We start from the raw sequence: 144179 nt of genomic DNA, 5'->3' as shown, positions 1-144179 counted from the left end.
CTCTGCACAATGACAATAAAGTTGAATCTAATCTAATCTAAAATCCGCTGACCCTGCTCTGTGACTTTATGTGGCTTACCACTTCGTGGCTGTTGTTCCCAATTGTTATAATTTGTTATAATTTCCACTTTGTCATAATGCCAATAACAGTTGACCGTGGAATATTTAGTAGTGAGGAAATTTTATGAATGGACTTATTGGACAGGTGGCAACCTACCACGGTGCCACACTTGAGTTCACTGAGCTCCTGAGAGCGACCCGTTCTTTCACACGTGTTTGTAGAAGCGTCTGCATGCCTAGTGCTTGATTTTATACAACTGTGGCCATGGACGTGATTGGAACACCAGAATAAAATTATTTGGAGAGGTGTCTCAATACTTTTGGCAATATAGTGTATAATACTTTCACATAATTCACTTATATTGAAATATTGTTGATTTAATTACCTCGACAAAAACTAAAGATCATTAACAAGACTCAAAAGTGCTGCGTTGATATCTAGAGGTTCAGAGGACAATAAGATCAAACGTGATGCGGCCTTGGCCCTGTTGTGCCCTAGAACGGCAGGTCTGTGTGTGTTCTCATTCACCTATAAAGATGAGCAAGATCCCCACTAACACTTGCAGACAGAGCGACAGGCTGATGAGCGTGACGAGGGACGTGTACAGGGTGTATTCGGGCCCCTGCTCCAGCACGGCCTTCAGCTGCGACGCGTTGGCCATCAGCAGGGCCACGTCCAGCATGCTCTCTGCTGCACTCTTCTTATTCGCATAATGGTTCATGTTTAGAGGGGCCAGTGACTGACCCAGACTGTGAGAAGCCTGACGAGAGAAAGATGGAGAGAGAATAATATCAGTACACCTTAAAAGATTATTTCACTTCAGAATAAAACTTTCTTGACAATTTACTCTCCCTCACATCATCCAAAGCTATTCATGTCTTTCTTTCTTCAGTTGAAAAGAAATGAAGGTTTTTGAGGAAAACATTCCAGGATTTTCTCCATATAGTGACTTTAATGGAGTCCAACGGTTTGAAGGTCCAAATTGCAGTTGGAGTTGCATTACGTGATCAGGTTGAAAGGTCACGCATGACGTAGGCGGAAGTACCGACCTAGTGTTTACAAAGCGAACGTGCAAAGACTAAGTCAAATGCCATTTACAAAATAAATAAAGAAATAAAAGGTAAAACTACAATGTCAGACGATTTTGAAGTTGAGATGGAGTTTTTCGCTCTAGTCTACCTTTCTGAACCGGAACACGCGTGACCTTTCAACCTGATCACGTAATGTGTGTCGCATCACAGCTAGTGCAAGACGAGCATTTGTGGTAAAAAAGTATATAAATATTTATTTTTGTTATAACAAACCGCTGGTTTGTCTAGATCAGACTCTTATTCCTCGGCTGGATCGTGTCGAGACTTTGAAGCTGCACTGAAACTCACATTTGGACCTTCGACCCGTTGGACTCCATTGAAGTCACTATATGGAGAAAATCCTGGAGTGTTTTCCTCAAAAACCTTCATTTCTTTCCCACTGAAGAAAGACAGACATGAACATCTTGGATGACGTGCGGGAGAGTAAATTATCAGGAGATTTTAATTCTGAAGTGAACTACTCCTTTAATGCTAGCGACTACTGAAGGGCAATGTCACAATATTCCTCATTATAATAATTCATACGCAGAATAAAGGGGTGAGGCCTGGTGGAGTTAGTTAGTAGTGTGTTAATCTGGTGGTTATGGTAAGCGACATTTCCCAAACACACTTGAATCGCTCAACCAATCACAACACACTTATCCAGCCGACCAATAAGAGCACAGTGTGCTTTTCAGAAGGAGGGGCTTCATAGAGACAGGAAGTAAACAGAGCATTACTGAAAGACTGGGAAGAGAGGAGCACACACACACACACACACCACTCACTCCCTCACTCTCACACACACACAAAGGAGAATATGAGGAAAAATAATCAACATTCAAGCAGGAAAACCTGTTCTAGTAGAGCCTGAAAACAACATCAAGACTTTGAAAAAAGGAACATTAAGTCAACTTTTATGATGCAAAGACTTATAACCAAGCAGGTCTGAAATTTCCATTTATCTGGAAGTGTGTGATTTGAAATCAGTCAAATCTGAATACATCGTTTTTGGTGAGCAATTTTAAAAGATTTCAGTCATTTGAGATTTGGGATGAAGCAAAATTCAAAATCTTTTTATGCGTTTTTTCGTATTTGTCATTCGGTGGCTCTGAATTGTCAAAACTCTTCTCAAAATACTTGCTACAGATGCGAAAAACGCAGAAAATTGAACCGTAACCGAATTTTTTTATGATGGATGTAAGTTTTGAAAGCATTGTGCAAACGTCATTGACAAAAAGTGAGGTCGTATTTATTTTTTAACGTGCAAAAATTTCGGACGAGAACAGACCATAACAGTGCACACGTGGGAAGCAAAGGACAAGCCAATACCTTGTTTTTTTATTAAATGTAAAGCCCGTATTGAGCACAAACTTACTGAACGAATGGTTTCTTGCCACGAATGCATGATTTCTATAGAACTATTGACCGTCATCATCTGACTGAAGAATTTCTGGTGTCAAAGTTGCATGAAGAATAATATTAAGAGGGAGAGAGAGCTGACTCTAGCACTTCTGCTCTAAATGACTGAGGACTCAATTACTGCACTAAAGCCCTGAGCTCCACTGGAGGACTTTCATTAAAACTCACGTGTGTATGTATTTCTACACAAGGTTCATCATAGCTTCTGTTAATGTGGTTCTCTATTTGCTTCGACTTTCCTGAGAAAAGTCATCACTATTTATCACTAAGCAGAAAATATAACAGAAAACTGAATATGCATGTATCTATATACTGAATCATGTTTATGCTATTATTTTATGAATAATAGTCAATCTCCACATGTAATAATAATAATTTTATGGTGACTTTCTAAAGCCCAAGGTCACTTTACATAGTTAGTTTAGAAGAATACAGACAAATAACAAACATCCAAAACAGAGTACAGTTCACAAACCTTTTTTTTAATTTAAACAAAACATGAATTTAACAAAATATTTGGCTTCTAAAATTACCATAAAATCAAAGCTATATGTCTGACCAAATTTGAAGCTGATATCACAAAAATGTAGGTTCCTGTGAGATTTTGTTTAGGCGCTCTATTGGGCGATGTGTGCTCCTGTCACAAAACCAGTATGGAACCTCTCAGACCGTTCCAACGATACGGTTTCTCAAGATTAGATTATAAAATAGTGCAGTAAATTTAGTAAAATTTTAAACATGACACCGCTCACTAGAGGAGGAGCCTGCTAGAAGGATTTAAATAGATCTCTTCATTCCATCCTTCTTCCCTTTCATTCATCCTATCAGTATTCTCTGTGCAATCGCGATGACAAGATGCTTCGCTCTCTCTAATTCTCTAATGCTGTTGATCTTTCATGGCTGTGGTCCAGCGGCTGATCGACCCACCAGAGGGAAATTACATTTCCCTGATTCTCTACAGAGCTTTTAGTTACACTGCTTAAACACACACACACACACACACATACACACACACACACACACACACACACACACACACACACACACACACACACACACACACACACACACACACACACATACACACACACACACACACACACACACACACACACACACACACACACACACACACACACACACACACACACACATTACATAAGAGATAGTTACAGCTCAAACACATTTGACTTTAAATGCCATTTGATATAGGCAAGGCAAGGCAAGGCAAGTTTATTTATATAGCACATTTCATACACAATGGTAATTCAAAGTGCTTTACATAGAAGAAATTAAAATAATCAAAAGAAATCAGAATAATTAAAACAGTTTAGAATAAAAGATAAAATACAGAAATAATCAAATGAAATCAGAGTAATTAAAACATAAAATAAAATACAGTGCAATCAGTCGGACACAGTGGTACAGTGCTCATTCAGTAAATGCACAGCTAAACAGATGTGTTTTGAGTCTGGATGTGAATGTGATTGTGACTGTAGGAGCACATCTGATCTCTTCTGGAAGCTGGTTCAGCTGCGGCTGGCATAATAGCTAAAAGCAGACTCGCCATGCTTAGAGTGAACCCTTGGTATTTCTAGCCGATGTGATCCTAATGATCTGAGTGATCTGTTGGGTTTATATTCAGTGAGCATATCTGCAATGTATTGAGGTCCTAGGCCACTGAATGATTTATATACCAGTAATAATACTGTGATTGGTTCATATTTTCTGGTTCTGCTCAGAATCCTAGCAGCAGCGTTCTGTATGAGCTGCAACTGTCTTATGGTCTTTTTGGGAAGGCCAGTGAGAAGTCCATTACAATAATCCACCCTACTGGTGATGAAAGCATGCACAAGTTTCTCTTGACTGGAAACAAATCATCTAATTCTTGCAATATTTTTCAGGTGATAGTATGCTGATTTAGTTATTGCTTTGACATGACTACTGAAACTAAGGTCTGACTCTAGACACACACCAAGATTCCTGACTTGATTTTTAGTTGTTTGACCCCTAGACTGAAGGTATGCGTTCACCTTGAGAACTTCCTCTTTGTTTCCAAACGCAAAGACTTCAGTTTTGTCTTTGTTTAACTGAAGAAAGTTTTGGCACATCCAATTGTTTATTTCATCAATGCATTGGCAAAGGGAGTCAATGGGGCTGTAATCGTTAGGCGATAGGGCTAAGTAGAGCTGTTTGTCGTCTGCATAGCTATGGTAAGCGATTTGGTTCTTTCTCATTATTTGGCTCATTGGGAGCATGTACAGGTTGAATAGGAGTGGCGCAAGAATTGAGCCTTGAGGGACTCCGCATGTCATGGATGTCCACTCAGACTTATGATCTCCTATACTCACATAATAACCTCTGCCTCCTAAGTATGACCTGAACCATTTTAGGACTATCCCAGAAAGCCCGACCCAGTTTTCCAGCCTGTCAAGAAGTATGTTGTGATCGACAGTGTCAAATGCAGCACTGAGGTCGAGTAGTACCAGCACTGATAATTTGCTTGTATCAGTATTTAAGTGAATATCATTTATTATCTTTATGAGTGCTGTCTCTGTACTGTGGTGCGGTCGGAAACCAGATTGAAAATTTTCAAAGTATCCATTCGAGCTTAAGAATATGTTCAGCTGATTGAAGACAACTTTTTCAATGATCTTGCCTATGAAAGGAAGATTTGAGATCGGTCTATAGTTGTTTAATATGGTCTTATCCAGATTGCTCTTTTTCAGGAGGGGCTTGACAACAGCAGTTTTCAGGGAGGGCGGAAAACTCCCAGAGAGAAGTGAGGCATTTACCACTTCTAGGAGATCTGCTTCTAAGCTGTGTAACACACTTTTGAAAAAAGATGTGGGAAGTGCGTCGAGGGCGCAGGTTGATGTTTTTAGGTGCTGTGCGGTTTCTTCCAAAATTTTGCCATCAATTTCTTCGAAATCAAACATATTGGCTACTTTCTCAGGCTGTTGTCTGATCTGCCTGACACCAGCGCAACTCAAGGATGAGCTGATCACCTTGATTTTCTCAGAGATTTTCTCAGAGAAGAAAGAAGCAAACACACTGCACTTTCTAACTGAGAGCATTTCACTGGGAATCTGGCTTGGGGGGTTTGTCAGTCTCTCTACAGTAGCAAAAAGAGTGCGCGTGTTGTTTATATTGCTGTCTATAATATTCGAGAAGAAAGTCTGTCTAGCTTTGCCTAGTTCCTTATTGAAAGCATGGATGCTGTCTTTGTAGATGTTATAATGGACTACAAATTTTGTCTTCCGCCACATGCTCTCTGCTTTTCTGCATTGTCTTTTCATATTTTGCACTGCTGTTGAGTTTCTCCAAGGTGCTTTTTGTCTGCCACTCTTCTTCCTGACTTTCACAGGAGCAATATCATCAATTACTCTCTTAACTTTTGAGTTAAAAGAATCAAGGAGAAGATCAACAGAGTCAGCAGATAAGCTTGGTGTTAAAGATATAGCCTTCATAAATAGTACACTAGTGTTTTCATTTAAGCATCTCTTCTTGACAGACACAGATCTAGCTTCAATGGCAGGAGAGATCAATATATCAAAGAAAATACAAAAATGATCAGACAGTGCTACATCCTTAATAACAATTGATGAAATGTTTAGACCCTTACTGATAATTAAATCTAGAGTGTGTCCACGATTATGTGTGGGTCCATGTACATGCTGAGTCAGATCAAAAGTTTTTAAAACAGTTTTGATTTCTTTTGCCATATTGTTTTCTGCATTATCTATGTGAATGTTAAAATCTCCAGCAATGGCAAAGCAGTCAAACTCTGAGGAAGTTGTCGATAACAGCTCTGTTAAGTTCTCAGCAAAAGCTGGAGAGTATTTTGGAGGCCTGTAAACAATGATAAGTAAAATGCGTGGAGCACCTTTTAACACAATACCCAGATATTCGAAAGATGGGTAATTCCCAAATGATATTTGCTTAAATTGATAGACATCTTTATAAAGAGCAGCTAAACCTCCGCCTCTTCTGACAGCTCTGCAGACACTCATGAAAGTAAAGTTAGGAGGGGCTGTTTCATTGAGGACTGTTGCACTGCAACTTTCTTCTAGCCAAGTTTCATTTAGCAACATAAAATCCAGGTTGTATGTGGTTATTAAGTCGTTGACTAAAAGTGATTTATTTTTAAGTGAGCGGATGTTTAAAAGTGCTAACTTTACAGTCTTACTTTTTGTCCCCACAGCAATCTTAGTATGTTGTGTAATAGGCACCAGATTAGATGGGTTTGCTGTACGGCTTTTGAAGGCCTTAGACTTTCTATCATGTAATCGAACAGCAATAGAAAAAGATACAGGCACACTGGGTTCCCGCTTGTTCTGTAAACATTTGAGAAAGTTATTGTTATCATAGCGGGGACCCGACACATATCACTGAGAGCTGGTATCAGTTGTTTTTGGTTCACCTCGAGCCGCTGGAGGAGGGTGTGGGCCCTGGCGCTGTGGCAGAGGCCGAAGAGCTCTCACAGGGGGGAGGGGGAGGGCGAGCTGGGCCCGCAGGCTTTGGTGGTTGTGGGGCCTGGCGTTTTTTGGTTGGTATCTGGGGGCTCGCAGCAAAAGAGTTGTATAGTCTAGTTCCAGCATGCACCAGTTGTTCCATTTTCTCTGAGAAGCACAGAAGTGGAGATGCTGGAGAGAGTGATAATGTTTCCGGTGAGAGGGGTTGTTGCTCTGGTGTTATTGGAGGCTGTAATATGCTGTCCTGGTTTCCCTGGCTGTTTTCCAGAAAGTCATCCTTGGGTGCTGTATCTTGGAGCAGTGCTGGTATGTCACAGTCTGTCTGTGGTGAGCTCTGTGGGCAGGGCTCAGCTGAGATTGTGTCCGTGAGCAGAGGTTGTTGTGGCTGAGTGGTGTTATCACTGTCTTTGTGTGATGTGTCAACCGCATGTCCATTCAGGTGCTGAAGTGAAGTCCTGTGGTCATTCATACTGTATCCAGGTGTGTGTGTGCCATTCAGGTTGAGTGGATTGGCACACATTGCAGAAGGATAACGGAGGGAGAAGTAGATATTGTCCTTTAGCACTCTTGAACCAAGTTTGTTTGGGTGGTGGCCATCCTGTTGAAACAGTTGCCTCTGACTCCAGAAAAGATTGAAGTTGTCAATAAAGTTCACTCCTTTTATATTGCAGGTTTTTTGCAGCCATGTATTAAGCCCAAGCAACCGTGAAAACCTGTTTGTTCCTCTTGCTGGGAGTGGTCCACTGATGAATCTCTGAACTTTCAGTCTTTTAAGTGTTTCAAAAAGTTCATTGAAATCCTTTTTAAGAAGTTCCGACTGCTCTTTATGAATATCATTCTTCCCCACATGAATGATGAGTCGATTTGCAGTCTTATGTTTCATCAGAATGTTCTGAAGTTCCCTGTTTACATCAGATGTTGTTGCTTGTGGAAGGCAGCACGTTGTTGTATCCCTGCTATTAATGTTTCTGATTATAGAGTCGCCCACTATCAGAGTCCTGGGCTCGGCTGCACTGTGAGCTGAGTGCCGCTGTCTGCTCGACCTTGAGCCCCAGTTAGCATCAGTGTTAGCTACTGGCTGATTACGTCTGTGTGCGATCACATTCATCAAATTTGGGGATTCCTCATTCATTAATACTTCAAATCTGTTCTCAAGATGTATAGGCGGTGGTAGGAGACCAGTGTTTGCAGTCCTTGTCAGAGCCGTATCTGGGGTAGAGATTGCTACTGCAGTAATATGTGATGCTCGTGACAATCTGATGTCCCGAGTGCCTTTGGGTCTCGCTCCCTGTTTGTGCCATCGATTAGTAAAACGATCGGCTTGTTTCTCTACACTCAGTATGGCCTGTCGAGAAGCACTAGATTCATGGGACTCACCGACTGTATGCTGAGGGCGTCCATGACGAAGCTCTGTTGTGTGTTCCGTCTGGTTTGTTGGTCACACAATTCACTTTGTTTCAAGAATTGCAATCCTTTGTACAAGTCTGTGGCGGTTGGAGCAGCAAGTAGATTCCAGAGGAGGCATTTTCTTATCCTTATGAATGTAGGCAGTTGTGTTTTCTCTTCCCCGGAATGTAAGCTTTTAGTGGGAGGCTGGTCGAATAAAATAATTCTGCTTTTTTTGTAGTAATCCAAGCGTTTGAGCACTGTGCTGATTTAAAATTAGGTGATAAAAGGAGATAAAATATAGAAATATAAAAGCGATAGAGCAAAGCGCGGAGCAGTAAGCAAGAGCGTCCGAACAGTAGCTGAGCAGGAAGTGGAAGTCTGAGCAAGAATATAGGAACTTCACTTCCTCCTTGTGTTTACTCACTGAAGCTATTTATGTCACGTTTGATCAATTTACTTTCTCTCTCTCGTCTTGTGTGCTGTGTGTGTGTGTGTTTAGTGTGGGCGTGGTCACTGATCACTTCTGATCAGCAGCGCCAGCTGGTTTCACTTTGTATGTGGCTTTATATGTTCAGTAACTGGTGTCTCATGTTGTCAGATCATTGTTCGTCTCCGGTGTGTTCCTGTTCTTCGTGTCGTCTTCGCTGAGTGGATTACCTGTTCGCCGTGCTGTCGTTCCCGGTGTGGATTGTGTATCGTTACGTGTCTCTGGATTGCCTTCACGGGACTTCCACACGCTGTCACGGATACTCACCACGGGATCACCGAGTACCTACACAGAGGATTATCACCAGCACTAGCACCACCAGCTCACCTGGGTCCCTGCGCCACTGTTCAATCTGTGGTGTGCCGTCTCGACCCCAGTGTGTCTGATCTGACCTGTCTGTCTATTTCATCAGAAATAAAGCGTTATTTGCAATTGCATCCGGTGTCGTTCTGATATGTCACAATTTAGCGTAGTAACCTTTTCAAGAGGTCCTGTTCTGCTTTTCTCCATGTTCATCTGTCTTTAGTGTCTAATGTTGATGTTTGATCATGAAAAATCTCTGCAAAGTTACCAAGCTTGATGTAGTTCTTCTCTATTTCAGTGTCAGTGTTTCTGAACTCCTGAAACGCCTCCATTGTAGTCTTGAGTTTCTTCCAGGAACCAACACGTCAATATTCCTCATTATAATAATTAATGCGCAGAATAAAGGGGTGGGGCCTGGTTGAGTTAGTTAGTAGTGTTGAAACTGGTGGTTATGGGAAGGGGCGGGACATTTCCCAAACACACTCAAAGCGCTCGACCAATCACAACACACTGGTGCAGTAAATATTTATGCAGAAGATGCAGTGTCAGTCACACAAACAAAACACACAACACTAAATAAACGGTACATTTATTCAGCAATAAACAGTCATTTAACAACAAAAGATGGAAAATTAAAACCTAATGTACATAACTAATCAGAAAGAAACATACTAATTTTAATGAAAAAACATCAAATGTCAGCTGTGAATTCTGCACTCTTAGAAAACAAAGATTAATGGGGTTCTGTATAGAACTCAAGGGTTCTTGATTCAGTTTAAGCTTCTGGAGAATTGTCTTCAATGATTGCATACTTTGATGCTTAACAGGTTATTTAAATTATTTCTAGTGATAAAGTATGTTTACGGGAAGTTGAATTAATTCAATTTAATTAAAAAGAAAAATTACTGAATGAATTAAAACTATATCCAAAAAAATTATCCCATGATGGAACCCCTGAAAGGTTCTATATATGAAGCGCCTCACGGAACTCTTTAAGATTCTATCTAGTCTGTGTTTCCTATTAGTTTCCATTGTTCCTAATTAATTACGCACGTTTCTGTTTATTTCATTACCACAGCTCAGTTTCCTCAGTTCTGCATTCCGTGTTGTCAGTGTAGTTAATGTTTTATGTGGTTTAATCTCCTGATTTACCTTGCGTGTTTTCCTTTGTATCATTTAAGACTGTTTGTGTTATACCTCAGGTTTGTGCGCTCATTGCAAGCACACTTAACATGACGATTAGAAAGGGTACTGCCGAGTGACAGATACTGTACCTTTTTTATGAGAGTGTATAGTAAGGGAACTTCGCATTAACCATGTAACAGGTTTTTACACTAATGTTTTTACAGTTAAAATTCTGATTATTTCATTGTACAGTGTATGCAAGAGTTTCGATGGCTTAGATACTGCTAGCAGGTTGACGTACCTCCAGTCCAGCGGCTCTGTTTAATTCAATAGTGTTCGCCGCCATCAGCGGTTCAGTGTCCGAGTCTCCAGTTACATTGGATTTCCAAGACGGGACAACAGCAGTATTCCTCAGAATTGTTCATCGGGTTGGTACAGTATATGAATGATCTAGATGATGTCTTGTTTACACTCATCCAGTATTTACGTCGTCGCTCAGTCACTGTCTGAACTATCTGAAATCTACATGGCATTCATTCATTCAGGCAAAATTGCTTGGCTACAAAAAAAAACTCCATTTATATAAGAGGACTACATGTGAGCCTTGTTTATTGCTAAACCTCACATGTGTAGACGTAGAGGAAGAGAAAGTGCCATGACTCAAATTTCACCATGATTATCTTTTATTCTGCAACTGGGGCTTGTGTTACACACGAAGGAAATTCAATAACACACACCTTCACGACAGGTCTTAGTCTGTAAAACATGATGCATTTGGTTATACTCTAATCCTGTATTTGTTTCTTTCCTCGTGTTATCTGTTTACAATGAAAACACTTTTGGAATGCTCTCATAGAAATGTTATTTTGAACATTCTGAAGATTCCTCTTCCTTCCCACATTAAAGGGACAGTTCCCCCAAAAATCTTGTTCTACACCCTCAGGTCGTCCTAAACACGTCAGACTTTCGTTCATCTTCGTATAACAAATTAAGATCTTTTTATGAAATCTGAGAGATTTCTTTCCCTCTATTGACAGTTAAGCAACTACCATTTTGACGCATTAAAAGGTTTATAAAGAAATTGTAAAACTAATTCATATGAAATGAAAAGTTTAATTCAAATTTTCTGAAGAGACTCGATCGCTTTGTATGATGAACAGATTTAATTTAGACTTTTATTCATATATAAACATTGATCAAATCAGTTGTGATAAACAGAAGCTTAAGCATGTTTGCTTGACATGTGAGATTCATTCCTGTGCTACGCATCACGTTTGAGCTTCAGAAAGGACCAATGAGGTTTGTTCTCGTATTACACATCACTTTTGAGCTTCAGCAAGAACCAATGAGGTCCATTCTCGTGTTACGCATCACGTTTGAGCTTCTGCAAGAGCCAATGAGGTCCATTGTCGTGTTACGCATCACGTTTGAGCTTCTGCAAGAACCAATGAGGTTTGTTCTCGTGTTACGCATCACGTTTGAGCTTCTGCAAGAACCAATGAGGTTCATTCTCGTGTTACGCATCACGTTTGAGCTTCTGCAAGAACCAATGAGGTTTATTCTCGTGTTACGCATCACATTTGAGCTTCTGCAAGAACCAATGAGGTTTGTTCTCGTATTACGCATCACGTTTGAGCTTCTGCAAGAACCAATGAGGTTCATTCTCGTGTTACGCATCACGTTTGAGCTTCTGCAAGAACCAATGAGGTTTATTCTCGTGTTACGCATCACATTTGAGCTTCTGCAAGAACCAATGAGGTTTGTTCTCGTATTACGCATCACGTTTGAGCTTCTGCAAGAACCAATGAGGTTCATTCTCGTGTTACGCATCACGTTTGAGCTTTTGCAAGAGCCAATGAGGTCCATTCTCGTGTTACGCATCACGTTTGAGCTTCTGCAAGAGCCAATGAGGTCCATTCTCGTGTTACGCATCACGTTTGAGCTTCTGCAAGAGCCAATGAGGTTTGTTCTCGTGTTACGCATCACGTTTGAGCTTCAGCAAGAACCAATGAGGTCTATTCTCGTGTTACGCATCACATTTGAGCTTCTGCAAGAGCCAATGAGGTTCATTCTCGTGTTACGCATCACATTTGAGCTTCTGCAAGAACCAATGAGGTTTGTTCTCGTGTTACGCATCACGTTTGAGCTTCTGCAAGAACCAATGAGGTTCATTCTCGTGTTACGCATCACGTTTGAGCTTCTGCAAGAGCCAATGAGGTCCATTCTCGTGTTACGCATCACGTTTGAGCTTCTGCAAGAGCAGTAGTATTACGATTCGGCTTATGTCAAAATGATTTATGACCCTATGATTGACAGGTGGGCGGGGCTAACCTTTGACCTTCCGGAGGATGTTCCGGAGGTCCTTTGATGTAGGGATTAACCTTTGACCTTCCGGAGGGGTTGTTCCGGAGGTCGCTTAATTTAGGGATTAACCTTTGACCTATCGATCGATCAAGTTGACAGTACATTCCGGAGGATGTTCCGGAGGTCCTTTAATGTAGGGATTAACCTTTGACCTATCGATCGATCAAGTTGACAGTTGTCTTTGCCCTATTGACTTTTGTATGATATATGAAGTTGCCAGTTGTCTTTGCCAGTTGTCTTTGCCCCATTGATTTTGACCTATTGACCCCGGGGGGAAATAACTTCTTGGTGTGGGAAATCCCCTCCGTGTCGGGGTGAGAAAATAATTTTTCTAATGTCGCATATAGATTAGAATAGATTAGAATTACAAAAGTAAAATCATCTTACCGTTTCACTATGGTGAAGAATTGGATTAAAGTTGACAGTCTCCCCACTGTGTGTGTGTGTGCGTCTGTCTGTGAGTGTGTGCGTGTCATCCGATATCCTGGCATTCCTGAGCACGCTATATAAATGGGGATAGTGAGAAAATATCTCCCAGTAACTAAAGTTGAAACACATTCTGTTCTTTAAAAGTATATAAATGAAATGTACATTTAGTCATTTACAAATACCTTACACTAAAGTAGATTTGAAAAACATTCATTCCTTTAAAATAAATATCTTACTGATCCAAGTATTTAAAAAATAAAATCATCTCACCGTTTCACTATGGTGAAAAAAGCCCCCATGTGCGTTTCTCTCACACCCCTTGCATTTTGACAGTCTTTGAGCTAAATGTGTGTCTGTGTGACACATGATATCCTGGCATTCCTGGGTATGCTATATAAATGGGTATAGTGAGAAAAATATATTTTTTCTAATAATGCCAAATACCTTACACTAAAGTTGAAAAACATGTAGCCTACATTTAGAAATATAATATTTTTCATACTAACTAAAGTTGAAAAATCATACTGTTCTTTAAAAGTATATAAATGAAATGTACATTTAGTCATTCACAAATATCTTACACTAAAGTTGAAACACATTCTATTCTTTAAAAGTATAGAAAATATTTTTTTTTCAAAATAAAAATCATCCTCCATGTTTTAGAGATACATACAGGTTATGAATGGGTTTACAAAAATAAAATCATCTTACTGTTTCAGAGAATTGGGTTAAAGTTGAAAAGTTGAAAAGTTCCCCGAGTGATTCCCTCTCACACCCCTTGCATTTTGACAGTCTTTTGAGTTAAATGTGTGTCTGTGTGACACCGGATATCCTGGCATTCCTGAGCACGCTATATAAATGGGTATAGTGAGAAAAAGTTTTTCTAATAATTTCACATATTTTACACTAGAGTTGAAAAACATTGATCTTTAAAATGGTTATAAATTTTAGTCATTTACAAATATCTTACACTAAAGTTGAACACATTCTGTTCTTTAAAAAGTATATAAATGATTATAAAAAATCTTTTAAAAACAAAAATAAAATCATCTTACATTTTAGAGAGTTGAAGAAGTAAATCCCAACACATCATTGTCCATATAACGTATGAATGTATTTACAAAGATGCAATAAGTTAAAAGTTTTGATACAAAATATCCCCGAGTGTTTTTCTCCCACACCAGCGTTTTGACACACTGTGATTCAGAGTGGAGGAGGAATGTGTGTGTGTGTGTGTGTGTGTGTGTGTGTGTGTGTGTGTGTGTGTGTGTGTGTGTGTGCGTGCGTGCGTGCGTGTGTGTGTGTGCATGCGCGTGTTTGTGTGCGTGTGTGCGTGCGCGCGTGTGTGTGTGTGTGTGTGTGTGTGTGTCAGGCCAGCAGCAGTATGAGACGTTGAGGATGTTTTGTTAGTGTTAATCTTAAAAGTTAATCTTAAAAGTTTAAAAATAAAAGATAATTTAAATTCAATTCAAATAATTATTTAAAGTCTTAATAAAACGTTGTAATACAGTCGTATCTTCTATTTATCTTTTAGAAGATTACTGTTATGATTTTGTTTAATGGTGCTCTAAAGTATAATGTTTATTAATATAGTCATAGCCATAATGATTTTTGTACTGTAACAGCATATTCTATCCCGTACACCTAAACACGACCATCAAAGAAAATTGTATCTTTACATTGTTTTTTACATACTGTTTTACTCACACACACACTAACCCGGCTCCATAAAATTAACCAATCTCTATTTTTAAATTAAATGATTATTAATAAAGTATATAACTCAATGAATATTAACAAGTATGTTACTAAAATGAATTCAAACTATTTAAACATAGTTTTAGCTTAATGAATTTATATATAAATAAATAAAGTATATAAATATAAAAATACCTTACATTCCCACAGTGCTGAAGATGTAGTTCTTTATGCAATGATAAAAACAATCCAAAGTCATAAACAAAACCCTCCTGGTTCCTTCAGTGATAAACTACAGGGTGAAATGAATGCATGACCCCCGAGATACAGGACAGATGAGCCTCTGGGACACAATTTCATAGCATATGTAAAGTTAGTCTGCTTTCCAAAGTTTTATTCATACTAAATTCATTTCAAAATCTTAAAAGCTTAAATTAGATCTTTTAAAATTAAAAGACTGTTTAAATCAAAGCTTTAACGTTTTATTAAAATTGTATCTTCTATTTATTTTCTTAGAAGACTTATGTATGATATAAATGATTTTACATAAATTTAACCTAAGCTATTATTTTTACTAAAGCGTCTGTTCAAAAAATAAAGCAAAAACCGTACTTTGGTATCTTAGACAAAAATATTTCAAACAGTATTTTTTGTCCATGCCGCATGAAACATGTTGTCACAATGTTTTTGTTGTTTTAAAAGAAATCCCAGGACTCTACATTGCTCTTATTTAGATTAAATTGTATCATTTAGAAAATCACCGCACATGTTCAGAGACGCGATGTGCCTCTGTGGTCCATGAGTAATAAGTAAAGTTTGTCTTGAGCGAATATATAATTTTACTCGTCTTAATTCAAAGCATGATCTTACTTTTTCTACGGTAGCTATGATCTATTGTACGTATAAGATAATTTTTACTTTTCTTGTATCTCCCAAACTATCCTTATTCATTGTGGAAACACACAGGGTGAACCCCTTTACTGAGAGTATACTATCGGTTATCTACTCAAAATATATGTAGAATTTTAAAATGTTAGCCTTTGTTGATGCGACAGGCCACATGAACAGACTTTGGAGAGAGCTGATGATACTATAGCGGGAAGCATGCCCCTTTGACCTCCTCCATTTTTGTAGGCTTTTTGTTAAATACCCTATAGCTTAGTCCTTAATGGTACGCTGTGTAGAAATTTCCCCATCTAGCGGTGATATTGTATTTTGCATTCAAACGCATAGTGCTCTCTAGCGCTTCGCTTTTTCAAATGCGTATTGCAACTACGGTAACCGCTATGTGCCAAGAAGCTACGCCCTGTCGTCCAATTGCACTTCATCGAGTTTAACTATACACGTTTTACCGTTATGTTGCCTATGTAATGAATTACACAACCACGGAATGAAAAAGCTTGTAATTTAGACCATAACACTGACTTAACTGTCGAGGAGAAAGCAGGACTTCGGTGTCCCTTTCAAAGTCTTTTCTCCTTCATTAGCTCTATCCACCTGGGAAAAGCCACCCCCATATTTACCCTCGTTTTAAATTTGCCGGTCGCGTTTCCTTTTAGATTAAATTTTTAAGCTTTATCATGGCTACGAGGATTGCATTATGAAGTGCCGTGCAATCTTTCAAGCGCCTCTCACTGACCGCTTCAGTGGTTTCAGTCAGCCGGCTCTGAACGAAAAGGTTGGCTAGTTGAGCTAGGCTAGTGCTTTTTGTCCCTCTCTGCTATTATAGTTTTTCAAGATGGCGGAACGACATGGAGGCCTCCATGGACTTACCCGTACCATGTAAATAAAGATAAGAAATTCTTTGCTTACGAGGATAAGTCAGTTCGTTGGCAAAGGTAATTTTACACCAACGAGAAAATATTTATGAATAAAGACATTGATTTTAGCTAATACAATACTTTATAAAAAAACTACCATAAGTTTAATTTCAGATGTGTAAATTACGAAACTCAATTTTTTAACCGAGTGAATCTACGCATGAGAGATCTTCATAAGTCATAACTTCAAACCAAAAGATTAAAAACCAAAGATTAAGCTAAATGACACTAGGTTCCAGCGTACCTAAAAAGTTAAAAAGTTAAAATCATGCATACGTGTTGTGTTCTGACACAAGGCCATTAGCTGATTCTTTTTGTTTTATAAATTTACTTTACTGATTTCTACAAATATCAGCCTGATAATATGTACTTAATACACGATGAAACAAGATAATCATGCTACCAATTACGTCTGACACAATGTTTTTAAGAAAAGTAGAGTTTTAAAATGCAACTAAACCAGATGATTTTTCTTTTGACAAACCTACAGAAATGCATGTCGATTACTAAGTTTCAGGCATAGTGCAAACATGCAATGTTCGAGAAAGTGTAATCTTTGCGAGGTCTCACCCACAAACGCAAAACTTTGTGTTGGGAAAATATTATGGAAGTAATTTTCAAACCGTAATTATATCACATTTATATTTTATTACTATTATGGTTTCATGTTGATTTAAAGTATTTGTTATTAATTAATACCTTTATTTTTATCTAACAATTCAATATCCAGCTCAAAATTTTGTTCAAAAATTGATCTCTGATCCCAAATAATTAGATAATGTAATGCTCACAAGCCACAGATATTCTCCTGCATAGTATGTGTGTAAATAGTAGTGCTTAAATCTTTGGCTGTATTTTGTCACCCTCATGCTGATCCATGCATAGCTTTTTACTAAAAGAAAATATTATGGAAGTCATTATCAAACTTGAATTAAACCATATTTTATTTATTAATATTAGGCTTTCGTGCTGATTTAAAGTTTTTTATTTGTTATTAACTAATACCTTTTTTTTTTTTTACATCCACCACAATTTTTTTTTCAAAAATTGTTCTCTGACCCCAAATAAACAGATAATGGAATCTTCACAAGCTACAGTTAGATATTATTCTGCTTAGTATGTGTGTAAATAGTTGTGCTTAAATGTTTCGATGTATTTTTACACGCCAACACATTCTGTCACACCGTAGTGATGTAAAGTTCCACACTCTTGTAAAGACTATGGTCTAACTTTAAAACATAATCTTTATACATGAATTCAAAAGACCAAATCACTAAGAAAAGTACCGTTTAAAATAATAAATACACAAAAGTTCACAAATGATGGTTTTATTACTATTACTATTCAGATAGCAGACGACACTGGTTCACATTTTGAATGTGTGTCTGTTTTAGGTGAAGACTTTTCTTTGAGAGCCGTCGACATTCATTGTTTATAGGAATAAATGACCATTGATAATTTAAGTGTTTGTACTCTGAAGTATTTCTGTTTGAGAATGTTTGACTAAATTGCAACTTTCCCTCTATCTACGATGTGGAATCACACAAAGTATTAACGCAAAAAGTATGTGCATGCTGTTTTACACGTTACAACAGAATCACATATGACTATTGCACTGAGAGAGGCGTATTCATTAAGACTGTTAAACAAATCGGTTTAAACCTGCAGATAACATTGCACAAAGTAAATTCTAGTGATCAACTTTCTAAAAAGCAAATACAACATGAGCCATACAGAAAAGCCACTTGTGATCAGTTTTGTATGTTTGTAATTGACATCATGTTTCTTTTTGTACAGTTTGCAAAAACTATAGTCTCCGAGCGTGGTCAAACATATAGGAATTTATGAAAAACATGAACAGATATTTCTACATGAGATATTTATTTTAGAACATCTTTCAGCTATGTCTACGAAACATCGACATGAAAGATGAGTATTGCTGTTTTTCTGTTACCTATAAAACTATTATACTTCAAACTCGTCTAGCTATTGCCCATTTCACAGCACAGTCGGTTATTTTTCTACGTGGCTAAACAACGGTTAAGCTAATGAATTACCGTTGAAAGGCGGGATGATTCATTTTTTATTCCGTCTACACCGATACTTTGACACAAGAGTTTTAGTCAGGGGGTCTTTTAGGCCTGATCCAGAAAACAGACATTGTGTTTTATGTCTTAATAATCGTTCTTCTTTTTATGAAAAGTAAGCAGTTTTTGGCCTCATCATCAAAAATGTTTAAACATATTGTAAATATCAATTGTTATATAAATTATATGTGAAACACGCTCAGTCGCATTAGAGTCGGATTCTTGTTTATATTGAAGTTTGTTATTGAACCGCTAGTGTTCTTAAATTGTTTACCACGGTTTCATTTTTAACAACACAATCGTAACACTTTTCGTATTTTGTACGATGTTTTCTTTACACTCTCACCCCATGGATATCGGTTTCCTACAGTTAGCTGTAATGTTGGTGAACTCTAGGCCTTCTCTTTTTCATATACGACAGTATTTGCATGAATTGGCTTGATTTAATAAAATGATGGTTTAAACCACATTATATTATTATACCATTTTTAAATTGCGCTTAAATGTATATTTTATATTTTAACCCTTTATGCAAATATAGAATAGGCCTACCGCACAAGGATCTCTGAAATATTTTTTTCGTGTAAAACATCTATGTAGATCTATGTTTTTAAAAATACAAAGACATCTTTCTACCAGCGACCCTCAAAATCTGGGCATACAACAAAACACAGTGCATCCGTGTAGCTACGATGATTGATCAGAAAATTACTTTTGTCGCTTTGTTTGAAGAAACACTTTAATCAGCTGGTGCTTGATAACTATTAAACAACCCTCAATTCGGTAATGATGCGATATTGATATCGCGTTTTAATTTCAACTCAATGCGCTAAAGGTCTATAACTGAACTTTAACGTCTTAATATTTGGTAAAAGTTAACTTAAAGCCTTACTTTCTAAACGCTTTTTACGGAACTTGTTGCGAACATTCACTCAGCCATATGTTTAAAAAATATATATATTGGTGTAATTAATAGAATTCTCTCTGGCGGTATATGCATAACTTCTCCATGACTTATGATTCAATGAGGCTTTAATCCTACGTAACAGTTTACAATGTCATGACGATGACACCCCTATACAACTCCTCCTACGGGCGGGTGAGCACTATCAGTTGTCCTGATAAACTCTACACAGAGCCCAGCCTCAGTTATCGCACGCAAGCCGGTTTCTCCTAACTGTTTGTGTGTGTGTGTGTGTGTGTGGTGGTAACGCTGCTAAACCTGGTTTCGACGCTACAGACGGTTGCTTCAAATGGATTCAAAATCGTAAAAACGCTGACTGTTGGGTCTACTGCTACATCTCATTAATCAGAAGTTCAAGGAACATTTGGAAGGAACCGTGGTAAACATTTGGTTGGCCTGCTAAAGCTTGCTTCGACATTCCTGTTTGTTTGAACCTACCGTAAACTAGTCTTCTACGACTCATCATAGCATTTGTCCTAAACAGGTGCGGGTTAAAATCACAGCCTGAGACTATTCAAGGAACACTCGGGGCTATTCTGCGCGAATTAAAAGACGAGCCATTCATCGGTACTAAACTACAAGAAATCAGAGACGAGCTTTTGGACAAATCCAGCAAGGAGATCGTCTCCGACGTCGTCGACCTCTGGCGAGGTTTCTCAAATCGTGAATGGAGAGTGACCAAACCCCCACCAGCATGGCTGCTGCCTTTAGCCGAAAGAGTTACATGGAATTCATGTTTAAAGGACATTACAGAACCCAGCTGATTTCATTAATGGAAAGAGTCATCGAGTATTCAAGTGAATCGGATGATGATGATGATGATGATGACGACGTTAATGTTGAAACCAAGCGTGTAAGAAATCTCAAGAAACATATGAGATTGATAAGAGGTACGCCTGATTCTTGGGGTGAATTATCAAACATATGTGTCAACGGTATTGAGCCGCCGTCTGTACTTGTAAAAGATGCTCTGGTTATGATGCTTGAATGCAGCTGTGAGTTAGAAATCCCCGATGTACTCTGTATGTGTACGTATGTGGCCGATGTATGTAAGCTAATGATACCAAAACTAAAAGACAATGACGAGGATGACACGTCCAGAGTTATCGAAATGTTTGTCAATTACATCATAGATCGTAACATGATGGATTGCAGAAATTTCATCTACTGGTTAGACTATCAATGATGTTATTGTTACCCCTTTTTTCACTAGCCTCTAATGTCATTATATCATTTAGAGTTTTGTACGACCATTATTTATTTTATTAATTCTTTTATTATATTACTTATAACATGTAGTCATTATCTATCCTGTTTTTACTGATTGTAATATTAGATGTGTCATTTTAATAAAAAGGTTGAACCACTATGCATGTGTGTGTGTGTGTGTTATTTCTTTTACAGAGGTCGAAACGAGAACATGTCGGAGCTTTTGAAAAAGCTTATTATAGACCGTCTAACCCTGAGTCTTTAGGCGGTTAAAAACGTTTAAAAGACGCAGTCTTAAAGGATAATGGAGTTCGACTAAGTGATAAGAGGTTTCGGATCGGTTGTCTTCAGGAATTCTATTAATTACACCAATATATATATTTTTTAAACATATGGCTGAGTGAATGTTCGCAACAAGTTCCGTAAAAAGCGTTTAGAAAGTAAGGCTTTAAGTTAACTTTTACCAAATATTAAGACGTTAAAGTTCAGTTATAGACCTTTAGCGCATTGAGTTGAAATTAAAACGCGATATCAATATCGCATCATTACCGAATTGAGGGTTGTTTAATAGTTATCAAGCACCAGCTGATTAAAGTGTTTCTTCAAACAAAGCGACAAAAGTAATTTTCTGATCAATCATCGTAGCTACACGGATGCACTGTGTTTTGTTGTATGCCCAGATTTTGAGGGTCGCTGGTAGAAAGATGTCTTTGTATTTTTAAAAACATAGATCTACATAGATGTTTTACACGAAAAAAATATTTCAGAGATCCTTGTGCGGTAGGCCTATTCTATATTTGCATAAAGGGTTAAAATATAAAATATACATTTAAGCGCAATTTAAAAATGGTATAATAATATAATGTGGTTTAAACCATCATTTTATTAAATCAAGCCAATTCATGCAAATACTGTCGTATATGAAAAAGAGAAGGCCTAGAGTTCACCAACATTACAGCTAACTGTAGGAAACCGATATCCATGGGGTGAGAGTGTAAAGAAAACATCGTACAAAATACGAAAAGTGTTACGATTGTGTTGTTAAAAATGAAACCGTGGTAAACAATTTAAGAACACTAGCGGTTCAATAACAAACTTCAATATAAACAAGAATCCGACTCTAATGCGACTGAGCGTGTTTCACATATAATTTATATAACAATTGATATTTACAATATGTTTAAACATTTTTGATGATGAGGCCAAAAACTGCTTACTTTTCATAAAAAGAAGAACGATTATTAAGACATAAAACACAATGTCTGTTTTCTGGATCAGGCCTAAAAGACCCCCTGACTAAAACTCTTGTGTCAAAGTATCGGTGTAGACGGAATAAAAAATGAATCATCCCGCCTTTCAACGGTAATTCATTAGCTTAACCGTTGTTTAGCCACGTAGAAAAATAACCGACTGTGCTGTGAAATGGGCAATAGCTAGACGAGTTTGAAGTATAATAGTTTTATAGGTAACAGAAAAACAGCAATACTCATCTTTCATGTCGATGTTTCGTAGACATAGCTGAAAGATGTTCTAAAATAAATATCTCATGTAGAAATATCTGTTCATGTTTTTCATAAATTCCTATATGTTTGACCACGCTCGGAGACTATAGTTTTTGCAAACTGTACAAAAAGAAACATGATGTCAATTACAAACATACAAAACTGATCACAAGTGGCTTTTCTGTATGGCTCATGTTGTATTTGCTTTTTAGAAAGTTGATCACTAGAATTTACTTTGTGCAATGTTATCTGCAGGTTTAAACCGATTTGTTTAACAGTCTTAATGAATACGCCTCTCTCAGTGCAATAGTCATATGTGATTCTGTTGTAACGTGTAAAACAGCATGCACATACTTTTTGCGTTAATACTTTGTGTGATTCCACATCGTAGATAGAGGGAAAGTTGCAATTTAGTCAAACATTCTCAAACAGAAATACTTCAGAGTACAAACACTTAAATTATCAATGGTCATTTATTCCTATAAACAATGAATGTCGACGGCTCTCAAAGAAAAGTCTTCACCTAAAACAGACACACATTCAAAATGTGAACCAGTGTCGTCTGCTATCTGAATAGTAATAGTAATAAAACCATCATTTGTGAACTTTTGTGTATTTATTATTTTAAACGGTACTTTTCTTAGTGATTTGGTCTTTTGAATTCATGTATAAAGATTATGTTTTAAAGTTAGACCATAGTCTTTACAAGAGTGTGGAACTTTACATCACTACGGTGTGACAGAATGTGTTGGCGTGTAAAAATACATCGAAACATTTAAGCACAACTATTTACACACATACTAAGCAGAATAATATCTAACTGTAGCTTGTGAAGATTCCATTATCTGTTTATTTGGGGTCAGAGAACAATTTTTGAAAAAAAATTTGTGGTGGATGTAAAAAAAAAAAAAGGTATTAGTTAATAACAAATAAAAAACTTTAAATCAGCACGAAAGCCTAATATTAATAAATAAAATATGGTTTAATTCAAGTTTGATAATGACTTCCATAATATTTTCTTTTAGTAAAAAGCTATGCATGGATCAGCATGAGGGTGACAAAATACAGCCAAAGATTTAAGCACTACTATTTACACACATACTATGCAGGAGAATATCTGTGGCTTGTGAGCATTACATTATCTAATTATTTGGGATCAGAGATCAATTTTTGAACAAACTTTTGAGCTGGATATTGAATTGTTAGATAAAAATAAAGGTATTAATTAATAACAAATACTTTAAATCAACATGAAACCATAATAGTAATAAAATATAAATGTGATATAATTACGGTTTGAAAATTACTTCCATAATATTTTCCCAACACAAAGTTTTGCGTTTGTGGGTGAGACCTCGCAAAGATTACACTTTCTCGAACATTGCATGTTTGCACTATGCCTGAAACTTAGTAATCGACATGCATTTCTGTAGGTTTGTCAAAAGAAAAATCATCTGGTTTAGTTGCATTTTAAAACTCTACTTTTCTTAAAAACATTGTGTCAGACGTAATTGGTAGCATGATTATCTTGTTTCATCGTGTATTAAGTACATATTATCAGGCTGATATTTGTAGAAATCAGTAAAGTAAATTTATAAAACAAAAAGAATCAGCTAATGGCCTTGTGTCAGAACACAACACGTATGCATGATTTTAACTTTTTAACTTTTTAGGTACGCTGGAACCTAGTGTCATTTAGCTTAATCTTTGGTTTTTAATCTTTTGGTTTGAAGTTATGACTTATGAAGATCTCTCATGCGTAGATTCACTCGGTTAAAAAATTGAGTTTCGTAATTTACACATCTGAAATTAAACTTATGGTAGTTTTTTTATAAAGTATTGTATTAGCTAAAATCAATGTCTTTATTCATAAATATTTTCTCGTTGGTGTAAAATTACCTTTGCCAACGAACTGACTTATCCTCGTAAGCAAAGAATTTCTTATCTTTATTTACATGGTACGGGTAAGTCCATGGAGGCCTCCATGTCGTTCCGCCATCTTGAAAAACTATAATAGCAGAGAGGGACAAAAAGCACTAGCCTAGCTCAACTAGCCAACCTTTTCGTTCAGAGCCGGCTGACTGAAACCACTGAAGCGGTCAGTGAGAGGCGCTTGAAAGATTGCACGGCACTTCATAATGCAATCCTCGTAGCCATGATAAAGCTTAAAAATTTAATCTAAAAGGAAACGCGACCGGCAAATTTAAAACGAGGGTAAATATGGGGGTGGCTTTTCCCAGGTGGATAGAGCTAATGAAGGAGAAAAGACTTTGAAAGGGACACCGAAGTCCTGCTTTCTCCTCGACAGTTAAGTCAGTGTTATGGTCTAAATTACAAGCTTTTTCATTCCGTGGTTGTGTAATTCATTACATAGGCAACATAACGGTAAAACGTGTATAGTTAAACTCGATGAAGTGCAATTGGACGACAGGGCGTAGCTTCTTGGCACATAGCGGTTACCGTAGTTGCAATACGCATTTGAAAAAGCGAAGCGCTAGAGAGCACTATGCGTTTGAATGCAAAATACAATATCACCGCTAGATGGGGAAATTTCTACACAGCGTACCATTAAGGACTAAGCTATAGGGTATTTAACAAAAAGCCTACAAAAATGGAGGAGGTCAAAGGGGCATGCTTCCCGCTATAGTATCATCAGCTCTCTCCAAAGTCTGTTCATGTGGCCTGTCGCATCAACAAAGGCTAACATTTTAAAATTCTACATATATTTTGAGTAGATAACCGATAGTATACTCTCAGTAAAGGGGTTCACCCTGTGTGTTTCCACAATGAATAAGGATAGTTTGGGAGATACAAGAAAAGTAAAAATTATCTTATACGTACAATAGATCATAGCTACCGTAGAAAAAGTAAGATCATGCTTTGAATTAAGACGAGTAAAATTATATATTCGCTCAAGACAAACTTTACTTATTACTCATGGACCACAGAGGCACATCGCGTCTCTGAACATGTGCGGTGATTTTCTAAATGATACAATTTAATCTAAATAAGAGCAATGTAGAGTCCTGGGATTTCTTTTAAAACAACAAAAACATTGTGACAACATGTTTCATGCGGCATGGACAAAAAATACTGTTTGAAATATTTTTGTCTAAGATACCAAAGTACGGTTTTTGCTTTATTTTTTGAACAGACGCTTTAGTAAAAATAATAGCTTAGGTTAAATTTATGTAAAATCATTTATATCATACATAAGTCTTCTAAGAAAATAAATAGAAGATACAATTTTAATAAAACGTTAAAGCTTTGATTTAAACAGTCTTTTAATTTTAAAAGATCTAATTTAAGCTTTTAAGATTTTGAAATGAATTTAGTATGAATAAAACTTTGGAAAGCAGACTAACTTTACATATGCTATGAAATTGTGTCCCAGAGGCTCATCTGTCCTGTATCTCGGGGGTCATGCATTCATTTCACCCTGTAGTTTATCACTGAAGGAACCAGGAGGGTTTTGTTTATGACTTTGGATTGTTTTTATCATTGCATAAAGAACTACATCTTCAGCACTGTGGGAATGTAAGGTATTTTTATATTTATATACTTTATTTATTTATATATAAATTCATTAAGCTAAAACTATGTTTAAATAGTTTGAATTCATTTTAGTAACATACTTGTTAATATTCATTGAGTTATATACTTTATTAATAATCATTTAATTTAAAAATAGAGATTGGTTAATTTTATGGAGCCGGGTTAGTGTGTGTGTGAGTAAAACAGTATGTAAAAAACAATGTAAAGATACAATTTTCTTTGATGGTCGTGTTTAGGTGTACGGGATAGAATATGCTGTTACAGTACAAAAATCATTATGGCTATGACTATATTAATAAACATTATACTTTAGAGCACCATTAAACAAAATCATAACAGTAATCTTCTAAAAGATAAATAGAAGATACGACTGTATTACAACGTTTTATTAAGACTTTAAATAATTATTTGAATTGAATTTAAATTATCTTTTATTTTTAAACTTTTAAGATTAACTTTTAAGATTAACACTAACAAAACATCCTCAACGTCTCATACTGCTGCTGGCCTGACACACACACACACACACACACACACACGCGCGCACGCACACACGCACACAAACACGCGCATGCACACACACACACGCACGCACGCACGCACACACACACACACACACACACACACACACACACACACACACACACACACACACACACACACACACACACACACACACACACACATTCCTCCTCCACTCTGAATCACAGTGTGTCAAAACGCTGGTGTGGGAGAAAAACACTCGGGGATATTTTGTATCAAAACTTTTAACTTATTGCATCTTTGTAAATACATTCATACGTTATATGGACAATGATGTGTTGGGATTTACTTCTTCAACTCTCTAAAATGTAAGATGATTTTATTTTTGTTTTTAAAAGATTTTTTATAATCATTTATATACTTTTTAAAGAACAGAATGTGTTCAACTTTAGTGTAAGATATTTGTAAATGACTAAAATTTATAACCATTTTAAAGATCAATGTTTTTCAACTCTAGTGTAAAATATGTGAAATTATTAGAAAAACTTTTTCTCACTATACCCATTTATATAGCGTGCTCAGGAATGCCAGGATATCCGGTGTCACACAGACACACATTTAACTCAAAAGACTGTCAAAATGCAAGGGGTGTGAGAGGGAATCACTCGGGGAACTTTTCAACTTTTCAACTTTAACCCAATTCTCTGAAACAGTAAGATGATTTTATTTTTGTAAACCCATTCATAACCTGTATGTATCTCTAAAACATGGAGGATGATTTTTATTTTGAAAAAAAAATATTTTCTATACTTTTAAAGAATAGAATGTGTTTCAACTTTAGTGTAAGATATTTGTGAATGACTAAATGTACATTTCATTTATATACTTTTAAAGAACAGTATGATTTTTCAACTTTAGTTAGTATGAAAAATATTATATTTCTAAATGTAGGCTACATGTTTTTCAACTTTAGTGTAAGGTATTTGGCATTATTAGAAAAAATATATTTTTCTCACTATACCCATTTATATAGCATACCCAGGAATGCCAGGATATCATGTGTCACACAGACACACATTTAGCTCAAAGACTGTCAAAATGCAAGGGGTGTGAGAGAAACGCACATGGGGGCTTTTTTCACCATAGTGAAACGGTGAGATGATTTTATTTTTTAAATACTTGGATCAGTAAGATATTTATTTTAAAGGAATGAATGTTTTTCAAATCTACTTTAGTGTAAGGTATTTGTAAATGACTAAATGTACATTTCATTTATATACTTTTAAAGAACAGAATGTGTTTCAACTTTAGTTACTGGGAGATATTTTCTCACTATCCCCATTTATATAGCGTGCTCAGGAATGCCAGGATATCGGATGACACGCACACACTCACAGACAGACGCACACACACACACAGTGCGGAGACTGTCAACTTTAATCCAATTCTTCACCATAGTGAAACGGTAAGATGATTTTACTTTTGTAATTCTAATCTATTCTAATCTATATGCGACATTAGAAAAATTATTTTCTCACCCCGACACGGAGGGGATTTCCCACACCAAGAAGTTATTTCCCCCCGGGGTCAATAGGTCAAAATCAATGGGGCAAAGACAACTGGCAAAGACAACTGGCAACTTCATATATCATACAAAAGTCAATAGGGCAAAGACAACTGTCAACTTGATCGATCGATAGGTCAAAGGTTAATCCCTACATTAAAGGACCTCCGGAACATCCTCGGGAATGTACTGTCAACTTGATCGATCGATAGGTCAAAGGTTAATCCCTAAATTAAGCGACCTCCGGAACAACCCCTCCGGAAGGTCAAAGGTTAATCCCTACATCAAAGGACCTCCGGAACATCCTCCGGAAGGTCAAAGGTTAGCCCCGCCCACCTGTCAATCATAGGGTCATAAATCATTTTGACATAAGCCGAATCGTAATACTACTAAGAGCCAATGAGGTCCATTCTCGTGTTACGCATCATGTTTGAGCTTCTGCAAGAACCAATGAGGTTTGTTCTCGTGTTACGCATCACGTTTGAGCTTCAGCAAGAACCAATGAGGTCTATTCTCGTGTTACGCATCACATTTGAGCTTCTGCAAGAGCCAATGAGGTTCATTCTCGTGTTACGCATCACGTTTGAGCTTCTGCAAGAACCAATGAGGTTTGTTCTCGTATTATGCATCACGTTTGAGCTTCTGCAAGAACCAATGAGGTTAATTATCGTGTTATGCATCACGTTTGAGCTTCTGCAAGAACCAATGAGGTTTGTTCTCGTGTTACGCATCACGTTTGAGCTTCTGCAAGAACCAATGAGGTTCATTATCGTGTTACGCATCACGTTTGAGCTTCTGCAAGAAACAATGAGGTTTGTTCTCGTATTACGCATCACGTTTGAGCTTCTGCAAGGACCAATGAGGTCCATTATCGTGTTACGCATCACGTTTGAGCTACTGCAAGGACCAATGAGGTCCATTATCGTGTTACGCATCACTTTGAGCTTCCGCCAAAACCAATGAGGTCCATTCTCGTGATACGCATCACGTTTGAGCTTCTGCAAGAACCAATGAGGTTTGTTCTCGTGTTACGCATCACGTTTGAGCTTCTGCAAGAACCAATGAGGTCCATTCTCGCGTTACGCATCACGTTTGAGCTTCAGCAAGAACCAATGAGGTTTGTTCTCGTATTATGCATCACGTTTGAGCTTCTGCAAGAACCAATGAGGTTTGTTCTCGTATTATGCATCACGTTTGAGCTTCTGCAAGAACCAACGAGGTTTGATCTCGTATTATGCATCACGTTTGAGCTTCTGCAAGAACCAGTGAGGTCCATTATCGTGTTACGCATCACATTTGAGCTTCTGCAAGAACCAATGAGGTCCATTCTCGCGTTACGCATCACGTTTGAGCTTCATCAAGAACCAATGAGGTTTGTTCTCGTATTACGCATCACGTTTGAGCTTCTGCAAGAACCAATGAGGTTTGTTCTCGTATTATGCATCACGTTTGAGCTTCTGCAAGAACCAATGAGGTCCATTATCGTGTTACGCATCACGTTTGAGCTTCATCAAGAACCAATGAGGTTTGTTCTCGTATTACGCATCACGTTTGAGCTTCTGCAAGAACCAATGAGGTTTGTTCTCGTATTACGCATCACGTTTGAGCTTCTGCAAGAACCAATGAGGTCCATTCTCGCGTTACGCATCACGTTCGAGCTTCAGCAAGAACCATTGAGGTTTGTTCTCGTATTATGCATCACGTTTGAGCTTCTGCAAGAACCAATGAGGTCCATTATCGTGTTACGCATCACGTTTGAGCTTCTGCAAGAACCAATGAGGTTCATTATCGTGTTACACATCACGTTTGAGCTTCTGCAAGAACCAATGAGGTTTGTTCTCGTATTACGCATCACATTTGAGCTTCTGCAAGAACCAATGAGGTCCATTCTCGTGTTACGCATCACATTTGAGCTTCTGCAAGAACCAATGAGGTCCATTATCATGTTACGCATCACGTTTGAGCTTCATCAAGAACCAATGAGGTTTGTTCTCGTATTACGCATCACGTTTGAGCTTCTGCAAGAACCAATGAGGTTTGTTCTCGTATTACGCATCACGTTTGAGCTTCTGCAAGAACCAATGAGGTCCATTCTCGCGTTACGCATCACGTTTGAGTTTCAGCAAGAACCAATGAGGTTTGTTCTCGTATTATGCATCACGTTTGAGCTTCTGCAAGAACCAATGAGGTTTGTTCTCGTATTACGCATCACGTTTGAGCTTCAGCAAGAACCAATGAGGTTTGTTCTCGTGTTACGCATCACGTTTGAGCTTCTGCAAGAACCAATGAGGTTTTTTCTCGTATTACGCATCACGTTTGAGCTTCATCAAGAATCAATGAGGTTTGTTCTCGTATTACGCATCACGTTTGAGCTTCTGCAAGAACCAATGAGGTTTGTTCTCGTATTACGCATCACGTTTGAGCTTCTGCAAGAACCAATGAGGTCCATTATCGTGTTACGCATCACGTTTGAGCTTCTGCAAGAACCAATGAGGTTTTTTCTCGTATTACGCATCAAATTTGAGCTTCTGCAAGAACCAATGAGGTTCATTATCGTGTTACGCATCACATTTGAGCTTCAGCAAGAACCAATGAGGTTCATTCTCGTGTTACGCATCACGTTTGAGCTTCATCAAGAACCAATGAGGTTTGTTCTCGTATTACGCATCACGTTTGAGCTTCTGCAAGAACCAATGAGGTCCATTATCGTGTTACGCATCACGTTTGAGCTTCTGCAAGAACCAATGAGGTTTGTTCTCGTATTAAGCATCACGTTTGAGCTTCTGCAAGAACCAATGAGGTTTGTAGGAGCCATTTGTATTTAGGTTAATCTAAATTGTTGTGCTATTGGAGCACTGGTATGTTTTGTTAGATCTAGGATCTTTTATTTTGTAGGGACTTTTATTTTGACAGTTGGTGAGAATGTTTGATTAAAAAGATGGCCGCCTCTCACTTTTTCAAACACAAGAAAAAGAACAAGGAAGCTGTTGGAACGTTTTAAGCATACAGTTCTTTACATCGCTATTGAATCGCTATTGAATCGCTATTGAATCGCTATTGAACTGGACTTTGAACTTGAACTTTGGACATTATTTTTGATATTAAGCTGTGCCTTTTAACCACCATTCTTCAATCACTTACCAATCGTTTGTGGGATTACTGGAGTCCATGCTTTGTCTGCTACAACCAACCTACTTGCCTGCCTTGCTCTGCTTACCAACCTATTTCCCTACCTACTGGAATTCCATCTCATCCATCGCAAAAAAGGTACAATTCAAGTTTCTCTGTGTTGGATAGCTTGTCAAAGAGGTTTAGCAATACGTCCCAGCTAAGAGTGGTCCGCCAAAACAAGGTTTGTTCTCGTATTACGCATCACGTTTGAGCTTCTGCAAGAACCAGTGAGGTCCTTTATCGTGTTACGCATCACGTTTGAGCTTCTGCAAGAAAGTATTACGCATCACGTTTGAGCTTCTGCAAGAAACAATGAGGTTTGTTCTCGTATTACGCATCACGTTTGAGCTTCTGCAAGGACCAATGAGGTCCATTATCGTGTTACGCATCACGTTTGAGCTACTGCAAGGACCAATGAGGTCCATTATCGTGTTACGCATCACTTTGAGCTTCCGCCAAAACCAATGAGGTCCATTCTCGTGATACGCATCACGTTTGAGCTTCTGCAAGAACCAATGAGGTTTGTTCTCGTGTTACGCATCACGTTTGAGCTTCTGCAAGAACCAATGAGGTCCATTCTCGCGTTACGCATCACGTTTGAGCTTCAGCAAGAACCAATGAGGTTTGTTCTCGTATTATGCATCACGTTTGAGCTTCATCAAGAACCAATGAGGTTTGTTCTCGTATTACGCATCACGTTTGAGCTTCTGCAAGAACCAATGAGGTTTGTTCTCGTATTACGCATCACGTTTGAGCTTCTGCAAGAACCAATGAGGTCCATTCTCGCGTTACGCATCACGTTCGAGCTTCAGCAAGAACCATTGAGGTTTGTTCTCGTATTATGCATCACGTTTGAGCTTCTGCAAGAACCAATGAGGTCCATTATCGTGTTACGCATCACGTTTGAGCTTCTGCAAGAACCAATGAGGTTCATTATCGTGTTACACATCACGTTTGAGCTTCTGCAAGAACCAATGAGGTTTGTTCTCGTATTACGCATCACATTTGAGCTTCTGCAAGAACCAATGAGGTCCATTCTCGTGTTACGCATCACGTTTGAGCTTCTGCAAGAACCAATGAGGTCCATTATCGTGTTACGCATCACGTTTGAGCTTCATCAAGAACCAATGAGGTTTGTTCTCGTATTATGCATCACGTTTGAGCATCTGCAAGAACCAATGAGGTTTGTTCTCGTATTACGCATCACGTTTGAGCTTCTGCAAGAACCAATGAGGTCCATTATCGTGTTACGCATCACGTTTGAGCTTCTGCAAGAACCAATGAGGTTTTTTCTCGTATTACGCATCACGTTTGAGCTTCATCAAGAATCAATGAGGTTTGTTCTCGTATTACGCCATTATCGTGTTACGCATCACGTTTGAGCTTCTGCAAGAACCAATGAGGTTTTTTCTCGTATTACGCATCAAATTTGAGCTTCTGCAAGAACCAATGAGGTTCATTATTGTGTTACGCATCACATTTGAGCTTCAGCAAGAACCAATGAGGTTCATTCTCGTGTTACGCATCACGTTTGAGCTTCATCAAGAACCAATGAGGTTTGTTCTCGTATTACGCATCACGTTTGAGCTTCTGCAAGAACCAATGAGGTTTGTTCTCGTATTACGCATCACGTTTGAGCTTCTGCAAGAACCAATGAGGTTTGTTCTCGTATTAAGCATCACGTTTGAGCTTCTGCAAGAACCAATGAGGTTTGTAGGAGCCATTTGTGTTTAGGTTAATCTAAATTGTTGTGCTATTGGAGCACTGGTATGTTTTGTTAGATCTAGGATCTTTTATTTTGTAGGGACTTTTATTTTGACAGTTGGTGAGAATGTTTGAATAAAAAGATGGCCGCCTCTCACTTTTTCAAACACAAGAAAAAGAACAAGGAAGCTGTTGGAATGTTTTAAGCATACAGTTCTTTACATCGCTATTGAATCGCTATTGAATCGCTATTGAACTATTTGGACATCATTTTTGATATTAAGCTGTGCCTTTTAACCACCATTCTTCAATCACTTACCAATCGTTTGTTGGATTACTGGAGTCCATGCTTTGTCTGCTACAACCAACCTACTTGCCTGCCTTGCTCTGCTTACCAACCTATTTCCCTACCTACTGGAATTCCATCTCATCCACCGCAAAAAAGGTACAATTCAAGTTTCTCTGTGTTGGATAGCTTGTCAAAGAGGTTTAGCAATACGTCCCAGCTAAGAGTGGTCCGCCAAAACAAGGTTTGTTCTCGTATTACGCATCACGTTTGAGCTTCTGCAAGAACCAGTGAGGTCCATTATCGTGTTACGCATCACATTTGAGCTTCTGCAAGAACCAATGAGGTCCATTATCGTGTTACGCATCACGTTTGAGCTTCAGCAAGAACCAATGAGGTCCATTCTCGTGTTACGCATCACGTTTGAGCTTCTGCAAGAACCAATGAGGTCCATTATCGTGTTACGCATCACGTTTGAGCTTCATCAAGAACCAATGAGGTTTGTTCTCGTATTACGCATCACGTTTGAGCTTCTGCAAGAACCAATGAGGTTTGTTCTCGTATTACGCATCACGTTTGAGCTTCTGCAAGAACCAATGAGGTCCATTCTCGCGTTACGCATCACGTTCGAGCTTCAGCAAGAACCAATGAGGTTCATTGTAGTGTTACGCATCACGTTTGAGCTTCATCAAGAACCAATGAGGTTTGTTCTCGTATTACGCATCACGTTTGAGCTTCTGCAAGAACCAATGAGGTTCATTGTAGTGTTACGCATCACGTTTGAGCTTCATCAAGAACCAATGAGGTTTGTTCTCGTATTACGCATCACGTTTGAGCTTCTGCAAGAACCAATGAGGTTTGTTCTCGTATTATGCATCACGTTTGAGCTTCTGCAAGAACCAATGAGGTCCATTATCGTGTTACGCATCACGTTTGAGCTTCTGCAAGAACCAATGAGGTTCATTATCGTGTTACGCATCACGTTTGAGCTTCTCCAAGAACCAATGAGGTTTGTTCTCGTATTACGCATCACATTTGAGCTTCTGCAAGAACCAATGAGGTCCATTATCGTGTTACGCATCACATTTGAGCTTCTGCAAGAACCAATGAGGTCCATTCTCGTGTTACGCATCACGTTTGAGCTTCTGCAAGAACCAATGAGGTCCATTATCGTGTTACGCATCACGTTTGAGCTTCATCAAGAACCAATGAGGTTTGTTCTCGTATTACGCATCACGTTTGAGCTTCTGCAAGAACCAATGAGGTCCATTCTCGCGTTACGCATCACGTTTGAGCTTCAGCAAGAACCAATGAGGTTTGTTCTCGTATTACGCATCACGTTTGAGCTTCTGCAAGAACCAATGAGGTCCATTATCGTGTTACGCATCACGTTTGAGCTTCTGCAAGAACCAATGAGGTTTTTTCTCGTATTACGCATCACGTTTGAGCTTCATCAAGAACCAATGAGGTTTGTTCTCGTATTACGCATCACATTTGAGCTTCTGCAAGAACCAATGAGGTTTGTTCTCGTATTACGCATCATGTTTGAGCTTCTGCAAGAACAAATGAGGTCCATTATCGTGTTAAGCATCACGTTTGAGCTTCTGCAAGAACCAATGAGGTTTTTTCTCGTATTACGCATCAAATTTCAGCTTCTGCAAGAACCAATGAGGTTCATTATCGTGTTACGCATCACATTTTGAGCTTCAGCAAGAACCAATGAGGTTCATTCTCGTGTTACGCATCACGTTTGAGCTTCATCAAGAACCAATGAGGTTTGTTCTCGTATTACGCATCACGTTTGAGCTTCTGCAAGAACCAATGAGGTCCATTATCGTGTTACGTATCACGTTTGAGCTTCTGCAAGAACCAATGAGGTTTTTTCTCGTATTACGCATCAAATTTGAGCTTCTGCAAGAACCAATGAGGTTCATTATCGTGTTACGAATCACATTTGATCTTCAGCAAGAACCAATGAGGTTCATTCTCGTGTTACGCATCACGTTTGAGCTTCTGCAAGAACCAATGAGGTTTGTTCTCGTATTATGCATCACGTTTGAGCTTCTCCAAGAACCAATGAGGTCCATTATCGTGTTACGCATCACGTTTGAGCTTCTGCAAGAACCAATGAGGTTCATTATCGTGTTACGCATCACGTTTGAGCTTCTGCAAGAACCAATGAGGTTCATTCTCGTGTTACGCATCACGTTTGAGCTTCATCAAGAACCAATGAGGTTTGTTCTCGTATTACGCATCAAATTTGAGCTTCTGCAAGAACCAATGAGGTTCATTATCGTGTTACGCATCACATTTGAGCTTCAGCAAGAACCAATGAGGTTCATTCTCGTGTTACGCATCACGTTTGAGCTTCATCAAGAACCAATGAGGTTTGTTCTCGTATTACGCATCACGTTTGAGCTTCTGCAAGAACCAATGAGGTCCATTATCGTGTTACGCATCACGTTTGAGCTTCTGCAAGAACCAATGAGGTTTTTTCTCGTATTACGCATCAAATTTGAGCTTCTGCAAGAACCAATGAGGTTCATTATCGTGTTACGAATCACATTTGAGCTTCAGCAAGAACCAATGAGGTTCATTCTCGTGTTACGCATCACGTTTGAGCTTCTGCAAGAACCAATGAGGTTTGTTCTCGTATTATGCATCACGTTTGAGCTTCTCCAAGAACCAATGAGGTCCATTATCGTGTTACGCATCACGTTTGAGCTTCTGCAAGAACCAATGAGGTTCATTATCGTGTTACGCATCACATTTGAGCTTCTGCAAGAACCAATGAGGTGTTTTCTCGTATTACGCATCAAATTTGAGCTTCAGCAAGAACCAATGAGGTTCATTCTCGTGTTACGCATCACGTTTGAGCTTCTGCAAGAACCAATGAGGTTTGTTCTCGTATTATGCATCACGTTTGAGCTTCTCCAAGAACCAATGAGGTCCATTATCGTGTTACGCATCACGTTTGAGCTTCTGCAAGAACCAATGAGGTTCATTATTGTGTTACGCATCACGTTTGAGCTTCTGCAAGAACCAATGAGGTTTGTTCTCGTATTACGCATCACGTTTGAGCTCCTGCAAGAACCAATGAGGTTTGTTCTCGTGTTACGCATCACGTTTGAGCTTCTGCAAGGACCAATGAGGTTTGTTCTCGTATTACGCATCACGTTTGAGCTCCTGCAAGAACCAATGAGGTTTGTTCTCGTATTACGCATCACGTTTGAGCTCCTGCAAGAACCAATGAGGTCCATTCTCGTGTTACGCATCACATTTTAGCTTCTGCAAGAACCAACTAGGTTTGTTCTCGTATTACGCATCACGTTTGAGCTTCTGCAAGGACCAATGAGGTCCATTATCGTGTTACGGAGCACGTTTGTGTTTCCGCCAAAACCAATGAGGTTAATTCTCGCGTGTCAAGCAGTTTCGGTTAAGTTTCTGTTTATCTTCGCTTATTAGTGTTTATATGTGAATTAAAGCTTAACTTAAATCTGTCTCTTCAGAAAATTTGGAATAAACTGCTCAATTCATATGGATAGTTTCATGATCTCTTTATAAACTTTTTAAAGCATCAAAGCTAGTTGCGTAACTGTCAATGGTGGGACAGAAATATCTCAAATTTCATTAAAATATCTTCATTTGTGTAATGAAGATCAACGAAAGCCTTATGGGTTTGGAACGACACGAGGGTGAGTAATTAATGACAGAATTTTCATTTTTGGATGAATTAACCCTTTAAATATAACTAAATGAGGAATCGTTACCCCCAAAATTGACACTGTCACTATTTAATCACCCTCAATCCATATGACTTTTTTTGTGGAACAAAATGTTGCCCATGACCAGGCATGCTGTCAAGAAGCACCACAACTGCAGTCCACATGACTTGTCACGATATATTCCAAGTGATGAAAAGGAGACTTGAACCATTATGCATGAGTCGAATGAATGTGGGTCACTTTTTGGGTATTGTTAAATGGAAAAGAGCTGCTTGGAAGAAATATATCTCCTTTTGCAGTAACAATGTGCATGAGGCGGAAGAGAGAGGGAGAAGAGGAAACGATTAGATTTTTATTCGTGAGTCCACTATTCTTTTAAAAAGCGAGGGCTGACCTGATGATGACGATTATGATGTGATGTAATGTGTGAAAGGTGAGGTGCCTGCCCTGTAATGAGGAGGCAGAGGAATGTTTGGAATGTTCCATTTCAGTAGCGCTCGGTCTCAGATGGGCGTGGAGGAGCAGGAGCACTAAAGCAGGGATTCAGCAGTCCTTTTCAAACGGGGAAATTTCCAGGGATGCCGAGGTGAGTGAGACACGAGCGTGTGTTTAAAGCTCGACTGCTGCTTCTGCTGCCGGACCTCGACACGACACGACTCTACTGCAAATGCGCAAAGCGCGTTTCACGCGTGATTTATTGCTGTTGCGGGTGGTCTGCTCATCATCTCCGCCGATCATCTTTCACCATCAAACCCAGCGCGACACTTGAGATTTCATCATATATCACCAGCACATGTGAGTTCGCATCACTGCCTTATGTTCGTTGCATATGATTGAGGATAATATAGCTTAATATGTGTCGCACCTGCAGTAGCTCGCGCTCATCATCAACATTTCAAGCGTTCATTCATCATCAGCAAGACGCTCGAGCATAGACAGCACAGGCTTAAACCAGGAGCGGTTAACAATGTTGACTTTGCCACAATATTGTGTACTGTCCAAATATGCATATTGTTCCGATGAAGTCTTCCTCGATTAGCATTTAGAGGTAGCATTTAGAGGCCACGCTCTTAAAGTGACATTTGCTCATGCAGTAAATAATATCATCTTTCACAGCCGCTCTATTAGAACGATATTCCATCATATTTCTGGTAAAATTGTTAAAATAGGTGTGTTTTTTTTTATATACAAAATTTTCAACATTTTGTTTTATTACTTGGGAACCCCTTGACAATGACCAGTTGATTGTTCATCAAATTAAGAAAAACGTGTCTTGTTTGTGCATTCTATCACTTCTGATTCTGATGCAATATGAAAAAAAAATATGCATATTTAATGAGATGTCACCTAATTTGCAGGCAATCGAAAAATGTGGCAATTTAAGATTAAAACGAAAACTAGACAATTTACAGTATGGTACTAATGTGAGTAAATTAGAATTTTCTCTCTATTTTGAGAATATTTCTTTAGAGGGTTGTGAGTCTTTTTTTCTTGCCAATGTATGGTTTGTTTTGTCTTAAAACAGGACAGAAAACATGTTAATTCATGTACACGTTTTTGAAAAATGTAAATAGTAGCCTAATGAACATGTCCATGAAAGAGGCACATTTGCACCAGTGTTAAATTAAAAACTGACACCTTTTGCACACGGAGACAAGTTTGGCAGATTCCATGCATACAGAAATTTATGCATATTGTCATTAGACTTATTAAGATTAGTAGTTGTGGTGTGTCCGACTCCTAAAGCTTAAAAACGAATCTGCCATGAATGCATTAATGATGAATCTATTGTATTCCCACAGATGTGATATCGCTGATGTTCGGGAACATGCGTCAGTGCTGCACCACCGTGTGATTGATTTAAACCATGGAGCCCAAACCCGACTGCTGCGCTTCATCGGTGCCAAACTCCCAGTGTGAGCTCAAGCTGAATATCTACGAGACCATCAGCGAGGGAAATGTGAATAAGCTGGAGAGCTCTGCGCTGGTGCGTGCGGGCAGTGACCCGAGCTCATACCCGTCCTCCAAACACCACAGGTTCATCCGACGGAGCCTGTGGTTCATGGATCATGAAGAGCACCAGGCGGACGACTGCGCACACGAGTGTGAGGAGCAGGAGATACTCAGCATTAACCTGCGCACCATAGTGGACCGGACTCTGGCCGTACGCTCCAGTTTACAAGAAGAGTCGAGCACGGAGAGCCAGAAGGGTCAGAAAGAGCTAGACCGCACCAGTGCAGATGAGAAGGAGAAGACGGACCCTAAAGCGGACTCCACGGATGCGCTGAAGATGAGCATGAAGGCGGCCAGCGAGGAGAACGAGGAGGAGGCTGGGATGAAGGCTATCGCCACCTCTCCGGGAGGACGCTTCCTCAAGTTTGACATCGAGATCGGACGCGGGTCCTTCAAGACCGTCTACAAGGGCCTGGACACGGACACCTGGGTGGAGGTGGCCTGGTGTGAGCTTCAGGTGTGTTTCTGTTGTGCTCATTAAAACTGTGGCAGTGCCATTGTGCTGTGATGGGCGCTTTGTGAAGCTTCCAATCATTGCCAATCATTTGTTTCGAACCAGTGTTTCGTGGCGCATATCGAACTGCCAAAGTTATGTTTTTATTTTTTATTTGATTAAATGCTTGAAGAAAAGAAACGAAAAAAAAAACCTTAACAATAATTATCATCATTGTCATAGTAGGTACAACAATACTCCAGAGTCCTTCAGTCTTTCAGTCCTGATTCAGTGCCAAGTCCTTAAACACAGCCAATGTTCTGATAGCTATTATGTTTTTAGTTTATAGATTAGAATAGATCAATAGATTTAAAATACAATTCCATTTCAAGTTTAAATCTGAAAAAAGTGTCCTTCAGGTGCGTTTTTGTTGTGTTAACTGTGGCAGTGCTATTGTGAAGCTTCGAATCCTTTGAAAATCATTTGTTTCAAATCATCATTTTGTTTGCGCATATCGAACTGCCAAAGTCATGTGATTACAGTAATCTAGGCTTCGTTATGTCATAACTGCTTTGAAGCGTTTTGAAATTTCAGTGGTTCCCCACTAGGGGGCGATGATCTCTGTTAACCTGTGTCTGTATGGCTTTTTTTGGCACATAAGACAATGAGTGCAAAAAAGCTCTGCACGGGGTGTAAAAACACATATCCCGGTGCTCTTCGAAGCAAAAAAACGTATCAAGCAAAGGCATTCGACAAATTCAAAAGCAAAAACAAGGGCTTTTTATGTTTTATACTTTAATTGTCGAGTGCCTTGGCTTGATAGGTTTTTTATGAGTCGCATTTAAATAATATAAAGGAAGAGTTTTAGTTAGTATTTATCTGATTAAAGGTGCAGTAAGCGATTTCTGATAAATGCTGTTGATATTTGAAATCACAAAAACAAACATGCCCACCCTATCTTGATAGCTCCGCCCCCAAATTCTTGAACACTCTGTGCAGCACAGGCCCCTCCCCCTAATGAGTGGACACGCCCCTTACTACTGATTGGCTACAAATGAGTTTTCCGGTCTGATCTTGTGTTTCTCAGAAATCGCATACTGCACCTTTAACCATGCTGTCCATTAAACTTGCCCTACACATTTAATAAAATAACATGTTATAGACACTTCATATAAAATGGTATTAGATGGTTTGTTGATTGAATTTAATAGAATACTCTTTCAATAAAACATTTGCAGTTGATTTTGTACCGTTTTTGCTGCATATACACTATTCTGACCAGCGTTTAAATGATAAACATTTTGCGACGCTATTAGTTCAGTTGATTCATAGTTTGATTCAAAGCTTCGTTTTTCCCATCGCTACTGGAAAAGGCCATTTTAAGGTGGTTTGTAGCTGGTCTCCCAGCATAAGCAAGGTGGTTTTGCAAGGTTTGGTTCTGCTTGGTGTAGTTTTGGCTCTTCATTAGCCACATGCACCCAAATAATCGGAATAGCCTACATGTAAATATTTCAAGTGATCCGAATAACAGTTCGATTGGATTGAAAGGGGTGATTTAGACCTGAAATAATCCGATCAATAGGAAAAGCTAAGCATGCAAACGCTTGAATACGGGCATCTTCTCAATGCCTTATTATAACAAGCTAGGGATCATAAGCATCATATGATCTTTACGTTTACATACGTTTTACTTCTTATGAACGTGCGCGTGTTTCTTTATAACTGGTCACAGGATAAGATGTAATGAAAAATGTGAACTAGATTGCAAGTTTTGGGTTGGATTTCTGATTCATTTCGATTGACTGAGATTAGTTGCATGTGAACTTATTGTCTGTGTGTTTGTTTACTGTTCAAGCTGTTCATCAGCGATTTCTGTCTTTAATAGTGGCCATACACAGTGTTTATCATTACTGGGGCTCATTCCCAACACAAATGAAGAAAAGACATTTATTGTAAACGAGTGGTCAGATCGTGAAGCTTTTGAAAGATATTCTAAGATAAGGATGAGCATTTGATACAAACAGCAATCTGTGAATGTAGACAAGAGCCATCATGAGAGCGTCTGGATCTTTGCAGATATCTGGTGTTCTAGAGATTCCAGTGTTTAAAAAGCTTTTATAACCTTTCATAACTGTAAATGCCAGAGTCACATTAAATGTAGTGCGTGTGTGTAAAACTTTCAAAGTTTTCACATAGAAATCCTAATTAATAATGTATGAAAATGTTCTGCACGAACCAACTGAAACCACACATGCAAAAATCCTGAATCCTGGCGGCCTTGGAAACATAATAATATTGACAAACATTTTGAAAAGAATTGCAAGTTGAATAACAAAGTGGCATTTCATGGTGGCTTTTGGTATTTGATAAGTAGACCAATGTCTCTTATACTCCTCAGATCTGAAGGGATGAACGTTTAGTGTTTGTGAAAGTGTTTAGTCTGAACATTGATCTCAGGTGTTGATGACAGAAAGAGCCATTGTTAAAATAAAGACACATCACTCATGTTAAAAACGGCACACATCAAGACAACAGTGGCCAGCCTAGGAAAACTGACATCTTCACCCTTTATTCAAACATTTATTATAAATTTGTTCATTTTGAACAAATTTGAAGTAATATTGCGTAATTGTGCTTGGAGTGTTTTATTTGTGATAATAACATTAACATCATTTTTGGCCGGACTGTCATACAAAGAAAAAGGCTAATGAACGTGCAAAAACAAGAGAGAACCAAGTTAATATTAATAACTGATTATGCTGTAGGTAATGCTAACAGTACGTTAGCTTTGTTTTTCAATGCGGTTTTTTTTTTTTTTTTTTTTGCATAGTAAAGTTAAACCTGTAGCTGTAGTTTTTTTTTTTTTTTTTTTTTTTTTTTTTTTTGGGCAAATATTGTCCGAAAAATACGGTAACCAAGTTTAGTGTTTTGTTCTTCCCTCATATTTAAAAAATATATTTTCCTCATATTTTGATGGTTTAATGGAACTTGTAGAGTCATTAAAAACAAATATCCTTTCCTGACGTCACTTTTGTATCTTATCTAGACAAACCATCGGCCATTTTAAAACAAAATAAACATTTATACTTTTTAAGCACAAATGCTGGTCTTGCACGAGCTGTGATGCGACACACATTACGTGATCAGGTTCAAAGGTCACGCGTGTTCCGGTTCAGAAATGTATCTAATTTTCCTTTCCAACTTCAAAATCATCTGACATTGTAGTTTTACCTTTTATTTATTTATTTATTTGTTTTTTTTAAGGGCATTGCACGTTCGCTTTGTAAACACGAAGCCGGTACTACCGCCTATATGACCTTTCAACATAATCAACAAAAATATCCGCTGGTTTGTCTAGATCAGACTCTTATTCCTCGGCTGGATCGTGTCGAGACTTTGAAGCTGCACTGAAACTCACATTTGGACCTCCGACCCGTTGTACTCCATTGAAGTCACTATATGGAGAAAATCCTGGAGTGTTTTCCTCAAAAACCTTCATTTCTTTTCCACTGAAGAAAGAAAGACATAAACATCTTGGATGACATGCGGGAGAGTGAATTATCAGGAGATTTTAATTCTGAAGTGAACTACTCCTTTAACAAGCATCTTGTGTGTGTGTGTGTGTGTGTGTGTGTGTGTGTGTGTGTGTGTGTGTGTGTGTTTCTCAGCACTGTCAATAAGCATCTCCAGCTGGAATGTGGCGTTGCTGATGGTGATCATACACCCACACACTTGAGTCGTATCAGGATTTGTGTGTGTGTGTGTGTGTGATAATTAAAGCTGCTCGTCGTAGATCTAAGTGTTGATTGTGTGTACTCATGTGGGATGCCATAAAGCGTTTTATGGAGTTGATTGTGGAGTCAAATCTGTTAATGTGCATGTGGCGCCCCGCCTGACAGATGAAGCCACATCAGGTGTCTCTGTGCCGTGTCAACATCGCCGTGATCGCGTGGGAAACGCACTTTACTGAGCTTTGCAAACCCTGCTGCCAGCTGAGGACGAGCAGAGAGAGATGGAGAGATATGGACATCAACAAGCTGAACCAAACTGTGAATCACTCGTGAAATCATTCTTAAAAGTGTCCTGTTACGCTTTCCCATCTGTGTGTAATGTTGCTGTTTGAGCATGAAAAATCTCTGCAAAGCTCCAGTCCTTCTCCAAATCAGTGTCAGTGTTTCTGAACTCCTGAAACGCCTCCATTGTAGACTTGAGTTTCTTCCAGGGAATGATCACATGACAATATTCCTCATTATAATAATTCATACACAGAATAAAGGGGCGGGGCCTGATGGAGTTAGTCAGTAGTTTGTTAAACTGGTGGTTCTGGTAAGGGGCGAGACTTTCCCAAACACACTGAGAGCTGCTCTGCTGCGATTGGTCAGATGGCTCAGTCTGCTGTGATTGGTCAGAAAGCAAACGCTCATTATCATATCTGAATCTCAGCTCTTGATACGAACAGTAACGATGCCGTGGGTTTTACCGTATCAATCCCATCAAAGTGAATTTGCGTCTTCTCGACATGAACAACACGAACCAAACTCTTCCAGTCTCAGATAAACTAGTGTTTGAGGGCGGAGCTAAGAGACGCTGCTCAGCCAATCAGGACCAGAGGCTGGATTATGCTAATTAGCTACAAACCTACTCAGACTGGAACGACTCAGTTCAGTTCAGAATCAATTATTTTTGTTATGAGACTATTTATTTGCGCTTTGATATTTTCAGACCTTTAACATTCACAAACTGCTGTATTACACACTATGATAGGTAATATTCGTAAAAGCATAATAGGGCACTTTTAACTTTGCTGTGTTTTGCTTATATACACCAGACCATGAGGACAACATCTCAAAATGTGAAAAACATCACTGAAAAATGACATGACAGCAGTGCTAGAAAGGTTATGACACCTTGTGGCTTAAATTGAGGTCAAATTCTAAAATTATATAAATATTCCCTTAAACAAATAACAAACAGACCTTTGCATTTTTCTAATTGTATTTATTGACCAAAAAATGTACAGAACGTGGATCTATTTGTTGGCATTTGTGGATGAAGATGTTATATAATAGATTAAACTTTCATTCATTTTAAAATGAAAAATGGATGAATGGAAATGAAACCTGTGTGTTATTAAGCTCGTATGAATATTAAGCTCTGCCTGTTTCTCCTGGTGCCGAAGGGCCAGAGATCAGGACGCCGCGGTTGAGATTCTGCCGGAGACGAGGCGTTTCTGTGGCCAAAAATAGCCGGAGCGAGTGAAACACAACAGCTAAACATTAACACTGTTAACTCATCATGTCTCGAAGACCGTTGTGCTTCAGACCACATCGAGGATTGCAGTTTTTGGTTCTTCAAACTCTCAACATAAATCAGCATTTGCAACCCGATTTACTGTTTGTGAGTGACAGCAGAACTGGAGAAAAGCCTCCGTTGTAGCACATCAGTGTGTGTTGGTACTGTAACCGTTTGCTCAAGATGTTGATCTCACATTTTACAAACACTGGTGTGCGAAATGTGAACGATTTCTCTCTTCACACACTGTAAACTCATGGCACAAAATCCTGAAAACACCGATATTTTTAGCTGTTGCTTTGTGTCTTGCTAAACATTTCCCCCCCCAAAATGTTCTAATTTCAAGGCCACTTTAAAAAAATGGGTGATAATGCTTGACTTTCATTTAGTTTTAAAATGTTCTCAAACCAACAAACAGCCATGTATTAAAAAGCTCTATCAAGCTTTTTCAAATATTCCCTTTCAGGCGTTGTGCTATAAAGCTTTTTATGAATGTAAAAGGTCTGTAAAGTTTCACAGATCAAAGTGTAGATACAGTGTATAGCATAAGTGAACACACCCATGCTAAAGTTGACTAAAAAGAGGAATAACATTTTTTGGAAATTGATCTTAATGCCTTAATTTAAAAAATGAGGAAAAATCCAACCTTTAAGCACACCAATTTTCTTTGTAAATGAATAATGTATTGTATATTTTTAAAAATAAAAATCTGCTGTCTCTATGGGAATTTAGCATAGGGGTGTCCTGAGTAACGCAACCTGTATTTTAAGGAAGAACATTTATTTATTTACGATACATTATTCATTCACAAAGAAAATTGGTGTGCTTAAAGGTTGGATTTTTCCTCATTTTTTAAATCAAGGCATTAAGATCAATTTCCAAAAGATGATTTTTTATTCCTCTTTTTAGTCAACTTTAGCATAGGTGTGTTCACTTATGCTAGAAACTGTACATGGAGTTTTTGTCTCCTGAAAGAAAGAAGTGATTCTGAAACGAGTTGTCAGTAATTCAGTCTCACTTCCTGATGAATCTGTGTAGGTTTGTCACTGATACGGTAAAACCCACGCCATCGTTACAGTTCGTATCGAGAGAATGAATTCAAAATAAAAAGTGTCTCAATGACTTAACACTGGATCAGACCTTTCTTTCATTTTCCATGAACAATGTAGTCCAAGTGAATTTAAGCATGCGAGTCTGTCTTGCATACTGCGTACAGATGCATGCATAAGATTTATATAAGACAATCACACACACTGCATGAAACCATGGGCTCGAATCTCTTTCAGTGGCCATTACATGATAGAAAACCAGATCCTTCTGTTTCTCTGTTTTCATCCTCATTCATATCTGCTGTTTTTGTTCTGTTTCGGTTCATGAAGACTCTTCTGCTGTAATGAAGAAAGCCTGAGTGTTTTCTTTCATTGAGCTGCGTCCTAATCCATGAACAAACACGTTCACTTCAACACACACACGTTCACTGGGCCGTCTAAAAGAAGACCTACAGTACCGCAGACTTCTTGTTTTTACATAAATACTAAACTAAACCCTAAATGATATCAAAGTTTGTGCTTTAATAGAAGTATATAAATGGTTGCACTGTTTGTTACAGAATGACGAGTGGCACGGTGTTCATTTACACGTATGTAATCCGCTTATAAATGCGTCTCGGTTCACAGTAAATGTCGCTTCTCACGAGCTCCATCAAGTTCAGTGAGTTTAACCTGCATTAGGGAGTGCAATGCTTGCTAGGTTCACTTTATTTACATTTATATTCATATAATTGCCTTAATTGCATAAGCATTCTTCTAGCTCAAACAGTATCATAGGATCATGGGTTTGATCCGCTGGGAATGCATGAACTGATACAAATGTGTTCCTTCAATGCAATGCAAGTCGCTTTGGATAAAAGTGTCTTCCAGATGCATAAATGTAAAAATGTGTTGTAACTTTCTCCTGGACAGAAGTTTACAGCATTTCACCAGTGTTCAGACAAAATTAGTAGTGTTAGTTGGTTCTGGTAAAGAGTCAACATATTGAATTTATGTCCAGTTCATTTCATTTGGGTTGCATCTGTGAACACAACCATGGATTTATTCTAGATTATGATTACTATTATTATTTGTGCTTGCTAATTACCCTTCCCGATTAATACGTTTTAGACAAAGTGTTTGGAGGTTATTCATGATGACACGGCATATTGTCTTCAGATGGACATGCATCATATCTCTGGAAGTGTCCAGTATCACAGCAAAACCCCCCGTCAGCGAGTGTCATAGAGACTCTTCTGAAGTGCAGGGTCGTGCCGTGACCCCTGACCCCATGACCTGGGCATTCACAGGGCTGTTTGTCCTGGATCAGGTCAGCGGGTCAGTCAGGGCTGAGGTCAGACTCAGTACAAACAACATGTTCATTCAGGGCCGTAGTAAAGCGCTGAAGTCAGGAGTCCACTGTGTGGAAGAAACGAAACGCCAGAGTTCATGGCAAGCACAGAAACACTTCACAAACTTCATAAATTCAACTACACTGGAAAAAGTTATCGTGATTTTTAACGGTAAGAGACTGTAAAAATGCTACGGTGAAAAACTGTTAATTGGTTAACAGAAAGTACTATACAGTGAATAACTGTGATAGATCTAACCGTTCATCTAATGTCATTTTACAGTAAAATACCGTTTTTGGAAGTGAAAAAGAAAAAGTCATTGTATAATTTACAGTGAAAACCGGTAAATTGACATTCCCACAATTCCCTGCGTGACACTTTACATTTGATGTATTTTTGTTGAAATAACTGTTTATTCGTTTTTCTTGGTTTTTTTCTAATCAGTTATGACAGTGAATTTATATAGAGACATGCCACTTCCTCAATCCTCAATACAACTATATAGGGAAAACCCGTAACGCCTAAGATGGCGGTTGTATGCACATGTCCCGCCCCTCCCACTGGAAAGCCAATCGTCTGCTTTTAACAGTCCAGCAGGGAAACATTTAAGCCTATCGTCTGGTTCCACTGACGCATGCGCACAGTTGAGGTTTGCGACAGTGGAAAATAAGTTACTGTTTGAAAAGGCGGCAGATTTGATATGCAGTGTATGTGTGCGTTGTGTAAATGACACCCCAAGTCTCCCGCAAGTTCCGGGAGTCTCCCGCATATTGATAGCGGCTCCCTGATGCCTACAAATTAGTTCAAATCTCCCGTAATCTAGAGCGTGCGAGCGAGCGAGAGCGCGCACATACTGTGCTTCAAACCGTGTAGCGCGCGCGGCAGAGCGGGAGAACACCCGCGCATGCGTAGTAAAAGTATAACCTGTGGGGAAAAGGCCGTTTTAAACCTTATTTTGGGGCAAAGTCCTCAAACTTTTTCAGCGAGTTTTATCATATTTTCTGCTGTTTCTATACATGCAGTTTTTATGTCCCGGTGACCAGTAAAAGTGCAGTTCTGACACTCTGCCCATTCATTTAGATCGGAGCCTGGTCTTGTTAGTCCGAAATAGCGGCCCGGAGGCGTTGCCAAGATGGCGGCCGAGTGGCATGACTTGCCTAAAAGGACTTTAGTTATGTACATTAGGGTTTTATGTTATATTTAATGTTGTTAAATTAATAATTTTTTTAAATTTCATGTGTGTTACCATGATGGTATTTAGTGTTTGTGTGAATGACTTCTACATATTAGTATTTACTATCTCAGCTTGTGGAAAAGCTTTGATTCATCATGTGACTCATCATCACCGCTGTCATTGGTGGCTGTCAGTGTATTAAAATGATAAAAAACAGATATTAACAATTCAATAGGTTGGTAAATTAATATTATCAGATAATGAAATATGTTTTTTGCACTGTAAATTTAAGTTAAGTCTGTAAAACCTAAAATGTTGCTACCATATTTTTATGGTAAATTTCTGGCAACCAGAGCAACTGTTTTTTTACCATAATTGTTTTTTTTTTACAGTGTACCTCTCTAACTAACTAGTTCTCTAAATGAGAACGTGAATAGGCTGCAGTTGATGGAGGAAAGCCTCTCAGTAAGTGTGATTGCAGTTTTTTATTAATGATTTGTGAGCCGAATACTGCAGTCTTATTCCACACAACAGAGTTTGTGATGTAACTCTTGGTTTGCCTCTGGGAATGGAAATGCAAGCGCACTCTCAGATTTGCTCTGTGTGCTCAACTGTGAGTATGTCTACAGCTCTATCAATAAATGTCTTCTGGGAGTGTGTGTCAGTCAGCGGTTGAGCTAATAGAGCTGTTCAGGAACAGAAGCGCATTGATTGATTCCAGTTCATATTTAGATGTGTCTGTCTCTCAAAACCTGCTCCAGTCTTGAGCAAAACTCGCCGGCACTTCAGTGTTTGTTTCATGCTTTTATTTGAACTTCTACACATGCTGACCGCACTGATTTTAAAAGTATAAAATGGTCTAAAGTGAATCTAGTTAAAGCCTCTTTGGGAATCGTGCACTTGTTATCATCATTTGGTGTGCTTGTAAAGTTTGAGTTAACCCTGATAAAGGGAATGAAGAATGAAACGTGTAGCTGTTTAGAGTTGCACGATTGTGCAGAAATTAAGAATCACAATTTTTTTGTTTAAAATATCAAAATGTATCATGATTCTCCAATTCTGAACAGACAATTAAACACAATAATATGTAATTTACTGGAGGTTCTGAGTCTTACAAAAAATGTATTGCTTAATATGAATATTTAAAAAAAATGAGTTTGAGTGAATGATTCAATGACTCACCCATAAAGTCTTCACTTGTTTCATTACTGGATAAATCAGCGTTTTTTTTTTTAAACAAATCTTTTGATTTAATAATTCAATGACAAACACATATTATAAGTCACTTGTCTCCACCTACTGGTGTAACAATGTAACTGATACAATCTTTATTTGAAGCATCAAATTACTTTTAAAAGCTGATTTGCTCTATTTTGATCGCTACTGTAGACATCAGTGTTTATATCTGAACTATAATCTTTTATCGAGTGATATAATGAAATAATGATACTGTGATGTTGAAAGACTGTTAGTGAAGCGCTTTCATATCTGTTCATAACAACGGCTCTCTCTGGATCAGAACACAGATCTGAATGTTTAATGATTTAATTCATTTAAGGATTCGTTACAATTTGGATTCACAAGCTTGATTAGCTTCAATTCCGCTCTTGGTTCAATATGATGTGATCTGGTTTTATTTGGATGTATATCAGTACATGTCCATTTTTGTCTAGGAAAATCTCTCAACTTATGCTGTAAACTCTACCGTCAATTGCTATTACTGTAATATTACAGGTTAAAATTAAAGGTTAAAAAAGCTTTAACTTTTTAATGACATAAATATGTTTCTTCTCCAATTCAGTGTTGAAATATAAACATTTGCATAAACTATGGTCGTCATACTGTAACTTCTTTTAATGGCAGATTTATTCGAATACATTACATATTCCTACATTAATCAGGTTAAGTAAAAATATAATGAATATTTACTATAGTGCATGCATTTAGCAATATGCTCCTCTCTTTAGTTCTTATTTTTTTCTAGCTGACTATTGAGTTTATGGTCATTTCTGAGGTAAATGTGAGGTTACGTGACATTATTGTTATTGTTCTCCAGCTGTTATTGAGGTGTTTCTGCGGTTGAAACACTGATTGATGGATTACATGAGACATGATTGATTTCAGTTGTTCTGTTTCTTTCAACATTCCTTCTGATGTTCATGATGTTTATTTGCTGCTGTAACTAGTAGTAAAGAGGACGAGATGATCGGTTCATCTGTCACACACATTAAACACACACAAACACATTTTTTATTGACTCATTTCAGTGACAGATCCGTAATGTTTAAGGAAGTTCACGCATCAACTAAAAACATGCATTTGCATCACGTCTCTTATCTCTGTCTTCCTGATGTCCTCATACGGATACAGATGAACATAACTTACATGATTGGAAATCACCTTATACAGGCCGTCAGGGTTTGCACGTGCTTGAATCACTCCAGTCCAGATCCAACACTGATTTTGATTTCTTTCTTTTGTTTTAATTTTATTTATGCAACTCCTCGTGTAACTTGAAGAAAATTTACAACTCTGCTCTTGCCATGAAAATATTCTCAGCTGCTGACATGCTTTAATCTCTACTACCAACCTTTAAACATGTGACAGGTAGTGTTCTTGTGAAAGCGTGTGATAATCATGTTTAAAAAGCTTTATTGGCAGCAGTGAAGCAGAGATGCCAGAGATCTGCTGTTGGTGCATGTAGAGACAGAAGCACTGAAACACTCCCTGAAACACTGCATAATGCATGATGAGGCTGCTGGAGCTGGAAAAACCACACACACACACACACACACACACACACACACACACACACACACACACACACACACACACACACACACACACACACACACATACACACACACACACACACACACACACACATTCTCTCTCTCACTCACTCATTCTCTCTCACACACACACACACACACACACACACACATTCTCTTTCTCACTCACTCATTCTCTCTCTCACTCACTCATTCTCTCTCTCTCTCTCACACACACACCCACACACACACACACATTCTCTCTCTCACTCACTCATTCTCTCTCTCACACACACACACACACACACACACACACACACATTCTCTCTCTCACTCACTCATTCTCTCTCTCACTCACTCATTCTCTCTCTCACACACACACACACACACACACATTCTCTCTCTCACTCACTCATTCTCTCTCTCACTCACTCATTCTCTCTCTCTCACACACACACACACACACACACACACACACACACACACACACACACACACACACACACACACATTCTCTCACTCACTCATTCTCTCTCTCTCTCACACACACACACACACACACACATACACACATGCGCGCGCACACACACACACACACACACACACACACACACACACACACACACACACACACACATAAAGTGGACTTGATGTTCTCCATGAGGAATTGACTGGGTTGTGGAAATCTCTTTATGATTAAATGTGATGTTATTGTGTGTGTAAATCGGCTCGAGACGGCAGAGGAAGATCTCACTTACTGAAGAAAAGAGACACTCAATACATGATGATATCACAGTACTTTAGTAATGGAACTCCAGCCTCTCGATCTCTTTCTGTTTCTTTACAGTATCACTGAGCTGCTTTAGTTTGGTGTGCTTTAATATCAATCTTTAGTTCTTAAATGATTTTTATAATACGTTCATGTTTAACTGGTTATTAAAAAATTTTTTCTAGTGATAAAGTATGTAAATGCTGTTCAATTTATAAAATTTGATCAAAATAAAAAATTATTTAAAACTAAATCCATAAAATTATCCCATGATGGAATGTTCATATATGAAGATTCTGATGGAACCCTTTAAGCTTCTGTAAAGAACCTTTTCTCCTGAGAGTGACCGCTTGTGTCCTGCCGATTGTTTTAATCTGTGTGTGTGTGTGTGTGTGTGTGTGTGTGTTTCAGGACCGTAAGCTGACCAAGGCAGAGCGGCAACGCTTTAAAGAGGAGGCTGAGATGTTGAAGGGTCTTCAGCACCCGAATATAGTGCGCTTCTATGACTTCTGGGAGTCGCCGCTGAAGGGGAAGAAGTGCATCGTTCTGGTCACAGAGCTCATGACGTCAGGAACGCTCAAAACGTGAGGAGATTTACACAGGACACCGACATTTAAGTCTCATTCAGATCTGGAATCAAGTGTGCTAGTGTTTTATTTTGTTTTGTTTTTACATTTTATATTTAATTTAATGTATTATATATTATATTTTTTATATTGTTTTTTATTTCATTTTATTATTATAAATTTTTTTTTAATTTATACAGTTAAATTATATTGAACAGTAACATTTTAATCTCTAAAACATACATAAAAGCACCCTGAAAGTCATCCAGGTCCCACTTTATATTAGGTGTCTTTAACTACTATTTGAAATTGATGTAGTATAGAGCGCAACATTTGGGTTCCGGAAGTAAAAACTCAAATTTTTGGACCCTAACCCTACGAAGAAAATTAGTGATTTTAAACTTATAAGTGTTTAAAGACACCTACTTTGAGCTACGAGCTTGTATATGTTTTTGTTGCATTTGCTTGTTTAACAGCGGTATTCGTGGTGAAAACTACATTACCCATAATACCTTACAGATACAGATGTAAAGCGGGTGGATGCGGTAGTGTAAAGCGTGGGATGCGGTGGTGTAAAGCGTGGGATGCGGTGGTGTAAAGCGTGGGATGTGGTGGTGTGAAGCGGGGGGTGCTGTGGTGTAAAGCGTGGGGTGCTGTGGTGTAAAGAGTGGGGTGCAGTGGTGTAAAGCGGGGGATGCGGTGGTGTAAAGCGGGGGATGCGGTGGTGTAAAGCGGGGGGTGCTGTGGTGTAAAGCGTGGGGTGCTGTGGTGTAAAGCGTGGGATGCGGTTGTGTAAAGCGTGTGGTGCGGTGGTGTAAAGCGTGGGATGCGGTGGTGTGAAGCGGGGGGTGCTGTGGTGTAAAGCGTGGGGTGCTGTGGTGTAAAGAGTGGGGTGCAGTGGTGTAAAGCGGGGGATGCGGCGGTGTAAAGCGGGGGATGCGGTGGTGTAAAGCGTGGGGTGTTGTGGTGTAAACCGTGGGGTGCTGTGGTGTAAAGCGGGTGGATGCGGTGGTGTAAAGCGTGGGATGTGGTGGTGTAAAGCCTGGGGTGCTGTGGTGTAAAGCGTGGGATGTGGTGGTGTAAAGCGTGGGATGTGGTGGTGTAAAGCCTGGGGTGCTGTGGTGTAAAGCGTGGGATGCGGTGGTGTAAAGCATGGGATGCGGTGGTGTAAAGCGTAAAGCGTGGGATGCGGTGGTGTAAAGCGTGGGATGCGGTGGTGTAAAGCGTGGGATGCTGTGGAGTAAAGCGTGGGATGCAGTGGAGTAAAGCGTGGGATGCAGAGGAGTAAAGCGTGGGATGCGGTGGTGTAAAGCGTGGGATGCGGTGGTGTAAAGCGTGGGATGCGGTGGTGTAAAGCGTGGGGTGCTGTGGTGTAAAGCGTGGGGTGCTGTGGTGTAAAGCGTGGGGTGCTGTGGTGTAAAGCGTGGGGTGCTGTGGTGTAAAGCGTGGGGTGCGGTGGTGTAAAGCGTGGGGTGCGGTGGTGTAAAGCGTGGGGTGCAGTGGTGTAAAGCGTGGGATGCGGTGGTGTAAAGCGTGGGATACGTGTGGTGTAAAGCTTGGGATGCGCGTGGTGTAAAGCGTGGGGTGCGGTGGTGTAAAGCGTGGGATGCGGTGGTGTAAAGCGTGGGATGCGGTTGTGTAAAGCGTGTGGTGCGGTGGTGTAAAGCGTGGGATGCGGTGGTGTAAAGCGTGGGATGCGGTGGTGTAAAGCGTGGGGTGCGGTGGTGTAAAGCGTGTGGTGCGGTGGTGTAAAGCGTGGGGTGCGGTGGTGTAAAGCGTGGGATGCGGTTTTGTAAAGCGCGGGATGCGCGTGGTGTAAAGCATGGGATGCGGTGGTGTAAAGCGTGGGATGCGGTGGTGTAAAGCGTCGGGTGCTGTGGTGTAAAGCGTGGGATGCGGTGGTGTAAAGCGTGGGGTGCGGTGGTGTAAAGCGTGGGATGCGGTGGTGTAAAGCGTGGGATGCGGTGGTGTAAAGCATGGGATGCGGTGGTGTAAAGCGTGGGGTGCGGTGGTGTAAAGCGTGGGATGCGGTGGTGTAAAGCGAGGGATGCGGTGGTGTAAAGCGTGGGATGCGGTGGTGTAAAGCGTGGGGTGCGGTGGTGTAAAGCGTGGGATGCGGTGGTGTAAAGCGCGGGATGCAGTGGTGTAAAGCATGGGATGCGGTGGTGTAAAGCGTGGGATGCGGTGGTGTAAAGCGTGGGATGCGGTGGTGTAAAGCGTGGGATGCGGTGGTGTAAAGCGTGGGATGCGGTGGTGTAAAGCGTGGGATGCGGTGGTGTAAAGCGTGGGATGCGGTGGTGTAAAGCGAGGGATGCGGTGGTGTAAAGCGTGGGATGCGGTGGTGTAAAGCGTGGGATGCGGTGGTGTAAAGCGTGGGATGCTGTGGTGTAAAGTGTGGGGTGCAGTGTTGTAAAGCAGCTGCCACTGGACTTTAGAGCAGTGGACACGTGTTCTCTGGAGTGACGAATCACTTCCCTGTCTGGCAATCCGATGTCTGGGTTTGGCGGTTGCTAGGAGAACGGTACTTGTCTGACTGCATTGTGCCAAGTGTAAAGTTTGGTGGAGGGGGATTATGGTGCGGGGTTGTTTTTCAGGGGTTGGGCTTGGCCCCTTAGTTCCAGTGAAAGGAATTCTTAATGCTTCAGCATACCAAGACATTTTGGACACTTTCATGGGATGGCCCCTTCCTGTTCCAACATGCGCACCAGTGCACAAAGCAAGGCCCATTTAATCATGGACGAGGAGTTTGGTGTAGAGTCCTGACCTTAACCCGATAGAACACCTTTGGGATGAATTAGAGTGGAGACTGCAAGCCAGGCCTTCTCGTCCAACATCAGTGCCTGACCTCACTAATGCGCTTCAAGGAGAATGGTCAAAAATTCCCATAAACACACTCCTAAACCTTGTGGAAAGTTCCCAGAAGAGTTGAAGCTGTTATAGCTCCAAAGGGAGGCCAACTCTATATTAAACCCTGCAGATCAGGAATGGGATGTCATTAAAGTTCATGTACATGTAAAGGTAGACGTCCCAAAACTTTTTGCAATATACAGTAGTGTATAATACAGCACACATTTTGTGGTTAGTTAATGTCGTGTATTCAGTTAAATGGAACTTAAATTACAATACAAGTAATGCTGATTATCAGTTATAAATGCCACTCATTATTTTCTCCAGGTATCTGAAACGCTTTAAGGTGATGAAACCCAAAGTTTTGCGCAGTTGGTGCCGTCAGATTCTCAAAGGTCTGCATTTCCTTCACACACGCACTCCTCCCATCATCCACCGGGACCTGAAGTGTGATAACATCTTCATCACGGGCCCCACGGGCAGCGTCAAGATCGGGGATCTGGGTCTGGCTACGCTCAAAAGAACCTCCTTCGCCAAGAGTGTGATCGGTGAGACGCTGGTCCTTCATATCCAGCTGTTTTGGATGCTTATCCAGTATTTTTATTAATTATTCAGGTTCTTTTGATTTTGCTTTTAACACATTTTACTATGTTTACATGGTCCCCATGGGTCCTTGAAGTCTTAAATTCAGTTTGATCAAATTCAATATTCACAATATCTTAAAGTCTCCCTGTAGTCAATAATTTTATCACTTAAAACTCATCTTTGATCACCAAAATTACATATTTAAGTGTTTTGTTTATTTTAAATAAGGTCATGCCTTAAAGTGACTTGAATGTAGCTCAACATCCTTTTATCATTTAGTATACATGGTTCCATGAATATGCAAATGAGCCCCGCCTCCACTCACTCACTCACTCACTCACTCACTCGGAGATCCACTCGTTGACGATCACACGTTGATCTGATTGGTTACAAGGTAGTTTGTGACGTCAGAAACACCAGCGATTTCAAAGTGTGTTTTTGAGACTGTCTTTGGTTCACTGCAGTTTTAAGGAGAAAATACTCAGCAATGCTGTTGACTTATGAATTTACACATGGTTTGTCTTAAAAAAAACATATATTAATATTACCAATATTAAAAACACCACATAGACATATAAACTGCATACAAAGTTGGATTTTCACCACAGGGGGACTTGAAATGGTATAAAAGAAGTCTTAATGGTCATTTCAAGAGGTCCTAAATTAGGGGACAAAAAGACAGGAATTGCATTTCAAAGTCGCATTTCAGAGTAAAAACGCACTGTTGTTTTTATTCAAGTGCATGTCTGAAGGGTCCAGACTGTCTTTAGGGAAGTTTCGATTGCATTTTCTTTTTTTGCTTATTTCATCTTACCTCCTTATAGTGCCTACTAAAGTACCTTTGTATACAGTTAACCGGGGTAACCGCTATATTCCTATCATTGCAGAATCGAGAGGCGGATATTGAGTGCTATTATAAGATGGTGTATGTTTCTAAATTGAGTGCTATTATAAGATGGTGTATGTTTCTCTGTGTATCAGAAGATAATTTCATCCTTTGATTTCGCCAGGTACGCCGGAGTTCATGGCCCCGGAGATGTACGAGGAGCATTACGACGAGGCCGTGGACGTCTATGCGTTTGGCATGTGCATGCTAGAGATGGCCACGTCTGAATACCCGTACTCCGAGTGCCAGAACGCAGCTCAGATCTACCGCAAAGTAACTAGTGTAAGTCACACCTGCACTTCAACACTAGTGCGATCATTTCATTTCACTGATGGAAGAATACTGTGGCTGTGACTGATTTGATCTTTGAGAGTCGTGTTTCTGCACAGACCCTGGTCATGCTGCTGCTGATATCCGTCTCAGTAGACCTAAAAAAAAAGTGGTTTACTATTCCCCTGTCGCACTAAATTACATTTTGTTGTTCACTGGTAACATTTGTTTAATTAAAGGCACACTATGCAGGAATTCCGTTTTTGTCAAACAGCGCCCCCTAGAGTCGCTGTAGAGTACTTGTATTTAACGTTACTGTCGTAAATACCACTCATGCAGAGCGTCTCTGCACTTTATAATAATTAAGTAGCCTACCGCGTTTGATGGCTTATAACGTTTTTACATGATTGCTGCTAAATTACAAGTAAATAGCCAATAGCCTAGGCCTACTGTATAATTTAATTTGAGTTTTTTGAGTGTGATGTAAACATTATAAAATGCCAGATGACATCAATAAAGTTACATGTACGTCGCATTATTTCATAACAATGTCCGTTATGATGTCGTTAGACATAATTATTGCAATTTATCATAATAGTTTGCAAATTGCGCTCATTTACACTATTTACAACGTGTAGGCTTATTTATGTCCTGAGATATTGACAACTGTTCTCATGATAATCGCAGGATTGAACTTTAACAGTGAAAGACTGAGCGAGAGTGGGACTCTTGTCCGGTTCATCACGCTGTCAGATTCACTTTTCCTTTTTCTAGACTCTTCCGACGCGCTTTCTTTGCTTTTTCCATCGTCGAGTATCACATCTGAAATGCGCGCAAGTGTCTTCGTGCTTCATATGTTGTTGTTGATGTGTGTGACGTCGTTGCTGTAAAGCATGTCGTGATTCTCGCGAGATTTGTCGGGGGCGCTCCTCTCAAACTTGCATTGCCCAATACAATAAAGTAAAAACCTAGTTAGCAATTACTTTAGTTTACATAGTATGATGTATTTTATATTATTATGTAATATACAATGTACTTGTTTTCCAATACAAATATCCAAACATTCTTAAATCAAGATACATTTACTGGAGAAGCAAAATTACTTGAGATATTAAGTCTTGTTTTCTGAAAAATGGATAAAAATGAAGTGGGTTCATGGTTAAAACAAGAATAAATATCTGCGTATTTGTATACTCTATAAGGTACCTTATATATGTATTTGTTTTTTACTTTTTGTTTTAATGACAATTAAAGGGATAGTTTACTAAAAAAGTAAAATCTCAGTCATTTACTCACCCTCATTCACTTTCAAACCCGTCTGATGGTGTTTGTTTTTCTATTGAACACAAAATAAGGTCCCACTTCATATTAAGTGGCTTTAAGTATTATATACTTACATTAAAAAATATGTACAATGTACATGTTGAATTGTAAAACACTTTTGCTGATAGTGATACGGGTGAGGTTAGGGTCAGGTGTGTGTGGTATGGGTCGTTTAAGGCTGGGTTAAGGTGTAAGGGAAGGGTCAACAGTGTAATTACAAATGTAAATATAGCTGCAAGCAGCGATTACCGGGGCCAAGCGCAAGAAGCGGTAACAGATGCCATCATGGGTGGGAGTGGCAGACCAACTGCAGCAAGGAGCAATTAAAGATATTTTAGGAGAATTTTGGGAAAATGGCTGAAAAATCATATATAAAGAAACTTATAAGATGATTTAATGGTTTATCACTTTCAACAAATAGGTGGCGCAGTTACAAAATTGATGTGATGTGGTCAGAGTGAGGTGACAATGACACATACAAAGTTTGGTTTCAAAATGTCAAGGCATTGCAGAGATAGTCTGAATAGTCATTTTGGCAGTATGCCTCAACTTTGATGCTGTGGTATACGAAAACGGTTTCGTCTATCAACACAAAATCCATAACTTTTAGTCGGCACGGTCTGGAGAAGATACGATTCGATTTTGGTGAAAATCGGACAAACGGTCTAGGAGGAGATCGAAAAAGTAGGTATTTAATGAAAATCAAGATGGCGGACAGGAAGTTTGGCTGACTTTGGAAAAATTGGTATCTTTGTTTTCAGCATAACCCAAGAAATCAATTAAGACCAGAGTCATTACAATAGGCAAATGCATTCAAAAGTTATTAGCATTTTTGTATATTTAATTATAATTTTGACCAAAAGGTGGCGCTATCTCAAAATCTTTTGAATACCTTCAGGAGATGTTGCTGGTTGCAAATTCTGAGTTTCATAATGTTACACCAATGCATTTGTTCAGTATAGCATTTTACATCACAAAACTGTATTGAAGTCAATGGGAATTTCATGTTTTGATCTATTATAGCGCCACCAAGAAGCAAAATCTCACAATTATTTTCCTGTGTCCTCGGAATGAGCCCATACATGTGTGTGCCAAATTTGGTGAAAAAATATATTTCAATTCGCTTCGGAGTTATTGACATTTATATGAAAAAACACGTCAAAAATGAATGACACGTGACTTTGATTGAATTTTACTACACCTTACTATCAATATTTTGGCATTTGAGCTGAAATGTGACGTTAAGGAGCTATGGTTCCAAACTTCTGACGGTGGTTTCATCTCGATCGGACTAATGGTTTCGAAGATATCTGCAAATGTTTTTTCAGCGCTAAATCACAACGCTACACAAACCTTTAGGCAAAACCTAGCATGTTTGGTATCTGTGGACTCGGCAAGGATTCAGGAACCTAACGAGATGACTGCCGTGAAAATAAGTCAACCACACCCAGAGTTATAAGCATTTGAAAAATACATTTTACCACTAGGTGGCGCTGTTTCGAAACTTCTCATGCACCTTCAGGGCATCGTTCTGATGACCCAAAACGAGTTTCGTAATAATTCGTTCATGCGTTCAGAAAATACAGCATTTTAGCACATAATTCAAAATGGCCAACAGCCAAAATGGCCGACCTGGGAAAATTGAATATCACTCGACATGACGCCCTGAATCTAACGAGACCACTTTTAGGATTTTTGGACAAACCATTCAGAAGTTATAAGCAAAAATAGCCATTTTCTGTATCTCTGGACCAGTAAGTGGCGCTGCACTGAAACGCAGCATTTAGCCTCAGGTCATGTCTGTGATGACATGGACCAAGTTTGGTCTTAATACGCTAAAGCGTTGCGAAGATACAGCCTTACGACTGTTTTTGCAAGCGCTACGTAAAATTTGTTCGAGCGTTTATCAAAAGCGAGTTGACGAATCAATTTGATTTTAATACATTTTTGTCAGCACTGCCTGAAGATGATCTGGTTAAATTTTCGTGGAAATCGGACAAACCGTCTAGGACGAGTTCGAAAAAGTAGCTTTTTGAGAAAATTCAAGATGGCGGCCATTTTTTTATGACGGAAAATGACCTCATGGGGTGCAATCGAATCGTCATGAGCTCAGGAATCAGAGGAAAAAATAATTTTGTTGATAAGCTTTACGGTTCAGAAGTTATTAGCAAAATAAAAGTGAAACTTTGGACAGGTGGTGGCACTAGAGGCAATGACTTAGAAACACCAAAATTGGTGTATTTAATGTTGGGACTGTCCTCTATCAGAATTTCAAACCAAAACAACTTTCCCGCAATCGGTTCTATGGGCTGGCTTAGACTCCAAGAGCGGAATAATAATAATAATAATAAGAACGCCAACGATTACAATAGGTGCCTCAGCACCTTTGGTGCTTGGCCCCTAATTACATAAATTAATTACAGCTGTAGTTACATGCAGGTATTTTTAAAATATAAGTAAAATGTAAAAACATGTACATGTACACAATAAGTCCATTGTATCAAATTATTAGTTTAAATGTAAGTACATAGTACTTAAAGCCACTTAATATAAAGGGGGACCCAAAATAATATTTTTTTCATACAGCGATAAGTCATAATGAAGAAAAAAAATCCCACCAAAATATCACAGTAAAAATAGTCTTTGTGCACTACAGGTCCTTCTCAAAAAATAAGCATATTGTGATAAAGTTCATTATTTTCCATAATGTAATGATAAAAATTAAACTTTCATATATTTTAGATTCATTGCACACCAACTGAAATATTGCAGGTCTTTTATTGTTTTAATACTGATGATTTTGGCATACAGCTCATGAAAACCCAAAATTCCTGTCTCAAAAAATTAGCATATCATGAAAAGGGTCTCTAAACGAGCTATTAACCTAATCATCTGAATCAACTAATTAATTCCGGAGGCTTTTAAAAACTCCCAGCCTGTTTCATTACTCAAAACCTTCTCAATTTTTTGACAAGGACCTGTATATTCTAAGTTGAACGATAGTATTTTGTGACTGAAAACCCAATGGACTTATAACCTGAGCATCACTACGGTTCACAAATCAGACTACATGACAGTATCTGTGGAGTCAGGGTTCAGCTGACGTCCGGTCGGCTCACTGGAGGAGATTATCAGCCAATAACAGCATCAGTTTGGGTCTGTTCCTCACAAACACGTGTCCTACAGTAACGGGCTCTTAATGTGTCTCTCAGGGGGTGAAGCCTGCCAGCTATAACAAAGTGATGGACCCTGAGGTGAAGGAGATCATCGGCGAGTGTATCTGTCAGAATAAGGAGGAGCGGTGAGTTTCTCACGGCTTCTGAAGTCACTATATAATATATATAGTCATGTAACCCTTGTGGACATGTTTGTCTTTTTCAGTTTTATTTTTTGATCATTTTGCCTGTGTTAATGCAAACTGTATACATTTTGGTACAGGTATGTATTTCTGTTGCAATTTTCCTTTAAAATTAATCTATTTTGCACTAGGTACACAACTAGTTCCTCTCAGCAACTTTTGGACAAAAATGTCCCCATTGAAACCCATTAAAACCGCAACTTTTAATTGCAGGGCCATTTAACTACAAAATGTTGCAATCTTTATTAATAGGCTTTCATTCTGTTGGCAAGGCTTCAAAATTAGAAATTGTAAAAAAAAAAATACCAGTGCCATTTTCTCAGGTTTGGCCTGTAAAGCAAATACTCGCTTTATTCCTGTTTTCTGCTTCTGCATATTATAGAGACAATTGGGTAAATTATGCAGCTTTAATTGTTTTGGTATGGATGTCAGAGTGTGTGTGTGTGTGTGCGTGTGTGAGAGAGTGTGAGTGGGGTTTGTTTGTGTGTGTGTGTGTGTGTGTGTGTGTGTGTGTGTGTGTGTGTGTGTGTGTGTGTGTGTGTGTGTGTGTGTAATAAAACAAATTTGTGTGTGCTTGTAATAAATGAGAGATGATAACTTAAATCGTTGTTTTGCTGCATCTAACGGGGAAAATCTGTTTCTGCGCCCAAACAAAATCTTCCTGAAAACTTATTTTTTTTGAGATATCATCCACAAATTTGGAACACAACTTGCTTAGATTTGTGGCTTTGGTTTTTCTAGCAGTTTTAGAGTTCAATGTTTTTTTATGATATATATTTTATATAAAATAGTGTTCATAAATCATTTTCATTAACTTTTTTTGGTTTTACTTTTTAAACTTTTTAAGCTCCCAAGCTTCAAGTATTTATGACAGTTTTTTGACACGGACATTTTTGTCCACTATGGACCTATTTGTAACTTTTTTTAATTGATGCGCAAGGGTTAAATCTCCTAGTTTGTTGGTCATCATTTCCTGAATGTTGAGCACCAGTTTTGACTGTATCCTGGAACATGTGCGTCCGGTAACGGTGTCTGCAACTCTCTCTTCACAGCTACACCATCAAGGACCTGTTGAACCACGCGTTCTTCGCCGAGGACACGGGTGTGCGGGTGGAGCTGGCGGAGGAAGACGACGGAATGAAGATGTCCATCGCGCTGAAGCTGTGGGTGGAGGATCCTCGACGGCTGAAGGGCAAGTACAGGGACGGAGGAGCCATCGAGTTCAGCTTCGACCTGGAGAAGGAGGTTCCTGAAGCCGTGGCACAGGAGATGGTGTGTGTTTTAGCCACTTCACCAGCGTTTCCCGCGTCTCCAAGCTCGTCCACGATAAGATATATGATATAACTGCACTTGTTGTGCGTCATGCTAATGTGGACCCAGATCTGATTTCAGCTTCCTCATATTTTAATATAAATATACATTTCTAAATATAAATTCCTAATATATAAATTTCATGATTCGATTAGAGTTTGATTCACCAGATTGCGATCAATTCTGATATTGATTCAATTTGGATATATATATATATCAGGCACAGTACATGTCAATTTCTCTCAAAGGAAGAAATATCTCCTAATGCTGCATTTTGGGAACCCTGTCAGTCGCTACATTACTGTAATTTTACAGGTTAATATTAACAAATGATGTGCATACAAACATTTAATGACATGTTTGTACTCCAATTCGTTTTTAACACAAACATTTATAAATGAACAGTGGCTGTCGTAAGCGGTTCTTCTATATTTAATGTACTTTGAATAAACTCATTATTAAAGCATGTTAAGTAAAAATATAATGATTTAATATAGTGCATTTATATAATGATTTAATATAGTGCATATATATTATTTTTTATTTATATAGAACCTTTCAAGATCTCAAGGTCACTTTGCAAGAAATAAAGCTATCATACAGCAACACAATAATATCAAACAGCATTTCAACATCAAAGACTAAAACTAAAGCAAATAATAGGACAGAACCTTGTGACGTTATTTTACATTATTGTTATTGTTCTCCAGCTGTTATTGAGGTGTTTCTGCGGTTGAAACACTGATTGATGGATTACATGAGACATGATTGATTTCAGTTGTTCTGTTTCTTTCAACATTCCTTCTGATGTTCATGATGTTTATTTGCTGCTGTAACTAGTAGTAAAGAGGACGAGATGATCGGTTCATCTGTCACACACATTCAACACACACAAACACACATTTATTGACTCAATTCACTGACAGAATTTGAAAGGTTTGTTTAATATCAAAAGTATAGTGAAGTTTAGTTCTCGCATCAACTGAAAACAGCACTGACTAAAAGAATCAATATCGGTTCATCAAAATGAGAATCGATATTTTCAACCCAACATTTACCTTCAGGTGTGTTTATTCTGTTGAACTGTTCATTTAGAAAATAACCTTTTAAACCAGATTTACTGTGATATGTGAACACCACAAAAACAGCCAATACGTTTCATGGCTCATGAAATCTGATGTCTTCCTGATACTATTGTCTCTTAGCTATGAGCACTGAGATATTTCACACCTCTATTATGAAACACAACAGAATTTAAATGATTTTTGAACGGAATAATGTTTTGGCCAGCTTTGGATTATTCCATTGGAGAGGTGGATGTTTATTCCCTTAACAAAGAGCTGTCTATCCTCTCGTAACCTCCGCCTGCGATGCCGTTTTCCTGCTTAGATTTGATCTTGTCCCGAGTTTGAGCTTCATAACAACCTCCCTCGCTTTCTGAGGAACTCTGGATCCCCTGCTTGAGTGACGACCAAACCGGTTTTCAGATCTTCACACTAGATACGCTCATGCGAAGAAGCCAAAGCCACTTGTGCACGTTATATATTAAACCATGGTCTTATGGGTATGTGGCCTCTTGGACCCAGTTCGGATTGGAAAATCCTTTTGCCGTAATAACGAGTTATGTAATCTGAGCATTGTAATGTGTGTGAATGTTTGCTAAAGAGAAAATGAGTCGGCAGCTTATATTCACACAAACCACAGTCCAAACGGTTCACGCCTTACCCTGTCAGACACTTGTTCAGTACAGATATTGATCTTTCCATTTTGCCATTTTACACAAAACCCTTCATGCATTTAAGCGTACTTGGGTGAAGCTCACAAAAAAACTAAATTACCAGTACTTTCTTTTTAATGAATGCTAAGTACATGTCCCCACACAATTCTCTGTAGGGAGAAATTAAATGAGTAAATCATTCAGATTTGATTTAATTTATTAGAGACAGCACAACAAAAGCAACCATGCTCCCAAGCTTGCTTTTTTCTTTGTATTCTTTTTTAAATTCTGGTAATTCTCATTGCTTATTATGTATTATAATAATTAAATTAACTACGTATATATTTAAAAAAAGAAATATAATAAATAGGTAACACTTTACAATAAGGTTCATTAGTTAACATTAGTTAACTACCTTAGTTAACATGAACTAAGAATGAAAAATACTTCTTCAGAATTTATTCATCTTAGTTATTATTAACTTCGACATTTACTAATATGCCATTAAATTCAAAGGTTGTGTTTGTTAACATTAGTTAATGCACAGTGAACTAATATGAACACACAATGAACAGCTGTATTTTTATTAACTAACATTAACAAAGATTAATAGATACTGTAACAAATGTATTACTCATTGTTAGTTGATGTTTGTTTATACATTAACTAATGTTAACTAATGAACCTTATTGTAAATTGTTACCAATATATATTGAATATTTTTTTAACTTATTTTTTTATTTAAATTGATTTAGTAGAGACAGCACAACAAAAGTTTCCTTTTATTCTCATTTTTTAAACAATTATTCTTGGTCTCATTAGTCATATTTTTCCAATGTGTGTGCGCAGTGTGTCTAGTTGAAGCTTTCCCCCACAGACTCTTGCTTGTCTTTGTGGAATTTTCCTTTAATACTGCGAGATTCATTCCTCTGTTCCTAAAGTAGAGCCCTCATTTCTTCCTGTCTGCTCTAAAAAAGCGTGTTCACACCAGCCCCCTCTTGTGCTTCTGTCAGGTTGAGTCTGGTTTCTTCCATGAGAGCGATGCAAAGATTGTGGGGAAGTCTATCCGTGACAGGGTGGCTCTGATCAAATGGCGCAGGGCACGTACAGTGCCGAGGGCCTCTCAGGGTGGCACTGCCCCGTCCATGCCAGCCGGGACGGTACCGGTCCTCTGCGAACCACCCTGTCTGGTGGAGCCCGAAGACACTGAAGTGGACCAGCATGTCCGCGTCTGCCAACTTAGTGCCATGACTACATCCACCACATGTAAGCGTGTGCACCTGTGAACTACAGTAGTCAACATTTGAAGTGGATCAAAACCTTTCATCAAAGTTATAAATTAATTTTGAACAATACCCGTTCTTGTCTAAGGACTACTTTGATTAACTTTTTTGATCCACTTCAAATGTTGACTACAGTAGCTCAACTTACGTTTCATGCTGACTTTAACATGAAACTGTTGTCACAGACTCTCTTACAACAATATCCAATCTGAGGGAACTGAGGGACAAGTGGTATTGATTGTCTCAGATATTTGTTGTTTAGTCCATGTTTGTCTCTCTGTCTCCCTCTAGCTGACAGTGGCATTGGTTCAACCGTGTACTCTGACTCCCACAGCAGTGGTCTGCACAGTGTCATATACCAGTCACAACAAGATTCGGTCTTCACCACAACCCAGGAGGTTCGTATCACTTACCCATCATGGTTACTGATGATAAACTGCTGATATGTAAAGTTTGCATTCCTCTGCTTGCACGTACCCATGCATGCTTGTACTTGCATATCTTTTATACAGAGGAATTATACTAAATATAGACCGTCATTCATAATGACACTGTTGTGCAGTTTTGTAACTGGACAGTGTTGGTCATCAACCAGTTTGTTTGCCTATAAGTAGCATTCCTTGCATGGGAGGTTGTACATTCAAGCATCACTCACTATTTCCTCAAGTGTAAAAATGTTTGTTGTGTCCTTGATTTGATTATTAACTCAGTGTCATTTCATGATAATAGTTTGGTGAAGTGGCTTTTCTTCCAGGGTCCACATCATGCAAGTTACTCTGTAAATGACTTAATCAGAAGCCATGAGCATCTCCGACCCACAAGCCCTTTCTTCCTTCAAATACCACCAGACCAATCAGAGTCGACAGAAAGAGGATTGGAAAGTTCCGGCTCTATGAATTTGCTGTCTGTTCCTTTGCCTATTACGCCCCGCCGCTATAGTGACACATCAGTGGAAACGTCCTCTAAGACAGAGGGGGAGGAGCCTGTCTCAGTGGTGAGAAAGGGGCGTCGCCTTTCTTTAAACCCCACCCCTCACCAGCCACCGTCGCCATGTCAGGCCTGCCTGTCATTATTCCTACTTGGGACTTGTGCAGATGGAAGACATACGCCCTATTCTTCACTTATGCTTTCAGCCACAGGGGCTCGCAAGGGCTCTGTCAATGAGACCTCTAACCTCTCCCAGCTCAACAAATCTCTGGAGAGCATCACAGGCCACAAACATCAGACTGCTCTTGCCTTTCTAAGAGCCCCACTGACCAAGTCAGAAAGAGGGTCCTATCGGCCTGCCCGCAGCCACAGTGATGAGGGGCCCGCCATGGAGTCTTCTGGTGAGGAATTGGCATCACGTCGCAGAGCAAGTTTTTGTGCTGGCGAAAACTCCCTGACTCATGTGGTAGGTCACTCCGCAACTGAGGACAAGGTGTAACCCTGCTGCTTATAGAGGAAATGCTGTGGTTCTCTCTATTCTTTGTGGTGGTTCTGCTGTTGCTCCCAGGGGCCTCTAGGACTTAGTATAATTTGCTCAAATCTAAATGCGTTCTTCTTCTCCACTTCTTTAACCGTACTCACCAAGTCCTGTGGGTACTGCTGTTCTCTAACGGAGTCCATTTTCCCCTCAAAACCTACTCAATAACCACGCTTGCGATGTGACGTCATGCTGCTAACCATCTTTGTGAATCGTTTCATTTTTTCATTATCACTTAAACTGGTCGTGTGTGGTCTTCATGCATCCCTTCATATTACTCACTATTGCAGCTGTAAGTGTCTGTGGTTTTATTTATATGGAATGGCTGTGTATGCGGTTTTTAATAGTTTGTTTACTCTTCTGCAGCCTGCCGTTTTGAGAGTCCAAAGTCAGGCGGCACCTTCCGTAGCTCAACACGTGCAGACTTACCCTCCTGCATCCTCCGAGACCCCTGCACAGCCCACCGGACAGACTCTGTCCACTCCCCAGCTGCCGGCACTTCTGCAAGGCATATTGACTGCTCCACAAACCAGGACCCCACAGCAGCTTGCGTCTTCAAGTCAGACTGCAGAGTTGAACACGCAGGCCCATGTATCGCATCAGCCTACATTTGTGCCGCAGAGTGCCACAGCTCCGAGTTACCATCCTGCCACAGCAGAGCTAGCCAATGCACAAATATTTCCACCTGTGCAGCACACTGCAGTCGCAGCTATCCCATCTAAATCAGAAGCAGCGCTGGCTGCGGATCAGAGTTTTCAGAGTGGAGGATCAAGCGTGCGGCATGTCTCATCAGCACCTGCACAGCCTCAGCAAACTCCTGCGTTACACATTTTGCCACAACCACCTGTGAATGCCACAACAGACGGGCAACTCCACGACTTCTCGAACATGCAGCAAACTGCTCCTGTGCATCTGAGTCAGGCAGGCTCTGCACCATCTTTCCAGCAGGTACACTTGTTTCAACCTTATCTACCAAATGTGTGTGTATGTGTGTACCAATGTGGTTGATTCAGTTTATACACTTGTAATGATCAGACACACTTTCTCTCTAGTCTGTTTGGTTGTATTGGCTAACTGAGCTCATGGGCTTCTTAATGTGGGTCGCAGCTGTAGATTTGTCTTTGCTTGGTCCGTATTGCAGCTTATTCTGTCCGAATCAGGGGTTCTCAACTCTGTCCCTCAAGATCCAGGCAAGGCAATGGCCAGGCAAAGTTGTCCAGGCATCACTAAAGAAATTATATATTGTCCAGCTTTTGGCCTGTATTTTCATCTATCCAAAAGTAAACTGTTACATTTTCTGTTTTCTGATATCCTGCCGACTACACCAAAATGTTAGATCATGCCGATATCCTGCTGACTTAAACCAAAATGTTAGATCGGATGGATCTCAATGTCAGAAATATCAGATATATTAGATCCAACACTGGACCCCAAATCCCTGCCATAAGTGTTCTATCTGCCTGAGAGTTTGACAGAGAAAGCTAGGAAAGAGCAATCCTGTGATGTTAAAAACCTTGAAATGTAGAAATTCTTTTATCTCTAACTCATAGAGCCAAACATCCCTCGAAACCACACAATCATAGGATTAAACAACAATAGAAAGGAAATAAGTAAGATGAAAAATAAAATCATAAAAGGACAAATAACAATAAAAATTGTTACAATAAATGATTAATCAAATGACAACTACATAAATGACTGATAATAAATTATTATTAAATTAAATCATAAAAATAAGAAAATAAACTCAACACAGATGGATGATTGCTCTCTTAAAGTAACATACACACACACAGGTTAATATTGACATTCTTTTGATCCCTCAGTGATCAATGGATTACAAACAAACTGTGCTATTTCAATTTTTGTGACCACTCTTAAAGAAAGCTTGTAAGACATGTCTTAACGGTTTATTACAGTTTGTTCCTGGAGACCTACTTTCCTGATTCATTTAGCTCAAACTCTAATCAGACGCACACAAACCAGCCAATCAAGTTATTTAGGATCGCTTGGCAGATGTGATAAAGCAGGTTGGCAATAAACCTTTCAGGACAAGAGGACAGGACAAGGACAATCTCTGTTCTACAGAGTTCAGTCCCAACCCTGCAACAAAACACGCATGTTTGTAATTAAGTGTTCCTTGCAATCTTAATTAGCATGCATAGTTGTTTAGGGTTGGAGGATTGGACACCTCTACTGTAGAATAGACTGACATTGAGCTGACAAGAATAAGACTTACATCTGCAAACCATCTCATGTTTTTCTCTTGGCACACTTGTTTTTCTCTCTCTTTCAATCATGTTAGCTCCCCATTCAGACACAACTAATGGACAGCTGGCAGCAAAGAGTACAGTCCACGTCCAGTCTTCTTACACAACCCGTCCCCCCTCCACAGCCGGCAGCTTACCTCACACAGGTACACCTTACTGCTGGTTCTTCTGCTTAGGCGATGTCTACACAAATACAGATACATTTGGAATGCCTTTTCTCTACATTTTGGCCTTTCATCCACACTGAGACGTGTGAAAACTGAGCATTTTTTGAAAACCCTTTTCAACAAGGATACATTTGAAACTACTGTTCTGTAGTGTAGACTGTGAAAAGAGAGGTTTAAGTTTGCTCATGTTTAAGTTTAAACTCATATTGTACCAATAGATATAACTGTATCTGCCTGATAATAGGGGGGCTCGTCCGGGATAAAAGTTTTAAAGTGCATTGGTCTGAGCCACTCTTCATATTACATTCTTGCAAATGTCAGAATTTACTGCAGTTGCTGTCGTGCTGCAAACATGAGGCCAATTGCATTTTAGACTGCTTGGAATGGCGATTGAGTGTGGCCTGGATGCACCAGTGAGTAGGGAGATATTTTCCAAATAAAATGATTGTGCCAGAAGAACAGTGTGAAAACTTTTATTATATCTGGTCTCTCTGTATCTCAGGGAGCTTTTATGTTTTACACATGCACAGTAAGATAATTGTAGCATCTTCTGACGTTAGTATGGACAAGCAAATTTTGGAAAAAGTTTGAAAACGCTAGTGTGGACGGAGAGCGTTTTGAAACAAAAATGCTGCTTTCGATTGTATCTGGATTAATGTAGAAGTCAGATGCTATTTTTTTAACAGTCCGCTGTACAAAGGACCTTTAACATTCTGTTCTTGTTGATGGCTTATTCTTCCCATGCTACAATGCACTTTTGTCTCCTCCAGTTTCCTTCCCTTAACACAGCTCAGCCAGCTGGGATTCCTCTTCCTGGATGTGACCCGTACCCCGCCTGCTTTCCCTCTGTGCAGTCGTCCCTCACTCTGCCAGTCCCAACATACCCCAACATCTCGCCAACTTCATGTTCACAGATAGAGAGTTCTGCTTTAACTCAGTTCCCGCACCTGTCCTCCACCTCCCCTATACCCTCACAATGTCCCGTCCCACCCTTCGCTGCTCCATTGTTCTCGTCTCCATTGCCCACAATTCACCAGTACCAGCAGGCCTATTCTGTTGCTCAACAACCCACAGTAAACTCCATGGCCACTCTCTCTCAACATTCCCACAGTCAGGTCACACCCACTCCAAACCCCACCTCTATGTGTGTTGGAGCCCCGCCCACTAAACAAACTCAGCCTATACAGGTAGAGTATATCAGTTTGTTTGGACGGGTCTTAAATGGATAGTCCACCCCAAAATGATAATTTGGTTACACTTTATTTTAAGGTGTACGTGTTACAGTGTAATTATACATTTAAGTACTGAGTTATAAGAACTAGCTACATGTACTTACTATAGGGTTAGGGTTAGTTGCATGCAATTATGCACAATTTATAGTAATTACTATATGCACAATTTATAGTAATTACTATAGTAACTACATGTAACGTGTAAGGATGACACTGTACAATGAAGTGTTACATATAATTATTTTATTATTCACTCGCCCGGATGTCGTTTGTTAAAAATGTATCTAAATGTATTGCCATATCTGCTTCACATGATATTATGTGGTAAAGACAGCATGAAACAGAAGTTGCAAAAGTCTTTTCAACAAGAACAATTGTAGAGCTTTATTTTGTTTGTGGGGAATTGATTGGAAGGTTGGATTGTTGTGGTTTGCTATTGGTGGATCTTTAAAAAAATGATGTGCACAAATAAATAGTTTATTATGAACACTGCGATATTCCATTAAAAATAAGAATTGTCAATTTGGATTTCGTGGTGACTTTTAATACAACAACTGACATGATGCGTTGGGTCTGCTGAAAATAATAATTGTTCCAAAGCAATCAAATTGAATAGTTGCCAAATTTTCTAATAATAATAATCAAATAATTTTCAGAAAAAACATTAATGCCCATACTAATTCAATGTTAATATTTAAATATTTTATAGTATTAATCCAAAAGTCATACTTTTCCTGTTTTATATATATATAATATATATATATATATATATATATATATATATATATATATATATATATATATATAATGTATATATGTATATGTGTGGAAATCCATTTAGCTTTGTATAAGTGAATTTTACATATTTATGTATTGATAAATTTTTTGAAAAAACCTGTTTTTTCCAGGGATCCTTGACCAGCCAATGCCAAACTGTTCATGTGGACCAGAACTCTTCCATCAGCCATAATGCACCTCAGCCTCCCACTATACCGCAGCTCTCGCCTTTTAGACCCGTCCTCGATACATTCAGCTCTGCTGTGCCTGTGGACCAAAAGCTCGCAAGTCAAGCATCTTTACCCAACATTCCCAATGCAGGAGCCGGTGCCAGCCTGGCGGGCAGCAGCAGTGCATGTGCAGGAGCTCCTCCGGGCACCGCGGAGGTATTTACTGAGGTGTAACTAAACACAGTCTGCACATCAGTACAGTCACAATATGAATAGGAGGAGCAGTACAAAGAAGGAATTTTGCTGTTTGAGAAAATACAATCCTGAATGGTGCGCTCTCACGGTTACTTTTGAAACCTGAGGAACTTTTTCTTAAGATTTTAAATCCCTCAATTGTTCTCATGATTAAAGACTATCAACAGAAACTATCTTAACGCATTTAAACATTTTTTCATGTTGGTTTGTTTTTACTCAAGTCAAATCAACTTTATACAGTAGTGCTTTATACAATACAGATTGTTTCATAGCAGCTTCACAGTAATGCACAGCAAACTTTATTAAATATCAGACAAATTCAAATTCTGCTGTAAAGCAGCTCTACAGAAGACGATGTAGTTATTCAGCTCCATTCAGATCACTGTTGATTTAAAAAAAAGAGACATACATTTTATTCCTAAAAAAAATTAGGCTTAAATTACAGAGAAAATGACAAGTGTGAATAGGCAATTTTGGACACAAATGTTTTATTTTCATCAACAATCTTTATAGCTATAAACAATTTTGATGGTACATTATCAAAGGAATAATCTGTTTTGAAATGAAATGCCAGTAATGCATAGATTTGTGTAGGGTGCACCAAGAGATATTGTAGATTATAAATGTAATTCATTCAGTGCCAAAAAAATAATTTTGGTCCAATTTAAAATTAGACTGTATTCTGTGTGTTTGTAATGGTTGTTAGAGTTTTGCATTGTTGGCTTAGCAGTGCTCTAATGGCAAACTCAGTTGTGATGGCCATTGAATTCATTGCCTTCTGTGCACTTTAGGATCTTGTTGCCGATAAACAGGCAGCACCGGCTGGGTCCACTTATGACAGGTGCCGATTCTTTGTTCATAGATCATTGGCATCTTCTTTGTTTCATCTTGCATGTTTTTGGAGTTTCAAACCTTGTGCATACAGAAGCTCAATGATTGGATCTCTGCTCTTTCGCAGTATAAACTCAGATGCCACATCTGGTAAAGAGATGAGTGATGGGAACGAGGGATCCAACAGAGCTCGAAGTGAATCACGAGTCCGAAAAAACCTTCGCAAAACATCGCGAACTCGCTCCCGTCAAGACAAGATGAACAGATCCAAACTCACCATGATCAAAGTGAGTCCAGAGCATACAGTAAAACTAATGAAGCCTGTCCAGACATGATGTTTAGCTATTAGTTTTCAAAAAAGAACATGATTTGTGAACTGTTTAGCACTATCTGGACGGTAATTGTTTCTCACAGCGTTTCAGTAATAAAAGTGTCCATATTTAAAACATTATCGAGAACGGTGCTCAGCAGAGGTCAAATATGATTTACACAATGACTTTTGGATTGTTACCTTCTTGTAAAATCACAACCTTGGTGTTCGTCAAAGAAACTGGTAATTTGACTGGGATCTTTTATGCAGATCGTAGTAGAAAAACACTGACATTCTGGACTCAGAAGGTAATAAAGTGACTGATTAAGTTCTGTGAATGCTGAAAATACCCCACGTCCCAATGAGAAACAATCACTGTCCGATCAGGGCTTTTGAGTGGTTCACTGGTCGAAGCTCAGACCTCAGTACCAGTTGGACATTAGAAAACATGTTTAACTTATAGAGTTAATCCAGGCTGGTGTTTGATATTTATTCACTGGGATTGATCAGATACTGGTTATTAGGCAGTGATATTTTTGGTTAATGTTGTGTTCTTTCAGAGGGCATTAAGAATTTAAATATTCCTTTTTGTTGATGTTTCTGTTGAAATATTCTCCGTAACTGTTACAGGTGTGCGACACAGGAGACAAGATGGTGGAGTGCCAACTGGAGACTCATAACCATAGGATGGTGACATTTAAGTTTGACCTTGATGGAGATGCTCCAGAGGAGATTGCCACATACATGGTGAGATCTGTCTCTTTCTCTTCCTATACGCACCTCCTGGCAAACGGATGTGTTTTAAACTCCTGTGCTTAAGTTTGTGGAAGCCTTTTTTCTCAAAGTAAATGAGATGGAGGGGGTTTGGACCAACTATTATAATGACATAACCATGTTTATCCACATGAATTAAGTACTTCTACATTTTCATTATTTCTTATTTTGATTTTATTATTCATTTATGAATAGTTAAGTCTGCCATTAGTGAAAAAATTAGTGAATCATCTTCACAATATAACACTTCAGTTAGACCAAAAGCATCCAAGGCTGTGTGTTCACCAAATGCCATAGTGGCCCATTTTGTTTTGGTTGAGAACCATTGCATTAGTGCTCTACTGCCATGGAAAATATTGTCAATGTTCAGACAGTTTACAACTCACTGAATGTTGATTGCTAGATGGGCATATCTGTTCTTCATGTTCCTTCAGGTTGAGAATGAGTTTATTCTGTTGCTGGAGCGGGAGATGTTCATCGAGCAGCTGAAGGACATCATGGATAAAGCCGAGGACCTTCTGAGCGAGGACGCTGAGGGTGAGAAGGCTAACGTCCAGACCTCACCCCTCCGTCAGATGCCCGTCACCACAGACTCCGGCACACAGGTTTATTAATACATATATGATCTGGATGAAAATGGACAGCTCATATCTTCGTCCTAACTGAGCGCTTTCAAAGTGGAAACAGCGACTGTGTTCTTGTATTAGCATAACAGGGCTAAAGGTTAAATCAGCTGGCGAGGAAGGCTTTGAAAGCAAAGGCAAGGGGTAAAAGGCAAAACACAAATACTTAGCCAAAGTAATATGTTCCGTTTAGAGGGAACTCAACGCTGGGTTGACTGATGTAATGGCGATGCCATGGAATCTGGTGTCTGAGGCACATATAACAACACACCATTCATAGCTGACACAGTGTGATGATGATGCAAGATGCGTCCCAGCCAAGCGTGCCACACAAGTCCTGAAAAGTGTCTCGATCGCCCCCAGGTGGTTGCTCCCAGTATAGGTCATAAACCCCGCCCTCTCACTTGTAGTCTAATGGGATGCAATGAAAACCTAAACAATCAAAATGCACTTCAAATAAAGTTTTTCCAACAATGTTTTCTGAAGTTTTTACCACACTAATGTAAGTTTAATTGTTCTTTTTTTTTTAAATAAGTTAAAAACGGGAATGCGATGTCAGGGTTGACATCGAGGCCCTCGAGGGTGCAGGGCGCATTAATTGCGAAGATTTCTTACTGAGAATGCTCCGCTCCTGGCTGGCTCGCACACTATGGCTGTACTGCAAGCTTACCGGGGTCAAATACTTGGATCAAGTGGAAGGTTTATCCCCCGAGGCAGCTTCTTCTGCTCTTCGTGCCACCAAGCAGTCGGCCCACTCTCTTGGCCGGCGACGGAAAGGCATCTGTGGCTTAATTTTTAAGGGGTCAAGGAGTGAGACAAATCTGTCCACCTAGATGCCCCTGTCTCACCCTCTGGACTGTTTGGCACTGCTGTTGACATAGTGGTGGACTGGTTTAGAGAGGCAAGAATGTAGTTGGCCGCCCGTACCAGAAACAAGTAGAAGGCAAATGTGGTTGTGATCCTCCTCCGAGGAGTGGGAAGTGGAGGCGCCATAATAGGAGAAAACCCCACACAAGTCTGACGGCTGTGAGTGTGGTGAAAAAGAGGACATTTATTTAGCGGGGATGCTACTAAAGCTCTCGCCCCCTTTTTTCATTCTTTTCTTCTTCTCCTTTATTTCTTCCAGTTCCACCACCCCTCTGAGAAGGGTGTTGGTGTAAAAGAGGTTGTTTCTGGCACTTACTTTAGGACTGGGGTGGTCTAATATGAGGGTTACACCAACTCCTTACCCCGAGAGATAAAGTAAGCTAAGCTTGTTTAATTAAGCCTGCTGTTTGGCTCATGGTAGAATATGTTTTTGATAGACATGACTATCCACATTCATTATAATCTCTTTTCTGTCACCTTGTCCAGGTCTGGATATGAAGTAAAAGTATGCTCCTCATTGCCCCAGTCTACGGTTGGGGAAATTGTTAGAAGTGGGTCATGGACATGATGTCGATTTTCTGTTAGCTCTGCTCTTAGGGATCTAGACTCTCCTGGAGCACACTCCAAAAACTGCTTTTCTTACTTAGTATATTTGTCTTGTTTTCAGTCCAAATATCTAAATATTCTTAAATCAAGAAGAATTTACTAGATAAGTAAATTGACAGGAAATTATATCTTGTTTTTCAATAAAAATGATGTGAGATTTCCTTAAAATAGGCAACATTATATGCCAATGGGGTGAGAAAAATAATCTTGTTTTCCATTTGAATTCAGTTTTTTCTTCTTACCCTATTGGCAGATAATTTTGCCTTTTTTATGGAGAACACATAATTTTTATTTATTTTTTTGGAAAACAAGATAGAATTTCTTATGTCATTTTACTTACCTAGAAAATATTTGGACTGAAAACAAGACAAAAATACTAAGTAAGAAAAGCATGCTTTGCAGTGCATGGCTCAGACTAGTTAGAGATTCCAATTGAAAATAGAGGTTTAAAGGTCTTTCCTAACATCACTTTATTAGTTACTGAAAGCAATGTTGTGGATGGTGTGTACGGCTTCCCGCTGACACATTATTGGCTTAAGACTTAAGCTTTCGAGTTTTAGTGCCACAAGCAGGCTCTGGTCAGCATGACGTAGTTGGTATTGATGTCCAATTGCATCAGGCAATGCCATGTTGAGTTCCCTTAAAAGGAAAAGGCTAGGTTACATATGTAACCCCGTTCCCTGAGAGAACGAGAAACTGCGTGAGGTTGCCATGCTTCGAGCATGCCAGCATGTCTTCCTTCAGACGATACGAATCTGATGTCGTCTACTCAGGGCCCTTCTTACATACTTTGTGACGTAATCTCACTGTTTTTGTGCCATCTGGTGGTTTAGAGAAGAATAAAATCTGCCTTTTGCCTTGGTGTGCCTTTAGCCCTGTTGTACTTTAGGTGAAGTGAACTTTAGGTGTCATTTCTGTGCATCACCCAACAGAACTGAACTTGTTGTCTTCCGTATTCAGGGGTCAAAACCTGAGCACACGCAGTCTGACCAGCTAGTCTATAAACAGAACGGTAAGACTAAGACTCGTCATGTTCTACAGGTCTCAATGCAACAACTGTAGTATGAGCATTTAACACACTGTCCTCCTCGATTTACAGTGCTTCACACAGGAAAGCGCTGGTTCATCATCTGTCCCGTCGCTGAGACGACCGTGCCTGACAGAGAAGAGAGTAATACAGCACACCTCAACTAATACTAAATGCACTGTTATAGTACACTGCAAAAAATTATGTTCTTTCTCAGTATTTTTGTCTTGTTTTGCAGTACAAATATCTAAACATTCTTGAATCAAGATACATCTACTTGAGAAGCAAGATCTGTCAGTGTGGTCAGAAAAATAAAAAATCCTTGTGCTTTTAAAATGGATGTAAATCTCTCACTATGAAATATTATCACCAAATATTGGATTCAATCTTTTTATGAACTTGTTTTCTTTCAATAGTGCATCAGTGCCCGCCCACTTTTTCAGCGGCATTGGTTCAGCATTGCGAAAAGAATTAAAGACAAAAACAATTACTAATTTAATAATGTTGATTTATATGTATAAAAACAATTTTTTTTAAGTTTATTGTATACACACAAATATTTAGGGTTTAAGGGATAGTTCACTCAAAAATGGAAATTCTGTCATTAAGTACTCTCCCTCATGTCGTTCCAAACCCGTAAGACCTTCGTTCATCTTCGGAACACAAATGAAGATATTTTTTATCAAATCCAAGATCTCTCTGAAACTAGAGAATACTTTTTGTGCTCAAAAAACATGATGAACAGTGTTCTGACGTAGAACTTGGAAGAGCTGCACTGTATTTACAACGTAAACGGCGTAGGAGACGATAAGAAATTGTTGAATAAAGTCGTTATTTTTGTTTGTTTTTTTGCACACAAAAATTATTCTCGTCGCTTCATAAAATTGAGGTTGTAGTCACTGTAGTCACATGGACTATTTTAAAGACGTCTTTACTACCTTTCTGGGCCTTGAAAGTGATAATTAAATTGCTGCCTATGGAGGGGTCAGAGGGCTCTGATTTCTTCAAAAATATCTTAATTTGTGTTCTGGAGATGAACAAAGGCCTTACCATTTTTGGGTGAACATTTTGATCGACTAGATTACATGATTCATAGTGCTTTTGGGGCTTTGGCGCGGTTTGCTTGTGGCGACTCTGATTGTTGGAATTTTCTGTACAGCATCATGGGTAATGTAGTTTTTCACCATAAGTTACAATTTTCAACACGATTATTTAAAAAATATGCTGAAATAATGCAGGTTGACTGCTTCAACCAAAGTAAATACTATTGATTCATAATCTCATAGGCTGTCTTTAAAGGTTTATAAGTTACAATTAAAATACAGTTTCTCTATGGAAAAAATAAATGGAGTTTTTACTTGGAACCCGATTGTTGCGCTCTTTTAGCACAGGTTTTTTATTTATTTTTGGAACAGTTTTTGAGTGAAAAAAAAAGTTAAATGAAGCTTACTCACCTCAAAAAACACTTAGGCCTATGATCAGTCAGTTCGAAGAAGAGATTCAAAACCTGTGCTAATTAAAACGAGAACCAGTTCATAAAAAGACTGAATCCACTATTTGGTGATTAATATAGCATAACAAGCGATTTACAATGCAATTTAAAAGGTCTGTCATTTTTGACTGGGAACTGGTCTGGAAACCAAAACAAAAATACCAAGTAAGAAATACATTTTTTGCAGTGTGTGTGCTTGCTTACCGCTCACTAATTTTTCTCCAGACCCAGAGAGTTCCTCTACATCTCAAGCGCAGGACCTCGACAGTGCCAAACCTCTGCAGAAACAGCCCTCAATGCCACAAGCTCCTCTCTCTGACAGCACAGCGCCGGGTGTTTCGATGGTTTCTGATATCCCATGCTGCCCAATTGCGCCTCCTGTCTCTCTCGATGTCACTGCTCAGAAAGTCGACGAAACTCCTCAGAAGCCCATGGCTCATGAAGGCAGCCCGAACACAGAGCCGTGTGTCAGCCAGACTCCAGCCGTGGTGCTTCAGCAACCCTTTGCCACGCCCACTCCACAAGCTGCTGTCTGCATCAGCCAATTGCAGTCTCAGAGCAACAGCCAATCACAATCTCAGAGCATCAGCCAATCTCAGCCTCTGATCAGCAGCCAATCGCAGCCTCCAATCAGCAGCCAATCGCAGCCTCCGAGCATCAGCCAATCGCAGCCTCCGATCAGCAGCCAATCACAGCCTCAGAGCATCAGCCAATCGCAGCCTCTGAATAGCAGCCAATCGCAGCCTCTGAATAGCAGCCAATCACAGCCTCCGAGCATCAGCCAATCACAGCCTCCGATCATCAGCCAATCACAGCCTCCGATTATCAGCCAATCACAGTCTCAGAGCATCAGCCAATCACAGCCTCCGAGCCCCACCCATCAGCCCCAACCCGCCACAGCACCGCAGGTGCAGCCGGCCGAGTCCGACGGCGAAGGGCCGCCCCGACTGGAGTTCACTGACAGAACCATAAAGACTCTGGATGAGAAACTCCGAAACCTTTTGTACCAAGAGTACCACCCATCGCAAACCACAAGCTCCGCCTCCGAGCCGCCGGGATCCCCGCCGCTCTCAGACAGCCAAGGCAGCGATGGGGCCGCGAGGAACGCAGAGAAACTGGTAAAGTTTAATAACTTTTCACACGCACTGCCAGCTGTCAGTTTGTTTTGTTAAGACTGATAGCTGATAATAATTCCATTCAATTCACATTTATTTGTATAGCGCTTTTCACAATACACATAATTTCAACGCAGCTTTACAGAAAATGCATGAGTCCACATTATAATTTAGAGTGATCTGTTATCAGAGGAAACTGTCTAAGTTATGTATTTCAGAAATGTACATATTCAAAATCACAGTTAGTGAAAAATGTATTAATTTAAACAATGTAATAATTTAAGGCAAAAACAATGAGCTCATTGAAGTAATGAAGCATGAAGCAATAAAATGCTTAAATTCATACTTTTTGTAGTATTTTTTGTCAAATCAATCCTCCTTTTCACTCACACTGCCAGCTGTCAGGCTGTTCTGTTAAGATTGACAGCTGATAATATAACGGTAACACTTTACAATAAGGTTCATTAGTTAACATTAGTTAAATACCTAGTTAACATGAACTAAGAATGAACAATACTTCTTCAGCATTTATTAATCTTAGTTAATAATAATTTCAACATTGACTAATACGTTATTAAAATCAAAGGTTGTATTTGTTAACATTAGTTACCATAAATCCTTTTACTTTCTGTACGGTTAGTTATATCCTAAAACATTTTTTTTTTTTTTTTATTAATTTGGCTTCATGGCACAATACAGCTTAATAGCATCTAAAAAGACATCAGATGCACGGTTTCAGATAACGTAACTTTCAGATAACGTTAGTTTTATTTTATAACTAAATCAAATCATCATGAATCACTTATATTAATTTAGTATCTGATTTTATCCAAAGCAAATAAAGATCGAGAGAAATAAATACAATTAAATTTTATGACCTTTTCTTAACAATGCACCATTAAATTAAGTTTTATTTTAAGCGGTCTCATGTATAAATGTTTTTTTTCTCCAGTTTGTTGTATTTTTGCTATTCTGTATTTCTCAGATTTAATTTGAGTTGTTCTCCGTCTCTTTTAGCCTCAGATTCCAGAGAGGTCTGACAGTCTTGGGACCTTGAGTGACTCTGCTGTTGCCCGTAAGTTATGTGTGAGTGTGTGAGTGAATGTTCATTTATAGATGCAAGTATTCAAAAACACACAGAGAACGGTGTACTTAAATTAGTCCTTAAAATAAGCTAAATTTGCCATTTGGAAGACCTGTAGAAATGTAACATAAATGTACTGCAAACGTTTACTGCTTTAGTTGAATCTAGAATGAGACTGGAATATAAATCCTATTAAATCATAAGGCATTTGGTCTGTGAATGGTGCTTTATTGTCATTGTGTGGTGACGGGACTATATTGTTTAACTGCTGATGTCTGGTGGTCCGTTTTAATCGTTTTTATGTTTTTTTGTTGTTGTATTTTTTGTATTTTGAGCACTGCATGTTGTGTTTTAGTACGTTTAAATAAAGAGTTTTTAAAGTCAGAACCTCTCTCTCATTCTCTGTCCATCAGCGTTCAGAAAACTCCTGAGCAGAACGAACTCCGGGGCCGAATCAGGCACTCACGCATCCAAGAGCCACTTCCAGGTTACAGCACGTCAATAACTATTACTCAACGTCCTTGCACACTGAGTCCGAAAATTTCATATGCGTTTTTTCGTATTCGTGATTCGGTGGCTCTGAACTGTCATAACACCTCTCAAAAGGCTTGCTACGGATGCGAAAAACGCAGAAAATTGAACCCGATCTAAATTTCTTTATGACGGACGAAAGGTTCGGAACTAGTGTGTAAACATGATTGACACAAAAACATTTTTTAGCCTGCGAAAATTTGTGACTCTGTGCAAGGACCATATGATGCTCCTAAGAAATGAACCGTCTCGGTTTGCTGACGCTGTGAGTTTGTGTTGCTTTAGAATGTGCCGACTGATTCAGACGTGTCTTCTCATGATGGTGGAGGAGATGCTGTGATGGATCTGGAGTCTGGATCTGAGAACAGACACAGATCCACATTAATATCAGCGAGCAAACGTTACTCAGCACCTCCAGACTTATATCAGGTCAGTCTGCAGCGTAAGGAGTAACACTACTCGTTGTGCACTGCTCGATTATGGCAAAAATCATAATCACGATTGTAAGAAAAAGGCCCTCAAAATAATCAGCCAGCAATACAATAAGTACAAAGAAACCAATTATAAATTAAACTGACAGATGAATACAACAGAACAAAAATACAAATTAAATAGTGTTTTAAGTTTTTCAGGAACATACAAGTAACAGTAATAGACTACAACAAAAAAAGTAATAATCAAATGTAAAATCACTGTTATATAACATATATAGTCATAAAATGTCACTTCATAGTCTAACCCTATTAAAGCTAGCCTACTTAAGTTATTCTGTCAAGATCAGTGAGTGATTTTCCTTTGTCTTCTGTTGTTTTCTTATCATTAATGACACAGACAGCAGCAGGTTTATTAGGCTGCTGTCACTTTAAGAGCTAATGCACAGATCCAATACACAGATACACACGCAATCTTTCTCAACTGTGAGCGTTTACTTAAGACATAACCCAATCTGTGTACCTGAACACTCTCCAAACAGTCATTTGATCAGACTGTCAGAATTTTTGATGTTCGTGCCAAAATTTGGATAATAAATGCAAAATAAGTGTATTTATAGCATGCCACTCACTGAATAATGTAGCGTGATGAAGTCATGTGACAGCAATGTAACACGCTACTGTTTCACACACACTGCACATTATTCCATCAAACACAGCCTCTGTCAATTATAATGATTTCATTCATTCAATATTTTATTTTATTGTATAGTTATTTATTTAGTTACTTATTCATTCATTCATACATTGATTCCTTCATTCGTTTATCTCTTCATTCATCATTATCCATCCATCCAATCTTTAATTTATTTGTATAGTTATTTATTTAGTTGTATATTCATCCATCCATCCATATTTTTATTTTAGTTTTATATTCATTCATTCCTTCATTTATTTACTATTCATTCTTTTTTATATACTATTATTTATTTATAATTCCTTCATTCATCATTATTTATGTATTTGTCTATTAATTTTAGTTTTTCATTTATTCTGTTATTTATACTTAATTAGGGTTATTTGCATAAACTTTGTTCTTTGTTATGAGACTCTGACATAGCTTGTCAATATCATACATTTACATTTACATTTCTTTTACTTTTCTTTTTTTCAGGACACATCTACTTCCTTTCCAGAGGCCAGACCCACAATGCCTTGCGCTCGGAGCTGTCAGTCAGCTGACGGGACGATGCAGTGCCTGTCCTCTGACTCAGGAGAGGAGGATCCGAGCGTGGCCCCGTCCATCAGACCCTCGGCTCCGGCTCCGGCACGGTCAGACTTCATGAAGCGTGCGGTGGCTTTCCTCCGGCGCTCGGGTCACAGTAGCAGCGTGCAGAGTTCTGATTCGCCCTCGTGTCCTGTGGCGAACGGACACGCCCCTTCGGTCACAAGCCACGCCCACTCCGCTTACGTCAGCAGCGATAATGACTCTGAATTTGAGGACGCTGACATGAAACGAGAGCTACAGAAGCTGAGAGAGAAGTGAGTAAAGCTACGTGTGCTAACATTGGCCCAATCCAAGAGTGAAAACTTTTTATCACCAGTTCTTGGTCTTATGCACAATTTGTCAGTACACATCATTAAACTTGGTAATCTTTCACCACAATGTAACAATTGCTTGAAACGAAAAAACGAATTTTCTTTTTTGGCCAACAACATCATATATCATCATATAATATAGAAAAAAAATTCACCATGTTGTAACACATTTTCCTACTTCATTTTATGCTGGGGTGCCAGACAGATATATATTCTGCCAAAATATAATCAAGATATAATCTTGTTTAGGGTCGTTAGTCACGTCAAGAAGGAAAAGCGAACACAGGTCACATGTATTAAGTAATTAACATGAACCCTTAATGTTTCAAGAGTAGACTCTAAGAAAACCCAACCACTATGATTCAATATGCAAATATTTTAGTAGGCTATATTCACCATGACAGAGTACCCAATTCATCACACCACACATACCATTGGAATAATAGGAAGACAGAACATACACAACACCAATATAAACAATACAGCAAACAACACAGGTTTCATTCATATCAAAACCTTCTTCACACAGTTCACATAGTCTTAGTGTGGAAGGATTGTGCGAAAAGAGGAGTTCAGAGAAACAGTCAAAGTCATTTTAGTCCATCAAGGGTTCCACAGTGTATCAAAGGACAGCAAATAAACCACAAATTCAGTTAGTCCCGCAATAACCGCTCTTGAGTTTATATATCCTTTTACTCACGCTCCACGACTTCACCCGAGTTAACGATCAACTCCGGCTTCTCTCAGATACTTCAAATACCTTTGGAAGAGATCGCTCGAACTGTAGTCTCTCTGGATGACTGGGTCGTCAACAACAGCGCTTCGCTTCTCTCAGTGACCACGGCAAACAGCCAGTACATCCATGAGCACGTCGCTTAGATCCAGGAATCAGATTACATATCCATGCATCGACGTAATCAACTTCCCGTCGGCTGAATAAAGACGCGTCTGCAGACAACCTGAACCTAGCTTGTTCTCCCCGCCATTCACTCTTTTCAACTAGTCAACACCTACGTCATCCTACATCCGGTAGTCCCAAACCGGACTGACAAAACCGCCATCTTTGTTGTACCAATACGTTGCGTCGTTTAATCATTTATTTGCATACATTAAAAGATTAAAGTGCATCGTCACACTCCCTTCCCCTTCAGAGCAGCCAACCCACAGGGGAGGCGTTTTGATACTTCCCCCATTCAAATTTTTTTTTCATTGTTCTTTCTCAATGGTTTTATCCTCAAATCCTAAAAACTCATCAGAATCACTTTCCTCCTGGAATAGTTCAATTAGTTTAAGGTGCTGTTGCTGTTCCAGCTCCTTCGCAGAGGGATAACAAGGTTTAAGTCTTGACACATTAACCACTCTTAAATCTTCTCCTGTTTTCTCCATCACGATTTCATAATTGATATGCCCCATTTGTTGCACCACACGATATGGTCCTTGCCACCTAGGAGCCAATTTAGCTGAGAATGATTTCTCTGCTTTTGAGTAAGGGTTAGAACGCAACCAAACTCTATCCTTATCCTCATATTGTACATCTCTTCGATGTTTATCATAATTTCTTTTTTGTCGTTGTCGTGCTGTCTTAAGCTTCTTTTCCACATATTCCTTCATTTGCTTCAATTCAGATGTTTTGTTATAACAAGAGTCATTAGGAGAAATATCTCTAGGCTGCAGTAGTACATCCATTGGACCTCTAAGGGAGCGACCAAGATTTATTTCAGCAGGAGTCACCCCAGTGGATTCATGCACAGCTGAATTGAGAGCAAATCGGAACTCTGACAGATGTTTGTCCCAATGCTTGTGTTGCTCCTCAACATATGAAGCCATCAGAGTTTTGAGTGTCCTATTGATCCTCTCAGTTAAATTTGTCTGGGGATGATATGCCGTGGTCAATCTCTGAGTAACACCCCACTCCTGACATACTTCTTGTAACACTGAAGACACAAACTGTGGACCACGATCCGAGAGAAGATAATTTGGAACACCCCATCTGGTGAGTACCTCCTTAATCATTACCTTGGAGATGGTCTCCGCTGTAGCTTTTCTCAGTCCAAATAATTCCACCCACCGGGAATAGTAGTCTACAAAGACTAATAGATAGACGTTTCCGGAGGAACTTCATGGGAATGGGCCCATAAGATCAACTCCCAACATTTCCCATGGTTGTTGAACTATAGTTTGTTGTAATTTTCCAGAGGGTAGCCGATTCTCAGGTTTATAACACTGACAGATCTGACAATTCTGTATGAATTCCTTAACATCATAGCTGAGATTAGGCCAATAAGCCAAAGCTTGTATTCTCTTGATGGTCTTAAATCGTCCAAAGTGCCCAGCCAAAGGATATTTGTGAAAAGCTTGCAGGAATGGCTGTCGAAGATTCCTTGGTACGTATACTTGATAGAGTGTTTTATGAGAAGTTTGCATGACTCTGAAAACTTTATCCTCCAGTATAGTGAATTTGGTTGCAGGGTTAATGATAATTTCCCCGGTTTCAACTATCCTCTGATAGTAATCCTTGATCTCCAAATCCTCTTGCTGAGATTTCCAAATTAGATGATCTGTGAATGGCAGTTCCTCTTTTTTGTCGGGTATTTCAGATACTAGCGTGGAACAAGTGACGACAGGGGTATCGGAATCATCCAATGGAGCTCTGGACAGCGCATCAGGAACAGTGTTATATTTTCCCTTTCGGTACTCCACAGTGAAGGTAAATTCTTGAAGCCGCAAAGCCCATCGAATTAATCGGGTATTAGGTTTTTTAGTTTTAAAAACGCAAACCAGGGAAGAGTGGTCGGTCACCACTGTAAAGAACCTTCCCTCCAAGTAATACCTCCATTTCTCCAAGGCCCACACCACTGCTAAGCATTCTTGCTCTGTAGTGGAGTAATTTCTCTCTGCTTGATTTAGGGTACGGCTAGCAAAAGCAAGAACTTCTTCCGTCCCCAATCCTGTTTGTTGCACCAGGACAGCTCCCAAACCCACCTCACTTGCATCGGTATATACCACAAAAGGCAGATTAAAGTTTGGGTGTCCAAGTACAGGTGTTACTATTAGAAGTTGTTTCAACTCGTCAAAGGAAGACTGACATTGTGGAGTCCATTTGAATTTCACACCTTTCCTCTTCAAAGAATTTAGAGGCTCGGCCAACTGGGAAAAATGTGGCACAAATCTATGATACCACCCAGCCATGCCCAGAAATCTCTGAACTTCCTTAACATTTCTTGGCACAGAAAAGTCCTGAACAGCTCTTGTTTTTTCAGGATCTACTCCAATACCTTCAGATGAAACCACATGTCCAAGAAACTTCAAAGACGTGCTAAAGAAGTGGGTTTTTTTCATGTTTACTGTGAGGTTAGCATCTCGCAATTTATCCAGAACGGCTTGAATATCCTGGAAATGCTGCTGCCAAGATGAAGAATAAATGATTATATCATCCAAGTAAACAAAGCAGATTTTCCCATTCAATTCACCCAAGACTCTCTCCATAAGTCGTTGGAACGTGGATGGAGCATTTTTAAGGCCAAAAGCCATGACTTTAAAATGGAACAGCCCCTGTTTACAAATAAAAGCCGTCTTTTCTTGACTGTCTTGGTCCATCTGGACTTGCCAATACCCACTATTCAAATCCAAAGTAGAAAACACTGTCGCACCACTCAAGGATTCCAAGATCTCATGAACTGTAGGGATTGGATATGCATCAGAATGAGTAACAGAATTAAGCTTACGATAGTCCACGCAAAAGCGGTACCCACCTAGCTTCTTAGGAATCAAGACCACTGGCGAAGCCCAGGCAGAAGAAGAAGGTTCTATGATGTCCGCAGCCAACATTTTCTCAATGAGTTCCTTTTGTACTTGTAATTTTGCAGGAGAGACTCTGTAAGGTTTTTGTTTAACAGGCAACTCTTGTGTGAGATAAATTTTATGCGTTAGCACCTTTGTTTGTCCCAAGGTAGTAGTACAAACATCCGCATTCTGTTTAAGTTGATTTAGAAGACATCTTCTACCTTCCTCATCTAAACAGATGTTTTGACAAGCAGCCTGCAAAAAATCTGGCTCATCGCCCATAGCACATGGGGCAAGAGCAGAAAATAAGGCTACAGCTGATGAAGCACTCCAGTCAGAACAATGGACACTTCCCTTCTGGAAATGGTACTTTTCATTAAAGTTGAACCAATAAGCTTCATTCCGAACATCCAACTGAAGACCACTGAAAAATAGATAGTCCAAGCCTAAAACGGCAGGAAAAGCAAGCATTTCTGGTGCCAACACTGTTACAGGCAGGGTGATAGTCAAACTATGCAAGGTGATTTTTACTTCACTCCACCCCAAAGGCTTCCGAGCTCCTCCATCTGCCAAATAGATAGGCCCCGCGGTCCATGGCTTTAATTCCTGACTGTGACCATCCAAACTTAACCACAACTTCTCATTTATCAGAGTATATGAAGAGCCCGTATCTACTAATGCACTCCCACTCCAACAGCCAATAGAAATTGGAACATTTAATTGTTGAAGAAGGGTGGTTGGTAATAGGTTAGCAGAACAATTTGTAGACTCCGGATACTGAGTAATAGTACTCATAGTAGGACCTTTTGGAGTAGAATGCAAAGTAGAATGAGATGGTGAAGGAGTAGGTGGGGTATACTTTTTGATTTTCTCTGTCCTTTTCCAACTGTTGACCCAAACGCACCAAACCATCTACAGTCATCACTCCATTGCTCCGAAGCTGGCTAGCCAAGTGAGGATTAATGTTCTTTAAAATCATTTTAATCACCTCATTTTCAACAATATCAGGCTTCCAACATTTACAAAGAGCACGGTACATGTAAGTAAAATCACGTATACTTTCACCTTCCTTCTGAACACGAGTTCTTACTCGTTCTGCAAGCTCATCCTCATAATCCTCTGATAAAAAAGCAGCCAAAAATCTATGCTCTAAATCCAGCCAAGTAACAGTTTCGAAGCGAGCAACATCCCACCAATCCCTTGCGGTCCCATGCAATACATTTCGAAGGGTAGCAAGCAACTCGTCTTCGGAAAGCGGATACACCGCCAAGAAATCTTGGCATTTTTCAAGAAAAAACAAGGGATCTGGATTATCCTCCATCCGTCCAAAGCATGGAAACTGAACTTTAATTGGATTTGTTCCAAGATGTCGCTGTCTCACTTCACCAGAATTCGAAGAGTCACTGGTAGCCAGAACATCTTGTTGCATCACAGGATGAATCCGTTGCAGCCTAGAAAACACTCCTGGAGTTTCTGTTTCATCGGTAGAAGTGATATGAGCTGGGACTGGAACACTGGCCATCGCTGTACTCTGTAAAGGCGGAACATTATCAAGGTCCTTACCCAGCTGTTCCAAACGTTGAGTACACTGATGGAGCTCATTCTGTAAGGGACTATTTGAACCAATCTCCGCAATTAAAGTTGCAACCTGCTGTGAACACTGATTGACACTGGTTTGGATAAGATCCAATGAAGCAGCCATAGGAGTCAACACACTATTAAAATCCCTCAGCACCTCAGTATAGTGATGTTGTAGTCGCCAGTTCAGAAGTTGATTAAATTCCTTGCGAATATAATCACACTGTTTCTCTATGAACTCTTTAACTTCTGTCCCTTGTTGAGCAGAAACAGAATTGACATGTTCAGTCAATGATTGAACAACTCGTTTCAATTCTCCTGATTGATTCTTAACCAATTCCACCAAACTATTTTGCTGTGCTCCAAGCTTAGCCATTGACTGATGCAAAGTGATATTTTCCATAATTCCGGGAACATTTCCCAGTAACATTGTTGAAGAAGGTGGCAATGGAGGTATCAAATTCACATCTCCAGTCAAATCCATATCCAACAAAGAATGTGTGGTGGCTGTGGACCCTGTTGCCACTGCAGTAGCAACAGGAAGAACTCCATCTGCATTAGAAGCCATACTAAGTTCAATTTGAGAGGCTTCCATATCATTTGTCAATTGATCCTCTAATGTGACTTCTTTGTTACCATTTGGTTGATCAAGCAGATTAAGCCAATCATTAACTGAATCTGACATTTCCGAGTTAACTATGTAGTTTGGAGGGGTTTTTGCTTTTTTTTGTTTTCAAAGAACATGTCTTACTCTTATGAAGGTCCCATCTGGGGTGCCATTTTTATGTAACACTTTCCTACTTCATTTTATGCTGGGGTGCCAGACAGATATATATTCTGCCAAAATATAATCAAGATATAATCTTGTTTAGGGTCGTTAGTCACGTCAAGAAGGAAAAGCGAACACAGGTCACATGTATTAAGTAATTAACATGAACCCTTAATGTTTCAAGAGTAGACTCTAAGAAAACCCAACCACTATGATTCAATATGCAAATATTTTAGTAGGCTATATTCACCATGACAGAGTACCCAATTCATCACACCACACATCACCATTGGAATAATAGGAATACAGAACATACACAACACCAATATAAACAATACAGCAAACAACACAGGTTTCATTCATATCAAAACCTTCTTCACACAGTTCACATAGTCTTAGTGTGGAAGGATTGTGCGAAAAGAGGAGTTCAGAGAAACAGTCAAAGTCATTTTAGTCCATCAAGGGTTCCACAGTGTATCAAAGGACAGCAAATAAACCACAAAGTCAGTTAGTCCCGCAATAACCGCTCTTGAGTTTATATATCCTTTTACTCACGCTCCACGACTTCACCCGAGTTAACGATCAACTCCGGCTTCTCTCAGATACTTCAAATACCTTTGGAAGAGATCGCTCGAACTGTAGTCTCTCTGGATGACTGGGTCGTCAACAACAGCGCTTCGCTTCTCTCAGTGACCACGGCAAACAGCCTGTACATCCATGAGCACGTCGCTTAGATCCAGGAATCAGATTACATATCCATGCATCGACGTAATCAACTTCCCGTCGGCTGAATAAAGACGCGTCTGCAGACAACCTGAACCTAGCTTGTTCTCCCCGCCATTCACTCTTTTCAACTAGTCAACACCTACGTCATCCTACATCCGGTAGTCCCAAACCGGACTGACAAAACCGCCATCTTTGTTGTACCAATACGTTGCGTCGTTTAATCATTTATTTGCATACATTAAAAGATTAAAGTGCATCGTCACAATGTGTTTATTTCCCAATTGATTAAATCAAGTCCCCTCCTACTTTTTACCTTGTTATACTAGCGTATTAAACAGCGTATAATTTAATACTTTAATATTAAACTACAAGAACCGACAAAATCAATCAAAAATCACAGCCAATCAGAAGAGTGTGTGGGCGGAGTCTTTCTCACTTGCTACAAAATGGATAAGCACATAATCAAGTTCACAAGAATTACACCATTTTAATATTATTACATACTGAGTGACTGAAACAAGCTCTCGTCATAGAATACACTTGTTTTATTCACAGTTTGAACGTTCTTGTTTCCTTTAACTTATTTTCAAGATCTGAGGTGAATTATCCATTCCTACTTTCATTACAGCTATAAACTCACATTAGATGCTTTTAACATTAAATAAAGCACATAATCGGTACCTGAGATGATCACTGTTATGTTTATTGTTGAACCAGTTGGCTGGCTCAAACAAAAACTCTGATTAACATAGAAAATGCCTTTTATCGTGTGTCGCGTCACGTCCGGTTAGGACACTGTTATAGGCATCCTGAACAACAGTGAAGGACCATGCTTCTATAACACAGAATAATTGTGCCAAAACAAGGGTTTTCAAGTTATAAAAATAAAACTGTTCAATCAAACATCTGATTGTTATACTGCGTTGACCGCTTCTAATGGGACCAGCTGAGACCAGGTGTAAACCGGCCCCTGTAAGAGGAAACCGATGTGTATTTTAATATGATTAAACATGACGGGGTTGCCAACATTGGTTGCTTGGCTCGAGTGAGATTTCTTACTGACTAATTTATTAAAAATGCATATTTTATTCTAAATTATTGTGTAGTTTTTATTGTATAGTTGTTTGGTTATACACGTTTACGCCAAAATTTGCATAATTAAAATGTATCTTGATTGCATTAAACTCACTTTCTCGGCACCTGACATGGTCCAAATAAAACTCTTATACATAAAACATACCAAAGTCCCTTGAATTGAGTTGAGTCCTTTTGTCAATGCGGTTTTCTTTGTCTTTTATCTTACAAACACATTTTCACTTCTGTAAACGGTGAATTTCACTGGCCAAATAGAACATTTCCCTGAAAGATTCGCATGTTTCTTCATGCATGCATTCATGGCTCGACAGTCTAAACAAGCAGATGAAAAGCCTAACTCAATGTTTTATCCCTGCAGGCACATGAAGGAGATCTCAGAGCTTCAGGCCCTTCAGAGAGGAGAGATCGAGGAGCTGTATTCTCAGTTAGGTCGACCTGTTCCCCCCAGCGTGGGCTTCCCGCACGCAGTGCCGCCTACAGGCCGACGCCGCAGAGCCTCCAAACACAAGCTGAAGGGAAGCCGACTGCTCAATCCCATGGTGCAACACCTCAGGAGCAACCGAAGCAACAGCTCAAGTATGTATGCAAGCGTCTGTGTCAGAGTACCAGCCTTAGTTCCCCTTGTAGTCAATAATTGTATCCCTTAGAATAATCTTTGATCACCAAAATTACATATTTAAAAAAGTTTTCCTTGAAATTAATTCTTCATGTCTTAAAATAGCTTGAAATATGCAAATGAGCCCCGCTATAGCGATGCGGTTGAAACCTGGGAGGAAGCAGGATCCACGTGCAGTAGTAGTATTTTATTAAATAAACTCAAAACTTGACAAATACAGACTCAGACTAGGAGAACAGGACTCGGGAACAGAACAACCAACATACAACATCAAAAACTCACAAAGTCTGAACTAGACATAGGGCTTAAATACACATGCAAACAAGCTAAACAAGATAAAAACGGGACGTGGTTAATCAGAGACACCTGGGAAGACTAATAAACAAGAAAAACTACAAAGGACTACAAAACATGGCACAAAACAGGAAATGACAAAAGTCCACACAAGACAAGGGGAAGACAAGACAGGAATCATGACACCCGCCTCCACTCACTCACTCACTCACTCACTCACTCAGAGATCCACTCGTTGACGATCACACGTTGATCTGATTGGTTACAAGGTAGTTTGTGACGTCAGAAACACCAGCGATTTCAAACCGTGTTTTTGAGACTGTCTTTGGTTCACTGCAGTTTTAAGGAGAAAATACTCAGCAATGCTGTCGACTTATGAATTTACACACAGTTTGTCTTAAAGCATATTAAAAACACCAGATAGACACATAAACAACATTAAAAGCTGGATTTTCACCACATGGGGTTTTTAAATTCAGGTATTGTGTAGGATTAAGGGATGTAGAATATGGTCATGCAGAATAAGGCATTAATATGTGCTTTATAAGTACTAATAAACAGCCAATATCCTAGTAATATGCATGCTAAAAAAAAAACAAGTTAATAGTGAGAATTGGATCCTAAAGTGTTACCATTACATGTGGTTAATTATTATTACTCAGTACCAAAATGTATAATTACACTGCAACACAGACACCTTAAAATAAAGTGTAACCGAAGGTTTTCAACCCTTCAGTGGAGGTTTGTTCGTCTGTGCTTAAATAGAAGAACAGTAGTTTGGCTTATTATATTATTATATTTTCAATAATAGCATTTTTAAATATCCCATCTCTTCCCTTTTTTGTGTGACCCACCTATGGATTACTATTATGATGAATGGATACACTTTTTTGGGACCTCCATTCACTGCCATTATAAAGCTTGGAAGAGCCAGGACATTTTTTAATATATCTTTGACTGTGTTAGTGTGAAATAAGAAATGTACACCTAGGATGGCTTGAGGGCGATTTTTATTTATGAACTATCCCTTTAAGTCCACCAAAATGAAAGCTTCATCCTAGTTGGATTTTCTACGTATTCGTTCACTATCGCACTATAAAAACCCAGATTGTCACCACTAGCCGTGTGTGTTCTCCTGTAGCCGAGACGTGCTCCAGTGCGTCGGGTTCTCCAGTCAAGAGCTCCGTGGGTTCCAGCACTTCCAGTCCCGTGTCAGAACCACTGGAGCCGGTCCAAACCCAGCAGCCCTGCTCGCTCAAGGGCTCTCTGTCCTCCGACAACATCTACGGCCCCAACACACACACACCACCCAGACAAGGTGAACACACACACGCTGCGGTCATCTAGAGCAGCCTGTCGAGCTGTTGCTGCACATACAGTGTCTGCTGTAAATGCGTCTTCCACTGCCCTAACCAGCCACGGTGTAGCTAGCGTCTCACTGAAAGCAAAATGCATGTAGTAACATTCACAGATTACGTGAAGCAAGACTTTACACTGCAAAAACAATGCTTTTCTTACTTAGTATTTTTGTCTAGTTTCCAGTTCAAATATCTAAAAATTCTTAATTACTAGAGAAGTAAAATGACATAAGACATTCTATATTGTTTTCTGATTAAAAACAAAATAAAATTAAGTGAGTTTTTGCTTAAAACAAGCAAAATTATCTGCCAATGGGGTAAGAAAAATAATCTTGTTTTCCATTGGCAGATCATTTTGCTTGTTTTAAGCAAAAACTCACTTAATTTTATTTAGTTTTAATCAGAAAACAATATAGAATTTCTTATGTCATTTTACTTCTCTAGTAAATGCTTCTTGATTTAAGAATACTTAGATATTTGGATTGGAGATAAAAACAAGACAAAAATACTAAGTAAGAAAAGCATGTTTTGCAGTGTAGTGTTTGGAGCAACACAGAAACAAAAGCATGTGATTCATTTCTAGATACTGGCTTGGATGCAGCGTGACACTCATTTACAGCTGATATGCAGAAGACAAAAGTGTCAGAGATGCCTCTCTGTGACTATCATATCTCTCTCTTTCTCTTTTTTTGTCACATATCTCACTCACTCTCTCACACGCATGGGGTTATTTCACAGTCTCTCATGTGCGCTTAACTCATTTACTTTGTTTAAATGGAGTCAGACAGAATGTGACATTTAAACGGCTCCTTAATTGCTCTTTCACATGATTCCTTGGACGGCAAAGGAAGATTGCATGATGCTCATACTGTGTATGAAACATTCTTACTGGTCAGTAGACACTTTCACACATTTAGTCTTTGCCGTAAATGTCTCCAATTAGAGGTCATGTGTGAGCGGGAAGGCAAATTATCTTTTGTGTTTTGCCAAATTAAGGAGTTATTACCACAAAAGTTCTTTATTGATGCTATATGTGAACAAGTCTATCATATGAACAGTTTGTGTCAAAGACTTGGGCAAACTGCATATGCTGTACTCTGATGTTGCGGTGGTGCTTATGCAGAAACAAGAGCTTGAATCTGGCTCATGTCATTTCCCTATTCCTCTGTTGTTTCCTTTCATATCCACCTTTACAGTGAATCATAAAAGTCCCCAAAATATAAGGAAGATACTGAAGAAAACCAGCTCAGGCCCTCCGGTTGAATTGAAGGTTCACCTTCCACCTGATGTTCCTGAGTGGCCTAACCAGAGCCTTAACTTTAACCCCACTAAGAATCTGTAAAGGACCTAATGATTGTGGAGCAGCAATGCTCTCAACTTCACAGACCTTGAGAGGATCCATAAAGAAGAATCCCCAAAAGAAGGTGTGCATCATACTCGGTTTGAATTGTTTAAGCACCCTTGGTAGCCCAGGACTGAAAACATCAAATTTTACACGACAACAGCGTTTTGGGTGCCTGAAAACGCAAACTTTTGAAAACAGGTTTTAAAGTGCAAGTTTATGAAAACTGTCTCCATGTAAACAACAGAAACGTGAATCGAATGTTGTCTGTAGGCGGAAAACTCAAAATAATAACTTCTCCTCTTAAGAATACACATACGACCCGCGAGCGGGCTGCATATGGAAAACACTGGGGTGTCCAGCTCGCAGGGTGGAATGTTTCTACCCAAGGGGTGACAAGGTGGCTTGCCAAGGGAAAGGAACTCAGGGCTTACGGGAAGCTCGCCTGAGGACTATCGCATGTATCCAGTCCGTGGAGTGGAATGGCGAGCAAGAGAAGACACCTGACCGGGTCCTAGTACCGGCTGGTTGAAGCGAGTACATGAGAGGACACTGGCTCCACTCGGAGATTGTAGAATCTGGCGAATGTGTTGGGTGTCGCCCAGCCTGCAGCTCTGCAGACGTCTGTTAGCAAGGCGCCATGCGTTAGAGCCCAAGAGGAAGACACACTCCGGGTGGAGTGTGCTTACACACCATGGGGGCACGGTCAGCCTTGCTACTGGTATGCCAAAGCAATGGTGTCCACAATCCAGTGAGACGACCTGTTCTTGGAGAGAGCCTTTCCCTTCAGCTTCCCACGGTAACAGAAAAAGATGTTGAGGTCTGAGGTCCTGAAACACTGCGTTCTGTCTACTTAGGCACGGAGGGCATGTACTAGACAAAGCAGTGCCAAGGCTGGGTCTGCCTCCTCCAGGGGCAGCGCTTGCAGGTTCACCACCTGATCTCGAAAGGGAGTGGTGGGAACCTTGGGCACATATCCAGGCCAGGGTCTCAGGATCACGTGAGATTAGGTCGGCCTGAATTCCAGGCACGATTCGTCAACGGAAAATGTGTGCAGGTCCCCTACCCTCTTGATGGAGTCCAATGCAACCAGGAGAGCTGTCTTAATTGACAGGAACTTAGGCTCCACTGATTGCAGAGGCTCAAAGGGAGAACTGAGACCACTGAGAGGTCCCAAGAACCACTGAGAGGTCCCAAAAGGAGAGGATTGAGTCTCCTCGCTCCTCTCAGGAACCTGATGATCAGGTCGTGTTTTCCCACGAACTTACCTTCGACTGCGTCGTGATATGCGGCGATAGCGCAACATACACTTTCAGGGTGGAGGGAGACAGCCTTCGCACCAACCCATCTTCCAGGAAGGAAAGCACGACACTAGTTGACGAAGAGGTTCCACTTCAACGTGTAGGCATGTCTTGTGGACGATGCTCTAGCGGAAGTGATGGTAGCCACCACCGCTGGTGGTAGGGTACTCAAACCTGCCACGTCCCGTCCAGGAGCCCACGTGAAGGTTCCAAAGATCTGGGTTGAGGGTGCCATAGGGTGCCACAGGGTAAGCTCGGAACAAGGGCTGCCTCGATGACGGGTCCGCTCGACATCCCACATATTGGCCAGGTTCAGCTAGAGGTGTCTCTCCTGGACCACATTAGTGGACATCACCTGACCCAGGGAGCGTGCGGTCACTTTCGTCGCCTGGAGAGCGAGGTCAGTGGCGACACGCAGCTCATCAAAGAGCCCTGGGTCAGTCCTTGTGCATGTCCCTGAGCATCTGGGCCTGGTAGACCTGCAGAATGGCGATGGCATGCAGTGAGGCTGCTGCCTGTCCTGCGGCTCTATAGGATTTCGACACGAGAGTGGACGAAAACCTACAGGCTTTGGACGGTGCTTAGGGTCGCCCGAGAAGAAGCGTTAAAGATCCCCTAGGAGACACAGTTTCATCGCAACAGAGCGTTCAACCGGGGGAACCCCAGGGTACCCTTTAGCAGCAGCCCAGAGGAAAGGCGGAGGAGGTCGTCGAGCAATCGCGGGAAGACAAGGGTGCCTTCCTGGACCTCGAGACCTCCTCATGCACGTCCGGGAAGAAAGGTATTGGGGTTGGACTCTGACAGGGGTCATCCAAAAACCTATCATCCAGCCGCGAGCGCTCAGGACTGGGCGGAAGATTCTACTCTAACCCAATGCTCGCTGTGGCCCGGGAAAGCATGACAGTCATCTCGGGATCTGACTCGGCAAATGCCGTATGCACACTCGAAGGTGGCAGCACCGCCGAATCTTCACATGCCCACCTTGTGATGCTGAGATGGACCAAAGGATACCCGCGGGGCATCCGAAGATGTGCCCGCCGGCGTCCTCTGATCACTCACGGGTTGCGACAATGAAGAGGGGGGTGTAGGCCGAGGACGAATCGTCTGCGCTTGGTTCCACACCGTCACCCTCAGGTCACCCTGGCCACCAGCCGAAGTACCACCTCTCGTGGAGGGTGTCGATCGGGGTGTCGATGAGGGGACTCTTTCTCTTGCGAGATCACTAAGTCTCGACTGTAGTGTCGCGATGGTCATGTTCACACAGAGAGAACATGAGTCATTCACAAGCGCTGCTCTAGCGTGATCAATGCCCAAACACGCAGAGCAGCGATTATGCCCATCAGAGTCAGGTATGGCAGAACCAGAGGTTGTGTTAGACTTTCGCATTGTCAGGGTCGGAAAAATTCTGTCATAATCTATTGTTACCCGTCATTCGGGTTCATTTATTTTGTGAGGAAAACAGATGAACAGAGAGTGTTTCATGTGTTCAACATCACACGAAGCAGATGAATGTTTGTTTTTTTCCCCCACAGGTGACAGCGGAGGCCACTTAAACACGACCCGAACAGCCAAATATAAACAACGTTAGGGCTAGGTAAAAAATATTTTATGTTATTTTTATGGTCTAATATCAATTATTAAATCTCAAGAATCGATCTTTTAGTCAGTGCTGTTTTTAGTTGATGAATGAACAGAACATTATATTGTGCCTCTCATCCAAAAATCACAATAATCTTTGTGCTTTGTTACTTTTGATATGAAACAAAGTCTTATTCAAATTCTGTTAATTTTATTATGAAATTCAAACATTAATAAACAGTCTCACTCACCCACGTGGGAATAACAGTTGCAAGTTACAATAGATCACCCTCAGTGTAATATGGAGGCATTCAGATTTTTCCATCACTGCTAAAAATAAATTCTGTCAATGATTTTAAGTTAATGCAAACCTCTGGCCAGAACTGAAGCAAGTTCAAATTCAAATTCAAAAACCAAATTCCAATTGTGCACTCTACACAACAATGCAAATATCTGCCACTTAGGAAAATAGAAGCTCTTAGTAGAGGGAGCCCTTGCATCCAAAAGTAATGTAACCTCAGACAAAAGACCAGAATTAACCAGATTCCCCAATCAAATACCAAACTCAAAGTTTCCTACCGGGGATGCCACATACTGCCCTGAGCCTGTGAGAGTTAATCCACTCTGATCTGTATTTCCTACAAACTCTCATCCAGGAGAAACACCAGATTCAAGAAACATACCAAAATGCACTTCCCACACCCTTAGAAGGGCCAGTGGAAGCAGACTTATCATTGGGAAGGCACACAGATGGGCCATCAGCCAATCATGAAGCCCAGGGTGTTTATCTCAAGAGTTCGAGGAAACAAATCAAAGGGGGAGCTGGACTCTTTCTCAACCAAATCAGACCCATGGTATGAGGCTGCAAGCTCTGTATTCTGGGCCTCAACCCTTAACTTCAGAGAAGATCTGCTCCCACATCCAACTGACCTGGGATATGCACCGCCATCAGTCAAAGAAGTTTGTTCTGCGCCAAATGAATGTGCCACACTAAACACCACATGGGTCACCAACACATTTGGTTTATGGAAGAAACTACTGACATGTCTTTCATGAGAACCACATAACAGGCTCAAATGTCCAGAAAGAAATAATTTATTAGTAGGAAAACTGCCACCATCTCTAGGTAATTTAAGTGTCACAGATGATCGCACTTCCGGATATCATGGGCTAAAAGTGACATGTAAAGGACAAGTATGGTACCCCATTCTAATGATGGGAAGTTCGGATCATTTTACTGACTCTCTCGGTCGATTCTTGAGTCATTCCATTCATTTAAGTGGCTTTAAATGTTATACTTTTAACAGTCAAATTCCCCGAACACATCACCACGCTATCTTGATCATATTCTGAATTAAGAATCCATATAATACAGCCAAAGATAATTTACAGGGAACATAAATATTTACTTTACCTTTGAGTCTTTTGTTCAGTTGTCTCATGATCGATGCAATGAACGGATCGTTCGTGAATGACCCATCACTACCCCATACTTGGAATTTGTTCTCTGCGTTTAACTCATCCAAGTTTACTGCACTTATATTAGGAGTAGTGAGTAGTGAACAAACACACACTTTTTGCTGTGGCGCCCGGGGAGCGATTGGGGGTTAGGTGCCATGGTCAAGAGCACCTAAGTCATTTCATGCCGGTATTGAGAATCAAACCCGCAACCTTTGGGTTACCAGTCTTACTTGGCCAGACAACTGGATGTTCTTTGTAAAGTGCGTCCAACCTACTGATGAGGTGTTTGTCGAAATAGTCTTGTTTTGAAAGAATCTGCCCATCGGGAAATGCCAAAATGTCAAGACTCAAAATCTGATATAGCTGATGAGCTGATATAGTTGCTTGACAGTGGCCAGTGTCATTGGTCAGTGCAAGAGATATAAGGGGTGTAGAATAGTTATGTGCCTCTATCAGTAGTAGACCTTCCTGAAGGGGACCCTGAAGTGGCTGAGCAGCAGGAAAACCCTATATCAAATGGAAGATTGTATGGCCTGATTTAAAATAAGGGACCCAGCATGCACCATGTAAGAACATCACTGTAAACTAGACTTGAGGCACAACTCTTGTGCTCCAAAGGCATTGTTGCCTGAGGCACAACCTTTTTTTCCAAAGGCATTGTTGCATGAAACACAATACACAGTGTTTTTCTTCTATCATCTGAGATGCAAAATGTGGAGGAACTAACTGGACAGAATCTCGAGGCCAGCAAGGTGAAAAGCAAATACGCTTTAGTGTTTTGACATGATTTTTTGAGACCCCTCAATCAGGAATGGCTGCAGCTCAGAAGCCTCTGATGCACTTATGGGGTTTAAATTCTAGCCAACTTCAACCACAAAGATATACATGAGAACCACAGATGTCTCTCAGTTGGCACCAACCCTGCCATAGAATGACTGAGTTCTTTGACTGTCTCAGGAGTCAAGTCAGCCCCTTCATCTTTATAGACATCAGCTTAGTTACACCTGCAAAGCCGGCATGGTATCCAACCGCTCACCCACCTGACCGGCAGTGATATAGGAATCACCGATCAGGGCCGATGTAGTCCTGCAGGGCTTAGACGGCCACTTCTTCCAAGATGGGGCAGAAGATGGTGAGAGATGAGCAGCAAGCTCCTCTTCAACCACCATCACGTCAGAGATAATGGAGCGAGGCCAGTGGCGCGAGTATTAATAAGCGTCACCTGTGCCACACTGGTCTCGAGTCCCACGGAAAAGCTCTGGAAGGATAAAAGGAGTGATGAAAGTGCAAGATGAGAGAGGACCAGGCCTGGACTTGTTCGTTGTTTTGTATATGTGGAAGTCCTCCGTGAGGGGCTGCCGCTTTACTTTTGTTTTTTTGTATATATTTATTTTATTATTTAGGTCCCCGCCTCCTCCTTCCTTGAACTTGAACTTTATTACACAGAGGTAGTCGGATTTGTGATACATGCCGAAAAAGGCTGCTTCCAGGACTTCAAAATCTTTTGGAAATCCTGGAAATATGGCAGCGACCTGCAAGGTGGACATGCACTATGGCCAGCCAATAAGAATGAACTTATTCAACCTAGACTGCACTTCTGGATGGGCTGCATCGGTCGCCCCATCCCAAAGCTTGGAATAAGCCAAAGAGGGCCAGGCTTCATTACCACTTTGGGGAAGTGCCTGCCCACTGCCAAACTCCTAACAAGCATTCACTAAAAAAAATGCATCTTGAAGAAGAGAAATCTGCGAGATGATGGTATGTTGTTTTGAGGCACCAACAATGCTGTACTATTGAGGGCAGCGATAGTGCCACCAGCCAATGAATTATTGTGTAATTCTATGGTTTTCAGACAATCGCCACACTTGGAGGTTGTTCCCATAATGTCTGACACAGCGTTGAGTGAACCTATTAAAGGAAAAGGTATCCTAACTTTCTTGACGGCACACGCAGTCCCAAGTGCTTTACTAGGGACTTTCTTGAGCTGTGAAGTGACAGAAAAATATCAGTCGGATTATTTGGAATGGTTGTCAATGCAATAAAGAAAAAAAAACTCGACTTTTCCCATTATACTGGTGTAGTTACCAGTTAAACCAACTAAATCACTTTGAGTGAATGGTTAATACAGCAATGTTACAGTACTTTGTAACATAAATGGGTTTTTTTATGTGTGAAAGTGGCTAATGATACATAAGACTGTGACCTATTTGATCAATTCCAGAAAAACATTCCCATTGTTAGAAACATACAGGCACATGAACACACTTCCACATCTACATTAACCACTGTTTTCTGAGACGCTTGACCCGGGTTGTGGTGTGTTGCTGATATGATGCTTGTTGATGGGGTACTGATCTGAAAGCTACCTGTGTCGGCTGTTACACCTGTCTCTCTCTCTCTCTCTTTCTCTCCTTCTTATATTCATTTCTCCACAGGCTGGACCGTTTACCACCAAACATCCGAGCGAATCACCTATAAATCTAGTAGCAAACCGCGCACTAGATTCCTCAGTGGACCCGTGTCTATGTCCATCTGTTTGTATTTGTTCTACTTTTCTTCTATTACTCATAAATCCTTTCCCCATTTCTTTCTGCTCTTCTCTAGTGATTTGCTTTGGTTTTTCTGTACTGCATTTCCCACGTTCACCTCCACTAACACACATACTCAGCCATTTAATTTCCATATTCATGTCAGATGGCACTTTCCATGAATATGGTACGATGTAATGCAACTGAGAAAGTCTAAAATTTCCCACAAACTCATTTTGGGATTTGAGCCTCTACAGTTGTATCCTATTCAGGAAAGACCTTCATGTCTACTCATCTTGCCTTCAATTTGTCTTCTTTACAAATGCTTTGTGCTGGGCTGCAGCTTTGACCGATAACGTGAGCTGTCTTCCCCCAAACATGGCCATTCCCAACATTTAACTGAAAGTAGAGAGAGCCTGTATGGATTTGTCTGCCAAAGCTTTTGTATCGTCTATATATCTGTGCCTTCTTTCCTTTTCACTCCACGTAAAACCCCAATGAGACGATCATTGACGTGCCGTCTCATGTTTGGATTCGGAAGATGAGCATGCCAAGGGCACGAGCAGGTTGCTGTGGAAACCATCAGGGCTGTATTTTGAATTTTTTTACCTCACTTCCTGTTCTCTGGCTGTCACCTGCATGATTCTACTATGACACTGTCCCAGATTCATATTATATTTACCTTGTGTTTCTGTTACATTTGGCTTGTAGTATTTTGTTCCTCTAGGTGAGGGTTCATTTTGGACGAAAACATGAATTTCCCCACCAGTGCATCATAGCTGTGATTAGGAAGCCAGTTTATTTTTATACTTGGTCTCCCTCCATGTCAAAGTTATGATTTAGTCATCATTCTAACCTTCATTGTGTGGAAAATGTCCCTTTTTCCCCCCTTTTGAATTTACTAGTTACGTTTTAAATTTGGCATGCAGCACTTTCGTTGTATTCAAATTCCCTTTTTAAATGCTTTGTTTCTTTATTATTTTTCTTTGTTCAAATGTTAGACGATATTTGTACCGTATGTAAATTCCTTTTTAAAACATTCAACTGTTTATAAATAACTCATGCCGTGCTTTCTGGGGTGGATAAAAAGTATTTTTATGCATCCAGATGTTTGTTGTTTGGTTTTAAATGGTGATTCTTTTAACTCTTTCCCCGCCAGCGTTTTTGAAAAAAGTTGCCAGCCACCACCAGCATTTTTGATCATTTTCAGAGAACTTTCATGGCCCCAAGAATATTTAGCTGTATGAATATCTGAACAGTCAATATATCAAAGGAAAGAACAGAGCCTCTGCTTTAAAAAAAAAAAAAAAAAAAAAAACACATTTTATTCTAGATACATGCATTCTTTTTTATTAAAACTTGAATAGGTTTCATAAAAAAAGCAACATTTTAAACAAAAAAAAATTTATATTTTAGTTCAAGTCTTCATCCGGATGGGATTCAGAGTGATGATAAAAACACAGATAGAGTAGATCGATCGATCAACACCCTCAAAGCTTCAGTCGTTTCCTCTTCATGGATTCAACATTTCATTCAGTAACGTTAGGCAGTTTTGCTGTTTGATGAATACGTGATTTGACATGTGCGTCAGCAATGCTTCAATCACTTGTTTCTGCTTCTTCGTCTGTGTTTTGATCCAGAGATTCTGTACTATTTCAGAAGATGTGTAATAGCCCCCCCTACCGTATAACAGTGGAAACACGGATTGCCGGAAAAACTCGTCAATGGCAGGGAAAGAGTTTAAAGTGGAGGTTTTGGAGAAGATCAGTTCAGTTTTATTAAATACACAGTATTTTCACTCACGGCCACAGACACGTACCACATATGATTGTGAGCAACGATCCAGTTAATTAGTCTTGACTTTTAAAGACCCCATGAAATCAAAATTCGTTTTTTTGTGGCTTTTAGTCACTGTCTTTTAGCTTTGAGTTAATTTGCTCTATAGAGTCATGTGAAAAAGAAAGTACACCCTCTTTAATAAAAATCATTTTATCATACAACCTCAGATGAACAACACGACATATTACAGAGTTTCATTATTTAGCTAAACCTTGGCCAAAATGGAGAAGCCAGAGGTGACAAACTAAGTCTTATTGCTTCCATAGGGATTAAGTGGGTAAGTAGCAGTCAGGTGCTGCAAATGCCCTTGATTAATTGATCATCTGTTGTGACCAACTCTATAAAAGCAGAACTTTTGGTAGTATGCTAGTCTGGACCATTGCCAATGAAGAAAGACATCAGCAATTATCTTAGAGAAGCAATTGTTGCTCCCAATCAATCTAGGAAGGGTTACAAGACCGTTTCCAAATAATTTGAAGACCAATACTATACAGTGAGGATGATTATTCACAAGTGAAAAACATTCAAGACAGTTGCCAAATCTTCCCAGGAGTGCACGTACAAGCAAATTCACCCCACGGTCAGAGCGTGCAATGCTAAGAGAAATTCCCAAAACACCCGAGAGCTACACCTCATACTCTACAGGCCTCAGTAAACATGTTAAATGTTAAAGTTCATGGCAGTACAATTAGAAAAGGACGGAACAAGTATGGCATGTTTGGAAGGGTTGCGAGGACAAAGCTTCTTCTCTCTAAAAAGAACATGGTCGGCTTTGCTTAGGTTTGCAAAGTTGCATTTGAACAAACCACAAGACTTCTGGAACAATGTCGTTTGGACAGATGAGATCAAAGTGGAGAAGTTTGGCAATAACACACAGAAAACCAAACAAAGCATGTCAGCACAAACCCCTCTTCCCAACTGTTTTGCAGTCACAGAACCTGAACACACTTTCAGTCATTGAGTCGACCATGAACTTGGGTCATGGAAGGGGACAATGATCCCAAGCACACCAGCAAATCTACAACAGAATGGCTGAAAAAGTAAAGAATCAAGGTGAAATGCTGAGCTGGGACCTTCATAGAGCTGTGCATAAACAAATGCCCACAAACATCAATTAACTGAAGCAACGCTGTAAAGAAGAGTGGGCCAGAATTCCTCCAGAACAATGTGAGAGACTGAAGACGATTACTTTAAGTTATTCCTGCTAAAGGTGGTTCCCTTTCAGTCTGTCACGTTCAACGCTATGTTGATGTCACTGACGTAATTGGGATCACTTCAGGTAGCCCTATCATCTTCGAGTGTATACAGAACGAGCCAATGCACATTGGCGTGCGACATTTGCATCTCGCGCCCCGCCCAGCAGCGTTTGTATAAATACTGAAGCGAATGCACTTTGACTGTCGCTTCAGAGCCGAACTTCCTGTTCTCTCTGAGTGTTCTGAAGACAACCAAAAAAAAAAAACACGAGCTTCTTGGAAGATTCTTTTTTCTTCAGTGTTAGCGTGATGGCATGATCAGCGGTGGCCGCGAGCTATAAGCTCAAAAACTGCTGTTATAACAGCATACTTGTGTGTCGGCAAAGGGGCATTTCCCCTTTGAAAGTGCAAAGCAGGCTGCACTACTTCCCTGCTGTTGCACCGCGGCCATTCCTGGGTGCCTCAACACTATTAAAAAAATATATATATATTTCCCTAAAAGAGCTCCACGGGTGTGACGCTCCGTCCTTTTTAGGATGTCATTCCGTCCTGTACGTTCCCTGGCACCAGCTCACGGCTACAATAGCTGCCTCTCGTGTTTGGGCATTTTTGCGCTGAAGCTGCTTTTGTGAATAGTTCATGTTCTCACTGCAGGAACATGACTATTGCGGTGTTAAAGTCGAGACTTGCTTACCCTCAAGGGAGGTTCAGTCCCCTTGCCTATGCCCCGATCTAGTCCCGCTACTTCGGCGCTTAGCCAGTGTGACCTGAGGATCACTGTGAGGGCTTCCCTGCCAAGTAAAACTCTGTTGGCCCCTCACGCCTCTGCAACACAGCAAGCCGTGGCGCTTCCGTTGCAGCACGTTGGTCCTTCTCATGGACAATCAGCCGTTTCCTTCGGGGCTCCTGCTGACAATCAGATGCCGATCACAGCATCGGAGGAGGAGCTTCAGTCTTCTGGGAATGAAGGTCTTGCTAGTTACTGACCTTACCGAACCTGGTTGCAGGAACTGATGCTCCTCGTGACAGCCTCTCTTTGGCCCATTCCTCTGAGGAAGGACCTACTTTCTCATAGATGTAGTACCCTATGGCACCCGCGTCCAGACCTCTGGAAACTCCATGTCTGGTCCCTGGATAGGACGTGGAGGTTCTAGGTGACCTACCCCAGGCGGTGGTAGACACCATCACTTCCTCTAGAGCCCCCTCTACGAGGTTCCTCTGTGCATTGAAGTGGAACCTGTTCATTGAGTGCTGTTCTTCTCCCCAGGAGAACCCAAGAACTTGCTTGATCAGATCAGTGCTTTCCTTCCTGCCAGATGGGTTGGAGCGAAGGTTGTATCCCTCCACCCACAAAGTGTATGTTGCTGCTATCACTATCGAGGGTATGTCGCTGGGAAAGCACGACCTGATCATCAGGTTCCTGAGGGGGGTGAGAAGACTAAATTCTCCTTGCCCTCACTCAATACTCTCTTGGGACTTGTCTCTAGTGCTTATGGCACTGCAGAGAGCGCCCTTCGAGCCCTTGCAGTCAGCTGTGTTAAAAAAACTGTCTTGGAAAATTAGTACTCCTGGTTGCATTCACCTTCATTAAGAGGGTAGGGGACCTGCATCCATTTTTCGGTCGATGAATCGTGCCTAGAATTCAGGCTGGCCTACTCTCACGCTATCCTGAGACACCGGCCTGGATATGTGCCCAAGGTTCCTACCACTCCCTTTCAGGACCAGGTGGTGAACCTGCACGGTACGGCTCCTCTGTGGTGAGCCTGCGTCTTTCCCTTGGCAGAGTCCGCTCTGGCGTCACTGTCTGGTGTTGTCTCCCCCTTACATAGGCTGGAGCCGCCCCAGTGACACTTCATATGTTGTACTGCCCTGTCGGCCAGTCCATATGTGTAACTCCAACATGATACCTCCCTTCGGGCAGGATGTGGGCTCTGCAGCGTTCCTTTTCTCTGGAAGGACACGCTTCCCTAGTGTTATACAAGAGTCTGGCTGTATGGATCATGCGGAACAGCAGTGTGAACTCTGCCCCAGTTAGTTTGGGGTCTGAGGGACTCACGTAGGGCACTGGATGTGGCAGCAACTGTGGCGTTTTCCAGAGGGGTCCCAATTACGTCGAACGTGACCGACTGAAAGGGAACGTTTTGGTTGTGTATGTAACCCTCGCTCCCTGAAAGAGGGAACAGAGACATTACGTCCCGTCGCCACGGTTCCTGTACCATCGCTGCACGGCTGTCACTATCTCGGCTCCTCAGCGTAAAACAAAGATGCGTGCATCCGCTTCCATATTTATACCCGCGCTGCAGGGCGGGGCGCGAGATGCAAATTTTGCACGCCAATGTGCATTGGCTCATTCTGTAGACACTCGAAGTGCTCCTAATTACGTTGGTGACGTCGGCGTAACGTCTCTATTCTCTCCTTCAGGGAACAAGTGTTACATACCTAACTGAGTTGTTTTACAAGCTACGGAATCATGGGGTGTACTTCGTTTTTTACACATGCCTTCTGCATTTTGGCTTTATTTTTTTTTAATAATGTTGTTCATTATTGTTGTTCAGCTGAGGTTCCATTTACCTAATTTTAAGATATGCTAAAGACCAGATGATTGTCACGGCTCTTAGGAAGGATGACGGAGATGAAAGTAGAAATAACACTTTCTTTAATATAGCAAACTCAGGAACAGGCAAACAGGTGAGACAGCGTGTATAACTCAAACAATACCGGACATTGAAGTGAGACAGGCAGGAACTTAAATACACAGTGAAGATGATTACAAAATGACAGGCAGCTGTGAGGGATGTAATCAGTGTCCATGGATACAGATTGGTGGCGGGAAACTCAGACGGGAACACACGTGACGTGGCAAATCAAAACGAACAGAAAGTCCAAAGAAGCCTAATGGTGACAAAACGCCCCCCTCCGGCAAGGCGCGTCTGCGCGTCCTCGTAACAAAATGACAGGCGGGGGACCGGAGGAGGTTCTGGTGGTGGACGAGACGATGAGGAAGTGCAGGAGAGAGGCTGGAGTGACAGGGTGGTGAAGGGACGACGATGATTCCCTGACGGCACAGATGGAGATGCCCTGGTGGCGCAGACCCAGAGCCATTCAGTACCGACACCCCACTGCAGAGTAGATGAAGGGAAGAGACCAGATGGCGAGGAGACTGACAATAGCTGGGGAATGACCGACGGAGACTCGGCGGCAGGATCCATCGGCGCAGACGGAGAGCCAGTGGACTCCAACTACGTCGCAGGATTAGGAGACCCCAGCGACATCGCGGCGACGAGTGCTGAAGATGGAGCCAGAGTGCCCGAGAGCAGAGGCGGAGGTGGAGTGAGGGAGGACAGAGATGAAGCCGAAGGGAAGGAGGAGCCCGCTGAAGCCAAAGGGGTGGAGGGATGGAGCGTAGCGGACGGACCGTAAGTCCGTGGCGAAGGCAGAGTGACGACTGACCAAGGGGGAGCCTGAAGAACGAGGGAACCCGCTGCAGCCGATGGTTCGAGGGTCTCTAGTGGAAGTGTAGGAGGGAGGAGCCAAGACGGAGTCGACAGGCCAAGATGGAGTGCAGAGGACCGAGGCTGGAGGCGAAGCCATAGGATCCTCATGTACAGGCGCTGCGGATGGTGGGCTGACCTGCAGCTCGACGTCGGGGAAACTCCTCGGAGACGGTGCAGGGCTGCGTACATCCAGCAGCGGCGGGGCTGGAGGACTGGCTGAGCTGGGTTTTAAGATGCTATTGAACTGACAGATGACAGGGTAGATACAGTCACTGGACAAATCGGAAGACGACGAAAATGCAGATGACGGGTGGGATAGGGCGGGAGAAAAGATATTTCATCACTGAAGTTTATCAGCCAGTCCTCTTGTTCCGTAGACTGGGTCCCCTCGTCCGCAGATGTCGTGGGCACACACCCCTGGTCAGACTCCTGTTGGAGCTCCTCCTCTGGGGCGAGGGTCAGCTCTGTCCTCTTCGTCTCAGGCTCTGGCTGACGCGTCGTGGCGGGTGGAGCGGGATCTCCGCGGTCGAGGGTGGTAATCCAGGCTCTGGGTCTGGCTGTGTTCTGGATCGGGCTGCGACACTCTCCAGACACCTGATGATGGCCTCCTTCCAGTTCAGGTTCGAGGTGTCTGGGAGGTCAATCGGATGGTGGAAGTTTGCCCCGATCCAGAACAGGGTCTTCAGGGTTTTGTCGTCGAGGGGGCTGGTGACTGCAAGGTAAAAGAAGTTTGTGGTGAAAGACAAAAAATCCTGGCTCTTCTGAGCTAGGGCGAAGAACTCAAAATCCATCTTAATTTTAGTCCGGTATTCTGTCACGGCTCGTAGGAAGGATGACGGAGATGAAAGTAGAAATAACACTTTCTTTAATATAGCAAACTCAGGAACAGGCAAACGGGTGAGACAGCGTGTATAACACAAATAATACCGGACATTGAAGTGAAGACAGGCAGGAACTTAAATACACAGTGAAGATGATTACAAAATGACAGGCAGCTGTGAGGGAGGTGATCAGTATCCATGGATACAGATTGGTGGCGGGAAACTCAGACGGGGAACACACGTGGCAAATCAAAACAAAAAGAAAGTCCAAAGAAGCCTAATGGTGACAATGATATTTTATGTCCTGATACATAAAACCATAGAATTCAAATAGGGTGTACTATCTTTTTCACGTGTATCATTCCGGTGAGCATTTTATTGGACTATGGCCATGAGCAGAGGATCAGAAAGTCCTTTTGCCCTTAATTATAAACTCTACGTGTCCTCATCTAAAGCTACAACACAAGCAGATGTTTTGACAGCTGCCACTGGATCTTAAATGAAGGTGAAGCTTGTGGTTAGAAGTCCATCCACAGTATGATCAGTCATGATTTTGGCCAAACCAACATCCTGTTTCAATAGGACCTATTCAGGAGAGAACGTTGTTGTGCCCCTCAAACAATTTCATGGGGTCTTTAAAGTAGGACATTTTAGTCAAACAAAAGTGTTGGACATCATTCAGGGTCCAGGCTTGAAGGTTGTCTGCACAAAATGCCTTTTTTAGCTCATGAGCCATTTAAACATGTCACCCACCGACACTTCATGAGAAGTTGCCTCTCTGCACCTGATTCTGTATCTGTTCACTGATTGGTCGCTATGTTTTGTTGTGCTGCAGCTTGTCCAATTGGCTGTGCCGTGTGCTTTTCTCCGCCCCCTAACATCTCTGTCTTTGCTGTTTTGCTCTTGTAGGGTCCACTCTGAAACGACTATGTCTAGGGAAAGAGCGCAACAGTAGTAAATATCCCACTACTTTCTTCTTCGCTCCTAGTCCCTCTTTCTTTCTCTTTCGTTCTTTCTTTCTTTCTTTCTTTCTTTCTTTCTTTCTTTTATATTTATTCATGTCATTTCTTTTGTTGGCATGAGCGATTGCCTGTGTGATAAGTGATTGCCATTTGCCACAGCAGATTGTGAAATGTGCAGTGATTCTTTATATTCATTTAAATTGTCTTTTTTTCTAGTGCATGGTTGATGCAGTCAAGTGTTTATTGAAACCTTTATGATTTCTGTATTCCTGGTCAGTTAAGTACATTGGTGTATTGCTTTGTTCTTTGTTTGGTTCTGTAAACATCCAGCTGCTTGATTTTAGGCTAGAACAAGTGCACAACAAGTAACACACATACGCAGATACAATCAGAGGCACCAACACGTTTCAAGTACATACACAGTGTGGGTTCTCTCATTGGGAACAAACCCCATAAATTGAATAATTAGACTTGATTCAATACCACATTGAAACAATATTTTTAAAAGTAAAATATTTACACATCTACTAATGTGTAACGATTAACCATGATATTAGCCACATTTCACTGCGTAACGTGACGAATCTCATTATCTGTCAGTGAGCAGTGGATTGGTTACAGAGGACTTCAGAGTGAATTCTTTGAGCTTGAGGTCTTTCTCTGTCTCTTTCTCAGGGTCTCATAACACTGGTGCCTCATCATCATCATCATCCGCAGCCGTGCCGTCTTCATCACCTCGGCCAATCACGGCGCTCGTCCAGGCTCAAGCCAACAACAGCAACAACAAGACTGGCACATTCACTGATGACCTACACAAGCTGGTTGATGATTGGGCGAAAGAGACTCTTGCCTCCGCCCCTCAGATCCGCCCCTCTGTGTGTCAGATCAGACCGCAGAGATCTCATCACTCCTTCCAGACCAGCCAAACTGCAATGGCCAAAGTCCCCAATCAGGTACTATATGAGGTTTGTCATCCAGAATCTTAATGAGGGTGTTTTTTTCTTCATGTTCATCTTTCTTTAGTGTTTAATGTTGCTGTTTGATCATGAAAAAGCTCTGCAAAGCTCCTGTTCCTCTCTATATCAGTGTCAGTGTTTCTGAACCCCTGAAACGCATCTATTGTCTTGCGTTTCGTCCGGGAACGAACACATGGCAATTTAAATGCCTTATTTAAATAATTCATATGCAGAATAAAGAGGCGGGGCCTGGTGGAGTTGGTTAGTAGCGTGTTAAACTGGCGTTTGTGGTAAGGGGCAGGACAATTCCCAAACATGTTCAAAGCGCTTGACCAATCTCAATCACATTGCTCCAGCCGACCAATTAGAGCTCAGTGTGCTTTTCAGAAGGAGGGACTTCATAGAGACAGACTAGGAAGAGAGGAGCTGCAACAATGGAGAATATGTGGGAACTCAAAATTTTAAGGCCACCAGGTTACTTTAAGTTAAACCAAAAATATATATTCTGTTTCATTAATCAGATACATCTTACTATAGATGTGAACTAAGATTATGTGGTCACATTTACCATTGCTCTGCAAAATTTCACGACTGATATCCAGTTACTTGGGAGAAAGCTTGCCATGTTGATTCAGCTCATGTTCACGCAAATTCACCACGCTGACCAAGAGAAAGCTGCTTAGTGTTTCATACATCTATACAATATTGACGTGAAATTTTCCTGAAATCAAGTATGCATTGCTGAGAATGGAACACGTACTTGCGTTACGTTCAGACCAAGCAGAAACCTTCCGGTCTCTCTCTTGAATCCAACACGGAAGTGACTTAAACTGCAATTCATCGACTGGTTGCTAGAGACAGACTGCAAAAGAGTCAATCCCATAGACCCCCATGTTAAAATGCCCAACTTTACAGCAGAAAAATATGTTTACAGCCTGGTGCAAAAAGTGTTTTTTGTTTATATAGCTAATTTTACCCTTCATGACAACTGTGGGGGGGGTGAATTTTTTATAACTCATGCATTTAAATTATATTAAAGGGATAATTCACCCAAAAATGAAAATTATCCCATGTCTCTTCTCAAGTCATCCTGGGTGTAAATGACATTCTTCTTTCAGACGAATACAATCTGAGTTGCATTAAAAAATGTCCTGGCTCTTCCAAGCTAAATAATGGGAGTGAATGGGCCCTATTTTAACAGCAAAAACTGTCCTTAAAAGTGCATCATATCCATCATAAAAGTGTCCCAAACGCCTCCGAGGGGTTAATAAAGGCCTCTGAAGGGAAGGGATGCGTTGGTGTAAAAAAAATATTGACATTTAAAACTTTATCGACTAAAATAACTAGCAAGTGGACTTACGCCAAAAGAGTAACACTTGACAATGTATGATGTAGGATGTAGGAGTAGCGTAAGCTTTGATGCTTCTCGCGGTTCCAACAAACAGGGCTGGGCAGCCGTGTTTGTCATTACGCTGTGTGTCAAGTTCAAGGGTTTACTCTTGCGTAAATCGTGAAATTTTCTTACACCAACGCATCGCTTCGTATCAGAAAGCCTTTATTAACCCCTCGGTCCTTTTGGGACACTTTTATGATGGATATGATGTTGATGCACTTGTATGGACCTCAAAAAATAGTGCCCATTCACTCCCATTATAAAGCTTGGAAGAGCAAAGACATTTTTTAATATAACTCCAGTTGTATTCGTCTGAAAGAAGAATGTTATATACACCTCGGATGGCTTCAGGGTGAGTAAATCATGGGCTAATTTTTATTTTTGGGTGAACTATCCTGAACTAAAGCCTTAAAGTTCTGCATAATTAAGGGCATGGCCACTTGAGTGACTGGTGGATTGTCGCTGATGTCACTACTGGCGTTTGTCTGCTGTCTGTTAGCGTCACGTCACCTCAGCTAATCCGCCTCTTTGCTCATTTTCGGTTATCCGGGAGTGACACGCTGCCAATTCAGAAACCTACGGGTGACGTCACGGACACCACATTCACATTTTTTCTCAGTCTATGGTTCTGACGAGTCACGGGAAGTCGGATTATTTTCCACGAACAGGTTCTATCAAAAAGTTAGTTTCAATGAACCAATTCAAAAAAAGATTCACCAGTTTGTTTACATAATCCCGCAATGACATCACGCATACGCAATTGTCTGAGTAAATCACTCAATAATGATTTTCTGAAGCATATAAAGTGAATACACGTCAACCATGAGAAACCATAAAGCAGTGTTATTTGATCTCGTCTCTCTCTTCTCTTCTAGATGAGAGGCTCAATCCCTGCGGCGGCTGTGAAGCTCCATCTACCCCTGTCCTGCCCGATGTCAGCAGCTCTGGGTCCCATCATGCCTCACGGCATCACCAGCGGCCCGCCGCCCGTCATCCAGCGGGGCGGATACCTGATGCGCAGCGTCCCCTTCACTGGGATGATGCCAGCGCCTGTGTATCCACACCAGTGGTCCGGTTTGCCCAGTCCAGTGGGAATGTTTGGCACGGCCGCGATGGTCCCGTATCCGACCATGGCCAGCCCGGCACTGCAGACGTTTCCTCTGGTGGTCAAAAGCCCAGACGCCCCGATGTGCCCCAGCAAAGCCAGGACTGCATGAGCGCTTGAGACTCTGTTCTGCGTAAGGCTAATCAGTGCACACTTGCAGATGGATAATCACACTAACTCAAACTGACTGGGAATTCCTGCAATACGTTTTAAACTCGGCTTCAGGATTAAACCACAATCTCTCCTCGATGTCTGTGTGCTTTAGATCGCTGTTGGATGGGAGAACGTCTGTACAAAGCCTTTGAGCCTGTAAATATGAGGTGTGAGTTTGTGTGTGTGTGTGAATGTGGGCATGATGAGTGTGTTGATGTCTCAATCCAGTCCTGTGGGCGCCGCTTGCACATTTGTTTGTTTTGACGTTTTAGCTCTTATGTTTGAATATGAATTGAGGAGTAGTTAGTGTTAAGGGTTTGGCTGAGATTAGGCCTTCAATTCTTGTAATGAAGTATCATTTCATAATCCTTTTGCTGATTGACTAAAACCTTGAGATGCATAAACGGGCATATTGGGCCTTGAAACACGATCAGAATAAATGTAGTCATTCTTATCTAAATCTTATGACGATTTGTGTAAGATTGGAAATTCTGCTCATGTTTTATGAAAGCATCCCAGTGCTGAACATTGATTATGGTCAGAAATATCAGTCCTGCTTTCCAATCATACGCGTTTCATTCATTTACAGCACTTTCATTGGCCGTTTACAGAAATATCCAGCTATTTCAGACCACAGGACAAAATCCCTACTTTAAGAAACACAATTCAGGATGATGTAGTGCCTTGATCGGTCATCAGTTTTCCGTCAAAAAGTATGAATTGGTTTTCATTCCTCTTCTGTTCCTAATGCAGTGGTGGTTGTTTTTTTCAATTCACGTCCCCTTTCAGTTGAAGCAAGTTTGCATTGAATAAACCTAATAATGTGAAGTGTAGCTAGTAGCTAGATTGATGAACGAATACAGTTGATGTCTGGGTTTCTGATCGGTTACAATCATTCATAAGCAATACTGCACTAAGCACAGAGTCTCAGACGGATTTGAGGAAGGACTGGTTTATATTGAGATGATCTGATGAACGATGCATGCCATCAAAAGCGTTGCAGACGCCCAAATACAGAATTAATAATTACTGTGTAAACGTGCTCTTATAAGTGCGCCGCCTTCCCTCTTTACAGCATAACACAGAGACTGAATGCAGGTTTGACTCTGAATGTGTGTCAAAATGACATTTGCATGTGATTCAACCTCCCTGTTACGTGCTGCATTATCCCAACCCATAATGTGAACATTGATAAACTACTTTACATTTGACTATTTACCAAATGTAACATTTTTATTTGCTTTGCAAAGTGGCTGAGTTTATTCCTTCTTGCACGGTGTTAATGATGTTGAGTTTTAATTTATTTTAAGAGGGCAGTGCAAGTGTTAGTAACGACTCATATTTATTGTTGTTTTTCATAAAAGCGATCCAGCATTAGAAAGTGCAAGCGTTTGAACACTAGCTCACAGGTGTACAAAACGTATTTGCTTCCAAAATCCACATCCCAACATAAACTCTGGTTTTATTTGTAAGTTTGTATGATTCCAATCTTTAGTCAGGGTTATATTTCTATTGTAACTGCCAAACTGTGAATTGTACAGTCCTCAGTTGTACAGTATTTATTTCCTCAGTGCTTTGTTTTGCTGCAGCTTCTGTCCTGTAATGTGTTTTCCATGCATTTGTATAGGATACTAACCAATGATCTGCAGGAGAAACTTTTCCGGGAGGTTTCTGATATTCTGTTCTTGCTGTTATTAATGCTGATAATATATCGCTATAATTACTCCACTTTGCCATGTTTGTGTCTCACTGATCTGATGGTTATGGACTTTTCCCAGTCTTTTCTATGTGAATGATTGCTTCACCCTTTTCCGCATTACTTTGCTCCGCTCAGATCCAAACGAAATGCACTCACAACACAGACTGTGTACAAGTTTAATTAAGAATAAATAAATATTTTGTGCTTAATAACTACTGTGTTCTTGTGGTTTTCCACAGGCGTAAACAGTGATTATCTGAGCCGTGCTCTTGAGGTCATGTACACTGTAAAAAACAACAACATGTAAATAAAAAGTAACTATGTAAAAACATTTTATTAAAGTCAAGTCATCTTCATTTATATAGCGCTTTTAACAATATAGATTGTTTTAAAGCAGGTTTACAGTGAAAATAGGAAATATTATCCTATTATATAATATTGTATAACCGAGATTGCATTGGCTTTACAGAAGCTCTAGAATAAAGTTATTGTCCAGCTGAAGTTAGTTTTAATTGATTCACTTCCGTTGCAATGATCATTAGTTATTAACTTAGCGGCCTCTAACACGACACCATTCTAACAGAAAACAAGGCTACAAGGCTCCTGTTCTTTTATCCTGTAGTCCCAGTTTCTGTAAAGAGTGTCTTCAACAGTTCTGGAGACCAAGAAATATCAGGAGTGTCCTGTCTGCAGGAGAAGATCCTCAAAACCTAATCCTCCAATTAATCTTGCGTTAAAAAACTTGTGTGAGTCGTACCTGAAGGAGAGAAATGAGAGGCGTTCATCGGGGTCTGAGGAGATCTGCAGCTTACACAGTGAGAAACTCAAACTCTTCTGTCTGGAGGACAAACAGCCTGTGTGTTTAGTGTACAGAGATTCAAAACAACATGACAATCATAAATTCAGAGCCATCAGTGAAATGGTTTCATCATATAAGGTAAGACAAATGTTTCCTGATTCACATAGAACAATAACGAGTCATAGACACAGATCCTTCCAGTTACTAACGTAGCCTCAGTTTCCTGAGATAACGAACATTGCATCAGTAACTGACTCTTATGGGGTGAACTTAGTTTTTCCCTGAATACTGAAGCCTGATTGGTTCATGTCTCTGCACCTGCACAGACAAATGGATTTTCAGTCCGCCAAAACTGGTGGGACCGACTGCCTATTTAAGTCACGCTGAAAGACATTTTCATCTAAATCTTTCTACTGAGGAGCGGCAACGTCGACTTGCGTACAGTAGCACGACAAACTCAAGTATTCCTCGCCGCAGATTGTAGCGCGGTGACGTCACGCATTCAGATTTATCCACTCTGGGACCCGGTTTAAAAAAATAGCGGTTTCAGTGTCCCAAACCGCCGGATCCGTCTGGATGAAACGCCAATACGATACAAGATTTGTACGTATACAGCTAAATGCGTCTCCGTGTGGACAGGGCCTTACTAGTTCTGCATGGCTTAGGGCCGTGTGCAGGCAGAGATGCGCGGCGATGGTCTCTCCTTTCAGCGCGACTTAAATATGCACAACTGTGAACCAATCAGTCTTTAGTATTCAGTGTTGATTTGATTGAACAGGGCTGCAGTGATCAGGACTGGTTGTGTTTAGACCAGCTGAACTACATTATAAATGCAGTTTCATAGATTTGAGGAATTATTAACTACGGGGGCAAATACATTTTCACGCCGGCCCAGTTGGAATTGGATAACTTTTTTTTTTCCAATAAATAGTATTATTATTTACAAACTGTACTTACTCTAATTACTTTAATTTCTGAATCAATCTAGTATGAGATGTACACAAAAACAGAAGAAATCAGGAGGGGGGCAAATACTTTTTCACTGAATTATATGATCATATATATCGCTGTATTGTCTTCTATCTACTGTAATCTGGTGTTTTATTTATTTTTGTTCAATTCTAGAATAGCAGCAATCTGCCTCTGGATCTGCTTTATGTCAGGTATCCGAGTTTATCTTGGATATTAATGATGTAAAGTGTTGATTGAGATGATTGAAGTGAATGTGCTTTGATTTCAGTCTCAAGCTGAGCAAACAGAGCGTCAGATTAAACATCAGTTTGAGAAGCTTCATCAGTTTCTCAGAGATGAAGAAGAAGCTACAGTCACTGCACTGAGGGAGGAAGAGGAGCAGAAGATGCAGAGGATGAAGGAGAAGCTGGAGGAGATGAACACACACATCTCAGCTCTTTCACACACAATCAAAGACATGGAGGAGATGATGAAAGCCAGTGACGTCTGCTTTCTGAAGGTCTGATTTCAGATCATTGGTTGATCATTGGTTGATTGATTGAGTTCTTGATGATAAATGGTGTGTTTGTTTTGCAGGAGTTTCCAGTCTCAAAGGAAAGGTGAGTGATCTGCTCCTGTCTCTGGTCTCTCTGGTTCTGATCCAAAGCCACTGCAGTTCTGACTCCTGAATGTTCTTCCAGAGTCCAGAGCTCACGGCCGGATCCACAGATGGCTTCTGGAGCTTTGATTCATGTGCCACGATACTTGGGCAACCTGCCGTTCAGAGTCTGGAAGAAGATGCAGGACATCGTCCAAAACAGTGAGTCTGACAGCAGAAGATGTGAGCTGCGAGGGAGGGAGTAGATCTCATTGATTTATTGTTATTTAATTTTACCAAAGTATCAGTTTTCTCTTGATGGACACAAATGTCTGAATCCCATATTTAATGTTTGTAGTTGATGCCGTTAAACGCTGATGATAAAAACGAGTGTGAAACTAATAACAGCACTGACAGTGATCAGAGGAAAATGAGTTTGATCAACAGGACGAGTGTCATAATTCATAATAATCTGTGTTGGGTTCTTGATCATTATATGAAGTTCAGAATAAAAGCATGTGTTGATTGTCTCTCATCAGCTCCTGTGATTCTGGATCCAAACACTGCAGATTCACGTCTCGTCCTGTCTGATGACCTGACCAGTGTGAGACACAGCGGGAACTATCAAACTCTTCTTGATAATCCAGAGAGATTTGAATGTAATTGTGTTGTAGGTACAGAGGGTTTTAACTCAGGAACACACTGCTGGGATGTGGAGGTTAAAGAGAGTGAACGCTGGACTCTTGGAGTAACTACAGCATCAAACCAGAGGAAGGGAGATGTTTTCTTCAACACTGATGTCTGGAGTGTGTGGTATGATGACGAGTATAATCAGGACGAACGGTCTTTAAGTTCTGGTTTCCGTGTTAAACAGAAGCTTGATCGTGTGAGAGTGAATCTGGAGTATAATGGAGGAATGGTGTCGTTCTCTGATCCTGTAACTAACACACATCTACACACATTCACAACCACCTTCACTCACACACTCTTTCCATTCTTCCGGTGTTTTGACTCTCTGAGGATCTTACCGGTCAATAGTCAGTAAACGCCACTCCTGTAGATCTGGATCTTCTGCTTTCATCATGTTTCCAATATTTAATTCTTATCACATGAGTAAGAGTGCTGTTGATCTGATTATCAGTATGGTGGCTGTGATTGGGCCGTGATGATCGGTTTTAAGATGGTGTTGATGTTGACCTCAACATGCAAATGTGGTATTGAGCTCAAAAATCACAGAGGTAACGTGATCTTTTCTGGATGTTACAGGGACAGATGAACAGATGTGTGAGTATCCAGTGGAGAGTGGCTCATGAAGCTGAATGCTGCCATCAAAGGCTGAGTTACTATACTATAGATGGATAACAAAATATATTAAATATTAACTTGTAGTTTATTTTAATTAATGTAATTTCAAACAGCGATATTACAACACTTTTCTGATTCTTGATTTCTGTGCATTTGCTGCAGATCTTTTGTGATGGAGCAGGACCTGCAAGGATAGATGATAGCGGCATTTGTTGGGAAAAAAAGTTTTAGGGATTTTAATAAAATATAAAGTAAGGTAATTTATGTTACTTTTAATACAAAAATCAAATTACATTGTGCTGTTAAAATGACTACTTCTGTATGATGTTTGTGCATTTTTGTAGGATCTGAAATCTCTGCAGGCTGGTGTGAGCACCGACGATGAGGAGCCCAGAGCTGAATCCTGGAAATGGTGGCATGGATGAGACCCTCCATCACTCTACCTGCTCTTATGAGACCCTCCATCACTCCACCGGCCCTTATGAGACCCTCCATCACTTCACCTGCTCTTGTGAGACCCTCCATCACTCCACCGGCCCTAATGAGACCCTCCATCACTCCACCTGCCCGTATGAGACCCTCCATCACTCCACCGGCCCTTATGAGACCCTCCATCACTCCACCGGCCCTTATGAGACCCTCCATCACTCCACCTGCTCTTATGAGACCCTCCATCACTCCACCTGCCCTTATGAGACCCTCCATCACTCCACCGGCCCTTATAAAACCCTCCATCTCTCCACTTGCTCTTATGAGACCCTCCATCACTCCACCTGCCCTTATGAGACCCTCCATCACTCCACCGGCCCTTATGAGACCCTCCATCACTTCACCTGCTCTTGTGAGACCCTCCATCACTTCACCTGCTCTTGTGAGACCCTCCATCACTCCACCGGCCCTTATGAGACCCTCCATCACTCCACCGGCCCTTATGAGACCCTCCATCACTTCACCTGCTCTTGTGAGACCCTCCATCACTCCACCGGCCCTTATGAGACCCTCCATCACTCCACCTGCTCGTATGAGACCCTCCATCACTCCACCTGCCCTTATGAGACCCTCCATCTCTCCACCTGCCCTTATGAGACCCTCCATCACTCCACCGGCCCTTATGAGACCCTCCATCACTCCACCTGCCCTTATGAGACCCTCCATCACTCCACCTGCCCTTATGAGACCCTCCATCACTCCACCGGCCCTTATGAGACCCTCCATCTCTCCACCTGCCCTTATGAGACCCTCCATCACTCCACCTGCCCTTATGAGACCCTCCATCACTCCACCGGCCCTTATGAGACCCTCCATCACTTCACCTGCTCTTGTGAGACCCTCCATCACTCCACCGGCCCTTATGAGACCCTCCATCACTCCACCTGCTCGTATGAGACCCTCCATCACTCCACCTGCCCTTATGAGACTCTCCATCTCTCCACCGGCCCTTATGAGACCCTCCATCACTCCACCTGCCCTTATGAGACTCTCCATCACTCCACCGGCCCTTATGAGACCCTCCATCACTCCACCTGCTCTTATGAGACCCTCCATCACTTCACCTGCTCTTGTGAGACCCTCCATCACTCCACCTGCTCTTATGAGTCCCTCCATCACTCCACCTGCTCTTATGAGTCCCTCCATCACTCCACCTGTCCTTATGAGACCCTCCATCACTCCACCTAACCTAATGAGACCCTCCATCTCTCCACCAGCCCTTATGAGACCCTCCATCTCTCCACCAGCCCTTATGAGACCCTCCATCACTTCATCTGCTCTTGTGAGACCCTCCATCACTCCACCTGCTCTTATGAGTCCCTCCATCACTCCACCTGCCCTTATGAGACCCTCCATCAATCCACCTGCCCTTGTGAGACCCTCCATCACTCCACCTGCCCTTATGAGACCCTCCATCACTCCAACGGCCCGTATGTGAGAGTCCATCTCTCCACCCGCCCTTATGAGACGCTCCATCACTCCACCTGCCCTTATGAGACTCTCCATCTCTCCACCGGCCCTTATGAGACCCTCCATCACTCCACCTGCCCTTATGAGACTCTCCATCTCTCCACCGGCCCTTATGAGACCCTCCATCACTCCACCTGCTCTTATGAGACCCTCCATCACTCCACCGGCCCTTATGAGACTCTCCATCACTCCACCGGCCCTTATGAGACCCTCCATCACTCCACCTGCCCTTATGAGACTCTCCATCACTCCACCTGCCCTTATGAGACTTTCCATCTCTCCACCGGCCCTTATAAGACCCTCCATCACTCCACCTGCCCTTATGAGACTCTCCATCTCTCCACCGGCCCTTATGAGACCCTCCATCACTCCACCTGCCCTTATGAGACTCTCCATCTCTCCACCTGCCCTTATGAGACTCTCCATCACTCCACCGGCCCTTATGAGACCCTCCATCACTCCACCTGCCCTTATGAGACTCTCCATCACTCCACCTGCCCTTATGAGACTTTCCATCTCTCCACCGGCCCTTATGAGACCCTCCATCACTCCACCTGCCCTTATGAGACTCTCCATCTCTCCACCGGCCCTTATGAGACTCTCCATCACTCCACCTGCCCTTATGAGACTCTCCATCTCTCCGCCGGCCCTTATGAGACCCTCCATCACTTCACCTGCTCTTATGAGTCCCTCCATCACTCCACCTGTCCTTATGAGACTTTCCATCTCTCCACCGGCCCTTATAAGACCCTCCATCACTCCACCTGCCCTTATGAGACTCTCCATCTCTCCACCGGCCCTTATGAGACCCTCCATCACTCCACCTGCCCTTATGAGACTCTCCATCTCTCCACCTGCCCTTATGAGACTCTCCATCACTCCACCGGCCCTTATGAGACCCTCCATCACTCCACCTGCCCTTATGAGACTCTCCATCACTCCACCTGCCCTTATGAGACTTTCCATCTCTCCACCGGCCCTTATGAGACCCTCCATCACTCCACCTGCCCTTATGAGACTCTCCATCTCTCCACCGGCCCTTATGAGACTCTCCATCACTCCACCTGCCCTTATGAGACTCTCCATCTCTCCGCCGGCCCTTATGAGACCCTCCATCACTTCACCTGCTCTTATGAGTCCCTCCATCACTCCACCTGTCCTTATGAGACCCTCCATCACTCCACCTGCCCTTATGAGACCCTCCATCACTCCACCGGCCCTTATGAGACCCTCCATCACTCCACCTGCCCTTGTGAGACCCTCCATCACTCCACATGCCCTTATGAGACCCTCCATCACTCCACCGGCCCTTATGAGACCCTCCATCACTCCACCTGCCCTTATGAGACCCTACATCTGCCCTTATGAGACCCTCCATCACTCCACTGGCTCTTAAAAGACCCCCCATTACTCCACCTGTCCTTATGAGACCCTCCATCACTCCACCGGCCCTTATGAGACCCTCCATCACTACACCTGCCCTTATTACCTCAGATTGTGAAGCACAGCGCAGGACGCAAAAACCTCCGGCACGAAGGCATGGCTCACCTCCGCTGGTCAGTTGATTCATCAGAATAAAGCCACAAAAAGGGAACCGCTGTGTTGAGATGGCAGTAGGATTTGGGGTTCAGCGCCTGTAATACATGCTTGTAGTTTGAATAAAGCTTTGTTTCATGTGTTGTTGACTTATATATGCATTTGTTTATTGTGATTGTTACTTTTATTTGTTCTTTTACTAATTTATTCATGTTTCTTATTGTTGTCAGTATATAAAATATAATTAATATAATTAATGTATGCATTAATTCATTGCTTGACTGAAAATTGAGGCTAGCAATTAAACTGAATTCTGAGGTAATATAAATTTTTAAGGAGTGATACTTACATTTTTCGAGTATACAATCAACAGGTTTCTCCAAAGGTGAGATCTTATAGCAGCTGTCCGTCTCCTTTGTGCAGACATTACAACCGCTGTGGAAAACCATTCTAGGTAGGGCTATCGAGTTACCGATGTTATGAGGTGTTAGTGCACCTGTCGCTCATATAATTTCTATTGCAGAACTTATAGTTACATACAAGAACAGGGGAAGATACCATAGTTGTATCTTTAACAATGAACAATCATAATGACAAAAACATAAAGATCATGGGTCTATGTAATAATATGATATTTTATACACAGGAAAAAAGAACAATGACAAGGCTAAATATCTTTATCAGGTTCCACCTGACCAAGTGTCGAGGTGTCCATGAGCAAGACACCTAACCCCACCTGCTCCCGATGAGCTGAATGGCGCCATGCATGGCTGACACTGCCGTCGGTGTATGAATGAGTGAGTGAATGGGTGAATGCGAGGCAAATATGTAAAGCGCTTTGGTGGCCATTGGGTCTGTGAAAGCGCTATATAAATGCAGTCCATTTACCATTTACCATCTTTATATAGTTCTTCATAATGCATTAAAAATTGCATTTTGTTCTTGATAAAAAATTATATCGTTATAAGGAGGTCACATTAGGGTTTAAAATATAACAACTTAAATCAACCCTAAACGTATTCACAAAATAAAGCTGTTTCTTCAACAAGACCACAAAATGAGCAAGTTTCATGAAGATATTTATAGATAGATTTATAGATAAGTTATTTGACTTTAAGTTGTTGCGCTTGTGATAACGCGTCGTTGGTCTCATGATAATGTCAACATGGCAGATGTCGGATTGCATTCATACTTAACGAGATCTGGCTATATAGTACCGACACTCCGTTACTAACATAACCTCGGTTCTCTCTAGATGAGGGAACGAGTGTTGCGTTAGCTACGAGAAAACCTCTTTTCTCGAGAATACTGAAAGCAAAAATGATCCTTAATTTTGCATTAATTTAAAATGCATTGCTGCACAGAGCAGACCTAGGCAAATTATTATTCTATGACAATAGAATAATACAGCCTGTCATTCATTAGACTGAAAACGGTGTCGCCTGTAAGGCTGGAACTTCTAGGTTGTAAAACCTTATAAATGTAGACGGTGAGGCCCAGCCTGCCACCATACAAATATCCTTGAGTGAAACCCCACTGGACCATGCCCATGACGAGGCCACGCCTCTGGTCGAATGGGCTCTGTTGCTTAAGGGGCATTGAAGGCCCTTAGACCTATAAAGCCAGTGCGATAGCGTCAACTATCCACCTGGAAAGACTCTGCTTCGAGGTGGCTAGCCCTTTGGTACGGCCACCAAATGAAACAAAGAGCTGTTCTGACTGCCTGAACGCAGCAGACTGCTCAACGTATATTCTCAGCGCCCTGTATGGGCAGAGGAAATTAACGTCGCTTTCGTCGTCAGACCCAGGCAGGGCTGACAAGGAGATGACTTGCGCTCTGAACGGAGTGGAGAGCACATTGGGGACATAGCCGTGTCTTGATTTGAGGACGACCTTAGAGTCGTTAGGCCCAACCTCAATGCACGCCGCGCTCACAGAGAGTGCTTGCAGGTCACCCACCCGCTTGACTGAAGCGAGAGCCATGAGGAAAGCGGTTCCCTTTCGTAGTCACTCCGAGTTACGTCGGATGACGACGAATGGGGGTTTCGCCTAGAAAGCCAATCATCTTCGTGTATTATAAAACGAGCCAATGGCGATGAAATGCCATGGGTCTGCGGAATTTGCATAGCGTAACTCCGCCCCACCTCGTGGGTATAAAAGGAGGACGCTCGGCAACATGCAGATATGTGACCAGTCACGGAAACTAGGGACACAAGTCGGTTCTGGGGCATTTTGAGTTATTCATAGATTCTGAGAGTGTAATATCCAAGCTTTCCAACGATGTGTAACATGTGGAAATCTGATAATATTAGGAGAAGTTGTGGCCATTTTAAAGTAGGCACTTAAAAAAGCTCAAAGAGGAGAAAACGAGCTCTAAAGATTGTGCAGTTCTCACCTGTCTCTGCTTCTGGGGGTGACAATATGGCTCATTTACATCTCATTTAGATAAGCCATACCCCCTATAAAGCTCCTCCATGTGCTTTACACCTTTTTTTACACTTCGAATGAGTGCACTTCTGCCGCACTAGGCGAAAAACAATTGTGCTGCCCCTCTATTTGCAACGTACCAGCAACAACACACAAATACCAATAATGCCATATAGCCTGCATATAACGCGAAACCAGCAACAACACATAAAGACCAATATGCCATATACATATAACGCAAAACCAGCAACAACACACAAAGACCAATATGCCATATAGCCTGCATATAACGCAAAACCAGCAACAACACACAAAGGCCAATATGCCATATACATACAGTATAACGCACAACCAGCAACAACACACAAAGACCAATATGCCATATACATATAACGCAAAACCAGCAACAACAAACAAAGACCAATAAGCCATAGGCCTACATATAGCGCAAATAGTGCGCAACGCTCGTGTGCCCAAAATGTCAACAATATTAAAGTTTATGTAGGAGGCAAATGCCTGCTGGCATTTTTCTTTAAGCAGTCATTTCTGCAATTTTCCAAATAATCACATTTCACCTCCTCAAATTACTGTTGCAAATCTCTTTACACCACTTTCTTATGTGCGTATACTACACACAAATGAAATGTCCGCAAGCACATTATATCATCAGCAGGTTCAGCATCTTAAATAACGACTAAAGAGCAAATGAAGCTTAACTTACATTTCAGAAACACGCACGGCAGGCTTTCATCGCAGCAAAGGTCTTAACTGCATCCTCTATTTCGATTCTCCGTCACATATGAAACAGCCAGCCACCACTGTCAGCGAGCCGAGCCGCCGTATTGAAGCACTGAGGGCGCGCGCGCTGCGCCCATACCTCCGGTTCAGTTTCCCGAGCCCACGAAGTGCGGCGAAAACATTTTCGGTGTAACTGCCAGACGGTTCATCTCGTCTGCGACAATCTTTGCGGCATCCATCTTCATTGAATTTTGATATCAGAGAGAGCCGGCCAGAGCACAGCATAATAAGTAGCCATGTGGTTGACTTGGAGGGCGGGGGCAAAAGCGCCGGGTTATTCAGTATCGAAATACACACAGACAATGACACGCCACGCCCCTACTGCATGCTAGAATCTCCGAAAACAAGCCGATTTCAACCTCAAAATGTAAGCTTTTAAATATACCAATACTGCTATCTCAAACATGGAGAGGCTTCTTCGTGATTTCAATTAACAGATTCTCCAAAAAATTGAAAATCACCAATTTTGAAAAAAAACTCTTCTTTCTCATTTTGCTCGAAAGTTGTGCTGCCGACTTGTGTCCCTGGTTTCTGTGACGGGTCACATATGTTTTCGCTTCAGAGCCAAGAGCTTCTCTTCACTCCACAAGCCAATCCTGACTTCATCTTCTGTGACGAGCGAACTCTCCGGTGTTGGTGTGACGGCGGTACCCAGCGAGTTCACATTGCCTGCGATCTGAGCAGTGATCTGCCGGTCTGTTTGTTTCTCCCTGGTCGTCTCAGCATCGCTGAGTTTTTTCTCTAAAAGAGCTGCACGTGGCACGTCTTTTTAAGATGTCTCGCCCGTGTTCTTCTGGGTGCGGTCGTTTCCTGTCTTCCTTTGATGGGCACAATCGCTGCTTTTAGTGTTTGGGCTTAGAGCACGCTAAAGCAGCGCTTGTGGATGACTCATGTTCCTTCTGTGGGAACATGGCCATCGCAACACTGAGGTCTAGACTCAATGATCTCATTCGGGAGAGAGTCCCCTCATCCACACCCCGATCTACATCCTCCACGAGAGGCTGTACTTCGGCTGGTGGACAGGGTGATCTGAGGGTTACGGTGTGGGACAATCCGACGATGCGTCCTCGGACCATGCCCCCCTCTACAGTGTTGCAACCCGCGAGTGCCGCGGTGATTCTACCGGGTTCATCCTTCGATGCCCCGCATGTTTCATTCGGCGCTCCAGAGGAAGACTCGATGTCGATCGCGGCATCACAAGGCGGGCAAGAGTCATCGGGAAGTGACGATGCGGCTGCGTTGCCTCCTTCTGGAGCTCCAGCGTTGCCCGTATCAGATCCCGAGATGACGGCCATGCTCTCCCGGGCCGCCGCGAGCATCGGGCTTGAGTGGAACCCTCCGCCCTGCCCTGAGCGCTCGCGGTTGGATGATTGGTTTTTTGGTGCGGCTGCCGCCTCACGGCCACAGCCAACCCCAATGCCATTCTTCCCGGAGGTGCATGAGGAGTTGACGAAATCATGGAAGGCTCCCTTGACCTCCCGTGTACGTTCGTCAGCTTTCTCCGCTTTTCCTCCCCTCGATGGGGCAGCCGCCCATGGGTACACTGGGATTCCCCCGGTTGAACGCTCTGTTGCCATGCAACTATGTCCTCAGAGTGCTTCATCTCGTGGTAATCCTAAGCACCCGTCCAAGGCCTGTAGATTCTCGTCCACCTTAGTGGCGAGGTCTCACAGAGCTGCAGGACAGGCGGCTGCCGCTCTGCATGCGATGAGCACCTTGCAGGTCTACCAGGCCCAGCTGGACTGGACTGGACTGACCCAGGGCTCTTCAATGAGCTGCGTGCCGCCACTGACCTCGCTCTCCGAGCGACGAAAGTGGCCTCACGCTCCCTGGGTCAGGTGATGGCCACCTCTGTGGTCCAGGAGCGTCACCTATGGCTGAACCTGGCTGATATGCGGGACGCCGAGCATACCCGTCTGCTCGACGCCCCCATATCCCAGGCCGGCCTCTTCGGCGGAGCGGTTGAGGACTTTGCCCAGCAGTTCTCAACCGCACAGAAGCAGTCTGAGGCGATTAAACATATTCTGCCCCGACGGCCTGCTGCTGCCTGCACCCAGCCGTCGGTACAGACACCTCAGACTGCTCGCCGCCGAGGGCGCCCTCCTGTGGCTCCCTCCCCTCCCGCACGGCCCCAGCAGCAGCCTTCACTCGGGCCGCGTCGTGGACGGCCGCAGGAAGGCGCCACAGCCCTCTCCAGCCCCGCGCCCCGCTAAACGCCAGGCTAAGCGGCGCTCCTGAGACGGGCTGCTCAGTGATGGTGTCGGTTTTTTCCCAGGAGGTGGTTGCAGGCCCCCTCCTTCCCCCGGCGGAGGGCCGGGGGAGAATCTTTTGTTCTCCCGCTGCCCACCCACGGGTGGGCAGTACCCTATTATGGTCAGAGAAAGAATCAATACACCCATCACTGAGCACACAGAGCCGGTTGACAGTGCGCGACGCCCCCGGGCCTCGCCGCTCTCATCCCCCTCTGTCACAGAGTTCTCGGACCGCAGTGTGTGCCGCCTCCGGGCCTCGCCACTCCCGTCCCCCTCTGTCCCGGAGGGTGCGGGCGACAGTGTGTGCCGTCTCCGGACCTCACCACTCTCGTCCCCCTCTATCGCCAGACCCCTGGCAGAGCAGACCCCCGTGGAACGCTGGTTCTTCCCTGGTCTCCTCTGTCAGGACGCGGAGCATGACCACGCCCCCGCTCCGGGCCGCTTTGCCACCCTCGCCTGGGCTGGTCACTCCGCTTCGCTGCCCCTCTGGGGGGACGCCTGTGGTTCGTATGACCCCGCTGGTTCAGTATCTGACAGCTTGGTTGGAGCTTCCCAGCCTTTCTCGCTGGGTCGCCCGAACTATCAGGCTCGGCTATGCGATTCAGTTCGCACGGTCTCCTCCCCGCTTCAGGGGAGTTCGCTTCACTATGGTCGGTGGCAATGCCCCTATCATGAGAGCGGAGGTTGCTACCCTGCTGGCGAAGGGTGCAATCGAGACTGTCCCTCCAGCCGAGATGAAGTCAGGGTTTTACAGCCCGTACTTCATTGTCCCCAAGAAATCCGGTGGGTTACGGCCGATCCTGGATCTGCGCGTCTTGAACCGCTCCCTTCACAGGCTGCCGTTCAAGATGCTCACGGCCAAACGCATTTTCGAATGTGTGCGGCCACGGGATTGGTTTGCAGCCATAGACCTGAAGGACGCCTACTTTCATGTCTCCATCTTACCTCGACACAGACCGTTCCTACGGTTTGCTTTCGAGGGGCAGGCATACCAGTACGCGGTTCTCCCCTTCGGGCTAGCCCTGTCTCCTCACGTCTTCACGAAGATCGTCGAGGCTGCCCTTGTTCCCCTTCGGGAACACGGGGTTCGCATCCTGAACTATCTCGACGACTGGCTGATCCTAGCTCACTCTCGAGACCAGGTTTGCGAACACAGGGATCTTGTGCTTCGGCACCTAGCCCGTCTGGGCCTTCGGGTCAACTGGGAGAAGAGCAAACTCTGCCCCGTGCAGAGGATCTCTTTTCTCGGTATGGAGATCGACTCGGTCGCCATGTCCGCGCAGCTTACGAGCGAGCGCGCACACTCGCTGCTGACTTGCCTTCGACAGTTCGATGGCAAGAGTGCGGTCCCACTGAAATTGTTTCAGAGGCTCCTGGGGCATATGGCATCCGCAGCCGCAGCAACGCCGCTCGGATTGCTTCATATGAGACCGCTTCAGCTGTGGCTTCGCGATCGAGTCCCGAGGTGGGCATGGCATCACGGCACGTTCCGAGTCCCAGTGACTCGTTCTGGTTGCGCCGTATTGGCCCACCCGGACCTGGTTCTCCGAACTGGTGCTCCTCGCGACAGCACCTCCTTGGCCAATTCCTCTGAGGAAGGATCTCCTTTCTCAGAGACGGGGCACCCTTTGGCACCCTCGACCCGATCTCTGGAGGCTCCACGTGTGGCTCCTGGACGGGACGAGGCAGGTTTGAGTACCCTGCCACCAGCGGTGGCGGCTACCATCACTTCCGCTAGAGCATCGTCCACGAGACATGTCTATGCGTTGAAGTGGAACCTCTTCGTCAACTGGTGCTCTTCTCGTCGAGAAGACCCCAGGAAATGCTCGATCTCTGTCGTGCTTTCCTTCCTGCAAGAGGGGTTGGAGCGAAGGCTGTCTCCCTCCACCCTGAAGGTGTATGTGGCCGCTATCGCCGCATATCACAAAGCAGTTCAAGGTAAGTCTCTGGGGAAGCACGACCTGATCGTCAGGTTCCTGAGAGGAGCGAGGAGACTAAATCCTCCTCGTCCTCCTCTCATTCCCTCTTGGGACCTCTCAGTGGTCTTAAATGCCCTGCAGAGGGCTCCCTTTGAGCCTCTGCAATCAGTGGAGCTTAAGTTCCTGTCTATGAAGACAGCGCTCCTGGTTGCATTGGCCTCCATCAAGAGGGTAGGGGACCTGCACGCATTCTCCGTTGACGAAGCGTGCCTGGAATTCGGGCCCGGTCACTCTCACGTGATCCTGAGACCCCGGCCTGGATATGTGCCCAAGGTTCCCACCACTCCCTTCCGGGACCAGGTGGTGAACCTGCAAGCGCTGCCCCGGGAGGAGGCAGACCCAGCCTTGGCACTGCTCTGTCCAGTACGCGCTCTCCGCGCTTACGTAGACAGAACGCAGTGTTTCAGGACCTCAGACCAGCTCTTTGTCTGTTATGGTGGGAGACTGAAGGGAAAGGCTCTCTCAAAGCAGAGGTTGTCTCACTGGATAGTGGACGCCATTGCTTTGGCTTACCAACAGCAAGGCCGACCGTGCCCCCTTGGTGTGACAGCCCACTCCACCCGGAGTGTGGCTTCCTCTTGGGCTCTAGCGCATGGCGCCTCGCTGGCAGACAGTTGTAGAGCTGCAGGCTGGGCGACACCCAACACATTCGCCAGATTCTATAATCTCCGAGTGGAGCCTGTGTCCTCTCGTGTACTCGCTTCAGTCAGCTAGTACTGGACCCGCTCAGGTGTCTTCGCTTGCTCGCCTTTCCACTCCACGGACTGGATACGTGCGATTATTCCTCAGGTGAGCCTTCCTCTCTGAAGCCCTGAGTTCCTCCAGCACTGTTGATGCTGGCGCCAGTGTCTATTGCCTGGGCGTCGGCTAGGTGCCTCCGTGTGCATGGTTCCTCCCTGAGTAACCCCCACATGTGTATTTCCACTGTAAGCCTCCTTGAGCATGTGTCTTTCCCTTGGCAAGCCATCTTGCCCTCCTGGAGTTGAAAGTTGCCACCCCTCGGGCTGGTCACTCCAGTGTTCCTCCATATGTAGCCCTCCGGCCATATGTGTATCTTAAGTCCTCCCTACGGGTAGGCATGCTGCGGCATATCTCCTCTGAGATATGCTTCCCAGTGTACCTTGGTATTCCTGTGTTAAGTAGGACTCCTTCGTCTGTGCCAGTATCACGACAGGGGGATCAGACTTTCGCAGGGCACTGGAAGACAGCTGTGAAGGTGGCGTGATTTCACGGGGACCCCCATTCGTCGTCATCCGACGTAACTCGGAGTGACTACGAAAGGGAACGTCTCGGTTACATATGTAACCCTCGTTCCCTGAGTAGGGAACGGAGACGTTACGTCTCCCTGCCACTTCCGCTGTACCGCTGGGTAGACGCCTGAGTTCAGTCTCGGCTCCTCAGCGAAGACATATCTGCATGTTGCCGAGCGTCCTCCTTTTATACCCACGAGGTGGGGCGGAGTTACGCTATGCAAATTCCGCAGACCCATGGCATTTCATCGCCATTGGCTCGTTTTATAATACACGAAGATGATTGGCTTTCTAGGCAAAACCCCCATTCGTCGTCATCCGACGTAACGTCTCCGTTCCCTACTCAGGGAACGAGGGTTACATATGTAACCGAGACGTTTTAAAAGATAGAAACCGCAGGTCCACTGACAGCAGCGGTTTGAAGGGACCGCCCCTCATAGCGTCCAGGACAGTGGAAAGGTCCCAGACCGGAACCAGAGAGGGTCGAGGAGGGTTTAGTCTCCTTGCACCCCCAAGGAAACGGATGATAAGATCATTCCTTCCCATTGACTGGCCATGCAAGAGTTTCAAAAACGCTGCGATGGCTGCGACATACACATTGAGCATGGAGGGGGACCTGCCCTCATCCAAAATCTCTTGTAGGAAGGAGAGGATCTCCGTAACGCAGCAGCTTTGCGGGTCTAAGTTTCGAGCTGAGCACCAGCTGGAAAACACTGACCACTTAGAAGCATAGAGCCGTCTAGTAGAGGGCGCTCTAGCTTCTGTAATAGTATTTAGCACTTTAACTGGGAGATCAGCGGGTACCCGTTGATGGCCCATACATGCTGGGCCCATAAGTCGGGGCGCGGGTGCCATATCGTGAGGAGAGAGGAGGGCCTGAGAGAGGAGATGCTTCCTCACTGGTACAGGCCACGAGGCCGTGCTCACTAACTGCATCAGCTCCGGGAACCAAACCTGGTTTCTCCAGAGTGGTGCCACGAGGAGCACAGAGCAATTGCTCTTCCTGATTCGCTTGATTACCTGAGGTAACAGCGCGATCGGGGGAAACGCGTATAGAGGGAGGCTGGGCCAGTCGTGGGCCAGCGCGTCCCTGTTTTTCATGAAAAATTTTGGGCAAGGCACGTTCTCTGATGACGTGAAGAGATCGACTTCCGCTCTGCCGAACGAGTCCCACAGCAAATGTACCACTTGAGGGTAGGGGGAAAAAATTTTCTGGACAGCACGTCCATACCCACGTTTTGACAGCCCGGCATGTGTGCCGCCATCAGTGAGCGCAGGTTGTGCTAAGACCACACGAGGAGGCGTTCTGCCAACGAGTGGAGGGCTCTCGACCTGAGCCATGTTGTCTGTGCGGACTAGGACATTGTGGCCCTATAAGAAGGGGAGAAAATGCCCCAGCGCGTTCTCGACCGCTTTCATCTCCAGAGAGTTTATGTGTAAGCGCCCTTCCTGGGCTGCCCACAAGCGGAAGACCGGCCTGCCCACGTAGAGGGCGCAACAACCTGAGTTGGAGGCGTCTGTCGAGATTACTTTTTGTTTTGAGATCGTTCCCAGATCCACGCCTGACTGGTACGCTCAAAGCGGGACCCGCGCTTTCAGCCAGTGCGTATATAAAGCAGACCCAGCCGAAGCACTGCCGAAGCCATAAGGCCTAGCATCCTCTGAAATCTCTTGAAAGGGAGAATACTGCCAACCTTGAAAACAGCTATTGAGTGTTGTATCTGCATCGCGCGCTGTGACGTCAGCCGCGCTGTCATTGATACAGAGTCTAAGTCTATGCACTTCGTGAATGTACGAGGTGCTAGGGACAGACCGAACGGCAGGACGGTGTACTGATAGCTCTGGCCCTCGAAGGCGAATCGTAAGAAAGGCCTGTGATGGGGCGTGGTCTGAATCTGAAAATTGGCAACCTTCAGATCCACTGAAATAAACCAGTCCCTCGGGCGAATTTCCGCGAGGATTTGTCTGGTCGTGAGCATTTTGAACGATCTTCGCATGAGGGCTCTGTTCAAACGACTGAGATCTAGGATGGTTCTGAGACCACCATCCTTTTTGGGGACAAGGAAATATCTGCTGTAGAACCCCGAAGCGCTCTGTGTCAGAGGAACGGTTTCTATAGCACCCTTTCCCAGCAGTTTTGCTATCTCTGCACGAAGTAGATGTGCTGTTTCGTTTTTTACCGTAGTTTCGACCCTGGCCCGAAAGCGTGGGGGTCTGCGAGCGAATTGCAGTGAATAGCCTCGCTTTATAGTGTTCAGTACCCACTATGACATGCCTGGGATCATTTCCCATGGTTTCATACTTAAAGCCAAGGGGAGAATGATATCTGGGCTCTGGCCGCTGCATGTGTGTGGCACATAGCTTGCGGTGTTTGCATGCAGGCTCGCACTCTGAGAGGGGCGCTCTCTTTCGCTCTCACAATCTGAGTGCGCGAGTGTCACAGAGCGAGCCGTGCTTATGTGTAGGGGTGAACACTGGGTAGTGGCCACTTCTCCTACACTAATAACACGGCGTGCGCAGGGTGATGTGTCATATGGCAAACAGTGTTTGTGAGTAGGGGTGAGCACTGTACGGTGGGCACATAACCTACATTTATAACATACTCGGCGTGAAAAAAAAACATATTCGGCGTGAGCCGGGCGATGAGTCATATGACAGACAGTGTTTGTGAGTAGGGGTGAGCACTGTATAGTGGGCACACTTTCTACATTTAGAACACATGTGGCGTGAGCCGGCTTTATTGGAGTGGGCTGTGAATGAGTGTGTGACACTACATGGGCCGTGCTTATGTGTAGGGGTGAACACTGGGTAGTGGGCACATTTCCTACAATGACAGCATCTTCGGCGTAAGCCGGACAAACAGACAAAATGCTCATTTTGTGATTTATCTGGATAGCCGTGAAAACGGCCTTTGGGAACAGGCGAGCGGGTCGTGTGATGGGCTCGTTGACAGTAAAATATACTTCTCCAGCCGGCTCTGTTGAGGGGACTGAGAGAGCGAGACATGTTTTCTTTGATGGAGGTCCGGCCGCGGCGGGACTCAGCCACCTTCGTCTTCTCTGAGGGGTCAGGAAGACTTTGAGGGCTCGGATTTCAGCGTTATCTTGGGCCGGGGTCCCCGGGGGGAGGCGGCCTGTGGTGGCTCGAAGAGCATGAACGCTGCTGAGAGTCCCTCTGTCGGCAGGGTGGCGGCAGAGGAGGCGGAGGCGCTGTGCTGCGGCTAGGCGGCTGCTTTTTAGAGCGACCTGTCGCAGAGCTGGAGCGCCTAGGAATGAAGTGTCGCATGGCTTGCGTTGTCTTCTGCACCTCCGAAGAGACCGGAAGGAGAGACGTGCGCATCGAGGAAGGTGGCTCTGTCGGACTACTTCATGTCGGACAGCATTCAACCATAAGTGTCTCTCAGTAACAGAGCGGATTTAGACTGCCATCCAGCGGAGGGCGGGCATAAGTGGGGCCTCGTCTGAGGCGTCGATCGGCGACGGGGCAGGAAACAGCCGTCCAGCCTGCTGGGTGTGGGCTTCTCGGGCGGCGACCAATCGAGGCCAAGGTTTTCCACGGCCTTGGTAACGAGGCGAAGCATTTCGGCGTCGATGCTAGCCCGCACACCTCTCGACTCTTACAGGGAAGGGGCGGGGTCCAGAATGGAGCCTGACCAATCTTCACTCTGTGACGCGGCAAGAGAGCAGCTGTCCTCTTCCGCGTTGTCCCCGTCCGACACGAGATGCACAACGGCAGCCGACGGAGGCTGGGCGGCCGTGATCAAGGCGGGGGGAACCAGGCGGCGATGCACACAGGGAGATGGCCTGCGTGCATTCGCTGACGGAAATGGCCTCCGGAGCTCTCTGCGAACGGCGCTTTTTACGGACGCGGCCCAGACATGAGAGACGGAGGAGTGGGGTCAACGTCAAAAGTGGCTAGTGGAGCCCACAGGGTCGACAGAGCCATGGCTTCGCATTCCGGGCAGCCGCCTTGGGAAAGCGCGAAGTCGGCGTGGGATCGTCCCAGGCAGGAAACACACAGGATGTGGCGGTCCCAATCGCTGAGAGGGGCTCTGCAAGTGAAGCGAGTGATTTAGTGAATCGAGGCATTTGAAATAAAGCCTCGGCTCTTTTAGAAAGTTTGCAGGGCGAACACAAGTGTAATATGAAAGGATATGGGCGCCGGATAGCGCAGCAGGAACGGCAGCGAAGCGGCAAAGATGGCCAACTCCTGTTCTACGAAGCAGATAGCTCGTCCCGCTGAATGGCTTATCGACGGTGCCGGCTTCTCCAGAGATTCAGCGATGTGGAGTCTTCGCTGAAGAGGTGAAAAATCAAAGAACATCCTATCTGGACTCGGGTTTTATAGACATAAGCCACGCCCATTCTGGCGGACGTGACGCACCAGGGCACCCGCTCCCTCATTGGTGATTATGTCACCAATAGTCCATCGATAGGCTGCACCAGTTGCCACAGAGCAACCAATAGGCGCGTGAGCCGCTTTGCCTAGGTCTGCTCTGTGCAGCAATGCATTTTAAATTAATGCAAAATTAAGGATCATTTTTGGCTTCAGTATTCTCGAGATAAGAGGTTTTCCCGTAGCATAAGCTAGCTTACGCAACACGAGAGTACTCTCGTAAGAGAACTACTCTTTTAGTGCTCATTAAGTAAGTACTCATTGAGTATGCGGTTTCGAACGCATCCTGAGATTTCCTTGAAAACCACTCGCGTCATGTACGTCAAATTTCATCAGCACATAAGTACGCAATGCCGACCAGACCCGCGAAAACATTACTTCTTTACGTCATGCCATTTTAAAGTTAGAGCCAGAAAACTGTTTTTGAGTGTGGTAAGTAAATTCTTTCGTGCGGTACTTTTTTTTGACTGACAAGTTGTATTTATTGTTTCATGTGCCATTGTAATGATAATACGGCAGGTGTATTAGAACTGCAAAAAATAACACACCCTTAAGTGTTCATTATCAGAGTTTTTTAGTTTAAGTGCAAAACAGATTTAACTGGCAGGAGGCGCTTGTCGGGACAGCTGAAACAAGTTTTCATAATTTTGTTATGTTCATAATAACAGGCTATTACAACTAGCAAACACTCAATATGACTCAAGGAAGAAATGTAAGAAAATGAATTGCAAACTGATTTGTCTGTCTTCGTCAAAATAGCCAATGAGATTACACAAAATGCGCATAGGCTTATTATTGTCTATTGGGCGACAGAACAAAAATGGTTAATATGAACTTTTAAATTTAAATAAATTACAAAATATGTTTGTAATAATATGCATAAATTACTTGTCAGGTATTGTTCATAAAAACCAGCATTTGATGAATAGTTACCGTTTAAACTTTAAACTGTAATGTTTCATCCGTCACACCCGTGTGTTCCCGCTCATGCGGGATGATTGAAACAAAGCACAACTACCGTTCAAAGTCAATTTTTACTTAAATCATTTTATATTTGTACCGAATAACATATGATACTAAGAGAACACATATGTGAGTTGTTGCTCACAAAAAGAATAAAATCTATCTGTAACCTTATCTTAGAAAACGACGTTTATCTGAAAAGTGTTTCAACTGTCCCGGCTCTCCCCTACTGTATACTTTACTTGCTTTGAAAAAATGACCCTTTACTAAAAACTGCAGGGTTAAAAAATAACCCAACCTTAACCACACCGCTGGGTCACTATTGGACAGAACATGCGCTGGGTTGGTTTGACCCAAGTGCCGGGTTTTTACCATTTAACCCATATTTCTAGGTCATTCATTTGACCCAACCATGAAACGAACCCTCTTGCTGGGTTAAGTCTTACGCATGTGCTGGGTTATTTCCTGTCTCATTGCCTATTAAAATTAGTCAAAAATAAAATAAATATTAAAATAATTATTGTCTCTGTAATACAATAAACCAGAGGGCCACTGTATATGTGATTTCATTCTCATTTATTTTTTTAAATACATTTTTAATACATTTCTTTAATACTCTTTTGTACACAGTTATTACAAGTATATGTAAGGTCTTTACACCACTGAAAACATAGTTATGTATATGATATTGCATTTCTGTCAACACATCCTCCTAAATATTACACAATGCACCTTTAAAAGTCATTAAGCAACTAATTTGAACTCTTATACAATTATGATTTCATTTATTAAGATGTGATGATTTATTAAGAACAGCAACATACATTTAAAATGCGACTAAATATCACATGGGCCTGAAACAACAGTTTTCCTCAAATTTTACAGAGGACTCTTTTCCATTAATTTGATACACAGCATGCTGGAGAAAATCCCAGGCGGGGAGACACTGCTTTGTGTATTTAACATGAAAAACAAAATTAAATGTTTTGAAACAAAGATCAACACCCTCCAGCAAAGACTCGGTCTCGATGGCATGGCCTTGAATGGCAAAGGTCTGACATGTCCCCCTCGTTGCATCCCTGATGCTCCAGTCATCTCATTTTGTAATTATTCAACCATGTTGGTCCCGACCTGTTGATTACATACAAACACTTAGAGTGTTGCAATATTCAATTACAAAATTCCTTTACACTACTAATCAGAGACGGATGTGAATGTTATTCTTCAGTTAAAATTCTGTTCTTTGTTCATGGTTGTTTACTTACAGTACATTTTTTCTCATTTACAGGTTTGTTTTCACATTTAAAATTTCATTTGATCATTTATGGGTTTTTTTAAAGCTGCAATCCATAACTTTTGCCATCTCTGTTTAAAAACATAAAACTGCAGTGTAGCTATTTTCTTGATGTGGATGACCAGTTTAAATTCTACTGCTGTAAGAACACGCTACAAACGCAGCACCATCACCAGTACTCTGACATGCGATATAATAGCTGTATATTATTTGTATAAAGACAGACATTTCCAGTGAAATTGGACCCGACAGCTCAAATTATAAATCATAATTATAAAAGCATAATAGGCCTACATAAGTTGCATTAACATTTAAATAGTATGCTGTATATAACAATTCATATTTCTAAAGTAGCATTTCTGGATTTTCTGCCCTGGTTTTTAAGATGGCGCTGTTGTGAATATAGCAAGAAATATTGCTTGGCCTCAAAAATTATTCGCGCACACTTGGTCCATGTCCACTGTCTTAATAGCCTACTAAATTAGTCTTACCTCACTCTTAACTTGTAGGCTAATCGGTTTTCAGGGCGAGAAAATGCTTAACATGAAATCGATTTGTTTCTCCTTTCTTCAGTCGTTGTTTGTAAAGATTGCACGTCAAACATTTACTAAAAATAACTATCAAGCTCTTGAAAGCATTTTTTTTGTGGCAAAACCGATCGTGTTTCTGACAGAGCAGTGGCGGATCTAGAAAATTTTACATGTGGGGGCAAAGGGGTGGCAAGAGGTCTTGGCAGGGTGGCAGGGGCAGACGGTGGGAATCCCTATATGTGAATTGCTTTAACAAAACAAACACACAAACAAAGTATTATTGTTGAATCATGCCCTTACACACTACAAAGGTTTTTAATTCACAACAGGAATAAGCCCAGTGCAGTGTTCAAACAAAACAAAACCGTGCATCTTTTAAAAAGTAAAATTATAACAAGCAAAATGAAAATATAAAAAAACAAAGTACAATAATTGTGTCCAAGGACTTTTAGCCTTAATGGTTAGGCTCCAGCTACTTTCTTCAACTACTCTTGCCTGCAAAAGTCAATATGTGAAAACCTCTGGTTATCCTTGTATTAGGGGTGGAACGGTACACAGAAGTCACGGTTCGGTTCATACCTCGGTTCAGACGTCACGGTTCGGTGCAAGTTCGGTACAATGGAGTGAAAAGCAAAACAAAAATGCAGAAGGCATTTTTATAAATGTCTTAAGCATTGTATTTTTTAAATAAGTTTTATTAATAAAGGCATAGAACCAGTTTATTTGTAGTGCACTGACAATAGTTTTATATACTTTAATTAGTTTATTAATTAAATTAATAAAAAAGACAAAGACCTTGTGATATGTTTGGTATGTTTGAATGAATTTAAAATTAATTTGCCATATTTCAGATCAATATATTTGTTTTTCTTAATTTTAATTAACCCTAAATTTATCCTCATCTAAATTAAAAATAATTGATTTCCGTATAAAATAATACTAGGCTACCATTAAAAACCACATTTGATTTTCTTTTTTTAATCAAAGTAGAATGTGTAATTTAAAAGTAGCCTACAACTGTGTGTGTGTGTGTGTGTGTGTGTGTGTGTGTGTGTGTGTGTGTGTGTGTGTGTGTGTGTGTGTGTGTGTGTGTGTGTGTGTTCGTCCGTTCGTGCGATTTTGGTTAGGTGACAGTTGTAGGTTACAGTTTGACAAGAGAGTGTGACAAAAGCACAATATTGTGTTTTATTGCGAGTGTACACAAATATATGTAAACACTTTGCAGTTTGAATTATATGTTTACGGAGTATGTTTTTGTTTCCACTGTTCGATCGCGCTCGCGCCTCTCTCTCTCTCTCTCTCTCTCTCTCTCACACACACACCCACACACACACACACACACACACACACACACACACACAGTTCGATCGCGCCCGCGCCTCTCCCTCTCTCGCGCGCGTACACACACAGTTTAGCATTGCAATATTGACATCGCAGTCTGTTCAATATGCTGCGTTCAGACCAAACGCGAATTGAGCGATTTTTTATCGCTATTTAGAGTTTCATTTATTTTTATACCGTGTATTCTCCGTGTAAATTCGTGCACCGAACAGTGACGCCCGTACCGATTCGGTTCAATACGAATACACGTACCGTTCCACCCCTACCTTGTATTACATTACACTGTAGGTCCATGTAGCTAATAATAGCCTATATAACAAATATAAAATCAGAAAGATTTATCACATGCACACACACCAGTTATGTTTAGACTACTTAATATAATAATCCTAATTGTATTTGTTATTTCCCCAGTTGTAACCTGGTTTCATTGCTGTGATATCTGAGAGGAATTGGATTTGCTTAGCTAATCAAATGATCGATCTCCTAACTGGCACTGTATTGTGTGTTGTAACGTAACGGCGACCATCAGTAAACGTTATTGTGCAGAAGAGGACTGGCTTCTTTGATTTAGAAAGTTTGTGGATCGTTAGATAGAGCTCACAGCGGGTGATCGGTCAGAATCACACAAGATTTCTTCATTGGAAGTATTTATTGAATTTACAACTGCCTGTTTGAATATGTACATTGACATGTGTGTGTGGTTTTGTAAAGACGCACCCAGAATAAAGCAGTTGAATCAAGGCGGGTTGTAAGTCCGTGCGGTTCTCGTACACTAATGGCAAAGCCTCTGACAGAATAATACCCGCGCGCAGCGATCTTGGATCAACTTGTGATTGGCTAAGAGTCTAGGTGAAGCGAGGCGTCTTCCAGTAGGAGAGAGAGTCACAGTAAAGTGTCTGACGCTTAGCGGCCACAAGGGGGCCTTTTTTACAGCCGCCCCCAGATTACTGAAGGGAATCTGCAGAAGAAGAAAAGGCGCCCACTCGTCCGGTAGTGGTTAGTCTGACAACTTTGGAAGCTGGATGAGTTGAGCCACAGGGCGGGTGTACGACCGATCTCCAACTTTCACTTCCGCAGATCATACTTTACCGTCGAGGCCAGGGAAGACGCCGGTCACTGTACCCACTGGCCACAGTGAGCGAGGGAGCTGCGGGTCGACGATGAGGACCATCTTGCCGATGTACAGATCTGGGTTTTCAGCATTCCACTTCTGTCGGAGCTGGAGGCTGGGCAGATAGAAACGGATAAAATGCTTCCAGAAGTGGTCAGCCAACAGCTGGCTATGGCGCCAACGCCTACTGCTTAGGAGCTCGGAGTCAGAATACACCACCTGCGGGAGAGAAGCATCTGGCCGCCCAATAAGCAAGGAGTTGGGAGTTATTGGATCAGAGTCGACGATGTCTGCAGATGTGTAGCCTAATGGTTTGGAGTTGAGAATCCCCTCAATCTCAACTAGTAGGGTTCTCAGTACCTCATCTGTCACAAGCTGAGCTCCAAGGGTTACTTGCAAGGCTTGTTTTACTGAGCGTATCTCGCGCTCCCAGCAGCCGCCAAAGTGGGGGGCATTAGGTGGATTAAACTTCCAGTCGATCTGCTGAGAGGCGAGTTGAGCTTTGATGTCTGGAGCAAGGTCGGCGAATGCTTCCCGGAGCTCTCGATCGCCACCTCTGAAGTTAGTCCCCTAGTCTGAGATTAGCTCAAGCGGCTTTCCTCTGCGGGCGATGAACCATCTCAGAGCCATGAGGAGTCTGCATTCAAACTGGAGAGCAGATCGATATGCACAGCTCGGGTGGTCATGCATTTAAAGATTATTCCCCAGCGCTTTTCACTCCTCCTTCCAATCGCTACCGAGTATGGCCCGAAGCAGTCTACTCCTGTTGAGTAAAATGCTGGCTTGAAAAGTCGAACTCTGGATGGAGGCAGGTCTGCCATTTTAGGGATTTGTGGCTTTCCGCGCCATTTCTGACACTCTTGGCACTTGCGCTGAAATCGGCGGATAGCCTCTCGCCCTCCTGGTAGCCAATACTTGCGGCACATCTCTGAGAAGACCCTCTCTGGGTCTTCTCGACAGTCCCACTGCAGGCCCAGGGCTGATTCTTCTTGACCTGGGTGACCTTGGGCGATCCACTTTTCAGCACTAGCTGATCTCGCCTCAGCCGGGAGGTGACGGATGGTGTCTGGATGGTTGCTGGCCCACTGGCGTAACTCAAAGCCTCCCTCGGCAAGGAGAGTCTGCAGCTTGTCGATGATGGGCTTGGCATCTTCAACTGTAGGCACACTCTGAAGACAGTTATCCACGGAGAAATGTCTTAACACAGAGTCTCTCACTGCATCGGCTGGCTGAGTATGGTCGGTGACGTGCTTCTGTAGGGCGTATGTAGCACAGCAGGGGCTACAGGTAGTGCCGAAGGGAAGCACCTTCCACTGGTAGACTGTGGGTTGTTCATCACGCTTGAGCTCCCTCCAGAGGAAGCAGAGGAAAGTTCATCCTCCGGAAGCAGCCTGACCTGGTGAAACATTCCCCGTATGTCACTGCTGAAGGCCACACAATGTTCTCTGAAGCGCAAGAGAACTGAAAGGAGAGGTGAACCAAGGGTTGGACCAGGGAGCAGGAGTTTGTTCAAGTCAGTAGCGCTGTACTGGAAAGAGCAATTAAAAACCACTCGGTGCTTGCCATTGTGCTCGACAAGGTGGTGAGGGATGTACCAGCTGCTTGAGGTGTTCTCTGTGCCATGGGTTAGTTTCGCCACATAGCCGGCCTGTTCAAGTCTCTGGATCTCTGCGTTGTAGACTTGGGCCGCTTCAGGGTTCTTCGACAGCCGCCTTTCCGTATTTCGGAGCTGAGGAAGTACTGCCTCCTTTGGTGCGCGGAGCTGGGGGAAGTTCTTAACGCGGAGGAGAGGAGTACCATAGCGATGGACACCATCAACATCTACTCGCATCGTCTGTTTGTCCAAGCATTCAAGGGCCTCCTTGTCCTGCCGTGACCTCGTACTGGCCTTTTCGCTGCGCCATGGGAGGACGTCCAGCTGCCACAGTCTCTCGACATGCTGTTAGATGTCAGCTGGAGGTGCCCCGAAGGTGGTGAAAAGACAGCGTTGTTCGATAAGGTACTGCTTTAGATGGTTGGTCGGACCTTGCAGCGTCCATCCGAGACGGGTGCGGACAGCAACTGGTGCACCAGGGGGACCAAAGATGACTGGCTCAACTGGAGTGAACAAGTGGGGATGATCTGAGCCAATGAGCAATAGCAGGACAATGTCCTTGAATGAAGGAATAGAAAGTTTCTTCAAATGTCTGTATTTGCTCTGCAGTGCTTTGAAGGGATACGTATGCTGGCCTAGATTGAGCTTGGGTGCAGTAAAGGCTCCTTGGATGTTGTATACCATGGCTTGAGAACAGGCTGGAGAGATGCTAAATGAGACAGCCGCCCCGTGAAGCGTTTGCAGCTCCTGTCTGACGGTACGCAGGGGCAAATCCTTGGGTTGGCCTTCAAATCCCAGTTGTTGGACAGCCGGTTGGAGGAGCAGGGTGCGTTCAGAGCCGTCGTCTAGCACAGCATATGTCTCCAGAGTCTGGTTACCATGGCGAAGGATCACTTTACTGACCTTAAGGAGCACACGATGGCCCTGCGGTGGCTTGCCAATGTATAGCAATTGGTCTGCACTCAGTACACTGGAATTCACCTGGTCAGGCCTTCTCTCAGCTTTGTCAGTCTTGTCTAGACTTCTCTCGTTGACATCGTGCAGAGCAAGCAGGTGTCTGCTGTTGCATGTTTTACAGCACATCTTCAGATCATATTCAGCTGATCTGTGTTCTCTGCCGCATCGCCAACATCGGTTGTTGTCCTGAATCCAGTTACGTTTCTGGGTGATGCTGAGCAGTTTGAAATTTGCGCAACTATTCAGAGTGTGCTTGTAGTTCTCACAGAATGGGCAGAACTTCTTTGCATCTAGACTGGTTGGAGGAGTGGATTTCGCCGGCTCCCTAACCGATTTGGGTTCAGACCCCAGCATAAGAACTGAGGCCCTAGGTGACGACTTGACAGTACGCTTGGGGTCTTTAGGCTTATGTCCAGTGTCCTTTCTCAATCGATATTGTGCGATATCCTCCTGGATCTGGAGCTCGTATTCCAACCAATCTGCTAGGTCCAGAAGAGTGGGGATAGGAATGCGGAGAGGGTGGATGTTGCGCCTAAAACTGGACCTCAGGTCATGCGGTAGCTTGCCCAGTAGACGGGTGACATGAGAACCAC

At 41.9% G+C, this 144179-nt stretch overlaps 4 protein-coding genes across 11 annotated transcripts in view; 2 read left to right on the top strand and 2 right to left on the bottom strand.

Moving 5' to 3' along the window:
* Positions 1-815, bottom strand: part of LOC143724550 (ninjurin-1) — an 8805-nt gene extending 7990 nt beyond the window's left edge. The window contains exon 1 of the mRNA XM_077217694.1: positions 590-815. Coding sequence (XP_077073809.1) covers positions 590-782 — 193 coding nt within the window. The 5' untranslated portion in view covers positions 783-815. The remainder of the gene's footprint in view (positions 1-589) is intronic.
* A 36491-nt stretch (positions 816-37306) lies between these two features.
* LOC143724537 (serine/threonine-protein kinase WNK2) lies at positions 37307-115756 on the top strand. 7 transcript variants are annotated; one of them, XM_077217652.1, is made up of 31 exons: positions 37307-37688; positions 38696-39363; positions 52137-52309; positions 55466-55686; positions 56734-56891; positions 61415-61503; positions 62613-62832; positions 65602-65854; positions 66163-66269; positions 66626-67264; positions 67703-68284; positions 69642-69752; positions 70544-70960; positions 71914-72168; positions 72999-73048; positions 73166-73325; positions 73979-74095; positions 74557-74727; positions 77179-77230; positions 77318-77389; positions 78963-79855; positions 80870-80927; positions 81350-81423; positions 81753-81896; positions 83073-83440; positions 91807-92024; positions 93500-93676; positions 101834-101932; positions 110186-110230; positions 110914-111203; positions 113463-115756. In XM_077217652.1, the coding sequence occupies exons 2-31, from the start codon at positions 38761-38763 to the stop codon at positions 113802-113804; spliced, it is 7158 nt and encodes a 2385-aa protein (XP_077073767.1). In that variant the 5' UTR covers positions 37307-37688; positions 38696-38760; the 3' UTR covers positions 113805-115756. The 7 variants fall into 7 exon arrangements, with proteins under 7 accessions (XP_077073767.1, XP_077073773.1, XP_077073772.1 ...); XM_077217657.1 differs by lacking the exon at positions 66626-67264 and having other exon boundaries at positions 37308-37688; positions 110914-111191; XM_077217656.1 differs by lacking the exons at positions 101834-101932; positions 110186-110230 and having other exon boundaries at positions 37308-37688; positions 66611-67264; positions 110914-111191.
* LOC143724511 (zinc-binding protein A33-like) lies at positions 114008-119080 on the top strand. The gene is made up of 6 exons (XM_077217588.1): positions 114008-114014; positions 116198-116481; positions 117584-117814; positions 117892-117914; positions 117996-118114; positions 118432-119080. The coding sequence occupies exons 1-6, from the start codon at positions 114008-114010 to the stop codon at positions 118935-118937; spliced, it is 1170 nt and encodes a 389-aa protein (XP_077073703.1). The 3' UTR covers positions 118938-119080.
* Positions 119081-137315: 18235 nt separating this feature from the next.
* Positions 137316-144179, bottom strand: part of LOC143724549 (rho-related GTP-binding protein RhoB-like) — a 15716-nt gene continuing 8852 nt past the window's right edge. For both annotated transcript variants that reach the window (XM_077217692.1, XM_077217693.1), the window contains one exon: positions 137316-137887. The gene's annotated coding sequence lies outside the window, so the exon portion shown is untranslated. The remainder of the gene's footprint in view (positions 137888-144179) is intronic.

Source organism: Siphateles boraxobius, unplaced genomic scaffold, assembly GCF_051911475.1.
Source record: "Siphateles boraxobius isolate OS27281-9 unplaced genomic scaffold, OSU_SipBor_1 75, whole genome shotgun sequence".
In the NCBI taxonomy this organism is placed as follows: Eukaryota; Metazoa; Chordata; class Actinopteri; order Cypriniformes; family Leuciscidae; genus Siphateles; species Siphateles boraxobius.
The sequence above is the reverse complement of the archived record's forward strand: the minus strand, read 5'-3'. Positions and strand labels throughout refer to the sequence as shown.

Bases quoted from the DNA above. Each gene is read 5' to 3' on its own strand.
- LOC143724537 (XM_077217652.1), top strand. From the start codon at position 38,761: ATGGAGCCCAAACCCGACTGCTGCGCTTCATCGGTGCCAAACTCCCAG. The intron at 73,049-73,165 runs GTGCCGATTCTT...GCTCTTTCGCAG, and splicing joins GCTGGGTCCACTTATGACAG to TATAAACTCAGATGCCACAT. The intron at 80,928-81,349 runs GTAAGTTATGTG...TCTGTCCATCAG, and splicing joins GAGTGACTCTGCTGTTGCCC to CGTTCAGAAAACTCCTGAGC.
- LOC143724511 (XM_077217588.1), top strand. The intron at 117,815-117,891 runs GTCTGATTTCAG...TTTGTTTTGCAG, and splicing joins GTGACGTCTGCTTTCTGAAG to GAGTTTCCAGTCTCAAAGGA. The intron at 117,915-117,995 runs GTGAGTGATCTG...ATGTTCTTCCAG, and splicing joins TTTCCAGTCTCAAAGGAAAG to AGTCCAGAGCTCACGGCCGG.